Consider the following 141,564-nt stretch of genomic DNA (forward strand, 5'->3'; position numbering starts at 1 on the left):
TTTGCCTTCTGCCTTTCCCAGCATCAGGGTCTTCTCCAGGGAGTGCTCCCTTCTCATTTGGTAGCCAAAGTATTTGAACTTCAGCTTCAGCATCTGACCTTCCAGGGAACAGTCAGGGTTGATATCCCTTAGGACTGACTGATTTGATCTTGCAGTCCAAGAGACTCAAGAGTCTTCTCCAGCACCAAAATTCAAAAGCATTTATTCTTTTGCGCTCGGCCTACCTTATGGTCCAACTCTCACAGCCATACATTACTACTTGGAATACCATCGCTTTGACTATACAGACTTTTGTTGGCAGGGTGATGTCTCTACTTTTTATTATACTTTTAATTTCATGGCTTCTCTTTGCTGAGGAGTGATGGGGCAGATGCCATGATTTTAGTTTTTTTGATGTTGAGTTTCAAGCCTACATTTTGTGCTCTCCTCTTTCACCCTCAACAAGAAGTTCTTTAGGTCCTCTTCACTTTCTGCATATCTGGTGTCATCTGCAGATCTGAGGTTGATCCACTTCAGGGATCTTGCCACAGTTTGTTGTGATCCACACAATCAAATGCACACATACATCAACCTCACCAAGACTGCTCTCAGTAATTAAAGTCCCAAAATCCTTGTGTGAGCTTCTCAAGTAGGTTCTCATCCGGTGGTACAATGGGAATAGCAACAAAAGGTCTTCAACTGACGGGTGATCAATATAAATATCTGGTTTCGATGTCTTGATCTACATCTGAGTGTTCTATGGAGCAATATCCTCTTAAATTGTACTCTAATCCAAAAAGGCAAATTCTGTGAACGAACCATGCAAACCCCATAATAATAAGAAGATATTGGATTTAGAAAGCTTAATAAATCCCAGCCGATACTTCAACAAACTACATAACATGCCACTTCAGAAATCCCCTCACATACTCACTCTTTTCCAAGAGGAAACATTATTCTATAAATGGAACATCCACGCCTCTTGCATTTACAATCACAAGTTGCTTCATTCACCAGGAGGCAAGACAGTTCTTACCCATTGCTCTACAGAGCCATTGAAAAAGCCTGAACTGTAATCACTCTCAGATATCTTAAAGCAGGGGTGGGGAACGTCAGGCCTCAAGGTCACTTGGTCTGGCCCTTGGGGATTGCTGGGCCAAGCTGAGCCACGTGGTGGCCTCCCTGGGGCCCAGCTGGCTGGTGAGGATCATGCAGCTCAGCCACGCTGGAATCATGGGGCCCAGCCACACTGCGGCTTCCCTGGGGCTGATCATTTTCAGTCTGGGTTAATAGACAAGATTATGCATGGGACAGAGAAGGTAGAGAAAGAAGTACTTCTCCCCCTTTCTCACAATGCAAGAACTTGTGGACACTCTGTAAAATTGCTGAGCAGTCAGGTTAGAATGGATAAAAGGAAGTACTTCTTCACCCAAAGGGTGATGAACACATGGAATTCACGGCCACAGGAGGTGGTGGCAGCTGCAAGCATAGACAGCTTCATGAGGGGATTGGATAAACATATGGAGCAGAGGTCCATCAGTGGCTATTAGCCACAGCATATCGTTGGAACTCTCTGTCTGGGGCAGTGATGTTTTGTATTCTTGGTGCTTGGGAGGGGCAACAGTGTGGGGGGGGGGCTTCTAGTGTCCAGGCCCCACTGGTAGACCTCCTCATGGCACCTGGAGGGTTTTTTTTTTTACTACTGAGTGATATAGAGTGTTGGACTGGATGGGCCACTGGCCTGATCCAACATGGCTTCTCTTATGTTCTTATGTCAGAGACAGCTCTGGTAGCCGAGGACCTCTGTCTTAATGTAGACAAAGGCCGTAATTTAGTGGATTTATCATCAGCCCTTGATAAGGTGGACCACACCCCCTGTTGAGGACCTTGGAGGCAGAAGTAGGTATCAAGGGACGAGCTTTGGATTGGTTGACTTTGTTCCTAACGGATCAGACTTGGAGGGTTATTATCCTTTGTCTAGACCACCTGGCATTGTGCGAGTGCTTGGCTGCTATAGTTAAATGTCTAAAGGCGGACAAGCTGAAACTGAATCCCAACAAGTGGGAGGCGATACTTGTCTGGAATGCCCTGGAGGATATGGTTCTTCCCCCATCTGCTGGGCTCCAGCTGATCCTTGCTGACTCAGGTAAAAGCTTTAGGATGTTCTGGACTCAGCATTATTTTTGGTGAAGCGCATTATTTCAGATGGGGGAAAACGTTTTGTTTGACTGCATTAATTCATGCCGTGGTAATCTTGAGGTAATCTGCTGTATTGCACTCTACCGAGGCCCTGCCCTAGAAGATAAATTGAGCTCTTCCTGGTACAAATCACCACAGATCAATTACTGTAGGGAGCTTGGGGATTATACTGGACCCAGATTTATTGATGATTAAGCAAGTTATTTCCACTGTGGGGGAGACTATCTTCTATCTTCTCTTGCTCCAAAGATGGTTTCTACCTTGATAACCTCCGCACAACCATTTCTCATCCTGTTCACTTGTTGTTGTTCAGTCGCACAGTCGATTCCGACTCTTTGTGACTCCGTGAGAGAGCCAGTTTGGTGTAGTGGTTAAGTGTGTGGAGTCTTATCTGGGAAAACCGGGGTTTGATTCCCCACTCCTCCACTTGCACCTGCTGGAATGTCCTTGGGTCAGCCTCTGGCAGATGTTGTCCTTGAAAGGGCAGCTGCTGTGAGAGTCCTCTCAGCCCCACCCACCTCACGGGGTGTCTGAAGATGCCACCCTGTAAAGGGGTATCAACCACTGCCTATACCTGAGCCTTCTTCTGTGCTCCCACCTGATGGAGTGGCCTGCCTGAGGTGGGTAGGAAGCTTCCCACGCTTGCATAATTCTGCAAAACATGTAAGTCGGAATTGTTTGGAAGGGAATAAAGGGAGTGCAGTTGAGGTTTGCTGCACTGTTTCCCTGCTGGCTAGCCCAGGCAAGCCTGATCTTGTCAGTTCTCGGGAGCAAACGACTCTGGCAAGTACTTGGAATACCAGATCCAGGAGGCAGCGGCAGACTTTATTCAGCCACCTCTTTGAATACCCTCCAGGTCCCCAGTAGGGGTCAGTCACCAGAGATCGCCATGACTTCCAGATGCACACACACACTCACAGGCACATAGAAAAGACCAAAAAAAGCCTTGTTGCGCTGTTTATTGTATGTATGTTATTTTTACTGTATTGTCTTCTTGTAATTCGGTTTTCACAATGTCCATGATACGTCTTGTATGTTTTTAAAAATTTTATCACATTGCCGTGGTAATGTTTTTGTCATCTGCCTTAAGTCTCAGCAAAAAAATGAATCTGTTTTAAGTCTCGGTAAAAAAAAAAAAAAGAAAGGTATATATTAGGGGTGGCCAAACTGTGGCTCAGGATCCAAATGTGGTTCTTTCACACATACTGTGTGGCTTTTGAAGCCTTCACTACCGCGTTGGCTTATTTCTTTAAATCTCTTCTCCAAGACAAGCCAGCTGGCAGCTTGGAGAATGCATTTAAAGTTAAAGTTGCTTTCTTTCCATGTCTCCCTCTTTCCCCTTCCCCATCTTCCTTCCTTCCTTCCTTGGTTCCTTCCTTGGTGAGTCAGTTTGGTGTAGTGGTTAAGTGTGCAGACTCTTATCTGGGAGAACCAGGTTTGATTTCCCACTCCTCCACTTGCACCTGCTGGAATGGCCTTGGGTCAGCCATAGCTCTGGCAGAGGTTGTCCTTGAAAGGGCAGCTACTGTGAGATCCTCTCAGCCCCACCCACCTCATGGGGTGTCCAATGGGGGGGAAGAAGATAAAGGCGATTGTGAGCCACTCTGAGTGTAGGGCAGAATATAAATCCAATGTCGTCTTCTTCTTTTTCTTGGTTCCTTCCTTCCCCCCTCCCTGTTTTGTAGCTCTCAAGCGTCTGACGTTTATTCTATGTGTCTTTTCCATTAAGCAAGTCTGGCCACCCCGGTCTATATAAATAAAGCCCCTCCATCGTTTCCCTGGGAAGCCACTTTTTGACCCAGGAGGGGCATAAATGCAGCCTTCAACTCAAATGCGGCCGACAACAAGGGCAAAGTTAAGCAAATATATGTATTTAAAATATTCACCACCTTTCTTCCTAATGGAGATTTAGGAGGTATGTTCCTTCCAGGCATTCAGAGGCTTTTTTCCCCCCATCTACAAAAACATATAATTAGTTTTCCCCCCAGCTGTTTGTGATGATTTTTAAGGTCCTGCAGATACTATCAGTTGTGCCCTGCTGGGATATGAAGCCCTTTTGATCTTCTTTTACATAGTGAATTATGATGCCATGCAGCCTGGAAGCTGCTAATAAAGATTTGAGTATGTTGATTAAGGAATGAAACTGGTCTGTAATTTTCCACTTGTGAAAGTTTTACTTGTGTTGTGATGGGGCGACTTTTGTTCTGGAGAGGCAGCACGGAAAATGTTTAAGCAAATAAGCGTTCATTGCAGACTGAACCCAGAGCTGCCTCTTTTTCTTCTGTGGAGATAGATCAAGATGGGTAGCTGTGTCAGTCTGTCTATAGCGGCAGAAAGTCCAGTTGCACCTGAAAGACTTGACAACATTTATGGCAGGGGAGGGGCTTTCCCGAGTCACTGTTCACTTCTGCTCATTCTAGCTGTATCTGAAGAAGTGGACAGCGACTCACAAAAACTCATTCCCTGCCGCAAATGTTGCTAGTCTTTAAAGCAGGGGCGGCTGTTGTGTATGAGGACCAAAGTGAAGACTGCTTTGTTGTTGTTCAGTCGCACAGTCGAGTCCGACTCTGCGACTCCATGGACAAAGTCACGCCAGGCCCTCCTGTCTTCCACCATCCTCCGAAGTCTGCTCAAATTCGTGTTTGTTACATCAGTAACGCTGCCCAGCCATCTCATCTTTTGCCGTCCCCTTCTTCTTTTGCCTTCTGTCTTTCCCAGCATCAGGATCGTCTTCAGTGAGTGCTACCTTCTCATTGGGTGGCCAAAGTATTTGAGCTTCAGCTTCAGCATCTGACTTTCCAGGGAACAGTCTGGGTTGATTTCTCTTAGGACTGCTAGGGGTGTTCCTACCGGGCTCATTGCAGCCATAAGGACTGAGCTTGGGGACTCAGGAACAATGGACCACAGGATCCAAATCCCTGCTGTCCTGCACCAATCAAGGGCCCCCTGCTGGTTTGAATGATCCAATAACGTGCTTGTGTGGAAACCCTGAGCTGTATATAGTTGGCCCCGTTGGCCCAGTTCTTCAGTCTTGTACTGCAGCCCTATACTTGCTGTACTTAATAAAGAGCTATGATCACTACCACCTTGTCTCTTCCATGCGTTGAACCCGCTATATTATAGTGGCCAAACTTGCTTAATGTAAGAGCCACCTAGAATAAACATCAGATGTTAGAGAGCTACAAGAGAGGGAGGGAGGGGGGAAGGAAGGAAGGAAGGAAACAGATGGGGGAGGGAGAGGTGGAAAGAAAGGAACTTTAACTTTAAATGCATCCTTCACGCTGCCTGCCAACAGGGCAGAGGGAGCTTTGAGAGTCAAGCAATATGTGTGAAAGAGCCACATGTGGCTCCCGAGCCACAGTTTGGCCTCCTCTGTTTTAAGGTGCTACTGGACTCTTGCTCTTTTATTTGTCTTCCATTCCTTTTAATTTTTGGCCCTGGGCAACACAGCGGATTGCCACATTCCCTCGCCTTGAAAAGTCTGCAAAGTAGCTGCTGCCCTTTCCTGACCCCAGTAGGTCTCTTGGTTCCCCAGAACTGGAGCTTCAGAAGGGAAGATTTTGTCTTGTGACACTTGGTGGCAGCATCCGCACATGGTTGTCATCCCGCTGGACTGCAGACTCCCGGCTTAGCTGCAAGAAGCATGGAGCTGGCGCTTTTCTTTGCCTTCAGAGGACTGCTGGGGGCCAGTAGCTGGGAGAAGCAGAGCTCCGCTTTTAGTAAGGTTGGCCCAAATAATGCAGAGCACTGCAGAAGTGCTTGCATTCTCTAGCACACTCTTTCATTCTCTCCACATGCTCCACTTTATTGGTGATGTTCAGCAAGATTCTGGCACACTTGAAAGTTTGCATATTGTTATGTGTTGCTCTGGCTGTGCTGTCAAGTCGCTTCTGATTTACGGCAACCCTATGAATGAATGGCCTCCAAAACGTCCTGTCATTAACAGGTCTTATAAACAGAAGGCCCTGGCTTCCTTTGCTGAGTCAACCCATCTCACGTTGGGTCTTCCTCTTTCCCTGCTACCTTCAATTTTTCCAGTGACTTGTGCCTTCTCATAATGTGACCAAAAGTACAATAGCCTCAATTTAGTCAATTTCGCTCCTAGGGAGAGTTCAAACTCGATTTGATCGAGGCTGATTCCGCACTAACCTTGCTCCATGCCAGGCTTCCGTTTCTCTACAGAGCAAGCTAGCGATTTCGCACCAGCTGCTCCACGCCGCCATTTTGCGCGGTGAAAACCCACGATATGCTGTGCTGCAGTGTAAACGTGAAAAAAAAGGTTTACGCTGCAGTGTGGCAAATTGCGAGTTTTCCCCGCGCAAAATGGCAGTGTGGAGCAGCTGGAGCGAAATCGCTAGCTTGCTCCGGAGAGAAACGGAAGCCTGGTGCGGAACAAGGTTAGTGCGGAATCAGCTCTAGAGCCCACTTATTTATCTTTTTGGAGTCCATGGTATCCATAAAACGCATCCCCAACCCCAGGGCTTTTTCATAACAGGAATGCAGTTCCAGCTGGCTTGGAGTCAGGAGCAGGGCTTTTTTGGTAGAAAGAGCCCAGCAGGATCTCATTTACATATTAGGCCACACTCCTTGAAATCATCACTGCTTCGCACAGAGCTTTTTTTGCAGGAAAAGCCCAGCAGGAACTCATTTGCATATTAGGCCACACCCCTGACCCCAAACCAGCTGGAACTGTGTTCCTGCTCAAAAATAGCCCTGGTCAAGGGTGTGTGGCCTAATATGCAAATATGTTCCTGGTGGGCCTTTTCTAAAAGAAAACAAACCCTTCCAAACCCCATTTTGGTTGGTCCCCATCAAAGTAGTTTTGTTCTCAGCTTCACTTTGCAATCTCCGTTCAGGCCCAGTAACTGACGGAATTCTACCAGGGGTTGGTAAAGAAGCCAGAAAGCTAAAGAGATGAATTTCTAACTCTTGATTGGCAGCCCAGGGTGGGGGATGCAGTGTTGACAAAAGGGGGGGATGTGCTAGTTCATGCATCGTTTCATTCTCCTGGAACCAAATTCAATGGGTCGTCCGCTTGAGCCACATTCCTCTCCAGTCCTGCCCAAATCTGCTGTGATTCAGGTCAGTCTCCTGTGGGCTTGCCATTGTATAGAGCTATCCCAGGAATGCCTCCCTTGGTGCAAGAAAGAACAGCAGCCTGGGCTGAGAAGGCTTGATATGAACCTCTGCTCACCCCACAAACACCAGAAATTCTCCCCCACAAGGTGCATGGAAAGGAAAGGGACCGAGGCAAGAGCAGAGCGCATGTAGGAGGTGTCTGGTTGCCAGCTGTGGGTTGGGAAATCCCTGGAGATTTTGGAGGTGGAGCCTGGGGAGGAATGGAAGGGACCTCAGCAGGATAAGATGCCGTAGAGCCCACTTTCCAAAGCAGCCGTTTTCTCCCAGGGCACTGATCTCCAGCTCCGGCTCCAAGAAATTCCAAAATGGATATGGCTGCTACTCAAAACAGGTGTGGCTGCAAACGGACTGCACTTCTGTCCTCTTTTTGGAGTTTCCTTCTTCAGACAGCTCACCAAAGGGGTAAATTATTTAAATTGGCTGGGCTCTTGTCTCCAATGGATCTGGCTCAACACTTCTATTTGCACTGGGCTTCTCTTGAAAGGGCCACACCTGTTTTGGGTAGCAGCCATATCCCTTTTGGAATTGCTTGGACTTTGTGTAGCTCTGCAAACAAAGACAAAACATTGTACAATTTTTTTGTAGAAGGGAAATTTTTGAATGCCACTGAATATTGTTTAGTAGAAACATTGTTTTGGAATTATAGGCATTGGTAAAAACCCTCACAGAGCGTTCTATATTTATTTGCCTATTTATACTTGTGAACTCTTTATCTTGACACCACCTGGAGGATGGCAACCAGTCCTCTAAGCTGTGGAGCCTTGTGAATAAGAATTCTGCTTTGTGAGCTGCTGGCATTAAAGTTGCAAGCTACTGTGTATATTAGTTTGCTCTGAGGCCGTTCTTCCTGAGCTAAGACAACAATGCGTGAGCCAGAGGCTAAACAATTGTGAGCTAGCTCACACTAACTCCGCTTAGAGCAGAGGTTCCCAAACTTATTTGGCCTAACGCCCCCTTTTCAGAAAAAAAAAAAATTACTCAGCACCCCCCCTGGAAATCTACTTTCAAGAAGTGGACTAAAAGATGCAGTGACATATTTGCACACAGGGTAAACAAAGATGTTGTAAAGAGGACACTTTGAAACTTGACATTCTAAAATTATTTTATAAAATCAACCATAGTAACATTTGCATACACAGAGAATTCTTGACCTTTCTTTTTAATTATTATCCCACCCTCCCCGCAAGTGGGCTCAGGGCAGGTAACAGCAGTTGAAATATAGTATACAATGCATCACTTCTATCATACAGAACAATGCAACAAAACCAACGAAGATAAAATATGCATGTAGCAATAAACAGGAAAAGCAAAAGGCAGTCTGAGTTCAATTCACCAATTAGTTCTGGCTTGCAAAATGTTGTGGTCAGTTAAGTCCTACTTCTCCGTCTGGCTCATTCACTTCTCTTTCAAATAGATTCAGTTCCAGCAAACTGGCAGCCCTGCAGTCTCCAGCTTGAAGAGATATACACACAAAAAATTAAAACAAAGGATATTATTAAAATAAAAATAGGGTACAATGGAGAATTGATCCATGGGTATCTGGGGCTCTGGGAGGGCTGTTTCTTGAGGTAGATGCACCAAATGTTCAGCATAGCATCCAGTGCCACTACTCAAAACACCAAGTTTCAAAACAGTCGGACCAGAGGGTCCATTTCTATGAGGCCTCAAAGAAGGAACCCCTATCCTTGTTTCAAATGGAAGGAAGGCATTTAAACAATGTGCAGTCACTTTAAATGTGATTGCCAGAACTCCCTTCAGAGTTCAGTTGTGCTAGTCACAACCTTGCTCCTGACTCCACCCCAAGGTCTCCTGGCTTTACCCCAAAAATCTCCAGATATTTCTTGAGTCAGACTTGGGAACCCTACCCCCACATGAATAGTTGGGAAAAAAGCCACCTTTGCAATTTCTTTAATTTTGAAATCATTACTTACCATCAGCAGTGCAGTGATTAGAGTAGTATTTGAAGCAGCAGCTGTTTATCTTTGTTTATCTCATTCAGCTCCATGGGAAGTAAGGTCAGAGTGTGGGAAACATGAAGTAACGAATGAAGCAGGTAGCCAGCAGTGGGCTTCTGGCTTCAGGCAATTCAGGAAGCACTTAACTGCTTCCAGAATGACATGAAATAATAAGGAAGTTTCTTTGAAGAGGTTTTACTACTATGGAGATAGAGAGAGGCTTCTTTGATGTAATGCCAGTTGGTCATTGCTTAGTTTTTTAATGACTGTCATAGCTACAGGATTGAGTTGGGAGGGCAAACTAGACTGCCATGGTGCACCATCCACAAGTCGTAGAAGCCTCTTGCCAAGAAATTGAGCGTTTCATCAACCATGTGTGTGTTTGTCTGCATCATTACCTGGGAAATGACAATACCTAGGTTCTAACTAAGTGTTTGTGTGGGTTGCTATCAGCTTAGGTAAGCCTAGAGACCATGTTCTTAATTGTAAACACTTGTAAAATAGTAAACACCTGTGAACTGTCAATTCCAACTGACAGGAGGCCATCTAGTTTGACAGGTATTTGACAGGAGAAGATCTAGATGGGCCAAGCTAAATTGGTTCTTTTGTACCAATGATTGGTTGCACAATTCTAGCACTTGGACAGCCAGTCAGGCTGTCCTCCCCTCCCCCTTCTGTGTATGCAGGAATAGTTTTATGCAGAACTTTTTTTTGTAGAAAAAGCCCAGCAGGAACTCATTTGCATATTAGGCCACACCAAGAAGAAGAAGAAGATGACATTGGATTTATATTCCGTCCTCCACTCAAGAGTCTCAGAGCGGCTCACAATCTCCTTTATCTCCCTCCCCCACAACAGACACTCTGTGAGGTGGGTGGAGCTGAGAGGACTCTCACAGCAGCTGCCCTTTCAAGGACAACTCTGCCAGAGCTATGGCTGACCCAAGGCCATTCCAGCAGGTGCAAGTGGAGGAGTGGGGAATCAAACCCGGTTCTTCCAGATAAGAGTCTGCACACTTAACCACTACACCAAACTGGCACCGATGGATGCCAAGCCAGCCAGAACTGTGTTCCTGTACAACAAAGTAGGAGTCAAGTTGAACCTTTAAGACCAATAAAGTTTTATTCCGAACGTAAGCTCTAAGCACACTTCATCAGATGAGGAATCATGCACTGTGGGCTGAAATACATGTAGATGGTGGGTTAAAGAGTGTAAACTGATACAAAGCTGGGATCCTGCTCAAAAAAAGTCCCGGTCTTATGTCGACTTAAAGACTTGTGGACTTAAGCAAAAGCTTTTCTCCGATACAGAAAGTAAATTTTTATTCAACGCATGGTGAAGGAAGGGAGGGTAATCAAGGGGTTAAATGCCACAAAAATTAAAAAGAATGGTTTGTGCAAAACATCAGAAGTACTCAAGAACGCTCAGAAAGTACTCAAGAAAACTCAGCAACTTGTAGTGGGAAAGAAAGATGTCTTGGCTATGTAAGTCTTGGTTAAGATTATTACAGGTACAGATAAGTTCTGAGATGGCCGTTTCTCACTGAAGTTTGCAGGGGGTTAGCCAACTTAGTAGGGGCGCTAGCTCTGAGCTGGGAAATACCTGGAGATTTTGGGGTAGAACCTGAGGAGGGGCAGGGTTTGGGGCAGCTATGTGGCTAGGGGCCGCAGGGGGAGGGGGTTGTGGGGGTGAGAGCAGGAAGTTGGAGAGGCTGGAGGCCACCCCTCTTCTTCCCCCCCTTTTGTGTGATTTGGAGCCTGCCAATCAGATGATCGGCTTGTCTTTTAAATGGCACGGGAGAGGCAGTGGCTGCTCCTGGGTGGCCCCCCCTGCATAATTTAAATTGCACAGGAGTGGGAGGCGGGGCCCTGGGATGGGGGAGGAGGCCCCCCCCCAAAAAAAACTGTCAGGGGGCCAGGTCCCTTGTGCCTCTGGTTAGCTACAGGCCTGGTTTGGGAAGGGGAGAGACTTCAGCAGAGTATTATGCCCTAGAGTCCACCTTCCAAAATGGTCCTTTTCTCCAGGGAAACTGATCCCTGTCACCTTTGGATCAGTTGTAATCCCAAGAAGCGACCACCTAGAGGTTGGCAACCATGAATGTTAGTCATAATAAGAAGCTCAGTGGCACATTAAAAAGGAGAATGACATTTATTTCAATAAGAGCTTCCACAAGTCACACTCTGCTCTGTGAAATAGATATGTCTCTGGAGTTTGCCTTTGGAGCTACACTGTTGAGGAAAGACGACTTTCAGATCAACAAGAGAATAATGTTTCTCCCCCCCGCCTATCCTTGTATGAAGTCACAGATAGCCTTTGCTCCCGCAGTTCCCGGATCCCACCCCCTCCAGCTGCTCTGTCTGCTTTTCCTCATATGTTTTGACTGCAAACCCCCTTATCAAAGCAAGGCTTTCTCCAATCCATACTTTCCCCAGTGACAGCGCCAGGATACTGTCTTCCCTCTGGGGGAATGTCCTTCCTAGGGGAGCCAGCTGGCATGGCTTCTCAAAACATTTTTCTGAAAACCTAGGGGTTTTGTCTGAAAGGCAAATCTATACACCGCTTTCTGGAGGTGTCTGTAGTCCCCTGCATGGTTTCAGTCACAGTTCAGCGACTTCTGGATCTTTACAAGTTCCTGGCACTTCCCTGCTTGCAAACAGGGTTTTGTTTAAAAAGAAATGTCAGCAATCCAAGGGCTTTGTTGCGGAGTCTTACCCTCCCTGCACAGTTTTTTTTTTTAAGCACATGCTGGTTTGTCCAGCTTAACACAAAGTTTTTTTGTGTTTGAGAAAGTGAGTTACCTCCTTTTAGGCTGCGGAGGGTCATGGGCTCATGTGGATTTAAAAAAGGACCTGGTAAATCCATGATCCTATTAAGCGTTATTAGCTGTGAGATCTATCGTTTGAACACAATGTGCCTCTGTGATTCTGAACTACAAATGAACACCTGCTGCTTTCATGTCATAGTCAAACCTCCTAAACTACCACAAGGCACAGTTCTGGGGCAGTTTTAATTCATTTGCTTGAACAGGCGCTGAGTAGGGCTGCCTGCTCTGAATTGGGAAACGCCTGGAGTTTTGGGGTGGGGCCTGAAGAGGGCAGGGTTTGGGGAGGGGAGGGAATTCAATGGGATATAGCATTATAGAGCACACCTTCCAAAGCAGCCATTTTCTCCAGGTGAACTGATTTCTGTTGCCTGGAGATCAGTTGTAATCCCAGGAGATCTCCAGCTACCGTTTGGAGGCTGGCAACCTGGAAATGTTGCTTTCCCCCCATTTTTTATTAAATGCAAACACTTCCATGTTTTCCTTGCAAAATTAAAGTGGTCTGGTATTTTATGTGCTCGGGACTGGAAAGTTCTGTGAGCATCCTGCATCACCATCAACTGGAGGTTGGCAACTGTAACTATTGTACTAAAGAACTCATGTTCATGCGTTAAAAATGAATGCGCACTCTGGAGAGTCCATTTCATCTCTGAAATGATGGAGGGTGGGCTTCCAAGCAAGCATGAACACCAAGACTTCTCATTTTCGAAGCTAAATCTTTGTTTCTTGCCCAGGGGGAATACTGTAATTCACTCCATTCGCAAGTTTTTATCTGACCTTCTTAACAAGTCATATTAGAAAACTGGCTTGCTTTCTCATCCCTTGTTATATTAGTAATACTTGACTTCTACTTTGTTCTACTGCTTCAGACCAATACGGCTGCCCACTTAGATCTAACAATAATTGTTATTATTTCCTCATGTTTCCCTTTTTAGATACGTTTTGGTGACCTCTGTTGCTGTTTTATTCTTTTATTTGCACACAGGCACTCTGCTTTATTCGTTTATCGTTGCTGTCTCTGTATAAATGATGAATTTATCATTTCAGCTTGTTTTTAATTGGCTAATTATCTCGATCCGGCGGCTTTCGAGGAACACTGAAAGCGACAGCGACTGGCACCGGTAAATCGCCTCCAGCGCCAGGCCTCGGCTGGTGGGCGGGCAAAAAATTAGGTTCAAGTAAATTCGTTTTTCGGCACTGTCGTTTTCTTCATTTTTTTATGGGGTGTGTTTTTGTCCTAGTGATGCTTTCAGTCATCTCTGAAAACTGACAATCAAACTAGAAACGCTTTGAAAGGCAAGGTCCCCTGTGCGAACACCAGTCGTTTCCGACTCTGGGGTGACGTTGCTTTCACAAGCAGACTTTTTACAGGGTGGTTTGCCATTGCCTGTTTACATGCCATCTAAAATGGATCTGGGTGCGCGCGAGGAATGTCTCTTGCCGGCCCCCGTAGCAAATCGCGTCTCCAAGGAGACGCGAGACCCCCTGCAGTCGTGGCCTGGTCGAGGAAAGGAAAGCCCAATGGAGAAATACGAGCGTATCCGGGTGGTGGGGAGAGGGGCGTTCGGGTGAGAAGTCCTCCGCTCAAGTTGTTTCCACTTCTTAAGGCGCCCCCCCCCCCCCCACTTTTAAATCGTACACTAACATTTGTGTTTATTTCGTCCGGGAGACGGAAGATTTCTTTTTTTTTGGGGGGGGGGGAATTACCTACGAGTAACTCTGCAGGCATCCTTGGAAACGTGCTCCACAGATAGATCCAGGTGGGCAGCCGTGTTGGGCTCAAGCAGCAGAACAAAGTAGGAGTCAAGTTCGCCTTTAAGACCAACAAAGTTTTATGCAGAATGTAAGTTTTTGTATGCATGCATCCTTCATCAGATGGATGGAATGGGATACAGTTCGCAGAACTACATATAGCTCGTGGGTGATACAAAAATTACACTCTTAACCCACCAGCTGTATCACCCCGTTCCCTCGTCTGATGAAGTGTGCATGCACACACGAAAGTTTACGTTCTGAGTAAAACTTTGTTGGTCTTAAAGGTGTCACTTGGCTCCTACTTTGTTCCACTGCTCCACAGAGTTCTCTTCCCACGTGGAGACTTCTGAGCAACTCTTTTTGGAAACAAACACTTGAACAAAGCAGGGCTTCCTCTTGAGTAGGTTGTAAACTGCCCTGAGCCTGCCCGGCGGGAAGGGCAGGATATCTTATAAACCTAAACCTTTTATAGGATTGCCCTGTAATGATATTTTTTCAGGCAGTTTGGTGTAGTGGTGAAGTGTGCGGACTCTTATCTGGGAGAACCAGGTTTGATTCCCCACTCTTCCACTTGCACCTGCTGGAATGGCCTTGGGTCAGCCATAGCTCTGGCAGAGGTTGTCCTTGAAAGGGCAGCTGCTGTGAGAGCCCTCTCCAGCCCCACCCACCTCACAGGGTGTCTGTTGTGGGGGAGGAAGGTAAAGATTGTGAGCCGCTCTGAGACTCTTCGGAGTGGAGGGCAGGATATAAATCCAATATCTTCATCTACCTCACAGGGTGTCTGTTGTGGGGGAGGAAGGTAAAGGAGATTGTGAGCCACTCTGAGACTCTTCGGAGTGGAGGGCTGGATATAAATCCAATATCATCAAGACACACCTAGGGTTGCCAACCTCCAGGTGGTGGCTGGGAGTCTCCTGGGATTGTAACTGATCTCCAGCTGGCAGTGACCAGTTCATCTGTAGATAATAGTCACTTTGAAACGGGAACTTTTATCATATTTTATCCCATTGAATTTAGTCCCTTTTCCTTCTCAGGCTCCACCCCCAAAATCTTCAAGTATTTCCCAACCCCAATCTGACAACCCTATTTAAAATGGGTGTGGGATTGAGTCTTGTATTGTCTGCAATTACATGTTGACTTCTAAAAACCTACCTTAGCCAGATTGCACATTCACTTTAAAACTGACTTTTCTTTTTTCTCCCACGGTAAGAGAAGCGTGGAACAAAAAATGTACTAATGAAAATCTTTAGGTGCTTTAGTTTTTCCTGCAGAAACATTTTCATTTCTAAAGGTTGTTTAATAAAATTAACAATAATGAACGGACACCATTGCTGATATATTATTAGTCAATCTTACCAGTTTCACAGTTATAATTGATACTTTTTTCCAGGCAATTATCCCTACAGATTATGTGAAAGAGTACCTATTTGGGATTATGTGAAAGTATTTATAAATGAGGGGAGGGGCATAAAACCACAAATATTCCAAAATAAAAATTATTATGAATTCACCTGATTTAAGTGTACATATAAAATAAAAATCAAATTAAAATTCTTGCTTGTATTGTTGGAAATAACCTGGAGGTTTTGGATGTGGAACCTGGGGAAAGTAGAATTTGGGGAGGGGAACGGACTCTAATGGCATAAAATTCAACCTCCAAAGTAGCCTTTTTTGGGGGGTGGAGCTGATCTCTGTTGGGTGGAGATCACACGAGATTTCCAGGCCTTGGAGGATAGTAATCCCTGGTGGAAGGGAGGTTATAATCGCCTCTCTGATATGGAACTGGCAAGCGATGAGGTGCCCCAGTGAATTCTGTGGAAGGGAAATAAATTAAGCTGAAATAGATTAAAGACACCCATGTTCATGCCATAGCCTACACAGATCTTTGGGCGTGTTGCAACTAGTGTGCCAACAGTAATCAGTGGCTTTAGTTTATTTATTTATTCATTCAGTTTTTAGCCCGCCTTCCCATAGGACAGGCTCAGGGTGGGTTACATCATAAAAACAATCAACAATAAAACAATAAAAAGACCAATTTAAATGTATAACATCTAAAACTACAGAATGACAATAGACTAAAATGGCAGGCTCTGCCTCATAGACATGGCCTCTTGTCCAGGTCCAGTAGATCTTATAGCACTGGGATGGAATGTAAGGGGAGGCCCGTAACACGGGACGTCCACTGCCTCAGCTGAAAGCCTGACGAAAGAGCTCTGTTTTACAGGCCCTGCGGAACTGGAGTAGATCCTGCAGGGGCCGGATCTCCAGGCGGAGCTCATTCCACCAGGCAGGGGGCAGGGCTGAAAAGGCCCTGGCCCTCGTTGAGGCCAGATGGACGTCTCTGGGGCCAGGTATTACCAAAAGTTGTTGGGTTGCTGATCGTAAAGACCTCCGAGGCTCATACAGGGAGAGGCGGTCCCAAAGGTAATCAGTTTAGGCAGTTAAGGAATGTGCATGCTATAGACTAGAGTTTACATTTTTACAGGTATTATTCTAGTAAATTAATTTTCACATAAAGCTTTGCATTTATTTGAATGTAACAATTTAATCCCACTCAGTTTGGTTTTCCTCCAAATCAGATATTTTACTGCCAGTATCTGTTTCCATTGGGATATAAAATTAAGTTTAGGTTTGTTTGGGGTTTTTTTGCTTACTAAATATGAGTCAAAACAAATATGCTAGATCAGATCCCGCGCTGTTTACAAAATAAGAAATTCCCCATCTCAGTTTTCTGGAAAACCCTTCAATATATATGAGTAAATTTATCAAAACGCAGAATCGAGTCTTATGGCACTTTAAAGGTTAAAACATTTTTAACATTCTAGCATAAGGTTTTTGGTATTGTTAAATTGCAAAATGCCAATTAACTCCGGTTTGTTTGTGCTGCAACAGACTTATAAGGAGACGCTCTGGAATTTCGCACAAGTTACATTTTGCAGACTGGCAGGCATTTTTAGCATCTCTTATGGAACAGGGGAGTCTTCTCCTGTGTATGAATAGTTCTGCCCTTTGAGGGAATTCATTATTTCACAGAAGGGACAGTTGCCCAGGATGCTGTGAGTGTCCATGGTCGGTTTGAAATGGCTCCTGTCAGCTGAGTCAGAGGCTGTCATCACACACACTAAATAATGCACTTTCGATCCACGTGCACTGCACTTTCCATATGGATTCAACTGTGTGAACTTGCAAAATCCAGTTGGAAAGTGCACTGAAAGTGGATCGAAAGTGCATTATTTAGTGTGTGTGATTGCAGTCAGAAAGTCTCAGGTAGTGTCTCCCATTGAAGGATCTCAGAAAGCAGGAAAGACCTGAATGGACCAGTGGTCTATGAGGCAGTTGCACGGGTTCAAGTGACATTGGTCTGCTTTCTCTGCCCATCCCACAGGATTGTACACCTCTGCCGGCGCAAAATGGACCAGAAGCTGGTGATCCTGAAGCAGATCCCTGTGGAGCAGATGACCAAGGATGAGCGACTGGCAGCGCAGAACGAATGCCAGGTGCTGAAGCTGCTCCATCACCCACATGTCATTGAGTACTATGAGAACTTCCTGGAGGACAAAGCCCTCATGATCGCCATGGAGTATGCCCCAGGTGAGGCCGTTTGCCCTTGGTAGGAAGCCTAGTGAATGTTAATGATGGCTAACCTGTTTAATCTCATTTTCAGGTAGGTCAAGAGTGATGGGGGGGGCACATTTGGCTCATCTCATTCAATGTATATATTGGATTGTGTATTCTAGTGATAACAGCAATAATCTTTAATATTTATTCTCCTAGGCTAGACCTTTGTACGGACCACGTTGTCAGATGTGGTCTCTGCCTTCAGTTATTGACATTCGAAAATCAGTGCAAGAGAAGACACAATGAAAGCAAAGGAGAGAGATGAGGCTGTGATGCTAGAATTCTGTGCTTTGCATAAAAGATGTGTATGAAAGAAGGGTGTACAGCTTGCTTATTAGTCTTGGATGACCAGGGGAAGGGGGTACGTAGGCCTTTGGCAACACTGAAAACCCCTCTCCGGCTACTGAGATTTCATGGTTCTTTGCCCCTTTTCTCTTTTCTTTGCTTTTACTCAGTCAAAAGACAAGCATACGGAGTCTTTTGATGAAAGCATTTCCTTACAATAAGGAACAAACACAGCTGAGTGTTTTGATGAGAGTGTTTCCTTACAATAAGGAACAAACGCAGCTTTCAGCACAGCCTTGAGGACTAGGAACACTTCCCGTGAACAGGATTATCACACATCAGTAGTCATGTCAGTAAGCCAGGGAAGCGGGAGAGTTCTCCTTTTCTGCTTGGCAGGATGCCAGAGGCCGTTGGTTTATTACGCTGTAACCAGTGGTCAGGCAGTTGTCTGAATTCACCTGAGACTGCAGTACTGCAAACTGCTTGGCTTCTTTTTGTGATCTTTATCTCCTTCTCCTGTGGCCCTTCTGGACTGCCCAGAGGGCTGTGCATGCTCTCTTTTCCTGATCCGTACTAAACAGTGCCCCATCTCTTGGCCACAGGGTTTGTGTTTTATCAAGAGCTGCCACCCGCTGGATGTCCTACTTCCTTCTGTGCGTTCTCTCCCTCCCCCCTCACGTCGAGAGACCTCAGTCTGTGTGGTGGCTTCCTAGCAACACCTGGGCTCCTTGCAACAAGAAAGAATGCCGTTGTTCACAGGGCCTTGTGGGTGCAGCTGGGTCACTTTTCAGGTTGGACCTTCCTTGCCTTCCTTCGCTGCAGTTTTCCTTTTGCACTTGGTTGCGACTGCAGAGCGGTTCTAGCTTTTGCCGACAAGCTAGGAAGAGTTGGAATTTTCTGACCTCTGGGTTGTTTGGCGAGACAAGCATGTTTGGGGTACTGCTGGGTTGCAAGAGTTTTTCCAGACCACCAAGGCCTTGAGGCAGACTCCCCCTGCAGAACAGGTTCAGCTTGTTTGCTTTGGAGAGAGGCTGCCTCTTTGCCAGTAACTGAGGGTGTTAACCCCTGCATGGCCAGCCGCGTTCCATCAAGTTTTGTAGCCACAGGGCGAATCCCGCCCCTCCCCCTTATTTATACAAAGAAAGAAACGAAAACAATTTTTTGAAATTCTTAATTTCCTTTCAAACCTAAACATATTTTATTGCTATTAAGACCACAAAATGCATCATTTATAACTTAGCACAAACAATTGTAGTATTTGGCATATTTATGAAATGTAAAAGTATAAATGCCTTGGCTTGCTTCAGGGAAAATTGCAAATATGCCCAGTGCTTGAGAGAGTGTAGCAGTCTTCAGCTGCTAATGCTAGCTTGATTTTTGCCATCCAAGAGGCAAGAGAAAAGATGAAGACAGAAAACAAGGTAAACAAAATAAGATGTATTATTTGGACGCAAACCTCTCATACAGTTACGTTAGGTAAGGCTACCTGTATATTTTTATATCAAGTTACCTAGCCTCAGATCGCAAAGCATGGAGGCACACCATCCACCAGGCTGTCTCTTCTTTTGAGAACGCACGCATAGCTGGTCTTGAGGACAAAAGGAGATTGAGGAAGAATCGCACTGCTACAGCACCAACCCTAGATCAGACTTTTCCCTGCAGCCACTGTGGCCGGACCTGCCTGTCCCACATTGGTCTTGTCAGCCACCAGCGAGCCTGCAGCAGACGTGGACTATTGCACCCTTCTTAAATCTTCGTTCGCGAAGCCAAGCCAAGAGAGAGAGAGAGTAAAGACTGTAACACTGAACCCTTACCTATACTTAAACACATTAGAGCATATTCACTGTTGCCCAAATTATTCACATTGAAACAGCAAAGATATCCTTGAAAATACATTGTATGTGTCTACAGAATACATGGGATTGTCATTATCTAATTCTGTGTAGACTGTCTTACATACAAAATGTCACAGTACACATTTTGATTGTCACTTTCTCTTAAAAAGCATTTCACTGATTCCAATATTTCATAATTTTTTTTTTAAAGTGTTCCCCTGGAGTCCTCAGAAAAGAAGTTATTTTTGTTCCATTTTTTTCCAGGCTATCAAATCTCTAAGGGTGTATAGGAGCTGTGCGACTCTTCAGTAGATTAACCACTTTCAAAATGAGGGCCTGTTTGACTGACTGCTATGTAGAAGGTTATTAGGAAGGGATATCCCTCCCCTCCCACTCCCCTCTCTTGATCACATTGGTAGTTTGCTTACAGTGATATAGTCCTGTCTTGCAGTGTAGGTGGAATGACCGGGAGGGCTTCTAGTGTCCTGGCCCCACTGGTGGACCTCCTGATGGCGCCTGATTTTTTGGCCACTGTGTGACAGAGCGTTGGACTGGATGGACCATTGGCCTGATCCAACATGGCTTCTCTTATGTTTATAAAGCCACAAAAGATGTGAAGGAGAGCAAGAAGAGAAATCATGCCTTCTTTCCCTCCCCACCCCCCCAAAGGCCAGACTCAGTGTTGTCCAATCAAACCGACTAACCACAGGTTTAAGGTGGATAACTGGAAGTATTTTAGTTTCAATGGTTGCTGTGTTGGTCTGCAGAAGAATCAGGGCTTTTTTTGTAGCAGGAACTCCTTTGCATATTAGGCCACACACCCCTGATGTAGCCAAACCTCCTGGAGCTTACAGGGCCTACTGTAAGCTCCAGGAGGATTGGCTACATCAGGGGCGTGTGGCCTAATATGCAAAGGAGTTCCTGCTATAAGAAAAGCCCTGTGAAGATTCCAGTAGCATCTTAGAGATCAACAAGATTTTCTGAAGAAGGGAGTGGTGATCCTTGAAAGCTGAAAATCTTGTTGAGCTTCAAGATATTACTAGACTTGAATCTGGAAGAATTTTGTCAGGTGACATAGAACTGGCCAATAGAATTGATTGCCATAGGATGTCATCGTGGTGACTAGGTGGCTTTCAAAGTACCCTTTTAAAAAGGATCTCTTTAAAGGACCTCTTACCTTGGTGGCTTTTAGTACATTTCCAGAGTTGAGGTGCAAGATAATGGCCATTGCAAAAATGGTAACTTGTGGGATTTTCAGAGGCGTTTGACTATTCTCTGGCGAGGCAGAGTTCAAGACCAGAGAGGCCTGGAGCTGATCCCACAGGGCAGTTCGTAGGTTTTTACAACTAGCTGGACCTTTGCCTAACACATGGAATTCACTGCCACATGAGGTGGTGGCGGCTAAAAGCATAGCCAGCTTCAAGAGGGGATTGGATAAACATCTGGAGCAGAGGTCCATCAGGGGCTTTTAGCCACAGCGTATTGTTGGAACTCTCTGTCTGGGGCAAGTGATGCTGTGGATTCTTGGTGCTTGGGGGGGGGGCACAGTGGGAGGGCTTCTAGTGTCCTGGCCTCCCTGGTGGACCTCCTAATGGCACTTGGGTTTTTTTGGCCACTGTGTGACACAGAGTGTTGGACTGGATGGGCCAGTGGCCTGATCCAACATGGCTTCTCTTATGTTCTTATGGAGCTTTTTTTGGCAACAGTTTACTTATTCCATGGCCATTTGAGGCAAGACAAAATAAGGCCAGGCTGCTTCGCTCTCCCTTTCCACCTGCCCTTTCTTTTCTCTCCCTTTCTCCCCCAGGTGGTACCTTGGCAGAATTTATCCACAAGCGTGGCAACTCCCTCCTGGACGAGGAGACCATCCTGCACTTCTTTGTGCAGATCTTACTGGCTCTGCATCATGTCCACACCAAGCAGATCCTCCACCGTGACCTCAAGACCCAGAACATCCTGCTGGACAAGCACCACATGATAGTCAAGATTGGCGACTTCGGCATTTCCAAGATTCTCTGCAGCAAGAGCAAAGCCTACACGGTGGGCGTTTGCTGCAGCTCGAAACGGTTGTGAGGCAGCAGGGACCTCTTGGTCTTTTCCCAGCATTGGCATCCCACCAAGAGGGGGGAAAGACCCAAGTGAGACGGGTGGTTTGTTTAGATGTCCTCCCAGCTTGTGTGCAGTACGCTTAAGATGAGATACCTGTGGGGGTGGCTTTGTTAGGCTGAGATAGCCACAACAACAAAGAGTCTTGTGCCTTAAAGGCATGCAAGGTCATTGTGACCTAAACTTCCATGAGCCAGAGACCACTGTTGGATGCTCTGGGAAGGGCACCTGAGAGATGTTTTCAGGGGGATTAGATCATGTCTGTCAGGCACATCATAAAGCAGAGACTTTATGATGTTCATGTGCAGTAAACTTCTGGTTACCATTTGCTAGAGTGGGCTAGCGGACTTAGAGATGTACTATTTCGGGAGGTGGAAACCAAATTTTTTGGGAAATTGAAAGATACGCAATTGTAACTACTGGTTTAACAACATAACATGCATCCTTTGTAACTTAGTTATCATACAAGATTTCACTGCTCGTTATATTTTTGGAATTTAAAAGCATAAATGGAGGGCCGTTGTTGCAACGACTGCTTGCAGCAAGGAAATTTCCCAGTGTGTTCACCCCTTCCCCGGTTTCCTGGACTTCAGAGCTCTCCTTTGGGAGTACAGGTTGAGTCAGTGTTATCATCCTTTGCAGACTGTTCCTAGAAAACTCAGTCTCTGTTGTCTGGCACAGCTGCTGGTAGGGTTGTGATCCTGCAAGACGTAGACAGAGGTCTAATTTCCATTTTGCTTTTGTATAAATAATTCTAGCCGCTGTCACCCTGGATTTGAACAGCTCTTCTGAAATTTTTGGTAATTTGTTAGGCAGAACATGATCTATTCACATGCTTTTGGCTTCCATTGGGAATTTAAACTTTAATATATTATGCACTTTTGATGTTTTTGTTTCCAATCTCTTTTTTGATTTTTTTTATGTCTGTTGTATATGAAAGAAGGTTCCATCAATCTCTTGACATTTCCAGAGTTTTCCTTTGTAGTTTTTATGTGGTTTCTTAAAATCCTTGGGAGTTATACACCATCTGAAAAACATTTTGTATCAGTTTTCTCTTAGTGTCTGGCTGATGATAAATTTTGATATCTTTTCTCATAGTTCCGACTGTTGGATAGATATCTGTTCTTTAAGGTTTTGCATCCGCTTAATCATACGCTTTCTCATTTGTTCATCTTTCATTTCTAGATGGGCCAAAATCTTATATATCCATCTTAGTAAATGCTCTTTTTATTTTATAATCAGCTGCTCACATTCAGTCACATCTCTTAGAACTGCACCTTCAATACTCATGATCTCCCTTAGTCTTGAAACTGCAGCATGTTTATTTTAATTGTAGAGATTCCTCTCAGCCGCGAGATTTTTTAGTTTTTTCCATCTTACTAAATCTGCTTGAATTGATTTTCAAATTTTCTGATCGTTATTTTTTCAAAAGATTACAGTTTTGTTCAGTCACATTTATTCCCAAATATTTAATGGATGTCGTGACACTTTAGTGGATGTTGGTGCTTTTATAATCTCTTGGTACTTTTATAATCTCTTGGTATTTGGTACTCTTGTTATCATTTTTGTTTTTTTTTCTGTTAATTTTATAGGGATCCAAATTCTTCAGTATGTTCAATTACATATTGCAGTGATTTCCGGGGATTCAAGACTGTTAGAACCGCATTGTCTGCATAACTTTTCATTTTGAACTGTGCATCATCCACTTCCCTTAATTCTGCCGTCTTGTCTAATCTTTATAGCTAAAATCTCTGTCGCTAGTTTAAATAATAGAGGACATCCATGACGTGTTCCTTTTCCAGTTGAAATTGCTCCTGTTAGTTTCCCATTAATTAAAACCTTTGCTTGTCAGTTCGAGCCTTTTCTGCGAATCTCGCTCCAAAAACGTAGGACCACAGCCTATATTTTGCAAAACATTCACTAAAAAAGGCTGTATTAAGTTGTCAAATGCTTTCTCTGCATCTAATGGCTTTGCATACATATTGAATAGCATGGAGGATAAGACCAAGCCCTGAAGAACCATATAAGACGTGTCCCACACCAGTGTCTACTGGCCTCCCACAGCAGCCCTCTGAGACCTGCCCATAAGGAACAATGTTGTAATGGTATGCCAGTGCTTGGGGGGGGGGGGGGTTGGGGGATGGAATGCATTGAGAAGGCTGTTCTGTTCTCATAATGACTGTCAATAACCAGCATGCCAGAGAGGAGACTCTGTTGGAACCCTCCCTTATGGCTGAGAACAAAAGTTTTTGAGAAATTGGAACCTCTTCCATTGCCCTAAATAAAGCATGATCTGATTTAATATCTTTATTTGGACTTACATTTAGTAAGCAGACTTTAAAATGTACGCTGGGCTAGCTTTATTTCTGAACAGCAACAAATGTTTGATGAGGAAAATGAATCTAGGGTGGTAAAATACCGTATTCCAACAAATTTGGCTCTTCATGTGAAAATTATTTTTATTGAGATAATACTTTTAAAAATGCAAAGACCATATAACATACCACTTCTCTTACATTGTTCTAAAGTACTGCCACTCTTAATTTTAGCATGCATGAAGAACTGGGCCCGATATGATGTGGGGATCATCACCCACTTGTATTTTAACAGAATTTAACTCTCTTCCTTGGAACACACATGAAGCTGCCTTATATTGAATCAGCATTTGGTTCTTCAAAGTCAGTATTTTTCCAGGGTCTCAGGCCTTTCCCATCACCTTCTGCCTGGCTCTATAACTGGAGATGTCAGGGATTGAACCTGGAACCTTCTGCATGCAAAGCCAGAGGCTCTTCCACTGAGCCACAGCCTCACCACATCGCTTGCATTAGTTATTAGTTCATGTGAGATTACGGATAGAAATATCCCTACATGAGCAGATACAAATAAGAATTTTAGCTTTGGTTTTGATTTGACCTGTACAGCTAATCAGGTGCATTTAGTAAAACTTGGCCTTTTTATTTGGATTACTTGCTGTTTGGTTCCTCTTCTCTTCCCACATCAATAAAGCACACATGTTTTTACATGCTGTTCCTAGGAATAATCACCTGAAAGACATTAATTACAACTTTGGAACTGCCCAAGTTGTCTCACATTGCATTAGCAGCAGCACCAATTCCTTTTTCCTAACTTTAATAAACAATAGTTTCAGAAATCCTGCCACCAAATTAAGCACCGGGAAAATGAAGCTATTTATTTTTTCTACAGGAAAAAAATCAATTTCTAAGGATTCATTTTGGAAAAATGTCAGTGGAAAATCCCCACTCCATCTGTTCTTCTGTACTGTTTCTTTTTTGTTTTGTTTACAATGAACCTTGTTTATTATGAGTGAGCCTCAAAGTGGGTGATTCTTCTCACACCTTCATCTGCATTCCAAATCCTACAGTTTAGCAAATCCTGCACCACATGATGTCACTCATGTGATTCAGCTCCAAGTGACTGCGCTTAACCTCGGGGTGGGTTTTGCCCCATCTGGCTGGCCACCACCATTGAGGTGCGTAAGCAGTGTCTTCTGGGTCCAGTGGGTGAACGATCAGGGTTTTCTATGATCATGTTCCTTAAATGATCTGGAGCTTTTTGCTCTAGAACAGGAGTGGCCAAACTGTGGCTTGGGAGCCACGTGTGGCTCTTTCACACTTATTCTGTGGCTCTTGAAGCCCCCAGTGCCCTGTCGGCCATTTCTCTCTTTAGATCACTTCTCCAATCCAAGCCAGTTTGCGGCTTGGAGAATGTATTTGAAGTTGCTTTCTTCCCACCTCTCCCTTCCCTCTTCCCTATTGCCTGCCTGCCTTCCTTGCAGCTCTCAAACATCTGACATTTATGTCTTGTGGCTCTCAAACATCTGATGTTTATGCTATGTGGCTCTTAGTTAAGCAAATTTGGCCACCCCTGCTCTAGAAGCTTCGTTCTGCACTACAACTGCCTGTAGGCCTTGAGGTTTAGATTATTGAAGGGTCAATCTCTGGGGAGAACCATCTTGTTGGATAGCGTCTTTGGCTCCTTCCTGCTCTGTGTTTTGTACTCGCCCCTCAATTCACCCTGTGTCCTAATATGCCTTTGCTCATTGTCCTAGGTCGTGGGCACCCCATGCTACATCTCTCCGGAGCTGTGTGAGGGCAAGCCCTACAACCAGAAGAGTGACATCTGGGCCCTGGGCTGCGTGCTGTATGAGCTTGCCAGTTTGAAGAGGGCCTTTGAAGCTGCGGTAAGGAGTCAGGCAGCGGGGCGGGTTGACCTGATCATGCTGTCTGAGCCGTGGCCCATAAGAATCCTGCTTGCTGGGTCAGTCTCATGCCAGAGGCCCATGCGGTCTGGCCTTTTCTGGCCAGCCAAGGATTGTCGGGTAGGCCACAGCAGTGCCACTTTTTATTCATCGAACCATAGAGTTGGAAGGGACGTCTAGGGTCATCTAGTCCAACCCCCTGCATGATGCAGGAAAAGTCACAAACACCTCCCCCCTAAATTCACAGGATCTTCATTGCTGTCAGATGACCATCTATTGTAGAGGCTGTGCAGAACTGCATCAATGAGACAGTTTATATGTACTTGAGCTTTCAGAAATCTGTATTTTAGGATCTGGCTTGAGCAGGGAGCTGAACGCTAACAGATACTGATGTCGTCGTGATTGTTTTTGTCTCTGGTTTTGTAATGGTTTTACATAACATTATAGGCCAAGCTTGAGTCCTTGTGGGGAAAAATGGTCTTAAAGTAAATGTAATAATGTGTGGGCTTGCAAGACTTGGTGGGGAGGGGATCTCATCTCCCCCACACCCGACACTTTGTCACCAGTACCTCCGCTGGGCCTGCCACAGCTCTGGGCCCCCAGCAGAGGTGCTGTTGCCACTAAATGCACTGCAGCTTTCAGGTTGCAAGGCAGCTGCAGCAGCTCCTAGGCTCCACAACATCTGCCATTGGGCCCACTGTGGCTCTCAGGCTCTGCCACAACCACCCGTGACCATACTGGAGGTAGGTGTGTTCTTTGTCCTTTTACAGAGAATGGAAGGCAAATTTTTTTGGGGGGGGGAATTTAAGCCCCCAGTGTGTTTTTTAAAAGTTTTCAGATTTTTCTGCAAACCCGGGGTCTCCTTGAAGCTTGCAGAACTATCCGTTTAGTGTCTGTGTGGGCCTGATCTATGGATTTAGATATCCGCCAGCGGGAGCCGGATGTTGTACTAGTTACGCAGAGGGTTGGAAATGGCAACTCAACTGCATGAGCCGGTACTGAGTGAATCATTTTTTTTTTCACACTTTCATACTATTTATTGAACTTCAAGAATAGAGTACAACAAATGGATCCAATGCTTATTATAGTTTACTGGCCCCCCGCACCCCCGAACATTCCTTGACTGCTTACCAAAACCTTTCCAATAGGTATTGGAACAACTGTCTCATACAGTGTAAAGACAAACAACTTATACCCTTCTGCTCACCTATAGGATTCAATGCAAGCTGTCAATCAAGAATGGGGTGATCTTTGAGGGGCATATTAATTACGTTGAACAATAAAGATAAAAGAGCAAAAGAAGAAAAGCTGTCAGCACTGCAAAATGAAATAAATAAAAAAGAAAAGGACTTGAAAAAAAGGCCAGGGAAGAAAAAATTAATAAAAGAAATTACGATATTACAATCCCAAGTTAAACATTTGTTGAATAAAGAATTAGAATGGAATTTAAAAAAATTGAAACAGAAATCGTTTGAAAGTGCGAATAAACCTGGTAAATACTCGGCCTGGCAACTAAAAAAAAAGAAAGAAAATAAGACTATAAATAAAATTATGGCAAATGGGAAAACAATAGTGGATCAAGAAGGAATTAAAAGAGAATTCTTTAAATACTATGCAAATTTATTCAAAGGTGTGAAGATAAGTAAAGAAAAAGTGGAAGAGTATCTACGAAACATCCAGGTGGCACCTTTGACGGAATATATGAAAAAGACATTAAATGATCCAATAGAGAAAATTGAAATAGAAGCAGCAATAAAAGCAACGCAAGAGGGTAAAGCCCCAGGGCCAGACGGATTTACATCAAAATGTTACAAATCTCTTAAGGATGAATTAACACCCAAACTGTTGAAGTTGTTAAATACGATAAGAGAAGAAGGGAAAATTTCAAAGACCTGGAGGGAAGCTGTAGTCTCTTTGATCCCTAAGGAAGATAAAGATAGCACTAATGTAAAAAATTATAGACCAATTTCATTGTTGAATAATGACTATAAGATCTATACAAGAATTTTAGCAGAGCGACTGAAACAATACTTGATCAACTTTATAAACAAAGACCAAGCGGGATTTCTTCCTAAAAGACGAATAAGGGATAATGTAAGAGCTGTTGTGAATGTCGTGGAATATTATGAGAAGCACCCAGAAAAAGAAGCGGCCTTATTTTTTGTCGACGCAGAGAAAGCCTTTGACAACTTAAATTGGGACTTTATGTTTGCGGTAATGGAAAAAATTAATCTAGGGGAACAATTTATAAAAATGACAAGAGCAATATATACAGATCAGCATGCAAAACTGTGTATAAATGCAGACCTTACCAAAGAATTGAAAGTGAGTAAAGGAACAAGGCAAGGATGCCCGTTATCACCATTGTTGTTTATAATGACTCTTGAAATTCTGTTACAACAAATTCAAAAAGATGATGAAATAGAAGGTCGAAAAATCAGAAGATTCTCTTATAAATATAAAGCTTTTGCAGATGATATAGTGTTCATAATGGAGAATCCGACTCAAGTGTCACCATTGTTGTTAGCTAAGATAAAAAAGTACGGAGAATTAGCAGGATTATACATAAATAAGGAGAAATCAAAATTCCTTTGTAAAAATATGCAACCAAATAAGATAAAAGAACTACAAGAGGTGACGGGTTGTGAAGTTACAACCAAAGTTAAGTACCTTGGAATAGAGATAACAATGAAGAACATTGATTTATTTAAAAACAATTATGAAAAACTGTGGTGTAAGATGGACAAAGATTTGATGAAATGGAACAAGCTTAACTTGTCCTTACTGGGCAGGATAGCTGCAATTAAAATGAATATTTTGCCAAGGATAATGTATTTGTTTCAAACCATCCCGATTATAAAAGATGCAAAACAATTTAACAAATGGCAAAGGAAAATTTCTGATTTCATTTGGGCCGGAAAGAAACCAAGGATAAAGATGAAGATCTTAACCAACGCCAAAGAGAGAGGAGGTTTTCAACTTCCTGATCTAAGATTGTATCACGATGCAGTTTGCTTGACATGGATAAAAGATTGGATAACGCTGTTAGACAAAAAACCTTTATGGTTAGAAGCTCACGGAAATATATTCGGCTGGCACTCATACATGTACTATGGGAAGAATAAAATGGATGGTTTTTTCTCTCACCACTATGTTAGAAATACTTTACTAAGTACTTGGATAAAATACAAGAAATACGAGGATGAGAGAAAACCGCTATGGATAGTGCCAGCAGAAGTAATAAAAATAACAGCTGAATCCGAAGAAAAAAGAGAAATGTCATATAATCAACTGCTTGAGATTCAAGGAGACAAAATTGAATTAAAAACTTCAGAAGAGCTAAATAATAACTATGATTGGTTTCAAATGCAACAAATTAAAAGCTTGATGGAAAAGGACATAAAATCAGAGGGAATTAGACGAGAACAAACAGAATTGGAAAGGGTCTTGCTAGGTGACAATGAAAAATTGATATCAAAAGTATATAAGTTATTATTGAAATGGTCTACAGAAGAAGAAGTAGTAAAATCTCAAATGGTCAAATGGGCAATCAATGTGAACAGAGAAATACAAATGGATGCATGGGAGCACCTTTGGAAGAACTCAATGAAGATATCAACTTGTCAAAGTATTAGAGAGAACTGTTTTAAGATGATGTACAGGTGGTACATGACTCCGAAAAAACTGGCTAAGATAAGTAAGAAAATGTCGGATAGATGTCGGATAGATGAAGGTTCTTTCTTCCATATGTGGTGGACATGTGAAAAAGCGAAAGAATTCTGGAAGATGATACAACAAGAAATCTCCAAAATTTTGGGCTACGATTTTAAGAAAATTGCAGAGACGTTTTTACTTGGATTACAATTAGAAAAATTTCCAAAAGAAGATAGGACTCTAATTTGGTACCTGTTATCAGCTGCTAGGACTTTATACGCGCAGCTTTGGAAGCAAGAAAAAATACCAGAGAAATGGGATTGGACCATGAAAGTTTTATCGTGGTGTGAAATGGACAAATGGTGTGAAATGGACAAATTAACTAGAACACTAAGAGACTATGATTTAGAGATATTCAAAAGGGAGTGGAGAAAATTTAAAGGATATATGGAGAAAACTTGGAAAGTAAAGAAACATTGGACAATTTTTTAGTTGTAAGAATATATATATTGAACTTTGAGCAGTTAGAAGTGCCTTTAGTATTGGTTTGAATTTATAACCTCGGGGAAGTCAACATTGGAGGGAGGGGGGGATAGAAATGTCATATGGGTTAATGCGAAAAAAAAATTAAGAAATAGTTAAGTTTTGTAACCATATGCTACCAATACATTGTTTAAACACACACACACACACACAAAAAAGAATGGGGTGATCTTTGATAGAAACCAGACCCCCTTACTGATGGTATTATAAGGTTGCCGGGTCTGACTCAGGAAGTATCTGGGGACTTTGGGGGTGGAGCCAGGAGACTTCCTTATTCCCTAAATAGATAAATAAAAATACAGCAGTACAGTTCCCTGAATAAAGTCTTCATTTCCTCATCCTCTTTTTTTGCCTACCCTGCCAGCTGCATTCCCACTAAATGAAAGTGAAATTTGTCATACCCCCACAAATCCCCTTTGGAAGCATTCAGACTTTGGAAGCATTTCTAAGCATGGCTTTTTAAAGGGACATGCACACAAACAAAACAGCCAAAATAAGCAGAGTTTGAAAGCCCACACTTTTGTGATCTCACTGAGGCAATTTACTCAAAGGAGCTGCTGAATGTAACAGTCTTCTGTATTTCAACTAGCTTCTTCAGACAGGAACAGGAAAGGATAGCAGCTTAGGGAGTGGAGTTTTCCTCCATCCCATAATCAGGTTCTAGCTAACTCTTTCCTATCCATTTTACTATAGAAATGAGTTCTGAAGCTAATGCAAAACAGAGGGACTCTGCTCTCTGCCTTTCTCACAGCTTCACACACTGGTGGCTGTGCCTGCTTGCCCCGCCCCCTGCTTTCCTGCTGCTGAGATTTAAAGGCACACACATGTTCCAAAACACAAACAGTTGCGAGTGTCTTCTAAGCCTGCCAAGGTTTAAAGGCACATGGTGGCTGTTGGGGCAGAGCTTTCCCCTGCTGGCCAGCTGGCTGGTGGTGGGAAAGAACCTGCAAAACTGTGAGATCCCCCACTGGGACCCAGGTACTGGCAAGCCTATGGTATGAGCTTCTGTCTCAGCTATGAACTTTTGCCCAGATACATTTTTTAAAATGTTGAAAACTCCTAGATAGTATGGTGCCTCACATACTAATCTCAAATGTTTAGGCTAGGAGCCTGGCTGAGTGAATCATTTTTTTATTGCGTGCTCTGGTTTTGTCAGTTTCTTTCCCATCTTTTTTCCCCGCTTTCTTGAATAAACTAAAAAGTATCCCCTTGTTCAGCTTACCTGGCCTTTACAAGGCTCGTGGTCCCACTTTGTCAGGAGGGTACTTTACCAGTTGGATTCCTCCCCTCCCCCCCCCCCCGACCTGATTCTGGCTTGGCTGGTGGAATTGGCGGACAGCAGGAAGTGGCGGCGGCCAGCGTTTCCTCTAAGCTGAGTTTGTGTGAGCTAGGTCACATTTTTTTTAGCCTGCAGCTCACACAATTTTTGTCTCAGCTCAGGAAAAATGGCCCTGAAGCAAACTAATGGATGCAGTAGCTCACCACTTTCATGCCAGCAGCTCACAACTTGAATGCCGGCAGCTCACAAGGTAGAATTGTTGCTCACAAGACTCCACAGCTTAGAGGGAACATTGGTGGCGGCCAGCGTTTCCTCTAAGCTGAGTTAGTGTGAGCTAGCTCACAGTTTTTTAGCCTCCGGCTCACACGTTTTTGTCTCAGCTCAGGAAAAATGGCCCTGAAGCAAACTAATGGATGCAGTAGCTCACCACTTTCATGCCAGCAGCTCACAACTTGAATGCCGGTAGCTCACAAGGTAGAATTGTTGCTCACAAGACTCCACAGCTTAGAGGGAACATTGGTGGCGGCCAGCGTTTCCTCTAAGCTGAGTTAGTGTGAACTAGCTCACAGTTTTTTAGCCTCCGGCTCACACGTTTTTGTCTTAGCTCAGGAAAAATGGCCCCAGAGCACACTGATTGATGCAGCAGCTCACAACTTCAATGGCAGCAGCTCAGGAAGTAGAATTTTTGCTCGCAAGACTCCACAGCTTAGAGGGATTATTGGTGGCAGCTACAAGCATAGATAGGTTCTACAGGAGATTTGATAAATATGTGGCTCAGAGGTCCATCAGGGGCTATTAACCACAAGATACAGATGGAACACTGGGGCAGTGATGCTCTGTATTCTTGGTGCTTGGCGGGCAACAGAGGAGGGCTGCTGGAGTTCTGGCCTTGCTTGATGAACCTCCTGATGGCACCTGAGTTTGGGGCACTGTGTGACACAGAGTGCTGGACTTTGGGTCATTGGGCTGGTCCATCATAGCTTCTCTTATGTTCTTATGTCTGGGGCAGTAATACTCTGTATTCTTGGTGCTTGGAGGGCAACAGGGGGAGGGCTTCTGGTGTCTGGCCCCACTGGTGGACCTCCTGATGGTGCCTGGGTTTTGGCTAATGTGTGACACAGAATGCTGGACTGGATGGGCCACTGTCCTGATCCAACATGGCAACAGAGCCAGTTTGGTGTAGTGGTTAAGTGTGCGGACTCTTATCTGGGAGCACCAGGTTTGATTCCCCACTCCTCCACTTGCACCTGCTGGAATGGCCTTGGGTCAGCCATAGCTCTCACAGGAGTTGTCCTTGAAAGGGCAGCTGCTGGGAGAGCCCTCTCCAGCCCCACCCACCTCACAGGGTGTCTGTTGTGGGGGAGGAAGGTAAAGGAGATTGTGAGCCGCTCTGAGACTCTTCGGAGTGGAGAGCGGGATATAAATCCAATATCTTCTTCTTCTTCTTCTCTTATGTTCTCCTTCCTAGAACCTGCCAGCCTTAGTTCTGAAGATCATGAGCGGGACATTTGCGCCCATCTCAGACCGTTACAGCCCTGAGCTGCGGCAGCTCATCCTCAACATGCTCAACCTCGATCCTTCCAAGCGCCCCCCGCTGAACGAGATCATGGCGGAGGCTATCTGCATACGGCCCCTGTTGAACCTGTACACAGACGTGGGCAGTGTCAGGATGCGAAGGCAAGTGCCGCGGCTCCACCTGGTCCGACTCTCTCGCATCTCCAGACTGCTACATAGTCAGAGATCCTGTCATTTCTTTCCACAGACCCGAGAAACCCTTGGCTGCAATGGCAGCAGTGGCTCATGGCAGGGCTGGAGGGAGAGCTGCCAGCGCTAGAGTCAGGGGTAAGGCTGGGGTGCTTGACGGGAAAGGCTAGCGGGGTCCAGCCTGTTCTTGCTTGGGGCTGTACTCCTTACTGGAGCCTCAAGGTCTTCTGCCTGCACCCTGACCTGGATAGCCCAGGCAAGCCCGATTTCGTCAGATCTTGGAAGCTAAGCAGTGTCAACTCTGGCAAGCGCTTGGATGGGAGACCTCCTTGGAATACCAGCAGTTGGGAGGGCAGGGGCAGGCTTGATTCAGGCACCTCTCTGAATATCCTCCAGGCCCTCAGTAGGATCAGAGGTCTCCACGGCTTCTAGGTGCATGCACACATACACACAAATACGAAAATATCCCCCCCCCCCCCAATGTCTCCCACCTCCCACAAGGCGCTTCCTTTTACACCTTTGGCGCTGGCAGCATCCCATTAACAGCACTTTCTCTTCGACTCAGGATGCCGAGGCCGGTCAGCCAGGCCCAGCGTCCCTCCTGCCCCATCGTCAGTCTACGCCTGGGGAGGTGGGATCACCACTCCTCTCCTCCTGCCTCTGCTGAACACGGAAGTGGTGCAGGTGGCCACCGGCAGGACTCAGAAGGCAGGCGTGACCAAGTCTGGGCGGCTGATCATGTGGGAGGTGAGAGAGCACAGAAGTCCCTGCCCTGTGCGTGGGGTCAGGGGGCCCACTGGCTTCCCCAAAGAAGATGTGTGGAAAGGGAAATGCCAGCTGACTAAACACATGGGCGCTCAAGATCACGCCTTGCAGTCTGTGAGCCTGTTAATTCCAAGTCCAGGGCTTTTTTTGAGCAGGAATGCACAGGAACACAATTCTGACTGGTTTGGCATGGGGGGGAGGGGTGGTGGCCTAATATGCAAATGAGTTTCTGCTTGGCTTTTTCTACAAAAAAAGCCCCGCGCAAAATAATCATTGTGTCAGGGGGTTGGCCTAATGTGCAAATGAGTTCCTGCTAGGCTCCTTTCTACAAAAAAGCGCTGTGCAAAATAATTGTTGTGTCAGGGGGTGTGGCCTAATATGCAAATGAGTTCATGTCGGGCTTTTTCTACGAACAAAGCCCTGTCCAAGTCCAGTGTTCCCTCTGTGGAGTCTTATGAGCAAAAATTCTACTTTGTGAGCTCCTGGCATTCAAGCTGTGAGCTACTGCATCAATTATTGTGCTCTGGGGCCATCCTTCCTGAGCTAAGACAAAAACGTGTGAGCTGAAGCCTAAAAATCTGTGAGCTGGCTCACGCTAACTCAGCTTAGAGGGAACACTGTCCAAGTCTATAGGAGCAAGCCTGGATGTAAGCGCTTCCTGTGCGTGCTCTGGGGCCCACTTTCTTGTGTTTGGATCTGGCTCAATCTGAGCCCTCACCACGCTTGGGTAAGAGTTCACCCATGGCCCTGCTTGGAATGTCTCTCCCTCTCCCTTTTCAGCCTCCCCCCATGGGTGCTGCTGCGGGACCCTCGCTCCCTGGAGCCACAGAGCAGCTGCAGCCTCACCTGGTGTGTCGTTTCCTGGAGGGCCAGTCTGGGGTGACCATCAAACACGTCGCCTGCGGGGACCTTTTCACAGCTTGCTTGACAGGTATGACTGCGGTGAGGGGCCGTTTGCTGTTGCTTATACGCCCAGTGAGCGGTTGTATGCGGGAGGCTGAACGGAGCCCCTGCCAGGTGTCATAGTCCTGGCGTAGCTGCTCAGGGAGCACACGTCGGGTTGTGCATTTCCAGTGAGCTCTTGCAGGAGCGTGCGTATCCCTAGGCTTGCCAAGCAGCGCGCACAAAATGCGTTATGCAGTGGGTATTTTGGCACAATAAAAAGAACAATGCAATATTCTTTTCTTAAGGAGAGCACAAGGTTGTTGTTGTTTTTTTCAGTTCTCGTTGTTGGAAGGAAACTTGGAAGCACACCTTTTTTCCTCAGGACAAAATTTTCTTGCTCCTCGAGTTTGCAGAATTTGAGACAGAGTTTGGGATACGTGGCTGCAGCGTGAGGTTTTGGATGGGGGAATGTACTGAAGCCTTGGGGTATCGTGAAGGACAGGGGACCCTGCGGAACCAGTTAAGGCCTCTGCCGCTTATGCTGCAGTCCTTTGCCTGGGAAGGGCTGCTGGGTGCGTAATCCGGTTCCTTGCTTGCGGAAGCTGCGGAATTGGCGGCACCTGTGGAATGCGTGAAAGAATGGAAGTTGCTTGCTTGTTGGTCTGATGTTTCCGGAGCTAAACCTACCTGAGATCTACCTGGTGCACCCCCACCTCTAACAAGCTGCTTCTTTGGACCCAGAGCCAAGTGGCCGTCTTGGGTCCTCAGCTGCAGGTCTTGCTTGAGTGCTGTGCTGGAGGTCTTGGGGCCCCACAAGAGGAGATGGCAGCCAGGGGGCTGTGCTTGCAGAGAAGCCTCAGCAGCTCTCCTTTGTACCCACAGACAGAGGAATCGTCCTGACCTTCGGCAGCGGGAGCAGCGGCTGTTTGGGGCACGAGACTTTTGTGGACGTCAGCCAGGTCTGTAGGGCCCGGAGGCCAGGTTTCGTGGGGTCTCTTCAAACGAGAGGGAAGCCTTGATAGCTGCTGTCCCCTGCGCCTAGGAGAGAGCAGAGCTGGGCCCATGGAAGAGGGTGTCAAAAAGGGCCTGGCTTGTGCGTTGAAAGCCAGCAATCCAACTCCTGACTGCTGTTTGCCAACCTGGCCCAGTCCCACCAACTCTACCAGAGGCTTCTTTCAGCAATCGGTGCCGCGGGACTGGATTGTTTCGTGTCTTCCTTTTGGCCACGGTTCAGGCCCTCCCACAGCTTGGCTGGCATTCCCAGCCTTGCAGTGACTCCCGTGCTTTGCAGAGGACTACGTTTCCTTTTCAAGAGGGTCGCAGGCCACACCTAGCTAGCCGCAATACCAATGGCGGGCTGGGTCTAAAAATACCGGTTGTCAGGAGACAGAGGGGGCCCGCCCACAACTCTACAGCTATCGTTTGATTTTTGTAAGAAATAAATAAAATTTTCAAAAAAATACATAAGTATAAAAAAAGGTACAATTAAAACTTTCGCAAAATAAATGTGTATATATTCTAGTAATGACAGTGTACATATATTGCACGTATTACTGGTAGCATACAGTAGATAATAAATGTAAATGCAGATTGCATTTTCCCCAGGGGAGCTGACCTTTGCCAGCTGGAGATCAGTTGTAAAAGAGGGAGATCCCCAGGCCCTACCTGGAGGCTGGCAACCCTAAATACAACGTAAATTTTTGCCGTGTTACAGTAATAATATTGGGACCTCTATTATACTTTCAAGCTACTAAAAGGTCATTAACATTTTTAACATATTGTCTAATGGTTAAGGGGGCCCACTTCATCAGGGGCCTGCAGGGCCCGCTTGCCACTGGGCAAGCTGACACCCTGGCCAGTTCCCCACAGCACAAGACCTTGGACCCTGTTGCTGGGTATGCTGAAGAGAGACCCTGGCATGGGTCTCTGCAGTGGCACCTTAGCATTCTCTGCTTCTGCCAGATCTGGGGAACTGGTGTAGACAAAGTGGGAATTTCTTGCCTGTTGGAAGGCAGCAACGAGGACTAGCGAGCAGTTCAGAAAGCCAGTTTGGTATGGTGGTTAAGAGCGGCGGACTCTAGTCTGAGAGAACTGGGTTTGATTCCCCACTCCTCCACATGCAGCCAGCTGGGTGACCTTGGATCCGTCACAAGTTCTTGCAGAGCTGTTCTCTCAAGAGCAGTTTTCTGAGAGCTCTCTCAGGCCCACCTACCTCACAGGGTGTCCGTTGTTGGGAGAGGAAGGGAAGGAGATTATAAGCCGCTCTGAGACTCCGAGCGAAGAGCGGGGTATAAATCCAATCTCTTCTTCTCTCATAAGCCCACACGAGTTAAGGCGGGGCTGCAAAAAGTGTTTCTGACTGGAGGAGATCCATACTGACCACTGGCAACCTGGCCCTCTAGCGGCTGAGTCAAGCTGGGATGACAGAATTGGGGGGGGAGGGGGTGTCCATATCTGCAGGATTAAGAATGGGTCCGGCTGGCAAAGCTGAGCAGCTGTTCATGTTCTTTCTGCAGCCCAAGATCGTGGAGGCCCTGCTGGGCTATGAGATCACTCAGGTGGCCTGTGGTGCGTCCCACATCCTAGCCGTTTCCAACGAGGGGGAAGTCTTTGCCTGGGGCAGAGGGGAGAATGGTGAGTGATCTGTTTCAAGTGCAAGCACTCCAGGAGGAGTAGGCTTTTATACTTTCTGCAGGCGTCTCTGATGGGCTGTGGGCAGGATGCTTCCGGGCCCACGCTCTGGCTATTTGGAGGTCTTCCTGGTCTCTTCCTCCATGGAAAGGACCAGGCCCCCCTATGGCTTCCTAAGACCTCCCTTCCCTTTGCCAGGACGCCTGGGGCTGGGGACGCTGGAGTCCCACAATTCCCCACAACAGGTGCCCATCCCTGCCGAGCACGAGGCGCAGAAGGTCCTTTGCGGCATCGATTCCTCAATGATCCTGACGGCAAAGAACCAGATTCTCGCCTGCGGAAGCAACAGGTCAGATGCAAGCGCCACGGCTCCGTGTTGCGGGAAAGGAGATGCAGGACCCAGTCTTCTGCTAGGCTCCTTGGGGACTGTTGGCCTAACTAGCATTGTTGGGGTCTGAATATTCCTGGGGGGAGGGCAGGAAGAGTTCTTCAGCTCAGGGTCCCAGAGTCGTGTCTGCCGTCTGGTAATGCCATAACCGGAACTACCCAAACAAACAACAGAACTACGGTCTAGATTGAGAAAAACACTGTTACAAAAACCGTATACTCAAATTATACACTCAGTTGAATTCCACTTATTTATCACTTGTGTTATTTACATTCCACAACTCTATTTAACACCACTCAAACATAAATGATTTATACCACATAAGAAAACTAGTCTTTGGCATCCACATTAGCGCCGCACTTCCTGGTTGCTGTTAGATGAATGCTGACTCAGAAGTAGACACAATTCAGACACGGCTTGAATGATGGAAGTGGCAGTTCCTGAAGCCAAAAATCTTTTATCGCCAGTCGATAAACAGGACAATGCTCATAGCCTTGCAAACTTAATTGGCTGAACAAAGAGGGTTGGCTACATTATTTCCTGGATATAATCATGTTTCGATGAATAAACAGTTCTTCTGGCCGCTCGACTTACCACGGAACCTGTGCTCACAATTATTCACTACAGAAATCACTCCAGAGACTTCCCGAGGTACCAGTTCTCGCTGTGATAAATAAGTGGAATTCAACTGAGTGTATAATTTGAGTATACAGTTTTTGTAACAGTGTTTTTCACAACCTGAACTACAGCAGAAGATCGTATCGTATACCTTTACTGGCATATCAGCAATCACAAAATAAATAATAATCCAGTCCATAAAATACACAATCGATCAAATATAAAACTTTGTATAGAAAATTCATGGGGAAAAGAGAGAAAGGGAAAGACAGAGACAACACTATGTGGAGTTTTCTTTAACTTGAAGGACTTCCACAAGAAATTTAGCGACTGCATCAGTCATTTCAGGAATCAAATCACTCAGAAGGAACTGACATTTAAGATTATTGTTCAAATTACTTTTGGAATATATCAAGTTTAGAGAGCAGCCTTTTCCTGGGGCACTCATAAAAAGGGCAGTCCAAAGTTATGTGATCAATTGTGCCTAAAGAATTGAGGTCACAGGGACATAAACGCTCGTGCCTCGGGACCTGGAAATGTCTACCAGAAAGCATCGTGGAAGGGAATGCATTTACCCAACCAACAAAAAGGCTCAGCATCGTGAAGGGACATCAAGAGGGTGGAAGGCTGAAGATCCTGTTCTGTTGCCTGGGCCAGGGCAGAAAGCCCCAGCTTCTTGGTCTTTATTTGAGGGTTAGGGTTAACAATCCTTGCCCCCTTGCATGGCTGAAAAGAACCTGAAGCAAGCACTTGTGATGAGCTCTGGCCAGGAGCTCTCAGGTTCACAGACATTCTGAGGACACCATAACACTACATCCAGGTTTGCTTCCAATGAGATTGTAAATAAAGCTTCAGAGTTAGAAAACGCAGGCCACGCTTCCCTCAAGCTGGGCCTTGAGTGCATGCATGCACAGCGAAACTTAGCCAGACCTTGAGACCACAGGCATGACTAAAACTATACAACTTATTACCCTAAATGTTGACTACCAGTCTATTAATTATTAATTAAGCTCCCCCCAAACATTTGGATGAGCCAGGCCATTTCTGCACTTGGCTTCCAGTGGGAGGCTCTGTTGACAAACACGAGAGAAGGAAAGTTCCCTCGAAAATGGATAACTAAGCACCAGCATGTAACAAAGACAGAGTCACCTAGGCCAGTACAGCCCAGTTCCAAACAGCCATACTCCGGTCTCCTAAGTACTGGAGAATCTTCGCTTTGGCACATTTCTGTGCCTTGGTCTCAGCTTTTCTGAAAGATAGATATCTTCACATTCTGTATTCCTACCAGGTTTGCCCATGTCAAACAGGGAAGGTTGAGACAGTTGATCCCATGTTATTGCACTGTCCTTACTATAATGATAGACATGCCCAGTAAATTATGCTGATGTTAATTAAAACCCCAGGAAGACACTTCCCTCCTCCTTTCAGATTCCTTTAAAGAAATTTCTTTTAACGTAACAAAATTTATCTAATGGCACATGCACTATGAAAGCAGATGGTTGAGTCTTGAAATAACTGACCCCCTCTATCGTAAAATGAGTGCAAGAATTTTGAAAAGTTGGATTATAATGGCACAGATGAGTCTTTTTTGTTGCTATCGTACATGGCACTTTTATTCTTTTTATCAGCGCTTTTTGAGCTGATCTTGCGCCGAAATAAACCGAGCCGTTCTCTCGGGCTGCGAGGCTTCTGGCTCAGCCACCCAAATCCCTGACAGAGGCCGGGTCTGTTCCCTCAGCAGTGGGTGGGCTCGGGTGCCCCACGGCGGCAGCACTGTCCATCGTTTTAAGGCAAGCATGGGGAGTTTGGCAAGCGATGCAGAGGGAACAAGCAGAGGCAGATTGGAAGCAGGGCGAAGGGGACAGAAACACTGGTTCCTCTTCTGGCTCGTCATCTAGGCAACCAAGGCAGGCTGGCCTGAGGAAGCTGAGCTCTGCGCTCCTTGGCCAGTGTCCCCAAAGCCACGGTGACTCTGCTTTGCTGCTGCTGGCATGTCTTAGCCCTTAAAATGCTCTCTTCCCCCTACTCTCCAGGTACAACAAGCTGGGCTTGGACAGGATCTCATCTCAGAAAGAGCCCCCTGCGGCGGACCAGGTGGAGGAAGCTCACACTTTCAGCTGCGCCCAGTCGGCCCCCTTGTGCGACGAGGCCATCGTGTGGGCTGACGTTGGAACGGCCCATTCTGCGGTTGTCACAGGTGGGAACCGGGGAGCTTCACCTCCAGAGGCCTGCGTGGCAATGCTGGCTTGAGGCCCTGGATTGGAGCCAGGTGCCGGAAGGAATGTAACAGGAATGGAAGGAGTGCTTCTGAGGATGTGCAAAGAGCCATTCACTCACTTCTGACCGATCACAGCCCCAAGCAAGCATCTAGCCTGCTCGGCCTCAAAAGGGTTTAGGATCACTGTAAATATACCACAGATATTCACTAAGCATCTTAAATGTAGCATTAGAATATGTTACTCCCCTTTCTCAAGGTCTGAGCCAATTGGACTATAACAGTATCCCCCAAAGCAGGGGCGGCCAAACTTGCTTTAATGTAACAGTCACATATTTAGAGAGCTCGGTTCCTCCCTTCTTATTAATATTTTCCCGTTCATATGTAAGGAGGAGATGCAGCAGGACGAATGGGCGGGAAGGGATAGCGGGGATAAGAGCAGTTCAGTCTGTGAGCTTTGCCTTCCATGTCTTGATTCTTATGGGTGTGTTTTTAATATAGAAAAAAAAATGCAGTCATTCGAAGTTAGGGGTCGGTCAGTGAGGGGACGTCTGGAAATCTAGAATCACAACTCATCTCCAGGCTACAGAGATCCGTTCCCCCGGAGAAAATGGCTGCTGTGGGGTCAGAACAAAGCCTGACAACTGCTTATAATAATTGTTTGGGGAGGGACGGTGGCTCAGTGGTAGAGCATGTGCTTGGTAAGCAGAAGGTCCCAGGTTCAATCCCCGGCATCTCTACTAAAAAAGGGTCCAGGCAAATAGGGGTGAAAAACCACAGCTTGAGACCCTGGAGAGCCGCTGCTAGTCTGAGTAGACAATACTGACTTTGATGGACCGAGGGTCTGATTCAGTAGAAGGCAGCCTCGTATGTTCATATGGTTATAGGGAGGGATGGTGGCTCAGTGGTAGAGCATCTGCTTGGTAAGCAGAAGGACCCAGGTTCAGTCCCCAGCATCTCCAACTAAAAAGGGTCCAGGCAAATAAGTGTGAAAAACCTCAGCTTGAGACCCTGGAGAGCCGCTGCCAGTCTGAGAAGACAATACTGACTTTGATGGACCAAGGGTCTGATTCAGTATAAGGCAGCTTCATATGTTCATATTTAATGCCATTTACGTCCCATCCTCCCCGCTGAAGCAGGCTCAGGGCAGCTAACAAAGCCGACTGGCATAAATGAAAGCATTAAAACCATTTAAAAACAACTGATATAATAAACATTAAAAGTGCTGTATTCATGATGGCAGTTCAAGAAGTCTTCGTGCCTTAAACACTCACATCCTCCAAATACAGATTGGATCTAAGGTCCAGGCTCCGTGGTGAGCAGTTCAGTTTAGTCCATAGAATAATCGTCAGATGTTTGAGAGCCGCAAGACATGAGCTCAGATGTTTGAGAGCTACGGAAGGAAGGAAAATAGATGTGGGGGAAGGGAGAGATGGAAAGAAAGCAATTTTAACTTTAAATACATTCTCCAACAGGGTGGTAGGGGCTTTGAGAGCCACACAATATGCGTGAAAGAGCCACATGTGGCTCCCGAGCCACAGTTTGGCCACCCTTGCCCCAAAGCAATGACAGGTCCTCTTTGACAGGTAACTCTTTATGTATCTCAGGTTAATCAGAAAAGCTTGAGTTGACTGATACAATAATTTGAGAGAAGACACATTTTCACGTAATGTGTAATTCACTGGTGGCACTCCCTGCCGCATGATGCACTGATGACCCCTGCCTTATATGGCTTTAAAAGGGGTTAGACAAACCCGTGAGGGAGAAGGAGCTCATCAATGGCTATTAGTCATAGTGATTGAATAGAACCTCCATGTTCAGAAGCTATATATCTCTCAATAACCATTGCTGTTATGCACCAGTGGGGATGCTTAGCCTTGCTGTTCCCTTCTTGTGGATTTTCTAGAGCAAGGGTGGCCAAACTGTGGCTCTTTCACACACATTGTGTGGCTCTCGAAGCTCCTACTGCTCCATCAATCAGCTTTGAAAAAGCATTTCTCTGTTTAAATCACTTCTCCAAACCAGCCGGTGGCTTGGAGAATGCCTTTAAAGTTGCTTTCTTTCCACTTCCCTCCTTCCTCCCTACCCCCATCTATATGCCTTCCTGCCTTTCTTCCTTGCTGCTCTCTAACATCTGACATTCATGTCTTGCAGCTCTCTAACATCTGACGTTCATGTCTTGCAGCTCTCTAGCATCTGACGTTCATGTCTTGCAGCTCTCTAACATCTGACATTCATGTCTTGCAGCTCTCTAACATCTGACGTTCATGTCTTGCGGCTCTCAAACATCTGATGTTCATTCTATGTGGCTCTTACGTTCAGTGAGTTTGGCCACCCCTGTTCTAGAGCATCTGGTTGGCTGCCTAGGGAAGCCCTGTGCTGGACTGGATGGACCTATGGTCTGATCCCGCAGGGCTTTTCTGATGTCCTTACGCTAAAGCCTGATCGATTTTGCAGCTTGACCTGAAAGACTTGCAAAAGATGTTTAGGCCTGGACACTGAATGCCCACAGAGTGGCATCCCACGCTGTCAGGGCAAGCAGCAGGTATCCATCCCCTTGTACGGATGTCTTTGCTGTGGTCTGGCTGTGGGCATGGATGCCGGGGATGCTCTTGGTTGGCGGTCTTCTCCCAGAGCAGCAGGGCTAACCAGCCTTCCTACCTTCCTCGTTGGCAGCCTCCGGGCAGTGCTACACCATCGGCAGCAACCAGCATGGCCAGCTAGGCCCCATCCCTTGCCGTGCCAGCCGCGTGCCCTACCCAGTCGAGGGGCTGCAGGCCATCAAAGTCATCATGGTGGGCTGCGGCGATGCCTTCACGGTTGTCGTGGGAGCAGGTGAGTGGGGGAGGGGAGCCAAGGCGGGTCGGTCGGGCAGCCGTTTCCAGGGCGCTGGCAGGAGTCACACGCAGCTGCCGTCCTCATGCAGATGGTGAGGTGTGCACCTGGGGGAAGAGTGCAAGAGGGCGCCTGGGAAGAAAGGACGAGGAGACACGGCACCCGGGTCCCGTGCAGCTGGAAGAGACCCACCCCTGTGTGGTGACGTCCGTCTCCTGCTGCCACGGAAACACTCTGCTGGCCGTGAAGCGTAAGTTGGTGGGATCCTGGGAGCGGAGTTGGGGAACTGGGTGGTGCCACATTCACTTGCAGGACTCGCTTACTGCCAGTCAGCCAGCCAGCTGGCGCAAAGCACCGTCCCCATCTCCTCCTCGCCACACTCCTGCCAACAGACAGGTGCCAGCTAGCCGGCAGCAGAGTTGGTGATGGGAGGCAGGAATGTGATTCAGAAGGCACCTGGTGGCATGTCCCAGCCTACTGCCTCTGCTTGGGAGCCGGCTTCCTTCAACAGCTGTTGTTTGAGAAGCTTCAAGCATGCCCACGGCCATATAACGCTTTGTGAGGAGGCCAAACGTGCTGAGCTGGAAGAAAGGTCAAAACTGCAAGTGCATAACAGCGCCTCTACGAAGCAAGCAACTGTTTGTGGCTTGAGGCGAGAAAATATTTTGTGGCCAGAGTGAGGCAAGCAAATTGTGCTTTGGGTGTGATGGTTAGTTTGAATCCCAGGTGGTTTTTTTCCCTGAGCTCTGGGGTGGGGGCAGAACAGCCTGTATCAGAGCTAGGAAATCATTTTGGGGGGACTTTATGACCGAGTGACGGCCTACCTCTGAGGTGTGTGGTCACCGAACACTTAAAGAGCTTCAGCAATGGTTTCTTGTCGGCCTCAAAGCCTGTGCGATTCTCCGGTCGCTTGCCTTGCCCCGCCCCCCTTCCAGCTGTCTCTTCTTCCCTTAAATCTGGCCCCAAATTGGCTGGCAGTGCCCAAGATCAACCTTTGCTTGAGGTTGTGAAATCCCGCTCCTTATTTTCTGGGCGATGAATGAGCAGTGAGAAGACTGGAGCCTGCCTAGTGACTTGGGGCGGTGGGGAGAGGCCTACAGCTGGAAAGGAAAGAGACGAGAGAGTGCCAAGCAACCTAAGTGCCTCCTCGCTCCAGCTCCAAGACAAAGCCCCCTTCTGTGTTCATCCCCCACTGCTCGTGCCAACCACTGTGCTCGTGCCAGTCCCGTTTCCGCTGTCCTGGATCCCAGCAGTGTCTGTAAAAGAGGGACTGAGCCAGCAATCAAAGCTACCCCTCTGTCAGAACACTCCCCCCCCCCCCAATGACTCCTGACTTCTGTGCTTTCATGTTTTAGCAGCCATGGAGGAGCCCTGCCCAACGTAAAAGGAGCGGGCTAGGCCCACAGTGACTCTCCTAGCCTGCAACCCAGCGTCTTCTCACTGGCCTTCCCCGCCGCCCCCCCCCCCCCCCGCCGCTCCTTTTTGCACGGAGCCCTGACTCGACAGGAGCCTAGCACCACTGCCCTGCGGGCAGGACCAAGCCTTTGTCTTCTGCTTGCCTTGCCTGGAGCGAAGCAGCAGAGGAATTCTCCTCGGATTGCTCATGAGAAGAAAAGCTCCTTGAGTGCCCCGGGAGAGAGCAGTGCACCCTGGGAGATGGGCCGCCCTCGCCAATCATCTCACCATCTCCTCTCCTGCGTGACTTTGGGAAAGGAGCAACCGGCCCAGGGTTCGTCTTTACGGCTTTCTCCCGCTGACTCAGCCTCTGCTGCGTGGGCCCTCACACGACTCCAGCGGTGGGAGCGGAGCGCCTGTTCCTATGGCCCCGGGCACCGCCAGGAGTGATTCAGCGCCGGGGCCGCTTTTCTTGATGTTTCTGAATCCACATTGCCAAATCCTCCTTATCTGGCAGAAGCATCACTTTTAGCTACTTGGGATCTTTGCTGTTTTCCTAAAGAGTCTTCCAAACTGACACCCCTGGTGGGGATGGATCCTGGGACTTTTTTCACTCCTCTCTCTGGTATTGTCAAGGAATCCCTCGCCCACAAGCAAGACTTTTTTTTTTTGTAGCAGGAGCTCCTTTGCATATTAGGCCACACACCCCAGATGTAGCCAATCCTCCCAAGAGCTTACAGTAGGCCCTGTAAGAAGAGCCCTGTAAGCTTTTGGAGAATTGGCTGCATCGGCTAGGTGTGGCCTAATATACAAAGGAGTTCCTGCTACAAAGAAAGCCCTGCCCACAAATACCAGTTTCCCAACCCCCTGGAAGCAGCTGACACGGGCAGCTGCCAGCTCACAGAGGAGTATTGGTGTGGAGGTGGCTGAGGGGGGGGGGTGCATTATGGATAGAATGCACCAAAGCCTGAATGCTGCTTTTCCCCCTTTTCGCCTAATTCAGGCTCGAAAGGCAAGCCGAGCATTTGCCAGCTCTTTCCTCGCTTTTAATACCTCATCCCAACGGCCGCAGCATTATTGGTGCAGAACAAATGCCTGCTTATCTAATTAAAGCCAAAGAATCTGTGCCTTTGACATGTGCCCGTTGCACATGGACTTGCTCAGCTATTTATACTACAGCTGCTCAGGGGCTTTGACCCCGTCCCCCCCCCCCCCGCTCCCTGAAGTGGCCTTGTGAGGAGCTAGCACATCGGTCTGCTTAGGTGCCCTGCCGTTTTCTGAGATTCTTCTGACCGGAGATGACTGGATCGCACCTCGGGCTGCCTTCCTTGCCCATTGCAGATCAGGAGCGCCGTGTAAGAGAGAGGGGGGCTCGCTTCAGCTCAGCTCAGTCTCTCGGTGGAAAGCGCTGTCAAGTCGCAGCTGACTTACGGTGGCCCCACAGGGCCAAGGCGAGAGCTGTTCAGAGGTGCTTTGCCATTGCCTGCCTCTGTGTAAAGACCTTGGGCCGCCTTGGTTGTCTCCCATTCCAGTAGGAAACAGGACCAACCGCGCTTAGCTTCCGAGATCCGATGAGCAGCAACATAGAGGCTCCTGAGGAATCAGTTGTCCACAGGGCATGCGAAAGGACTCAATGGTCGCTGTGGCCGGCGGCAGTTCACATTCCTTTGGGGAGGGGGGGCATCAAGGCCAATGGTGTGATTAAAAGGGAAGAGACGTTCTTTCTGCCAAAGTCCTTCCCGGCACCATCCCAGAACCATTTCTTAAGAAGGGTGGGCTTCCCGTGCCTTGAGCCTCGCTCGCTTCTGGCGGGTTCCAGGATATTTCCCCAGCTTTCTCTGGCAAACAGAGCAGCAGCCCTGAACGGCTTCACCGCGCGGATCTTTTGCTTTCTGACTTGTTTGTCGCGGTGTGTATATTTAGAAGGTTTGTATGCAGCCTCTAGATCAGGGATGGCCAAACATGCTTAACATAAGAGCCACATAGAATAAATGGCAGATGTTGGAGAGCCACAAGGTATGAATGTCAGGTGTTTGAGAGGGAGGGAGGGAGGGAGGAAGGAAGGAAGGAAGGAAGGAAGGAAGGAAGGAAGGAAGGAAGGAAGGAAGGAAGGAAGGAAGGAAGGAAGGGAAATAGATGAGGAAGGGAAAGGTAGAAAGAAAGCAACTTTTAACTTTAAATGCAATTATTTAAAAAGAGAAAGGCCTTCTCCAAGCCAGCTGAGCCGCACAATATGTATGAAAGAGTCACAGTCTGGCCACCCCTGCTCTAGATAAATGCATTGAAGCAGGTCCCAACAAAAAGCTCTTCCTTGTTGGAAGACCAAATGAAGGTTCCCAAAGGGAGAGCAGCAGCTGGAGAAAGTGTCCCCAGATCTCTCTGCACAGGGGAGATGCTGCCAGTATTCCTGCCCATGACTGCTTGGCCCAGCATGGGGGTAGTCCACATCTCCCAGCCAGAAGGAAGACAGGGCCATAGAATCACAGAGTTGGAAGGGGCCATCCTCATCCTCAGGATGCTCCTTGCACATTCAGCCTAGAGCAGGGGTCCCCAACTCCCCGGTCGGTGGCCTGTCAGCAACCAGGCTGTGAGTTGTAGAATGATTTCTTTATATATTACAATCAATGTCCCCTCTAAGCTACAAAGTCTTGTGAGCAAAAATTCCACTTTGTGAGCTCCTGGCATTAAAGTTGTGAGCTGCTGCATCAATTATTGTGCTCTGGGGTCATCCTTCCTAAGCGAAGACAAAAATGTGTGAGCGGGAGGCTAAAAATGTGTGAGCTGGCTCACGCGAACTCAGCTTAGAGGGAACATTGATTACAATGTAGTAATAATGAGAAGACGACGACATTGGATTTATGTCCTGCCCCCCACTCTGAATCTCAGTATCTCAGAGCGGCTCACAGTATCCGTTCCCTTCTTCCCCCACAACAGACACCCTGTGAGGTGGGTGGGGCTGAGAGGGCTCTCCCAGAAGCTGCCCTTTCAAGGACAACTCCTGCAAGAGCTATGGCTGACCCATTTCATTTCATTTCATTCATTTTATTTGATTTATGTCCTGCCCTACCCCACCCAAGGCCATTCCAGCAGCTGCAAGTGGAGGAGTAGGGAATCAAACCCGGTTCTCCCAGATAAGAGTCCGCACAGTTAACCACCACACCAAACTAATAGGAATAAAGTGCACAATTGGATCATCCAGAAACCATTCCCCCCCCCACCGGTCTGTAGAAAAAATTGTCTTCCACAAAGCCAGTCCCTGGTGCCAACAAGTTTGGGGACAGCAGGCCTCGAGCATCCCTGACAAGCGCTTGTCCAGCCACTGCTTAAAGACCGCCAGCGAGGGGGAGCTCACCACCTCCCTCGGTAGCCGATCCCATGGTTGAGCAACTCTCACTGTAAAAATGTTTTCCCGAATACCCAGTCAGTACCTTCCCACCCTTAATTTAAACCCATTCTTAGAGTCCTCCCCTCTGCTGCCAAGAGGAACAGCTCCCTGCCCTCTTCTAAGTGACAGCCCTTCAAATGCTTATAGAGGGCAATCATGTCTCCCCTTTGTCAGCGGTCTTCTCACTCACGATGGGAAGAAAAGGCTGCCTTTTCCTGCTGGTTGGAGGAACCTCTGCTCCAGCAGTAGATTGCGGCTGGCCCTTGGGAAAAAGGGCATTCCATCAGGGCAGGGGCTCTGTCTCTCTCTACACTGTCTGCGTCTGCACCCTTGCCACTAACTGCCCTGGGAAAGGGGGGCAGAGAACTCACGGTGCGTGCAGTGCTCTCTGTGACACAGTGAGACAGAACGGGGTAGTCGGAAGAAGGCACAGCTGGCAGCCACGCAGGAGGTGGTAATCACGAATGGGGTGTTTGGTGTAGTGGTTTAAGTGTGCAGATTCTCATCTGGGAGGACTGGATTTGATTCCCCTACTCCTTCACTTGCAGCTGCTGGAATGGCCTTGGGTCAGCCATAGCTCTTGTCAGAGTTGTCCTTGAAAGGGCAGCTGCTGCCAGAGCTCTCTCAGCCCTGCCTGCCTCACAGGGTGTCTGTTGTGGGGGAGGAAGATAAAGGGGATTGTGACTGCTGTGAGACTCTGAGATTCAGGGTACAGGGTGGGATATAAACCCATCATCATCGCTTCTCCTCCTCCTTCCTGTATAGTGAGGTGCAGAGAGGAATTAGGGAGCACTTTATGGGTGCGGAGCAAAGCCCTCCCCCCAAGAATTCACTCCAGTATTTCCGTTACGGTGGCTGGACTCTGTGTGTGTCTGCCAGATCCAGACAGGAAGGAGGGGGCCAGGGGTGAAGCCAGCAATCTCCGAGCCCACATGCATATCAGTGGCTCTGGCTGCAGGAAGATCATGGCTTACTATCTCACACGGACAGATTGCCCCAAACTAGATGGCAGGATAATAAGCCCTTCCCCTTGGAGCAGAAGAAGGCTGGATGATTCCAGGAAAGAAGAGGCTCCCAGGGGGAAATTACAAATTCTCAGAACCCAGGGAGGAAGCTCCCTTCTCCCCCCTTTGCTCTTCTTGGAACCAGTTTCTTGTAGTGGTGAAGTGTATGGACTCTTATCTGGGAGAACTGGGTTTGATTCCCCACTCCTCCCCTTGCAGCTGTTGGAATGGTCTTGGGTCAGCCGTAGCTCTTGTAGTTGTTGTCCTTGAAACGGCAGCTGCTGTGAGAGTCCTCTCAACCCTACTCACCTCACAGGGTGTCTGTTGTGGGGGAGGAAGGGAAAGGAGATTGTGAGCTGCTCTAAGACTCTTGAGATTCAGAGCGGAGGGCGTGATATAAATCCAATATCATCTTCTTGGATGGGCAGAAGCCACGAAGGACTAAGTTTTTGCTTCATCTCGTTCACATTCCAGCCACGAGAGCTGAGGTAACGCTAAGCTTTGAAGCAATTTCAAGCAATGCTAGCGTGTCGTACTTAAATATCATACAGGATAAGTACCGAGTGTACAGAAAGGGGATTATGTATTTTTAAAAACTTTTTTTTCTTTGTACCCTTGCTAAGCCAGAACGCTCGAGCAGACCATTTGCATTCTTCTTAAAATTCATTTATTAAACATTCTTATATTTTCAACGCTGTAAGCCTGATCTCTTGAAGCGCACTGAGGATATTCATCCGTGCTATCTGAAGTGTGTCAGGGGGCAGGGGCAGCAGGCGAGCTTGCCATTCCTCAAGTGCAAGACCTTGAAGTTGCGATAGGTCATCCCCGTGCTAGCTTGTAGGAGCAAAGTGGGAGGCATGACAACTAGGCGTAGCTGCTAAAGCTCAGTGCAGAGTGCTAGATGCGCAGCTCCTTTAGCAGGTGTTCTGAGTCACCAGGGGTGGTAGTTGTTACCCGGTTTGTTTTCAGTAACCCTGGGAAGCAAGAGAACGATCCTGCTGGGGAGTGGAGGCTTGGCGTGACTGCAGGGCTTTCTAACCTCCCAGGGACCAACCCAAAAGAGCCAGCTTGGTGTAGTGGTTAAGAGCAGCGGACACTAATCTGGAGAACTGGGTTTGATTCCCTCCCTCCACGTAAAAGCCAGCTGGGTGACCTTGAGTCAGTCACAGTTTTCTCAGAGCTCTCTCAGTCCCAGCTGCCTCACGGAGTGTCTGTTTTGGGGAGAGGAAGGGAAGGCGATTGTAAGCTGCTATAAGACTCTTTTTTTTTGGGAGGGGGGGCGCTTCTTCTCTTGCAAGTCTGTTCCTTCACAACGTGTGTGTACCATAGTCAAAAGGGGATCGGTCAGTCTTATTGCCCTTTCAGGTAACTGGAGAGGAAGTATATTGGGACTGAGGGATGATGGTGGCCTCCAGTGAAGGCAGGCTTAAGAGCGTCTTTGACCCTCCCGCTGGAGCAGAACCCCAAAGGGCCTCTCCCTTTGCTGTGTAGCATGCTGCAGATGCTTGTCCTGTTCTGCAACAAACTATTAACAAAAGGGGAGGGATGCTGGCTGAGTGGTAGAGCATCTGCTTGGGAAGCAGAAGGTCCCAGGTTCAATCCCTGGCATCTCCAACTAAAAAGGGTCCAGGCAAATAGGCGTGAGACCCTGGAGAGCCACTGTCAGTCTGAATAGACAAGACTGAAAGATTTCAGGTTTTCACGGCTGGTATCATCATTAGGGTTTGTAGAATCTTTCAGGCTCAAGTGCCGTGTTGAGAAAGTTTTTCTTCCAGACGTTTTGTTCTCAGCTGCAGAGAACGTCCTCAGTGGCGTTGCAGCCGGAGCAGGCGCTCTGACCTTCTTGGCTGCTGTGCATTGAGTGAGGCCAGGGCTGCTGGAGAGCTGCTATTTCTAGGCTGGAGGGGGTGTGGTGAGAGGGCAATTGGTTTGTGAATGTACCCATTGTTTGGTGGGGCTTCCTGGCAGGGCGGTGATAAGGAAACTGGCTGTGGAATGTGACCATTGTTCTGTGTTGATTGCTGGGAGGGTTGGAGGGGGTGTGAAGATAAGGAAGATGGTTGTTGATTGTGCTGATTGTTCTCTGGAATGTGCTGGTTGTTCTGTGACCTTCTGCAATTTGTAGTCTGTAGGGTGTTTTGCAGAGCTGGATACCAAGAATGGTGGATGCAAATGCCTTCTTCCTTTCTGTTAAAGTTGTGCTGGTGTTTGTAAATCTCAATAGCTTCTCTGTTCAGGCGGGTGTGATAATGTGAAACCGCAGAAAGGACTTCAGTTCTTTCAAAGTGGATGACGTGGTCTCCTTCTTGAAGTGCATGTTCAGCGACAGCTGATTTTTCTGGCTGAAACAAGCGACAGTGTCTCTTGTGTTCGGTGAGGCGGGTGTTGATACTGCGTTGGATAGTGCCAACGTAGACTGCACCACAGGAGCAGGGTATTTTGTAGACTCCAGGGGTTGAAAGTGGATCTCTCATATCTTTGGCAGAGCGCAGCAAGTGGCGGATCTGTTGTGTGGGCTTGAAGACTGTGTCCACATTGTGGTGTTTGAGAATTTTGCCAATGCGGTCGGTGACAGTTTTTATGTAGGGCAGGAAGGCTGTACCTACATTTGTATGTACAGATATCTGTGATCCAAGACAACTCCAGCAAGAGCTACATCACCTCAACCAGTCACTGCAGGCCAACGGATACTCCCAACAAGAAATTCGAAGAGCCCTCCACCCCAGGAGACCATCCACACCAAATCCCGAGCCACACACAAATGTAGCAGTACAACAAAGTAGGAGTCCAGTAGCACCTTCAAGACCAACAATGAAATAAAACTTTTGTCGGTCTTAAAGACGCTACTGGACTCCTACTTTGTTCAGTAACCAAGATGGTTTCTCAGATGAGGAATGGTGGTGGAAGCATCAGAAGATCTTCCTTGGGATTCAGGACTGGGTTGCGGTGGGGAGTCCTTCATCCACATTAACAGGTAGGTTTGGGATGCATTAGAAGTGGATTATTAATACAGCACACAGCTTACAAAGTCCGTGACCACAAGAAAGGCTGCTTGCTGAGAAGTTTTTAGAAAGGGAAGGAGGTCAATAAATCGATACGGGGGGGAAAAAAAAGACTCAAGAATGACTGTCTTGAATCTTGCCTCTGCCATGTGCTTACCCACTCCCACCTTCAAAGGGCCAAGGGAGGCAAGAGGTGAGGAAGCCTACTCAGTTGCCACCTCTCAGTGGTGGAACCAACTGCCTGAGGAGGTCAGAGCCTTGCGGGACCTTGCACGGTTCCACAAGACTTGTAAGACGACACTGTTCCAGTTAGCGTTGAACTGAGATGCTGACCACCACCACCGAGACGCTAGATCCAATGGATGCTTGAGATCATTGAACGCCGTCTTAAATCTGTATCGAAACTAGCACCAAATTATTTTTTAAACCGTTTAATGCTATTAACGTAAATGTTTTTATTGTATGCTATGTATTGTGAGCCGCCCTGAGCCTGCTTCGGTGGGGAGGGCAACGTTCCCTCCGAGCTGCAGAGTCTTGCGAGCAAACACTCTACTTGGTGAGCTCCTGGCATCAAAGTGGTGAGCTCCTGCATCAATTGGTGTGCTCTGGGGTCATCCTTCCTGAGCTAAGTCAAAAATGTGTGAGTGGAGGCTGAAAATCTGTGAGCTAGCCCACACTAACTCAGGTTAGAGGGAACACTGGGCAGGATATAAATCCAGTAAATAAATAAATATGTCCCTCCAACATAACACTTTTTTGGGGGGGGGATGGATTATGATAGCAATGGTAGCTCTCCCATGCTGGCTGGGGCTGATGGGAGTTGTAGGCAAAAAACATCTGGAGAGCTACCATTGGCCACCCCTGGCATAAGGTATGGGAAGTGCTTAGAAGACTTGAAAGTGCCAAGCACAGCCAAGGGTGTGGGCCAAGGGTTCAAAAGGACCCTCTTCTCTTCTGGCACTCTCTTCAGGGATGCCCCAAGAGGAGAAACGTCGACTGCGGGGTGACATAATAGAGGTTTACAAGATAATGCATGGGATGGAGAAAGTAGAGAAAGAAGTACTTTTCTCCCTTTCTCACAATACAAGAACTCGTAGGCATTCAATGAAATTGCTGAGCAGTCAGGTTAAGACGGATAGAAGGAAGTACCTCTTCACCCAAAGGGTGATTAACTTGTGGAATTCACTGCCACAGGAGGTGGTGGCGGCTACAAGCATAGCCAGCTTCAAGAGGGGGTTAGATAAAAATATGGAGCAGAGGTCCATCAGTGGCTATTAGCCACTGTGTGACAGTGTTGGACATATATATTTGGCCACTGTGTGACACAGAGTGTTGGACTGGATGGGCCATTGGCCTGATCCAACATGGCTTCTCTTATGTTCTTATGGACCTCCTGATGGCACCTGGGCTTTTTGGGCACTGTGTGACACAGAGTGTTGGACTGGATGGGCCATTGGCCTGATCCAACATGGCTTCTCTTATGTTCTTATGACAGACAGCTGCTGTGGCAGAGGAAAGGCCTCTGCTTAGGCCAGGGATCCCCCCACTTTCTGAGCCTGCAGCCACCTCTGGGAGTCTGACATAGAGTGGCGGGTGCAACTGTAAAATGGCTGCTCAGAGAGGCGGAGCCAGCCACAACACGTCAGGGAGTTGTGCACAACTGTGACAGTAGCTCTTTAGCATTTCTGGCAGAAGCTCTGTTTTAACAGTGCTTTTAAATATGCCTTTAAAAGACCTCAGCCTGAGACCCTGGCAAGTCATTGCCAGTCTGAGTGGACAATACTGACTTTGACCGACCAATGGTCCGATTCAGTAAAAGGCAGCTCCCGTGTGCATTCGTATTATTTTAAAAATATATTTTTTTGAAAAGCGACCAAAATTTGTTGTAGCAATGCTATTGTCGGCTTCCACCGGAATTACAAAAAAACCGTTAAGACCGGGATGATCTGGTAACTTCAGCAGAAGTCCCAGTTAGGTGCATTCAGCATTTTGAATGGGCAGTCAATGAGCTTTAGTTGCAATCCACATTTTTAAGAATATCATTCTACTAATTGCTCAGGAGATTCTGAAGTGCCAGAATGTGTTGCTGGCGACCAAAATAATTCTTACCATTCCTCTTTACTACGAAGGAGGTGGAAAGGGGAAAAGTTGATTCATTTGAAATGTGTTGGAGGAGAATTTTCATTTGCATTGCAAAATCTGGAGGCCTTTTGACCTGAGGAATTCATATTTCCCCATGAGTCTTCAGAGTTCGGGGGTGGCAGCACCTTCTCTCTGCCCGCCCCACCTTGGGATCCAGTTTCTTTCTGAGGACTTGAGGGGTGTCCTTGGGGGTTGTGTAATTTGGTAAAAACAAGAATATCGGTGGGAGGTTGCAACAAACTGCCATGCTCCTCTTTGGCTTCTGTGTTTTGGAGGAAAGTCCAGCCGCAAAGGGCAGGAATATACCATGGAAGGGGACCAACAGCCCAAGTGAGACACCAGACACCCCTGCAAGGGCCCTCCCAAGCTGTGCTGAGTTGGAGCCTGTTGGAGAAAAGGGCAGATCATGCGCAGACCAAGTTCTGGCTTCCAAATGGAATCTCCAGCTACATCTTGGGAAGAAGAAAGAAGCTGAGCCCAGCAAACTACTTGGTGGTCTCCTCTGATCCCCAGGGAATGGCATTGCAGCTTGCAGTGAGGGGGGCAGGGCACATTTGGCACAGGGCGTCGCCCTCCAATGCACCCCCCTGGCTATGGGCCTGTGGGACTCCCTCACAGCTGCAGAGCCCCCCCCCCCCCAATGAAAAATGTGGAACACAAAGCCTTTACTCCCCTCTTCAAGAAGCCCAGGGTGGGAGGGCTGCACAAAAGTCTTTAATTCAAACCGAGTGGAAAACAGCTGAGCTCTTCCTGGACAGCGGCTTAAGCCCCATCCCCACATAGCTTTGCAGGGTGTGGTCAGGAAGGAAAAGGTCTGGGCATGGGGCAAGTTGCCCTTTGGGAAGCAAAGGTGTGAGGTGGAATTCTGGTGCCAAATTATTCCAAATGCTTCCCTCCTCATTGAAGCTTGAGTTCATGGGTTCCACAGCAAGGGTGCCATTCACCAATCTAGATTCCAGACCCAAACTGGGTGATCCACCATGGCAGCAGCAGGGGGGAAAAACCAGCAGGAACTTGTTTGCATATTAGACCACACCCCCTAATGTCCCCATTGTTTCACACGGCTTTTTGGGTAGAAAAAGCTCAGCATGAACTCATTTGCATATTAGGCCACGCCCGTGACGCCAAGTCAGTCGGAAGGACCTTCCTGCTCAAAAAAAGCGCGCGGGGGGAGGGGGGGAATGTTTTGGCCAGCCACTTTGAAGGGCGCATCTGCGGAGGCTTTTCCAGGCCGGCCCTGCCACTAGGCAAACTTGGCAATCGCCTAGGGCGCTCGCCCTCTGGGGGTAAAGAACTGGGCACCCCCATGTGACTCAGTGAATGAGATCTCCCATCCAAATACTTGCCAGAGTTGGTCCTGCTCAGCTTTTGAGATCTGACAGAATCCGGCTTGCCTGGGCTATCCAGGTCAGGGAGCAATTTCAAGTTTTGTGCTTTTAATTTTCCCCACAAGTCATCCAGGGTGCCAGATAATCTAGGGCCGGCCCTGCTTTGCCGGAATGTCCAGCTGTGTCCAGCTGTATATTGCAGACGTTTCATTCACACAAGCAATGCTTTGGGGTCTGCCGGTGGGGAAAGGAGCGGGCCCCTCCAATTGTGGAGGAGCAGTTAGGAGTCTTGTGCCAGGGCCGAATTCTCACCTCATCAGTGTGGTTTAGTGGTTAAAGAGTACAAGACCAGCATCCGAGAAACCTGAGTTTGGGCCATGGAAGCTCCCACGGTGTGTGAACTTCAGCCCCCTCCGCTCTTTCGGCCTAACCTACCTCACAGGGTTGTTGTAAGGACAAAATGGTGGAGAGGAGAAGGACGTTAAGCCTCCCCGATCCCCCCTGGGGAGCCAAACGAATACCGACAAGACAGCAGAGAGCCGAGAACCGGCAGGCCCCCGTGGCATCCGGCTGGCCCAGGCTGCAACCAAAGCCGTCGCCGTCAGCGCCCTCGAGGGCACGCCCCGCTGCAGCCCGTTCCCTTTCGGGAGAGCGGCGGAGGCGTTCTTTTTCCTCTCCTGTCGCTCTTAAAGGCACAGGCGCAGACTCGTCTGGGGGCACGAGCGGCGTTGGCAACCCTGCCCTCCCTTGGCTCTCCCGAGCAGGCCGCGCACAAAGGGAGGCGCATAGACGCGGAGCGCTAGGACCCGGCGAGGCCGCCCGTCGGAGGCGGAGCGGAGGCGAGCGAGCGGGGCAGGCAGGCGGGCGGGCAGGCAGGGGACGCGCAGAACCTGAGCTGGCAGCGGCGGCTGCAGGCGGCGGCAGGGCTGGCGGGCGAGGCGCCCTCGGGGCCGCCTGGAAGATGCCGGGCTTCGACTACAAGTTCCTGGAGAAGCCCAAGCGGCGGCTGCTGTGCCCGCTGTGCGCCAAGGCCATGCGGGAGCCGGTGCGCGTCTCGACCTGCGGCCACCGCTTCTGCGACACCTGCCTGCAGGAATTCCTCAGGTCAGTGGCCGCTGGGCAGGGCCCGTGCCGGGCTGCTGCGGCTGCCGCCCCATGGCTCCCGGGGCCAGGCGGGGGGCGCTGGCGGGCGTGTGCCACAGGGTGGGTGGGTGGGTGTGCGCGTCCGGCCGCGGCCAAGAGCCCAGGCCCGGGAGGAGCGGCGCCCACCGAGACGTGCCTTCGCCCCCCTTGACCCACCGGCCGACCATCTGGGGGGCGGGGCGGTTGCCAGCCCGGCCGCTGGGGGGCGCCCGGATCGTTCTGCCGAGAGAGGGGCGGGCCGGGGAGGGGGGGGCCGCTTGGAGCCGCGCCCTCCCTGGGTCGCTTTACCCCCGCTTGGTCCCGAGCGCAGGCGACGCGCAGGCATGGGCAGCAGGGCCCCGGGGGCGAGGGTCCAGGGCAGCCCCCTGCTGCATCGGGTGAGGGGCTGACCTCGGGGAGGGGCTGGCCTCCTTCCTTTCCGTGCAGCGCCTCCTTTCCCTGGTGCCGTCGCAAGTGGGGGGAGAGAGCAGGGGAACAATAGACGGGCGTGGGGAGGAAGGGGGGGGGAGAAGGACTGGTCTCCTCGCTCTGAACGCCTGGGGGGCTCAGCTCCGGCTTTTGGGGGGCGCCGCTGCGTTTCTGCGCCTCCCCCTCCCCTTCCATGAGCACGATCCGGACGAGGGCACGGGGGGGGGGGTGCTGGGCATCCCTCTTGGGCGAACTTGAGCCGGCTGTCGGCGAAGCGTCCTCCTGGACATTCATTCTCCACCCGCTGGAAGAGAAAACCGCAGGCTGAGCTGGGGGTGGGGGTCGTTCGTCTTAAATCCTGCTCTCCCCCCCCCCCGCGGAGCTCAGGAGAGCCCGGACGGGCAGCCTCCCCTGCCGCTCTCCGGTATATCCTGGTGGAGGAGGAATTAGGGAGGCCGGTCTCCAGGTGGCGGCTGGAGGTCTCCCGGAATGTCCCCAGGTCTCCAGGGAACAGAGATCAGCCACCCCCCCCCCCCCAGGAGATGGCTGCTTCGGAAGGTGAACTCTGGGGCACTGTGCCCCACTGAAGTCCCTTCGCCTCCCCAAATCCCACCCTTCCCGGGCTCCCCCAACCTTCCAGGTTGTTTCCCAGCCAGGAGCTGGCAACCCTCAGGGATTGGAACCCAGAGCTTTCCCTGCATTCTGCTAACCATTGGGCCATACTGCCTGATTCACAGCGGCAGATGCCATCAGAACAGCAGCTTCGCTAGGAACTCCCAACACCCCCCCCCCCCAATCTTTGCTTTTTGCTCCTGCCTTGATGGTCCTTTATCCCCCTCCCCCCAGAAGTGACACCTGTGCCATGCATTGACATCCAGGCCTGCCCCTTTCTCCCACCTCCCTGGAGTGGTTGGTGGGCCTCTCTTGTCTTCCTTGGTAGCGGGTGTGTGCAGTGGGGGTGGGGAGGGGGATGCCAGGAGGCCAAACACGCCTGGGCTTGCCCCTGCCAGAGGAACATAAAGAGCGTTTGTGTTTTCAGGAATGCAGCTGGTGGTATTTTCTGGGGCTGCCGCTTCCTCCGTTCCATGGGGGTTGTGTGCGCTTGCGTGAAGACCACAGGTGTGGAGCCAGTTCCCTGCTGTGGCTGGGGTTCGGATCCCCACTCGGCAAAGCTTGCTAAGTTGACCTTAGGCCGGTCCCGCACTTGGCCTAGCCTACCTTGCAGGACTGTTGTTGAGGGTAAAAACGGAGGAGAGGAGAACTGTATGCTATGGGGCGGGGGAAGAGACTAAGACTGGGGCTGGGAACTCAGCTGTTGGAGACCCCCAGGGCTGATAGAAAAAGTGTGTGGCATACGTGCACACTTCTCAGGCAGAGTGGTGACTTCTAGTCTGCAGCTGAGCACTGATTCTAACTGGATTGCCAGGACCAAACCCCCCGGGTTTTTTTAGAGCAACTCCGAAATGTAGTGGCCCTAGCAGCTTCTCTCTGTGCATGCACAAAGTACCTTTTCCCATTGCTCTAAGTCAGGGATCCCCATCCCCTGGTCCGTAGACCGGTACTGGTCCATGGCCTGTTAGCAACGGGGCCGTGAGTTGTATAATTATTTCAATATATATTACAATGTAGTAGTAGTAATAATAATAAGACATTGGATTTATATCCTGCGCTCTACTCCGAATCTCAGAGTGGCTCACAATCTCCTTTATCTCCCTCCCCCACAACAAACACCCTGTGAGGTGGAGGGGGCTGAGAGAGCTCTCCCAGAAGCTGCCCTTTCAAGGACAACTCTGTGAGAGCTATGGCTAACCCAAGGCCATTCCAGCAGCTGCAAGTGGAGGAGTGGGGAATCAAACCCAGTTCCCCCAGATAAGAGGCCACACATTTAACCACCACAACGCACCCAAATAAAGTGCACAATTGTATCATCCCGAAACCATCACCCCGGTCCGTGGAAAAATTGTCTTCCACAAAACCCGTCCCTGATGCCAAAAAGGCTGGGGACCACTGCTCTAAGTTACCTTCAGTGCCTCCCCCCTCACTGCTGGAATTCCTTGCTTTATCCCCTGCCAGCTCTGGGCACGGTGACCTTCGGGCCATAGTTCCACCGGGAAGGTTAAAGGCAGGGGCTGATCCCTCCTCCGCCCCCCAATGCACACGCATGCTGCTGCCTCAGCACATTCTCTGCGCAGCCGAGCATGATGGAGTCTTTAGTGAGAATTAATCCTTTGCATACACCCCCCCCCCTCCCTTCAGACTTCCCATCTCCTCTCGTTTAATGCTGGCACTCTCCAGCTTTTTCGGCTTGGGGTCCAGAGAGACCCTGTGCGTTGAAATGCTGTGTGTATACTGGAGCTCTTCTGGTGCATTCAAAACATTTCACCACCTGGTTGGCGGGTGTGTGTGTGTGTGTGGAGAAGCGGGGTGTGTGTGTGTGTGGAGAAGCGGGGTGTGTGTGTGTGTGTGTGGAGAAGCGGGGTGTGTGTGTGTGTGTGTGGAGAAGCGGGGTGTGTGTGTGTGTGGAATTCTAGACTGGTCTGATCCAGCAGGGCTTTGCCTGTGTTTTCACAACATGTGAGCTGGCCGCTCTTTTTGCGGCTACTGTACCGAGATGGGAGAAGTTAACTAAGCCAGACTCTCCGTTCTGAAAAGATACCCTGGGATATGGGTGAGTTTGTGGCTGCTTAGATATGTGAAGGCCCTGGAGGAAGGGGGAAAGGAATATTTTTGGAGAAAAAATTGTTTCTCCTGAGTTTTCCCCAACTGGAAAACTGAAATAAACTTGGATTCTTTTGTTCTCTTTTGGAATGAATGAATGAAAATTCATTTTTAAGACCATGGCTTACTCAGCTGATGTCTTAAATAATTTTTCACGCTCTACAACCTACAGTATGTAGTAAAAAGGTAAAGGTAGTCCCCTGTGCAAGCACCAGCCCTTTCTGACTCTGGGGTGACGTCTCATCATGATGTTTTTGCAGCAGACTTTTTATGGGGTGGTTTGCCATTGCCTTCCCCAGTCATCTGCGCTTCCCCCCCCCCAGAGCTTTTTTTTTTCCCTGGAAAAAGAGGTGCCAAAACTCTCAAGAGAGAAATGAAGGAGAAACATATAGATGTCCCTCATGAACTTATAAACATTTTTTAAAAAATGTTTCTGTGAAGAGGTTCTAGAACGCTGTTCCGCTGCGTTCCCACAGAAAAAAAACCCTGGTAGTAACAATTCCTTTGTATCCTGTAGAGCTATCAAATATATTTTCCAAGATACGTTTATTTAGATGTGAAACGCTTTTTGACAGCAGTATCCTATAATGTGATCTGCAGTAAACTCAGGTTCCATGTTTTCAGTGTTATGAAGTGTAACATTATTGAAACGTGCTGGTGTTGTGATGGTGTGAGATTGTTTCTGTCAAAATATTGATTTCTTTCCATGACTACAACACTTGTGGTATAATTTCAAGTTTCGTTCCCCTCCTATATGGCAAAAACCTAAATACATGTGATAGGGTGGCAGAGAGCACAATGATTTGGCAGCTGTGTATTTGCAATTTTGCTCAAAGAATTACACTTTCAAACGGCAGACATATGCCATTAAATGCCTTTTTATATCGGAAGCAAGTGACAAATGATGTGTTTTATTTTGTTAAAGCAGCAAGATAAGCTTAAGTTTGATAGGAAGGTTGAGTATTGCAACCAGGGCTTTTTATCCTGGGGGAATAGAGTTCTGGAACCTCTTTATGGAAACAGAAGTTTAAAAGTTCACGAGGGGCACATGTTTCTTCTTCATTTCCCATTTGAGAGTTCTGGCACTTCTTTTTCCAGAAAAAAGCTCTCGTTGCAATTATTTCAGTCCCCCCCCTCCTCAAATTAAAAACTGTGTGTGTTTTGGGGGGAAGGGAGCTTCTATTTTTGTTTTTCTTCTGGCTACAAAAGGTTCAGAAGTTTTACATCTCTAGGCTTGTTGCTTTCTTGGCCAGGAGGAGAAGTCAGGCAAAGTGAAGAGTAATTGAGAATAACCCCCCCCCCTCCAGCTTCTTGTCCCAGCCAGGTGTACAGAACACCTGACCTTAATGTGCTCTTGAAGCACTCTGATTTTTATTATGATTTCTCTCCTTGGATTCTGAACTTTGTCAGGACCTGAACCCGTTTCTGCAGCTCCTCTGCTTGCGCAAAGAGCTCAAAGGGGCTGGCTTCTCCTGGGCAAACTGGCGCCCAGCTCCTGATTGTATTGGTTTGGAAAGATAAGCCTTTTTTCCTCCCATCTTCCCTTCCCATAACAAAAGGAGGGCAGCTGTCAGAAGGGGAATCCCACTGCCTCCTTCCTGAAAGGATTCTTTACCTCCCCCCCACCCCCCCCCCCCACCACCCCCCACCCCCCCCGCCAATTAATAGAGGAGAACTGTCTCTGTGGCCAATAACCAGCTTAAATTCTTTGGTGGGCAAACCATTTGGAGCACACCATAGCAAATGAAATCCCTGTAGCCAGGGCAACTGCTATCTGACACTAGATTCTGCCAATCAGCATGCACTCTGGCATGGCCACAAGCAGGGGTTTTTTTGTAGCAGGAACCCCTTTGCATAGTAGGCCACACACCCCTGATGTAGCCAGTCCTCCTGGAGCTTACAGCAGGCCCTGTAAGAGGAACCCTGGAAGCTCTTGGAGGATCAGCTGCTTCATGGGGTGTGGCCTAATATGCAAAGGAGTTCCTGCTATTAAAAGCCCTTGTCACAAGGGACTCTGTGATGCCTCATCTTTGATGCTTTTCTCTGTGATGCCTCATCTCACCTCAGCCCATGACCTTTCAGCAGGGTTGCCAACTCTGGCTGGAGAAACTCCTGGAGATTGGGGTGTGGTTCCAGGGAAGGAGCTCAGCAGGATGTGGTGTGATAAAACCCACCCTCCCAAAGTGGCCATTTCCTCCAGGGGAACTGATCTCTGCAGTCCAGTTGTAATGCTGGGAGATCTCCAGACCTCACTTGAAGGCTGGCAACTCTGCCCTCTGTGGGGGGGCAGTTGCTTGGAGGGCTCGTGCAACCTGGCTGGTCTTGGATTCTCAGCTGACACAAATGTGTGTTGCCTCCCTTGAGTTGACGCCGGATGAGAACATCAAAGAAGCCATGTTGGATCAGGCCAATGGCCCATCCAGTCCAACACTCCGTGTCACACAGCGGCCAAAAAACCCAGGTGCCATCAGGAGGTCCACCAGTGGGGCCAGGACACTAGAAGCCCTCCTACTGTTGCCCCCCCCCCCCAACCACCAAGAATACAGAGCATCACTGCCCCATTCAAAAGAACATAAGAGAAGCCATGTTGGATTAGGCCAGTGGCCCATCCAGTCCAACACTCTGTGTCACACGTTGGGCAAAAAAGCCAGGTGCCATCAGGAGGTCCACCAGTGGGGCCAGGACACTAGAAGCCCTCTCACTGTTGCGCCTTCCCAAGCACCAAGAATACACAGAGCATCACTTGCGCCAGACAGAGAGTTCCAGTAATACTCTGTGGCTAATAGCCACTGATGGACCTCTGCTCCAGATGTTTATCCAATCCCCTCTTGTCTATGCTTGCAGCTGCTGCCACCTCCTCTGGCAGTGAATTCCATGTGTTCATCACCCTTTGGGTGAAGAAGGACTTCCTTTTATCCGTTCTAACCCGACTGCTCAGCAGTTTCATTGAGTGCCCACGCGTTCTCGTATTGTGAGAGAGGGAGAAAAGGACTTCTTTCTCTACTTTCCAGACCCCCCCCCCCATTGTTAGCACTTCCTGCCACACAGAGTCCTTGGTGCTCCCCACCCCCTCCATACCAGGTCCTGCACCATGCTGATGCCAACCTGCCAGCCTTCACTACACTTGAGGAGAAAGCATCAGTGAGCAGGAGAAGGAAGCCGGGTGGTCTGTGTTTGATTCCTGGGTCCCACCAGGGTCCCGCTTGCCAGGCCTCAGTGCCACTTTTCCCACCGAGGATCACAGCAGCCTGGCACAGGACGCTGGGATTTGGCTGACATGCCCAGAAAGGTCTGTGGGGTGGCAAGGGGATTGTTTGTGCCGCCTTCCTTTCTGGGATGCAGGAGCCATGGAGCTGCTCTTAAACTGATAGGTTCTGGGGCTTGCTAGTGGCCTTATCCCTACCCCTGGAATCCTGGGTTGGAAAGGGCAGGTGCCCTAGAAGGGCCCCGTGGCTGAGATCCCCTTTGCACATGATGCTGGCAGACAAGCACAGTTGCCCCCTGAGTGCTCCGTGCCTGTTCCTACACCAGACATATGTGGCCAGAGCTGGCCCCGTGCTGGTGTGCTTAGCAGAATTGCATGACCGAGATGCTGGGTGCTGCAGCATGGCATTCGAATCAGGCCTGGGTTATCTTTGCCTGGCTGCCTGCACACTTTCGGGGCAGGACTGTGGGGAAGGGAGGGCATAAGAACGCCATTCCTTTTTGGCCAATGGAATGGGGATGGGGTACACAGTGAGCAGAGCTACAGTTTGATGTACAGAGCCAGTTTGGTGTAGTGGTTAAGTGTGTGGACTCTTATCTGGGAGAACCGGGTTTGATTCCCCGCTCCTCCACTTGCACCTGCTGGCATGGCCTTGGGTCAGTCATAGCAATCGCAGGAGTTGTCCTTGAAAGGGCAGCTGCTGTGAGAGCTCTCTCAGCCCCACCCACCTCACAGGGTGTCTGTTGTGGGGGAGAAGATATGGGAGATTGTGAGCCGCTCTGTCTCCGATTCAGAGGGAAAAATGGAGTATAAATCTGCAGTCTTCTTCTTCTACCTACAGCTAGTGGACAGTGGTGAAGAATGCAAAGTGGTACAAAGTTGTACCACAGAGTAGTACAAAAATGGTGAAATTAACACATCATCATGAGGGTTCTCCCCAATAAGAGCTGCTGATTGCAAATATGAGAGTCTGTCTCGATTATTCCATCTCCTCTCAAGGGTCTCATCCTTCCCAAATCCCCTTTTTTGGTCAATTAATGGCGTTAGAGGGGAAGGCCTGTCAGCAGGAAAGGCCTGTGGCAAATCTTGGAACGTTTAGGATGTCCCCCAAGGTTCCTCAGCATGATCATCCAGCTACACGAAGACCAGCGAGGCCAAGTCAGACACTGCAACGACCTCTCGGAGCCCTTCCCAATAGGCACAGGTGTAAAGCAAGGCTGCGTTCTCGCGCCAACTCTCTTTACGATCTTCTTTAGCACGATGCTTCAAAGAGCCGCAGTAGATCTAGATGATGACGATGGTGTATACATCCGCTATCGCACCGATGGCAGCCTGTTCAACCTGAGGCGACTAAAGGCACACTCCAATACAATGGAAAAACTCATCCGAGAGCTACTGTTTGCTGATGATGCTGCACTCGTCTCCCACTCGGTATCAGCTCTGCAGCATATGACGTCCTGCTTTGCAGAGGCTGCCAAGCTATTCGGCCTAGAAGTTAGTCTGAAGAAGACAGAAGTTCTCCACCAGCCTGCACCCCAGGAAGATTATCACCCCCCCTGCATCACTGTGGGTGAATCAGTTCTGAAGACAGTCCAGCAGTTCAGCTACCTGGGGTGCATCATCTCCTCAGATGCCAAGATCGACAAGGAGATTGACAACAGGCTGGCAAAGGCAAACCGTGCATTTGGCCGACTGCACAAAAGAGTGTGGAGCAACAAGCATCTGAAAAAAGGCACAAAGATCAATGTTTACAAAGCGGTTGTGATGACAACCCTCATCTACGGCTCCGAATCGTGGGTTTTATACCGTCATCACCTGCGACTCCTTGAGCGCTTTCATCAGCGCTGCCTTCGCACCATCCTCAACATCCACTGGAGTGACTTTGTGACCAACACTGAAGTCCTCAAGCGGGCGGAGGTTACCAGCATTGAGGCACTGCTGTTGAAGACGCAGCTGCGCTGGGCAGGGCATATTTCTAGGATGGAAAACCACCGCCTTCCCAAGATTGCCCTGTATGGCGAACTCTCCACCGGCCATCGAAATAGAGGGGCACCAAAGAAGAGGTACAAGGACTCCTTGAAGAAATCCCTTAGCACCTGTCACATCAACCATCACCAGTGGTCTGACCTAGCCTCAGATCGCAAAGCATGGAGGCACACCATCCACCAGGCTGTCTCTTCCTTTGAGAACGCACGCATAGCTGGTCTTGAGGACAAAAGGAGATTGAGGAAGAATCGCACTGCTACAGGACCAACCCTAAATCAGACTTTTCCCTGCAGCCGCTGTGGCCGGACCTGCCTGTCCCACATTGGTCTTGTCAGCCACCAGCGAGCCTGCAGCAAACGTGGACTATTGCACCCTTCTTAAATCTTCGTTCGCGAAGCCAAGCCGAGAGAGAGAGAATGGCATCAGAGGGGAGCACGCGTTCTTCCGTGGACGTGCAGCAGAGACGTTTGAACCGCCCCCTCCAATGAGGAAGTTTAAAGGCCGTGACTCATTTGGAGAGCTAGCGTGGAGGGACTTCCCGTGCAGCCCCCCCTTTCCCCTTCTGCTGGCATCATCACAAGTGCCGCCAAAGCCACTGAGCACTCTGGGTGGCTTTGGACGGGAAGCAATCGGATGGGTTGGGATTTCCCCTTTCCCAGACGTGGCCTCCTTCGCTGCTGTTGACTCTTTGACAGGAATGACCTCTGATCCCAGGTGGCTGCTGTCTGGTCCACTGTGGACACTGCTAGGGGAGGGGGGCCGGCTGGAGGGGGCTTGGGGGAGATTTTGTTGTCAAGCTTGCTTAATACTTTGGGGGGGGGGCAGTGCTTGATTTGACCTACACTTGGACAGAGCTTTTTTTGTAGCAGGAACTCCTTTGCATATTAAACCACACACCCCCTGATGCAGCCAATCCTCCTGCAGCTTACATTAGACCCTGGACAAAGAGCCCTGTAAGCTCTTGGAGGATTGGCTACATCAAGGGGTGTGTGGCTTAATATGCAAAGGAGCTCCTGCTACAAAAAAAAGCCCTGTACTTGGAGCCCAGGAAGGATTGCAGGAGGAATAAGGCTGTGCATCTTGGTAGGGTTAGCTGTAGCTTTTTTTGCAGGTGGGAGGAAGTGGCGGGAGGGGGCAGGAGGGAGAGGACCAGGGCTCTTAAATCTGCTGTCCCAGGCGACTGTGGGGGTGGGGGGCTTCGCTGCACACACGGATGATTGAGGGAGTAATCCTGTGTCTAGACTTGGGCCCTTCAGATTGCCCGGAGGGGAGGAGACCGCTTTAACGCAGCTGCCTGCTGCTCCCTGGAAAATCCCCCATTTGCTGGAAAACTGGCACGTTAGGGCAAGGGCATCCAGCCCGGGTACCTCTCTCTCTCATGCCCGTGGTCCTTTTGTGTTTGGAGTTAGGCTTTCAGTGGAGGAAGAAGCAGCCATGTGGTCCCCACCTGTCATCTCCCCCTGCGGTGAATGAGGACTTTCTTGGTTCAGGGCTGGGGCAGACTGGAGGACAGCGGGGCAGAGGGAGCTTCCAGCCAGGCTCCTGTGCCAAGAGAGCCAGGCTGGCGGCATTGGCTGTCACTTGTGGGCCCCTGAATGGCTGCTGTGCCCCGGCAGCAGCTAACGGCCCCTGCCAGCATTCTGGTTGTAGCAGCTGTTTTGGCTTTCTTTTCACTGGGTGGGGTTTTTTTTTTGATGCATGCAGGAAAGTACAGCCCACGATGGATGCTGGTGTCCTGCTGGGTCAGACTGAAGGAGGCCTCTCCAGGCCAGGGTGTTTCCCCTCAGGAACATTGCAAACAGGGCGCGGAGGCAGCGGCCTTGTTGGGTCCCCGAGGTCCCCTCTGGTCTGGGGCCTGGACTGTTGAGGGTTGTGCGTGGGAGGGCCTCTGGCTGGCACCTTCTGAGAGTGCTGAGTGGGCTAGGAGGGAGAAGGGAGAGACCTGCCAGGACAGCTGAGGTGTTGGATCGGCAGGGAGTTGTTTGGTTGGCAGAGGTGGGAGGTTTTAGGCAGATGGAGAGGATTAAAAGGGGGGGGGGGGGAGGTGACGCCAGACTCTCCCAGGTGGATATCTGGGTAATGAGGTCGCTGCAAGCTTTTGGAAAGGGGGTGGTGCTTCTGGAGGGGCCGGAAGGGGGGGGCGCTTTGGCAGGTGCCATTCCGTCTAGGTTGGGGAGGGATTGTTGAGTGGGCCCTGCCCTGCCTGGTGGGCTGCATCTGTCCTTCTTCCTCGAATTGGGTTAAATGTTTTTTTAAAAATTGCCTTGGAAGCGCAGACGCTTTGCACGGTATCCCAGTTCTTCCACGTTTTCCGGTTATGAGAAAAATGCTATTCAAACAAACCGTGCAGATGATCTGATTCCAATGGCAACAAGGGAAAGAAATTTTGCTTAATAAAGTTAGAAGCTTACATGACGTATTCATGTAGGTACACTTAACCTTGGGGGCTTTTTTTGTAGCAGGAACTCCTTTGCTTATTAGGCCACACACCCCGATGTAGTAGCCAATCCTCCTGGAGCTTACAAGGCTCATAGTGCAGGGTCTACTGTAAGCTCCCGGAGGATTGGTTTCATAAAGGGTGTGTGGCTGAATAGGCAAAGGAGCTCCTGCTACAAATAAAAAGCCCTATGCAGTGAACAGAGGAACTTCAAAAAGCTCCAAGCCCAGGGAAAGAGAGAGAAGAGAGGTCCCATATAAGATGACAAACAAAAGGCAAGCGACAGCCAAAGAGGGTGGGGCCAGTGAGAATTCCCTTAACCCTTTCCCTCCCAGATCATCTTGCATGCGGAGTGACAACTACCCAACACCCTGTGGCTGGGCTGCTGTTACGGCTGGTGTCCGTGAAATTGTGTGTGTGCCTGTCTTTCTCCCTCATGCAGCCAGGTAAAGGTGCAGTAAAGCAGTCACTGGCTAGAGCTTCTAAGGAGCGCCTGGGTTCCACATTCAAGCTTTGGGCTTATCTCGTAGCCTTGCTGTGACTTGGATAGCCCCAGCTGGCAGGCCCGTAGCTACGGGGCGGGGGGACAGGCACATCCTTTCAAACCCCCCTTCCAACTGCATGGCCCCCTCCATTGCAGGACCCCTAATCAGTCCCCTTTGCTCACCGCCACTCTGAACAAGTAGAAGAAGAAGAAGACTGCAGATTTATACCCCGCCCTTCTCTCTGAATCAGAGACTCAGAGCGGCTTACAATCTCCTATATCTTCCTCCCCCACAACAGACACCCTACGAGGTGGGTGGGGCTGAGAGGGCTCTCACAGCAGCTGCCCTTTCAAGAACAACTCCTGCAAGAGCTATGGCTGACGCAAGGCCATTCCAGCAGCTGCAAGTGGAGGAGTGGGGAATCAAACCCGGTTCTCCCAGATAAGAGTCCGTCTGGAGCTTACAAGGCTCATAGTGCAGGGCCTGCTGTAAGCTCCAGGAGGATTGGCTTCATCAGGGGTGTGTGTGGCTGAATAGGCAAAGGAGTTCCTGCTACAAAAAAAAAAAGCCCAAACTGGCATTGCTGCTGGTCTTTTCACTTTTTTCCTCTCCCCTTCCCTAACACAGTGTGCAGAGAAAAGAGGGCGGGGGGGGGGGGGGAGCTTGTGCAACTCAAGGCAGCTTACAGTGCCAAGAGTCCAGGGTCACCAAATTGAGTGCCGCCCCCCTAGACAACAAATCCTGCTGTGGGCTCCACCAGACATACAATCCTGGCTACGGCCCTGCCAGCTGGCCTAGTCTTGTCAGATCTCATGAACATATGAAGCTGCCTTATACTGAATCAGACCCTCCTGGGTCCATCAAAGTCAGTATTGTCTTCTCAGACTGGCAGCGGCTCTCCAGGGTCTCAAGCTGAGGTTTTTCACACCAATTTGCTGGGACCTTTTTTTGGAGATGCCAGGGATTGAACCTGGGACCTTCTGCTTCCCAAGCAGATGCTCTACCACTGAGCCACCGCCCCTCCCTTCTCAGAAGCTAAACAGGGTCAGCTCTGGTTAGTCCTCGGATGGGAGGCTGCCAAAGAAGTGCAGAGTTGCTGTGTAGAGGCAGGCAATGGCCGAGCCACCTCTGAATGCCTCCTCCTGTTGAATCAGACCATCCCAGTCAGTATCGTCTACTCAAAGTGGCAGCAGCTCTCCAGGGACTCAACTCGGAAGGTTTTTGCCTTGGCCTTTCGACTGGAGATGCTGGGGATTGAACCGGGGACCTTCTGTGCGTGCCAAGCAGATGCTCTACCACTGAGCCATGGCCCACCTTCAGTTCTTGTTCTCTACAATGGGGATCATGTTTTCTTTTGGGGAGGGAACGGCATGAGCCAAAAGAGCCTTTTGTCAATGCAAAGGTGTGGCGTGCTTGATGGGGAAAAGTTGGTTTTGCGATTGTTCTGCAGAAGCCTGGGTTTGGGTTTTGGCTGCCATTTTGGGGCCCCTTCTTAAGGCGTGTTTATGCTGTCCAAGACAAGCGCGGCTCACAAACTCCTAGGAGCTATAGGAGATACATAGTTTTTGGCGGCGGCAGCAGAAATGCAGCGGAATGGGGGCAAAGAAGCAGAAATGGGCACATGTGCCGATCTGGTGGAATCTGGCTGTTCTCAGCGCACACTTTTTTGGGGGTAGGGGGTGACTAATGCTGAGTACTGTCTGTGATGTGGGCTAGATGGATCTGTCTGGGTTTTCACCTCGGTGAGAAGGGCGGGATATAAGTCCATTAAATAAATAAAATAAATAAATAAATTTCTTTATTGCTCTGTGCAGCGAAGGGGTCTTCAAGTGTCCGGAGGACCAGCTGCCCCTCGACTATGCAAAGGTGAGCCCCGGTTGATGCGCATGGCCAGTGCTGCATTCCTGCTGTTCATTCTTTGGTTAAAAGCCCAGCTGCAAGCTTCTTGGGCCACGGGACCTGTGCGTCCTTTGGCTAGTGGGTTGCATGTGGAGGGCAGCCATAAAATGGGGTGTGGGAACGCTCCCTCTCCGCTGTGGAGTCTTGTGAGCAAGAATTCTACTTTGTGAGCTACCTGGTGTGAAAGCTGTGAGCTGCTGCATGAATTAGGTTGTTCCGGAGCCATTATTCCTGAGCTAAGACAAAGCCTCCTGAGCTGGAGGCTAAAGAACTGTGAACTAGCTCACACTAACTCAGCTTAGCTTTGATGCAGAGGTCCGTCAGTGGCTCTTAGCCACAGCGTATTGTTGGAACTCTCTATGTGGGGCAGTGATGCTCTGTATTCTTGGTGCTGGTGGAGGGGTGGACAGTGGGAGGGCTTCTAGTGTCCTGGCCCCACTGATGGACCTCCTGATGGGACTTGGGGTTTTTTTGGCCACTGTGTGACACAGAGTGTTGGACTGGATGGGCCATCGACCTGATACAACATGGCTTCTCTTATGTTCTTATGAACACTGGTGTGGGGTCTTATTGGCATCCACTGATGTTTTGCTTTCAAAGTCGAAGGCAGCAATAAAACGGGGAGGGGATTCTTTTTGGAACTCCCTAACTGGGGCAGTGATGCTCTGTATTCTTGGTGCTTGGGAGGGGCAACAGTGGGAGGGCTTCTAGTGCCCTGGCCCCACTGATGGACCTCCTGATGGCACCTGGGTTTTTTTGACCACTGTGTGACACAGAGTGTTGGACTGGATGGGCCATTGGCCTGATCCAACATGGCTTCTCTTATGTTCTTATTGGCATTGAGGGATGTTTTGCTCCCAAGTCCCTGCAGATCTGACCTCTCGTCTCCTCCCACCCCTTCCAGATCTACCCAGACCCCGATCTGGAGGCTCAGGTGTTAAACCTGGCCATTCGATGCATACACAGCGAGGAAGGGTGTCGTTGGAGCGGCATGATCCGGCACTTGCAGGTGAGAAGCTGAACTGCCAAATCCCTCCTGGAGCATTTTGGCATGGGGCGTGTTGAGCGAGTGGAGGGTCCTTGGGCCCTGGATGTGGGACCCAGGAGGAGAGGGATGTGCTGGGGGCTGGATCAAGGGGTGACTGGGCCGGAAAGGCGGCTGCTGAGGCCCTGCTCCTTTCCATTTCCTCTCTTCTGCCTTGTGCAGGCGCACCTCGGGACATGCAGCTACAATGTGGTTCCCTGCCCCAATCGCTGTGGCACCAAGCTGAGCCGCCGGGACCTGCCGCCCCACCTGCAGCATGACTGCCCACAGCGCAACCTCAAGTGCGAATTCTGCGGCACCGACTTCACCGGGGAAGCCTTCGAGGTGAGGCCGAGGGGTCTGCTCCAGCCACCGGTGGGGCTGCAGATGGGGATGGGGTAGGGTCACTTGGTTTGGGGTAGGGTTGCTAGGTCTGACTCAAGAAATATCAGGGGACTTTGGGGGTAGAGCCAGGAGACTTCGGGGCGGAAGAAGAAGACTGTAGATTTATACCCCGCCCTTCTCTCTGAATCAGAGTCTCAGAGCGACTCACAATCTCCTTCCCCCACAACAGACACCCTGTAAGGTGGGTAGGGCTGAGAGGCTCTCTCAGAAACTGCCCTTTCAAGGACAACTCCTGCCAGAGCTATGGCTGACCCAAGGCCATTCCAGCAACTGCGAGTGGAGGAATGGGGAATTAAACCCAGTTCTCCCAGATAAGACTCCACGCATTTAACCACTACACCAAACTGGGTGGAGCCAGGTTGTGTGTGGCATGCATGATTGAACTCTGAAGAGAGTTCCAGCCATCACATTTAAAGGGACCGCACGCCTTTTGAACATATGAGCATATGAAGCTGCCTTATACTGAATCAGACCCTGGGTCCATCAAAGTCAGTCTTGTCTTCTCAGACTGGCAGCAGCTCTCCCAGGTCTCAAGCTGAGGTTTTTCACGCCTACTTGCCTGGGCCCTTTTAAATGCCTTCCCTCCATTTGGAAACAAAGGATAGGGGCAATTTCTTTTGAGGCTCATAGAATTGGGCGCCCTGGTCCACTCTTTTTGAAACTTGGGCAGTTTTTTTTTTTGAGAGGCGCCAGATGCTATGCTGAAAATTTGGTGCCTCTAGCTCAAAAAACAGCTCCACCCGAGCTCCAGATACCCACAGATTGATCCTCTATTATAGTCTATGGGAATCGGTCTCCATACGGTATAATGGAGTGTCCAGCGGACATTTCCCTCCTCCCCCCCCCGCTTTCTGATAACCCTGAAGCAGCAGGAGGGCCTCCATACTGCGGGACCCCCTGCCCCCACCTGAGGATTAAGCAACCCAAGAGCACCACAGAACGAATTTCATAGGGTCTGCAAGAGGGAGTTATTCCACCGGGCTTTTGACTGAGGCAGCGGGCGTCCCTTTCCAGTTATTATTCCATCAGTTGGCCTCTCTTGGAGCGACATTGTGTCTTACTACAGTGCTGTCCTGCTATTACTACCATCAATTAATCTGGGCCTGTAATTGCTTATCCTGTGTGGCGTGCCCTTCCCGCCTGTGGTGCACTTGTTTATTGTTTTCATCTTTTCTACTTCTTTCATTTTAATGTATTGTTTTAACTCGGAATTGCAGGTTTTTATTGTTATTACTATATGCCAGGGGTGGCCAAACCGTGGCTCGGGAGCCACATGTGGCTCTTTCACACACATTGCGTGGCTCTCAAAGCTCCCACCACTCCATTGGCTGGCTTGGAGAAGGCATTTAAAGTTGCTTTCTTTCCACTTCTCTCTCCCTCCTCCCTCCCCCATCTATTTTCCTCCCTCCCTTCTATCCATCTTGCGGCTCTCAAACATCCCACGTTCATATTTTGTGGCTCTCACACATCTGATATTTATTCTGTGCGGCTCTTATGTTAAGCAAGTTTGGCCACCCCTGCTATATGTTGTGATCCGCCCTAAGCCCGTTTATGGGAAAGGGCGGGATATAAGCCTCCTAAATAAATAAAAATAAATAAATAAAATGAAGTAGAAACACCAAGTATACTGAAGAACACTACTGAAACACATTTACCCTACAAAAATCGATATCATATTGAATATGCTTCATAAATTAATCAATAACAATATCAAAATGGGAAAGTGCAATAAAGGTCTTTAGGAACTCTTAAGCCGTTCAATTGTTCCAACAATCATCGCAGTCCAGACTTCAAAAGCTTCACAAATATTCTGCCCACTCCTGCGGAGGGGATTTAAAGTGCGAGTGCTTGAAACTGGGAGGGCCCTCTTCCCCAGTGGCCGCTCAATCAGGCCTCTGTGCTGCTTAGTTTCCAGCAGTCTTGCCTCCAGGAACCACTTCCCTTTGTCAGAAGGCAGTCTGAGTTTGAGCTTCTGAAATCCACTGGCCTCTTGCTAGCTTGTGCGGCTGCTGTTTCGGGCCGCGAGACCTTAATGCCGGAGCCGCCGTTCAAGGTTCAGGAAGGGGTAATTGGTCAGGAGGCAGCTGTCACGGCTCCAGTGCAGGTGGGCAGTTTTCAGACTTCTTGCGAAGGAAGCAAAGAGGATTCTTGGGTTTGGATTCAGACCTCCAAAGGAGTTTGGGAAGAGCTTTATAGAGGTGCTGGGAAGGGAGTCCGCAAGAAAGAAGTTACAAAGGCTGCCTGTTGTGGCCCAAGATGCAGTGTGCGTGTGTGTGCGTGTGTGTGTGTGTGTGTGTGTGGTGGGGAGGGTCTTTTCTGTTCTTTGAATGCTGCCTTTGGCAATTTGGGAAGGTGCATCTAAGTAAAGAAACATAAGAGGATTGTTCGAAACCAGGGCTTTTTTTGTAGCAGGAACTCCTTTGCCTATTAGGCCACACCCCCTGATGTAGCCAATCCTCCAAGAGCTTCCAGGGCTGTTAGTACAGGGCTTGCTGTAAGCTCCAGGAAGATTGGCTGCATCAGGGAGGTGTGGCCTAATAGGCAAAGGAATTCCTGCTACAAAAAAATGCTGTTTAAGACCATGCAAATTAGGGAGGAGAGATGTTGAATTTTGGCTTATTTGGAAGTAACTTGCCCAAGTTTTAAGAGCCCCGTGGCACAGAGTGTTAAAGCTTGCAGTACTGCAGTCCTAAGCTCTGCTCACAACCTGAGTTCGATCCCTGGTGGAAGCTGGGTTTTCAGGTAGCCGACTCAAGGTTGACTCAGCCCTTCATCCTTCTGAGGTTGGTAAAATGAGTACCCAGCTTGCTGGGGGGGAAAGTGTAGATGACTGGGGAAGGCAATGGCAAACCACCCCGTAAAAAGTCTGCTGTGAAAATGTTGTGAAAGCAACGTCACCCCAGAGTCAGAAATGACTGGTGCTTGCACAGGGGACCTTTCCTTTTTCCTTTCCTGCCAGTTACACTCAAAGGAAACAAAAGAGAAGCCTGAGAGACGTCTGCTGGCTGCCAGTCCCTTTTCTCAGGATGCGGCCTTTGGGGAAAGGAAATGCAGAGAGTGACTTGGATGAATATGTGCTGCTCACAGATATCTGTAATAGGAAGGTGACTTTCCTGGGATAGGAATAGAATTCTGGAATGAAGGCTTCCAGGCAGGTGTGACTTTAGGTGGTGCATTGTTTGTTCTTTTTGGCAGACGAACTGCTGATTTCCCTGACTGGTTTTGTGACTCTCTTCCCAGAACCACCAGGGCCTCTGTCCCCAGGAGAGCGTGTACTGCGAGAACAAATGTGGGGCACGCATGATGCGCAGGCTGCTGTCGCAGCACATGCTCGTGGAGTGCCCCAAGCGTACCCAGCCCTGCAGTTACTGTGCAAAGGACTTCCTGTATGACACCATCCAGGTGAGACTTGGCTTTGGGAAAGAGAGACCCGAAGGCCACAAGTAGAGGAACTGGAATGGGTGCAGTCTGGGGATTGTAACGGCTTCCAGGAGGCAGTGTGTTGTAGCGGTTAAGAGTTTCAGAGTAGTGTTGGGGAGACCTGAGTTCGAATCCCCACTCTTGCTGTGGGAACTCACTGGGTGACCTTAGGCCAATCACAATCTCTCAGCCTAACCTACCTCACAGGGTTGTTGTGAGGACGAAACGGAGGAGAAGAGAACGATGCTTTGGGTCCCCGCCAGGGAGAAAGACAGGCATAAATTAATTAAACTAACAATAAAATAAGGTGAAAGGTTGAGAAAAGGAATCTGGGGCTAGTCCTGGGGGGCATTTTTGAGAGGTGTGTCAGGCTGCATTCATAAGAACATAAGAGAAGCCTACTTTCTAAAAACATATTTTTAACACTTCATGGCTGTAGCTGAACGTCTTTGGAGACACGACATCCATAGATGTTCCGACTGGAGCTTTGACAGTAATAACAGCCAAAGCTCCCTGCAAATTCTGTGTCCCTCTGTACCATTCTAGGGCTACTGGTGGAAGAAGAAGGAGAAGACTGCAGATTTATACCCCGCCCTTCTCTCTGAATCAGTCTCAGAGCAGCTTACAATCTCCTGTACCTTCTCCCCCCATAACAGACTGAGAGAGCTCTTCCAGAGGCTGCCCTTTCAAGGACAACCCCTGCCAGAGCTATGGCTGACCCAAGGCCATTCCAGCAGGTGCAAGTGAAGGAGTGGGGAATCAAACCCGGTTCTCCCAGATAAGAGTGCGCGCACTTAACCACTACACCAAACTGGCTCTCACTATAGGTCACAGTCTGAAGAAACTGGCAGCTGAAATTTAGAACACTTGCAGTAGTATATTTTTTTAAAATTGTGTCTTGAAGTTGCATGAGAGTTTCCTTTGCCTCTAGAATCACGAGTACCAGTGTCCACGGTACCCTGTCCCATGCCCCAACCAGTGTGGGGTGGCCAGCATTGCCAGGGAAGACCTTGGTGGGCACTTGAAAGAAAACTGCACGACGGCCTTGGCACTCTGCCCCTTCAAGGAGGCTGGCTGCAAACACCGGGTAAGCCCATGCTTCTGTTTTTCTCTCTCTGAGCAGGCTTCCGGGCAGTCTTCCCTCTAAGCTGAGTTAAGTGTGAGCTAGCTTGCAGATTGTCAACCTCCGACTCACACATTTTCTTCTTGGCTCAGGAAGGATGACCCCAGAGCACACTAGTTTATACAGTAGCTCACAACTTTAATGCCAGTAGCTCACAAAGTAGAATTTTTGCTCACAAGACTCTGCAGCTTCGAGGGAACACTGCTTCTGGGGCAGGTGAGTCCGGCAGTGTCCGAGTGCTCTGACTTTCCCTCCCGAAGGCACACGCTCTTTACTTTCTTGCCAACTTCCTGCTGCCAGCAAGAAAATAAAGCACAAAGCTTCTGTGATTACCAGCCTCAAACACTACAGAAAAATAACGATATTATCAAAAGGTTACTGTATTCTATCTAACATAAAGCACGGACACAACTCAATAACGTAGGATGTTCTGTTTCCTAAATTATTGAGTTGTGTCTGTGCTTTATGTTACATAGAATACACTAAGCTTTTGAGAATATCGTTAATGTTTCTTTAGCGTTTGAGGCTGGTAAACACGGAAGCTTGGTGCTTTCTCTTCTCGCTGCCTACCACCGTGGCTCTCTTGCCGTGTTACTTAACTTTCTGCTGGCAGCACTCCTTTGTTTGACAGCTGGCTTTTCACCTTCCTCGCCTTTGTCGGGAATGGATGCACGGTTGTCAGCTTGCCCGGCTCATGGGTGTCATTAAAACAGGAGGAACTGCAGATGTTTAAGAGGACAACCTAAAGAATTCTAGCTTGGGATCTGGAGATTTGTCCTGTTGTAAGACTCTCTTGTAGGACTCGCAGTCCAGATTTCCTAACGTTTCAACCCCTGCTCTTTGCTGCCTCCCTTATCACTGGTGAGTAGTCGTGCGGGAGCAGGAGTGTTTGTTTATTAATAAATGCTGGGTTTTGATAACTGTGTTAATGATTACAGTGCTGCAAGGTCAGCGCAGACCATACAGAAAAACCGCTTCCCTGTAGCTGGGTTAGGGAATTCACAACACAAGGGGTGTGTATGTGTGTGTGTGTGAGAGCCGCCATTAAGACACTTCCGACGTGTGGCAATGCTCCGAATTAATGACCTCCGAAATGTCCTGCCATTAACAGCCTTGCTTAGGTCTTGCAAACGGAGAGCATTGAGCCAGTACATGTCATGCTGGGACTTTTCCTGTTGCCATTGGCTTTTCCTATCATTACTGGCTTCTCCAGTGATCTTTTCATAATGTGACCAAAGTACGATAGCCTCAGTTTAGCATCCTTGGGTTCTAGAACAGGGGTGTCAAACATGTGGCCCGGGGGCCAAATCAGGCCCCTGGAGGGCTTCTATCAGGTCCCCCGAGCAACTGACTGTCATCTGCTTCCTTCTCCCTCTCTCTTGCTTCCTTCTGCATCTCAGCTTGCCTTGCCAGGCTTGCTCAGTCGCACAGGAGCTACAGAGCAAAACCTTTATTTTCTCCATCGGTTGAGGCCCTTTCCTTGACAAGGAGGGGGGAGGGATAATATCTCTCAGTTGCACAGCAGAGCTACTGAGCCAATCCTTTTTCCTTTCTGTTGGCTGAGGCTCCTTTCCCTTCTGGTCCCCTGGGGAAGGAAGGAAAGAGCCAGAGCTTCCTTTGCCTAGTTCCCTGGATCCCATGGGAGAGATACAAAGCACCTTTGAGACCAACGATGCTAATGCTTTAAGCGTGTTTTATTTATTTTTTTTTTTTAAATCTTTGTGTTTTTCTGTGTCCTTTGTAAAGTTTGTATCTCTGCTACCTTAATCTTAAATAGGAACACGCATGACCGGGCCTGGCAAGGGTCAGATCAGGCCCTTGTAACAAATGAGTTCGACACCCTGGTTCTAGAGTCCACTTGTTTGTGGGTTTGGCAGTCCATGGTATTTGTAAAACCCTTTTCCAACACCACAAGATGTAGCGGTGGCTTTAAAAAAGAAAAGATGAGATAAATGAAGGGAGGATGCTGCTACCCATGCTAGATAAATGGAGGCAGTGTACTGGGAATGCTAGATGCTGACGTGAAAACAGGAAAGCTGTCCTTGTCTTGGAGACAGAATGCTGGGCTGGACGGAGCCTGGGTCTAGGCCAGTAGAAGGGTCATAAGAACATACGTAAGAGAAGCCATGTTGGAGCAGGCCAATGGCCCATGCAATTCAACACTCCGTGTTAGACAGTGGCTAAAAAAGACTGGTGCTATCAGGAGGTCCATCAGTGGGGCCAGGACACCAGAAGCCCTCCCACTGTTGCCCACACCCCCCCCCCCCCCAAGCACCAAGAATACAGAGCACCACTTGCCCCAGACAGAGAGTTTCATCAATACCCTGTGGCTAAGAGCCACTGATGGACCTCTGCTCATGTACATGAACACATGAAGCTGCCTTATACTGAATCAGACCCTGGGTCCATCAAAGTCAGTATTGTCTGCTCAGACTGGCAGCGGCTCTCCAGGGGTCTCAAGCTGAGGTTTTTCATGCCTATTTGCCTGGGCCCTTTTCAGTTGGAGATGCTGGGGATTGAACCTGGGACCTTCTGCTCACCAAGCAGATGCTCTACCACTGAACCACCGTCCCTCCCATAAGAACATAAGAGAAGCCATGTTGGATCAGCCAATGGGCCATGCAGTTCAACACTCCGTGTCACACAGTGGCTAAAAAAACCAGGTGCCATCAGGAGGTCCATCAGTGGGGCCAGGACACCAGAAGCCCTCCCACTGTTGCCCCTCACCCCCCAGCACAAGAATACAGAGCATCACTGCCCCAGACAGAGAGTTCCAACAATACCCTGTGGCTAAGAGCCACTGATGGACCTCTGCTCGTGTAAGAACATAAGAGAAGACATGTTGGATCAGGCCAGTGGCCCATCCCATCCAACACTCTGTGTCACACAGTGGCCAAAAAAACTCAGGCACCATCATAAGGTCCATCAGTGGGGCCAGGGCACTAGAAGCCCTCCCACTGTGCCCCCCACCAAGCACCAAGAATACAGAGTATCACTTGCCCCAGACAGAGAGTTCCATCAATATGCTGTGGCTAAGAGCCACTGATGGACCTCTGCTCCATATGCTTATCCAACCCCTTCTTGAAGCTGGCTATGCTGGCAGCCGCCGCCACCTCCTTAAGTAATATTGTGAGCCACCTGGAGTGGGATGGGGGCGGCGGTGGTGGAGGATCCTTCAGGCTTTCTGGATCTGTCCTCTCTCCTCAGTGCCCAAAGCTGGCCATGAGTCGCCACCTGGATGAAAACACCAAGCTGCACCTGGGCCTGATGGGCAACCTGGTGGCCCGGCAGCGCCAGGAGCTGGCGGAGCTGCGCCGCGAGGTGGAGGAGCTGGCAGTGGGCAGCGACGGCGTGCTGATCTGGAAGATCGCCGACTACGGCCGCAAGCTGCAGGAGGCCAAGCAGAGGGCCAACTACGAGTCCTTCAGCCCCCCGTTCTACACCCACCGCTACGGCTACAAGCTGCAGGTCTCGGCCTTCCTGAACGGGAACGGGAGCGGCGAGGGCAGCTTCCTCTCCGTCTACATCCGGGTGCTTCCGGGCCAGTACGACAACCTCCTGGAGTGGCCCTTCTCCTACCGGGTCACCTTCTCCCTCCTGGACCAAAGCGACCCCTCTCTCTCCAAGCCCCAGCACATCACGGAGACCTTCCTCCCCGACCCCAACTGGAAGAACTTCCAGAAGCCCGGCCTGGGCCGCGCCTCCCTCGACGAGAGCCTGCTGGGTTTCGGCTACCCCAAATTCATCTCCCACGAGGACATCAAGAAGCGCAACTACGTGAAAGACAATGCCGTCTTCATCAAGGCCTCTGTGGAGATCCCCCAGAAGATCATGCCCTGAGCCTTTCCCCCCCTCCCACCTTCCTCCCGGGGGCTGGGTGGGGCCGGTGCCTGCCGTTGCAAAGGCACCCCTCTCTCTGGGTCAGCCGAGGGCTGGATTAGGGTGTGCAATGCTACCCTTCCCTCTAAGCATCTCCCACCTTAGGCCTCAGCTGCAAACGGGTCTCGTTCCGCCCCCTTTCCTCCTGCCGAAGGTGCTAATTGTTTCGGCCCAGCCTCGTTGGGGACCCCCTCCCCTTTACCGAGAGCAGCTGGGCTGCCTCTGCCCCCCCCCTCCTTCCTGGACCTGGCCTTGATGCCACAACCCTTGTGAGCTTGCAGGGTTCTGTAGAGCAGGGGTGGCCAACGGTAGCCAATGGCTGGGGCTGATGGGAGTTGTAGGCCAAAAACATCCAGAGAGCTACCTTTGGCCACCCCGCTGTAGAGGGCCGATCCAGGCTGATGGTGCTGTGCCTTGACTCCCCCAGCCCCCTTTCTTCCAGCAAGAGGCCAGGATTCCTGTGTGTAAGGGAGACTCCCCTCCCCACCCCATATTCAGGGCCTGACAATCCCCAATCCTTGAAGCTGCCTGGCAGTCACTCTGGCATCACCTCTGCTGCCCGCTCTGCCTCCGGCCCCTGCAGACAAGTCAGCCAGTGCCTCGAGGTCTCTGCAGCCAGGGCTGCCGGCGTCTCCTGGGATCGAGCATCGCTTTTGTGCAGTGGGGGCGAGGCCCGCGGTGCCCTTCTCCAAAGAGCCATATTTTCTACTCGAAGAGCTCCCCCATCCTCAGGGTGGAGTGGGGCTGGTCCTTCCCCACTTGCTTCCAGATATGTCTGGGGGGAGAAGGGGTGCACTTTCCTTGATTCGGTTCTGTTCTGAATCCCGGAGCAGCTCTGACCTTCTCCGCCCCCCACCTCGGTGCGTTCCTTTCTTCCTTTCCCGTCTCTTTTGTGTTTTGTGTGTTTTTTAAAATAAAAAATTCCTTGTATTTATTAACTGGGTTTGACTGCTGGTGAAGGTGCCAGGTGGGCTTTTGGGTCATTGGCACGTAAGCCGGCCCCCTCCCAAGGGCCTCTGGGGACCCAAGAGCCTGTCCTGCCTGCCTGTGTGGAGACAGGCGGCCAACTGGCCCAGAAGCGTGCCTTGCTTTGTGTCTCATTGGAGGCGGAAGCTGTCAAGCCTGGTGGGTTTGGGAAGTGGGATTTTCAGGAGGGGAACAAGGTGCAGAAAAGCTGTCCCCTCTCCCGCCGGTTTAGCTCCAGGACCTGTTTTTGCATCTGAGCGTCAACAGACATCTGAGCATGTGCCGTGTGCCTTTCCAGAAGCTGGTGAGCTCCTCCATCCAATAGGAACTACAGAGTGCAAAATCTGGACTGTGGCCTCGAGGCGATCCCCTCTGAAAGGCAGACACAAAGGTCTTTCCCGGCTTCTTCGTCCGGAGATGTCAGAAAATGGCTCTGGGACCCTCCCTGTGCAAAGGATGAATATCCTGGAATATCACATGGGGGAAAGAGGCATTCTGGTTTAGATGGGGCAGTGCCCTGGAGGGGAAACTGAGCGCCCTTTAGACCAGGAGTGGCCACACTTGCTTAACATAAGAGCCACACAGAATAAATGTCAGCTGTTTAAGAGCTGCAAGATATGAATGTCAGATGTTTGAGAGCTGGATGGGAGGAAGGAAGGAAAACTGATGAGGGGAGAGGTAGGAAGAAAGCAACTTTTAACTTTAAATATTTTCCACGCTGCTGGCTTGGCTTGGCATGGAGATGTGATTTCAAGAGACAAGTGCCTTCTCCAAGCCAGCCAGAAAGGCTTTGAGAGCCACACAATAAGTGTGAAAGAGACTCCCCAGCTGCAATTTGGCCACCCCTGCCTATGCCAGGTGCGAGGAGAGAATTGGCGAGGCAAAGCCCCACACCTGAGCCCCCTTGTCCTTGGGCTGCTGAGAAATCTTGCCTCACTTGGTGGAGAGAGAACTCACTTAAGAGCTGGAGTGACCCGGCTGCTTCTGTCTCCTGAAGCTGAGGTTTGCAAAGGCCTGGTGTTGGGGGTGAGTGAGTGAGGCTCTTTTCCCATCTGTCTGGGGCGGGGCGGGGCTGGGCTGGTTTTCCATGCAGCGCCCAGCAGTTTAAAAATAGCCAATGCTGAACCACCAGGGCTGCAATTTGCTTCTCCGTTGTTAAGTTTCCTCCCCCCTTGTAGCAATCACAGGTGTGTTTGTATTCATGTCAGCAGATGGTCTTAGATCAGAGACAATACTTGCCTTTCCCCCCCAAATGTGCGACTGCAGTGAAGGCTGCTGGTGTGAGCGCAGGCTGTGGATCTGTGGCAGTCGCCTTTGCTCCTCTGTTCCTTGTGCACGTGCGCGTTCACAGAAGATTTAGGCTTTCTGTATGGTTCTGAGAATCCGTTTTCTAAATGTGACTTGCTTCGCTCACCTTCGGCACTGACGCCGGAAAATGTTTGGCACGGAATCAGGGTCGTAGCCAGGATTTCGTGTTTGGTGGGGCCCACAGCAGGATTTGGTTTTTTTTGGGGGGGGGCACCCGGTTTGGGGCAGCCCAGGGCTCTCAGTGCTTTAAGCTGCCTTGAGTCCCACAAGCTAACTTCCCTTGGTGCCTGGGCAGTCACAGCAGCTCTGCTCCCCCACTCCTTTCTTACGTGCCCCTCTCACAGAGAGAGACCTCTTGACTCTCTCTGCCCCCTTTACTCGGCAAGGTGTGTTAGGGAAGGGGAGAGAAAAAAGCGAGACGACCAGCAGCAATGCTATGACTTGTTCAGAGGGGTGGTGAGCAAAGGGGACAGATGGGGGGCATACAGTTGGAGGCGGGGATGGACAGGATGGGCCTGGCTCATGAACATATGAAGCTGCCTTATACTGAATCAGACCTTTGGTCCATCAAAGTCAGTCTTGTCTTCTCAGACTGGCAGCGGCTCTCCAGGGTCTCAAGCTGAGGTTTTTCACACCTATTTGCCTGGACCCTTTTTTGGAGATGCCAGGGATTGAACCTGGAACCTCCTGATTCCCAAGCAGATGCTCTACCACTGAGCCACCGTCCCTCCCCTCGGCTCCTCCGAGGCCCCACTGTAGCTGCAGGGGATATGAGACTGTCTGGCCTGCCGGTTGCGATGGCAGTGCTCACTTGCCCCAGGAACTTCAGGAGGTGGCTTTGGCAAACCCGTCTCTTGAACCATCAGCGGCCCCCTTGAACCATGCGTTGCTGCCGCCCTACCTTGCAGGGCTGGTGTAAGGATTACGGAGATGCTGTACATCGAATGCTCTGGGAGAGGGTGCTTCCTAAACGCAAAATATCACTGCCTCTTTCTACAGAGAAAAAACCAGGAAGGGCAGAAGAGAAACTGGGTAGTACCGGCCTCCCAACCTCAAACAGAAAGAATGCCTGGCCTCTGTTTGCTTGCTTCAAGTCCCTCTCCCCAAACGAATGCATGTTGGGAAAGGCAATGGCGTGTCCTTCCCAAGGGTGTTCTCCTTGAATGTTCTTCTTGCGGCCCTCCCATTTGGAGTGCCGGTTATCCCCCAGGCCTCAGCCTTTGGATGACCTAGCTGCTTCGTTCAAGGGAGGGGGGGGGTCTCTGCTGTAAGTTCCCATGACGTGAGCTGAGACTTGAGAGAGCAGCCTGGGGGTTTGTAGAATCAGCAGCTTCTTGCAGAAAGCAGCAGGCAGAACTTCAAGTGCTCGTGAGCGTTGTCATCTGCTACTGATTAATTTGTTCTGACTTCAGGCTGGCTGGGGGGGCGGGGGGGGTATTGAATTTTTTTTTTACACTGTCCGTATACGTGCATGCCTGGAAGTCACGGCAACTTCTGGCGACCCCTGCTGGGGCACGGAGGACGTTCAGACAAGTGGCTTGATGCAGCCAGCCTCTGCCTCCCGTTCCTGGTATTCCTTGGAGGTCTCTCATCCAAGCACCTCCCAGGGTTGGCCCTACTTAGCTTCCGAGATCTGACAATATCGGGCTAGCCTGGGCTATCCAGGTCAGGGCTGTGTGCGTGGAGATGCTTTCGCACATGCTAAATAATGCAGTTTCGATCCACTTCAGTGACCGTTTGGCAAGTGGCTTTTGCCATTTCAACGCAGTAAAATCCAGTGGCGGAGCAATGTTCCCTCTAAGCTGCAGTCGTGAGCAAAACGTCTACTTTGTGAGTGACTGGCATGAAAGTAGGGAGCTCCTGCATCAATCAGTTAGCTATCTGGGGCCATTTTTCCTGAGCTGAGACAAACGTGTGAGTCAGAGGCTAAAAACCTGTGAGCTGGCTCACGCGAACTCAGCTTAGAGGGACCACTGTTGCCGAGTGCACTGAAAGTGGATTGAAAGTGTGTTATTGAGTGTGTGCTTTAAATCTCTCGTGTACTGGAACCATCTTGGCACCAGTGTTCCCTCTAAGCTGAGTTAGCGTGAGCTAGCCCACAGATTTTTGTCTTAGCTCAGGAAGGATGGCCCCAGAACACACTAATTTATGCACCAGCTCTCAACTTTAATGCCAAGAGCTCACAAAGTAGAATTTTTGCTTACAAGACTCTGCAGCTTAGAGGAAACATTACTTGCCACCCTTGTTAGATTTCGGTCTCTGCCTGTTTCTGCTGCCCAAGTTACCAAGACTGACCAGCTGCTTTGAATCTGGGCTCCCCAGATATCATGCTTAATGTGGACGTTTTGGAAGAAGGGCTGGTCTGGGGACTGGGTCTAGTTGGTGCCGCTCCCGGGAACTGACCGGGTGCTTGACCTGGTGGGTCGCTCGGTCCTGCCAGTCCCACGTGCTTTAAAACGAAACCGAGGCAAGCAGGGCTCCATCTAAACAACCGAACCGCTTTCTTCTTTTCCAAACTCATTCCATTTCCTGTGTTGAGCCAAGTGATGGGGGGGGGGAGGGGGTGTCCCTGGAGAGATTTGAAACATCTGTCAAAGAAAATAAAGGGCAGCTGTTCTTCAGGAGATGATATTAATATCCTTTAATGAGGATTCTGTACCAGCCGGCCCCACCTCCCAGCTGCTATCGAAATCCTGAAGGGCTTTCGAACAAAAACATTCTCTTTTGACAAGCTTTTTCATGCCGGGTCTTGCAAATGCTCTTGGATTTGTGCACAGCCCTGAATTGTAGAAGACTGTAGCTTTTTGGGGGGGGGATAAGAGTGGGATTTGGCATAACGTAATGCCCTGATGGGGGAAAGCATCTAGGCTTGGAGTGGTCAAACTGTGGCTCGGGACTCAACATGTGGCTCTTTTGCACATATTGTGCGGCTCTCGAAGCCCCCGCTGCTCCACCATCTGGCTTGGAGAAGGCAATTTGTCTCTAGATCACTTCGCCAAGCCAGCAAGCGGCTTGGAGAATGCGTCTCAAGTTAAAGTTGCTTTCTTTCCACCTCTCCCTCTCTTCCCATCTATTTCCCTTCCTTCTGGCTCTCAAACGTCCATCGTTCCTGTCTTGAGGCTATCGAACGTCTGTCGGTTATTCTGTGTGTCTCTTGCATTAAGCGAGTTTGGCCACCCCCGCGCTAGGCAAAAGACAATGAATTCGGATAGCTGCTGGAATCTTCCCATCCAAATTTGATGTGGCTCCCGACAGCCGAGAATGGTCTTGGGGGTGAGCTGGCCATTTGTTTTAGCTGTCTGTTTCAATGGCAAGATTCTCTGCTGAATTCCCGGCGCTTTTTAAAGGCCGCTTGTCATTTGACGTTTTCATGTCACTGCATTTCTGTCTGGTTTGTAAAGATGGTCTGCAAGACGCTTCAAGGGGCGCAAAGCGGTCAGCATCCCCTTTCTCCTCCAAAGCGGTACTCCAAAGATGGTTCGAGGCCTGGATGAACAAAAGGGAGGGTGAGGCTTGGGGGCATGGGAGAGGATTGTGTGGGGCAGGCACCTTGCCTTCCTTTTCTTTTTTGGGCCTCTTCCTCTCCTCTTTCCTTCCTGCATCCAGAGATTCAGGGCAAGCGCGTGCCTTAATTGGTGACCCACATTTGGGCCTAGACAAGCTTAGAGAAAGAGGCTGTGCTAATGCAATCATTGCCTGGGGCCTCGCTGTTATCTTCTCCCCCCTCCTGGCACTGGGAAAATTGTTCTCTGGAGACCCCAGACAATCATTGGGGCTGGGAAGGGGGAGGGAAGGACGAAAATCAGCACTGGGTGGATGAAAGGAACTACGCTTGTTCAGCGGAAGGAGAGGGTCTGTTAGGGAGTGGGGGCGGCTGAGTGATCTGAATTTTTTACAGCGCGTGCAGAATGATTCCTCCTCTCAACTACAGATCCTGGATGGGATTGACATTTATCTGGCCATTGGTTCATGCAGGGAATCCTTCATTTTCCTCCTAAGCCATGCGTAAAGCCATTCACTCAGGGAATTTTCATGCTAGCAGTCTGCGGAGGGCAGCAAAAAGCCCCAGCCGTCCCCTGAAGGCTAGGCGGGTGCAGAAGGGGGCAAGAAAGCCGTAATACCCCAAAGCTCACCAGAGTCACCAGCTGAAGCTGCCGGTGGCCCTGGAGTGCCAGCTCCCTTGCTACAAATTGCCAGCGAGCAGCTGTTTGAAATCCTGGTGCCCAATTAGCTCAGTCTGTAATTAAGGTGCGCTTTCCTGGTGTCGCTAATTTCATGCGCCAGGAAGCAAGCTGCGCAAGGGGGGGCGGTGTGTGAAAGGAAGCTTGTCCTTCGGAAAGAGGTCAGGTAGGGGAGGGTGGCAGGGGAGAGGCTGGCCGGTTCCGCTCTCCAGATGTCGGTAGCTTTTCTACCCATGAGACCAGCTGCTTCTGCCCTAACAAAGGTACGTGGGGTCCAGCCTCCTCTGTTTATCCCTCCCCACAATTTGTCTGAACAGAGCCCCGTGGCGCAGAGTGGTAACGTTGGAGTACTGCAGTCGGAGCCCTCTGCTCATGACCTGAGTGCGATCCCGGCAGAAGCTGGTTCAGGTTGACTCAGCCTTCCATCCTTCCGAGGTCGGTAAAAGGAGTCCCCAGCTTGCTGCGGGGGAAGCGTAGAGATGACTGAGGAAGGCAACGGCAAAGCAACCCATAAGAAGTCTGCGGTGAAAACGTGAAAAGCAACGTCGCCCCAGAGTCGAAAAACGACTGGTGCTTGCACAGGGGACTACCTTGACCTTTACTGTTTGTCTGACCCCCTGTGCTTTGCACCCAGCCAATCCTGCCCCCTCCCCCTCCAATTACTTCAGGGCTTTGCTATCCTAGAGCGATGAGTCCTTATTCTGGGGCTCAGGCCGTTTTGCTCAGCTCAGGCGTTAACCTCAGTGGCCAAGCATTAGCCGGGGAGGCACTGCCACTGTGAAACAGCACCTGGCCTCCCCGTGTTCTTTCTTAGCTCTACCTTGTCTGCCCTCTTGTCACATTGCGGGCACCGTGGAGCAGGGGATTTCTGCGGGCAATCGGTCTTTGGGCTGCATGCCAGTCTGCAGGAGCTGGGCCGGGTGAAATGTGGACTGGTCTTTGCACAGGCAGAGACAGGAAAGCCCTCCATGGGTGGCGGCAGACCGTAAAACCTGGGCAGGAGTTGAAGTGTCCTGACTTCCAAGGAACCTCTCGGAGTGGTGTGTGGCTCCTTCCGCTTTCATCAAGAAGCAAAATTCCCGCACAATGCAGGGAACTGCATGAAGCAAAGGGTGTGTGGGTGTAGGTTGTGGAGCAGAATTCTTGGAAGCAGCTAGCAAGCAGAGAACATTGGTATTCCCCTTAGGTGAAATAAAAGGTCCAAGAAAAGCCCCTTTGGGGCCGGTCATGTGGCTTGAAGAGCCAATAAGTTGCAGGGGCTGTTAGGTTTGCCACTGGGGAGATCCAGGTGGGAATCCCCCCTCTCAGGGCTTTTTTGGTAGGAAAAGCCCAGCAGGAGCTCATTGGCATATTAGGCCACACCCCCTGTTGTCACCATCGTTCCACACGGGGCTTTTTTGTGGGAAAAGCCCAGCAGCTCATTGGCATATTAGGCCACACCCCCTGATGTCACCATCGTTTCACATGGGGTTTTGTGGGAAAAGCCCAGCAGGAGCTCATTGGCATATTAGGTCACACCCCCTGATGCCAAGCCAGCCGGAACTGCGGAACTGCTCAAAACTAAAAAAGCCTCGCCCACTCTGCCGTGGAAGCTTGCAAACCAGTCGTATCCTCTTAGCCCCATTCCCCCCCCCCCCACCTTGTCCTGGGCATAAAACGGAGCAGAGGAGAATGATGTAAGCGCTAGGGAGAAAGGTAGGGAACAAATGAAGGAAAGAACTTCTGCTCAAGTCACAGAACTCAGTGACTCAGTGTTGAATTTGGTTTGGGGGAGGGACGAACAGTCATGGTCTCAGCAAGCTGATTCTAGAGCAGCTGGCTTCGGAAATCACTCCCTTTTTGCACGGTAGGTCTTGGTACTTTGCACTGCGGGCCCTTGGCAGGATAGCTAGGGCACGGCTGGGTGTGCCCATCGATACCCTCTGTTCCGGTTAATGTCCAGTCACTGTTTTTAGAGACGGCACCCAGTTGGCCTTATGCGTTTCCTAGTGCCCGGCTCAGGGCGGGTCTCCAGCCTCAGGGCTATTCTGCACGAGTCTCCGTGGCTCAGAGCTGGTGCCAGCCTATCCTGCGGTGGGGCAGCTGCCAACCTCACTATCCCCCTTCCTTGCTAGTGCTCGACCACTCGCACTCCCTGCCGCAATCGGTGCCTGGTGCCGCTGGGCAAAGGGCCGCAGGCATCTGTGAGCGTGGACAGTGAGAGGGCTCTGGACTCTGAGCAGGGAAGGGAAGGGATGGATGCACAAGCAAATGGGTGGGAGGAAAGGCACGAGTGCCTGGTAATGGTGGGCAGAGGAAGAAGATATTGGATTTATATCCCGCCCTCCACTCCGAAGAGTCTCAGAGCGGCTCACAACCTCCTTTCCCTTCCTCCCCCACAACAGACACCCTGTGAGGTGGGTGGGGCTGGAGAGGGCTCTCCCAGCAGCTGCCCTTTTAAGGACAACTCCTACAAGAACTATGGCTGACCTGAGGCCGTTCCAGCAGCTGCAAGTGGAGGAGTGGGGAATCAAACCCGGTTCTCCCAGATAAGAGTCCACACACTTAACCACTACACCAAACTGGGAACCCTGGGAACTGTCTGCTTGGGGCACCTAAAAACCTGGAACCGGCCATGCTGAGTACCACTGTCCAATCATCATTGCTGCTGATGTAGTTGGCTGCCATGCAAGAGGGGCGCCATCTGTGGAAATGGAGAGGGAGGGATTTCAATTTCCTGCATTGTGCAGGGGGTTGGACTAGATCAGGGGTGGCCAATGGTAGCTCTCCAGATTTTTTTTTTGCCTACAACTCCCATCAGCCCCAGCCATTGGCCATGCTGCTGGGGCTGCTGGGAGCTGTAGGCAAAAAAAATCTGGAGAGCTACTCTTGGCCACCCCTGGACTAATGACCCTGGAAGTATCTTTCAACTCTTTGGTTTTGCTCAGTTATGCATGGGACTGTGGATTCATCCTCCCCCCTCGCAATTGCATCTCTCCTCCCCCCCTCCCAATTTGTTCCTACTGCTTTTACAGCATCATTGAGCTGCAACCAAACAGAGTGCAGGTTAAGGTCTAATAAACACTGACAAGCCCAGCTGGGGGAGGTGTGAAGAGCAAAGGTAACTTGGGTGTTTTCTGGCCTGCATGTGTGCTAAAACAGAGATTGCTGCAAGTTGCATGGGGTGTGTCAATGTACACCCAGCCTGGGCTGGACGGCTGCAGCTCTCAGAAATGCTCCCCAAATCCTGCACTCAGGAAAGCCCCATTTTTTTTTGCTGCGGTGAACTCATTGGCAAAAATTCTTGTCTTTTGAACCCAAGAAAAACCCCACTGGTTGGCAAATCTTACTCTCTAAAGCGGGTCCGTGGGTAGACGGAATGGCACACAGGCTACTGATACCCTGGGGGTTAGACACCCTCCTGCAACCATTACTACTTGCATTCGGACCAGACAGGAGGACTAGAAATTTGGATTCCTTTACAAATGAGACCGCAATTGAGACTCTCAGCAGCTTTGTGCTTTCCATTGAATGCTGAGCTGACACAGTGTCATGAGCCAAGTAGAACTTCCCACTTAAGAATCCGGTGTTCTGTTTTTGAAATGCACATTATGCACGGTAAGAATGGTGTGATAGTGCGAGACGGTGGTGGGTAACCTTGGGGAAGCAAGTGAGCTTAGCGTGCCTTCCTTTTTTTTTTTGTATATTTGGTGTTCTCTTACAGGTGTTGGGTGCAGCCGCAGAACCCAAATGTTCCCTCCATCTCTGGCCTCTGTGGTCCTACGTTTTTAAACTAGTGATACCTGAAAAATGCAGCCGGAATGTCCACTCCGGGTCAGACTTCCATGCAGCAGCCAGTGGGTTTTCATCGGGCAAACTCCTTTGCCTCTGTGGCTTCCTGCTGAGACCGTAAGGCAGTGCAACTGCGTTTGCAGAGTTCAGCACCTTAAGTTGGCACTTTACAGAGGAATTCACTGCCACAGGTGGTGGCGGCTACAAGCATAGCCAGCTTCAAGAGGGGGTTAGATAAAAATATGTGGCTATTAGCCACAGTGTGTATGTGTATAGATATATAATTTTTTTGGCCACCATGTGACACAGTGTTGGACTGGATGGGCCACTGGCCTGATCCAACATGGCTTCTCTTATGTTCTTATGTTGCAGCAACCCGGTGGTGACATATTGCAGTTTACACAAGCAGTGCGCCCCCCCCACCCCACCCCCGTCTTTTGGAGCCTCATGCTGCATAACAGCAGAGCTTGGGCACTTGGTCAAGGTGCCCCTTCTGCTGTTACCACTCCGATCTGCTGGGCAGCTGTGACGCTTCAACATATCAGCATATGAAGCTACCTTATACTGAATCAGACCCTCAGTCCATCCAAGTCAGTATTGTCTTCTCAGACTGGCAGCGGCTCTCCAGGGTCTCAAGCTGAGGTTTTTCACACCTATTTGCCTGGACCCTTTTTTGGAGATGCCAGGGATTGAACCTGGGACCTTCTGCTTACCAAGTAGATGCTCTACCACTGAGCCACCATCCCTCCCTCTGGCAAAGTCAGTGGAGGAGGGTTTTTTGGTGGGCCAGGTACACCCATTGGCCCAGTGCAGTAGTGTACAGCTTGAGCTTTGGTCCTAGAATCCATTTGAGTTTCCTAAGCAAAGGGAGGTGCGCGGTGGCATGCCGTCTGGCTGCATCGCAATGTACAGAAATGCCCCTTTTTTGCTGAATGAGCCTACTCTGTCCTCCCCCCCTCCCAGGACTCCTAATATCAGGTAGCCTTTTGTTTGTTTTGTTTACAGTCCCTTGGATGAGCTCATAGGCAGCGCCACGAAAGGCTGTGGGGTGTTTTTGTTGTTAATGGTGCTCCAGTTAGAAAAATCAAGTGTGAATGCAGATGCCACAGCCTATTTATTCCAAAGGACTGTGTTTTGTTATGCCACCGGAAGGGAGCCGGCGCCAGCTCTCCTGCAGTGCTAGTGACAGCGCCCGCCTCCTCCTAGGGAATGCAGGGAGAGGAGTGCTCCTGCCCCCCTGCAAGTGCACCCTTTGCCTGTTTCAGTGGGAGGCTGTGCCCTTTGGCCTCCCACAGCGCCCTGCCCTGAACAGAAACAGCAGAGACGGGAGTCAATAAGGCTTGATCATTGATGGGGGGGGGGCACACCAATCTCTTTTCAGTCTTAAAGCCAACCCGCGCCCCCCCCCCCCCACATTGGCTACCTTGTCCCATTCAGGCTTCCATAGAATGGACAAGCGTAGATACATTCTGCAGCTGTGGCTACTTAAGGCGGTCAGAGAAGCAAAGGAGGACAGCGACTTTGGCACCAGGTTATCTGGGAGCTCCATGGCAAACTGGGAACGAGAGGCTTTGCTGTTGACTGGCAGCACCAGCAGCTCCAGAGTCCTGGTCAGAGAAGTTGCGCTGGTAGGCAGAGTTATGAGGCAAGGGGGCCGGGCATCATAGACCACCCCCCCACCCCTTCTCAGTGCCAGAACGGCTGAGGCAGACTAAGATCGGAGTGCGCCAGAGCTGGCTGGCTCAAGGCCTGTCTAATCCCTCCCTGGAATCCTATTAGGCAGCAATTGGATCCTTACTGCTTTAAGAAGCCTGCGTTATCCCTTGTGAACTCTGCGTGTGTCTGGAGAGGGGCACGCTCTGCCTCCTCTCTGATTCCGTTGCTTGCCTCTCCTCTCCCTTCCTGCGGCCCTTCCTCAAAGGGTCTGGCTGCAGTCTGCTCTGGGAAAGATGGGCCTTGGGCTGGCAACCGAGGGCACCCCCTTCTGGGAAACAATGAGAAAAAACTTCTTTGCAGAAGAGACGGCAGGCAAGCCTGGTATGCTCTCTCCCAAGGAGGGAGGGGAGCTGGTAGCACTCCCTGTTGCCCCACAGCAGGGGGCAGAAGGCAGCCAGGGGGAACTGGAAGAGCAGCCTGCGCGCTCTCTCTCTCTCTTGGTAGCATCGCGTGGCCGCCTCTGGCCAAGGATGTCTGAGGCTTTTGCGTGGCAGCACTGCAGAATGGAGTGCCCTCTAGTGGGGAAGCCAAACCAGCACAGGGGAGCTCTATGTGCCAGCTTGCCCAAAGCCTCCGGCCTCCTGCTTAGTCTGTTGAGCTACAGCCTCACCCGGCTCCCCTCTGGACTTCCGTTTGTTTAGCCGTAGGGCTGCCAGCCTCCAGGTGGGACATGGGGATCCCCTGAAATTACAGCTCATCTCCAGTCTACAGAGACCGGTTCCCCTGGAGGAAGTGAATGCTTTGGAGGGTGGACTCTCTGGCTTTGTCCCCCTGAGGTCCCTGTCTTCCCCTGGCTCTGTCCCCAACTCTCCAGGAGCTTCCCACACTGGATTTGTCAATCCTGGTCAGCCTCCCCCTCAACAACTCCCAGAAGAGCCCCGTGGGGCAGAGTGGTCAGCTCCAGTGATGCAGTCCAAACTCTGCTCGTGACCTGAATTCGGTCCCGGTGGAAGCTGGGTTCAGGTAGTTGACTCAAGGTTGACTCAGCCTTCTGTCCTTCTGAGGCCGGTCAAATGAGTACCCAGTTTGTTGGGGGGGAAATGTAGACGACTGGGGAAGGCAGTGGCAAACCACCCTGTAACAAAAACTCTACCAAGAAAACGTGATGTAACGTCACCCCAAGGGCCGGTGACAACCGGTGCTTTACCAGGGGACTACCTTTACCTTGACAGCTCCCAGTGGTAAAGGTGCCAAGGAACAGGAGGAAGCTCTTGCCCCTTTCCGTGGAGTGGGGAGACAAGCCACCTGTGTGTCTGTGTCAGGGGTGGAATTCTAGCAGGAGTTCCTTTGCACGTTAGGCCACACCCCCTGATGTAGCCAATCCTCCTGGAGCTTACAAGGCTTTTTTGTAAGCTCGCGGAGGATTGGCTACATCAGGGGTGTGTGGCCTAATATGCAAAGGAGCTCCTGCTAAAATTCCACCCCCTGGTGTGTTCCAGGTGTGCACTGTGGGGTGGGGGCGCTCAGCCACAGGCTTCCCACAGAGTGTGTGTGGGGAGGGGGGGGGAGGAGGAGCCTGAGTTGAAGCCAGTAAACCATCAGTGGAACGTGCTGCTCTGACGCCTGCAGAATCTCCACCTCCCCACCCCGCCCCACAATCCCACCTCTGGGCTGGTTGACACAGACTGCCCCAAAAAGAAAACAGAAGGGAAGGGGACAGAGAGAGCAGGATTTTGGGGAGGGAGGGGGGGAGGGGTAGGGCGCTTTTTTTTTTTTTTTGCTTTACTTTTTATTGTTTTGCTCCTGCAGACAAAAAGAAAATTCTAGTTGGATACCCGTAGCACACGAGGAGCGGCGGCGTAGATTAATAACAACAATAATCATTCGTGAGTGGTTTTAAGGAAAACGCAAGCAGCCGGTCAGTCAACCTCGCCCCGAATGCAGAAATCCTGCTTCTGGTCTTGTAAGGGAGGTTCCCCACCCCACCTCCAAAGGCAGGGGAGAGAAACCAAGTCCGCCTCCTCTTCCGCTTCTGTCTTGACTGCTAGCTGGAGGCTTAAAACGGGGTCTTCCTTTCCCTCTCCCACCCCTGCTGGACAGCTCTGGGCCTCGTTACCACTTTTGACAACACTTCCGCCCGAATCTTGATGTGACAGGAGAAACAACAGCCTAGATTCTGAACAGCGCTTCTTGAAGGAAAGCTAGGAAAGGGACTCAGAGAAAGCAAGGGGGGGAAGGTTAAGGAAACCAACAAGCTGGAACGGGGAGCTGAGCTACACCTGACTGATTGCCGGCTGCTGTTTGCCACAGTTGGTGGGGGGCATTGAGGAGAAGGGCTCAGCGGCCGCAAGCCAGCCCCTCGCTCATGGGAAACCAGGCCCACCCCTACACGGACAGGTCTACGGTTAGCAGCGAAGGAAACACAGCAAGTGAGAATGGCCCTGTAAAAAAGAGTAGCAGCGACCTACAGAAAGGGGAGGGGACTGGCCTAACGGTGCAGGGGGGTTGCGCTGTCCTTGCTCCTCCCCTCCCCACCATAAAGTGGCCACAAGCCAGCAACGCATAGTTGAGGAAAGGGATCTTAACCCTTCTGCCGGGGAGAACTGCGAGAGAGTCCTTCCCCCCCTAGGAAAAGAAGACGACTGCAGATTTATACCCCGCCCTTCTCTCTGAATCAGAGACTCAGAGCGGCTTACCATCTCCTATATCAGGGGTGGCCAACGGTAGCGCTCCAGATGTTTTTTGCCTACAACTCCCATCAGCCCCCAGCCATTGGCCATGCTGGCTGGGGCTGATGGGAGATGTAGGCAAAAAACATCTGGAGCGCTACCGTTGGCCGTCCCTGCCCTATATCTTCTCCCTCCACAACAGACACCCTGTGAGGTGGGTGAGAGGGCTCTCACAGCAGCTGCCCTTTCAAGGACAACTCTTTCGAGAGCTGTGGCTGACCCCAAGGCCATTCCAGCAGCTGCAAGTGGAGGAGTGGGGAACCAAACCCGGTTCTCCCAGATAAGAGCCCGTGCACTTAACCACGACACCAAACTGTCCAAACTCCCACTCTGTGCTCTGTTGCCTCTCCCGTGAAAAGGAGCGCGTGGCTGGGCTTCTTGATGAGAGTCCCTCCACCACCAGCCCTCTTGCAACAGGAAGGGCAGGGGTTGGGTGGGAGGGGGCAACAGACCCTGCTGCTGTTTGGGAATCAAAAGGGAAGGAGGCAAAGGAGCGCCCGCTTAATAACCTTGCTCGGTACGCATGGCAGCTGAGACGGGAAGGGGTGACAGAACGGTTTTATTGAGTCAACAGGTCCAAGTTTCGGAATATCGTACAGGTAACTTGAAGGCAAAAGCTTCTTTCCGAGACAGAGAGAGGGGAGGGTGGGTGGGCTTGCAGTACTGCGGGGAGATTCATCATTGGGGTGGGGCTCCCTGCCTTTCTCTTACCTGCAGGAAGCCATCCCCTTTTCCCCACGAGGGGGGGGGGGGGCGGCCAAGGTTGCGAAAACAATAAATTAGGACTTGGGTGACCCTAGAATTTGGTGTAACAGAGTAGGCATTGTGATAAGGCAACACAAGCAGCTACATGATTTAAATTCTGGATTAAAAAAAAAAGAATAAAAACCAAATCACTGGATTTAAAAAGAACTAGGGGTGATGGTGGTGGTAGAAAGCATCCTACCCTGGGCGAAGGGACCCTGACAGCACAGCAGCGAAATCTTGCTTGCTTCAGTAACTTTCCTGCACCCCAGACCTCTCCCAAAGAAGAAGAAACTGGATTCATATCCTGCCCTATACTCTGAATCTTAGAGTGGCTCACAGGCTCCTTTATCTTCCTCCCCCCGCCACGGATACCCTGTGAGGTGGGTGGGGCTGAGAGAGCTCCCACAAGGACAACTCCTGCGCCAGCTACGGCTGACCCGAGGCCATTCCAGCAGCTGCAAGTGGAGGAGTGAGGAATCAAACCCGGTTCTCCCAGATAAGAGACCACACACTACACCGAACTGGCTCTCAAGAGAGATTACTGTTTCTAGAGTGGCTTTCCACCTCACAACCGCAAACATTCCTGGAAGTTCTCTAAAAAACCTCTACCCGACAAAGATGCCACTTAATGCTTGCTCAAAATCTTTGTTGCTCAGTAAAGCTTAACCTCCCACCCCACTCATTCAGGAGAGTGGGGGGAAGTGACGGCTTAAGGCTTTGATTTTTAGGTTTCCTCTCCCCCCTTTTTCCTTCCCACCTGCAGGGAGGGAGGGATCCATCTCCTACCCCTCCCGGCGCTACTCAAGACTCAGGCTGCCAGGGAACACTCACAGAAATAGGCTGCGTCTGAGTTTTACAGTGTACAGCAACCGTTTTTAAGCCAGTGTACAGAGAACAATTTAAAAAAAAAAAAAAGACAGCTGCGATTTTTTGTGTGTGTTCTTTTTTAAAATTCCAAACTTGACGGTGATCATTATCTGCCCAAACCCCTCTCCCCTGCTTCCTTGTTGGGCGTGAGGTTGGGCAATCAACTACCTGTGAGCTGGTTGCTGCCTTTGCCGTTCAGATTTCTTCCCCCCTCCCTGTGGACTCTTCCAGGTGGACCCAGGGACGCTGGCTGGCTGCAGCAGAGGGAGATGATGGAGGAGGGCACAAGTGTCTATTAGAAGGGGGGGCGGGGAGCAAAAGTTTCTACAGCAGCTTGCCAGCCTGACCTGTAATGAGGGGCTTTCTTCACTAGGACACATGGAGCACCAAGTGAGGTTAGGTGAGATGCCAGAAAGAGGGGGGCGGGGAGCTGAGCCCATTTGCCCCTCTCAGACACTGTCCCCAGAAGTGGTCCGACATCCACTGGGCTGCGGGGGGAGAGCAGGCAAGTTCCTGGAACAGTAATATAACCCAAAAAACTGGAAAAATAATGAAAGATAATAATTATTAAAGACACAGTCACCGATATGAAAATATATTTAGAAATAAATCATCCCTTGGTGTATAATCAATAACATCCAATAATTCATTATACAAAACCTACATAGGGGAGTTCATAGTGAAAATTAACAAGTCAATATTTAAAATTCATGTATGCACGTCAATGTCCTGCGGGCGAAATGATTTTGAGAATTAAAGTCAGATATTGACGTTTATATATGCATTTTAAATACTGGCTTATTATTTTCACTATGAACGCCTCTATGTAGATTTTGTATACTGAATTACTGGATGCTCTTGATTATACACCAAGGGATGATTTCTTTCTAAATATTTAAATGTATTTTTTAAATACTGGCTTATTATTTTCACTATGAACGCCTCTATGTAGATTTTGTATACTGAATTACTGGATACTCTTGATTATACACCAAGGGATGATTTCTTTCTAAATATTTAAGTGTATTTTTCATATTGTTGACTGTGTCTTTAATAATATTTTTTTTTTGCTATTTTCCCACAGTTTTTTGGGTTATATTACTATACTTCCTGTGGTACTCGAGGTTTATTAAGTTCTTGAAATCAGCCCCATCATGGAGGCAGCTTGTACAGGGCAGGGGGCGAGAAGGGGCAAAAGTTCCACTTCCTGCGCTTCAGAAAACTTGCCAGTGGTAGAGGCGGTGAACCACCCCCCCCCCCGAGATAAAATGGTGACAGTGTAAGCAGCAGTGCAGGCATGGAGTACAACCTACCACCCCCCCATAGCAGGGCTGAAGCCCCAAACCTCCTATCAACCCATTTACAAAGCAGCAGTGGAAGGCAGCTGAAAGGGGCGATGGGGCAAGATTATCAAAGAAGAAGACATTGGATTTATACCCCGCCCTTTGCTCGGGAGTCTCAGAGTGGCTTACAACCTCTTTCCCCTTCCTCTCCCCACAACGGACACCATGCGAGGTAGGTGGGGTTGAGAGAGCTCTATGAGAGAACTTGACTCTCGAAAAGAACAGCTCTGCGAGAACTGTGGCTGACCCGTGGCTGCATGCGGAAGAGGAGTGGAGAATCGAACCTGGTTCTCTGGATTACGGTCCACCGCTCTTAACCACTTACACCACACTGGCTCTCAAAGGGGGCTCTGGAGCTGAGCAGCAGCCCTTCTGCTGGCCAAGGAGGCCTGGGCGCTCGACTCTCGCCGCTGCCTTTGTGAAAGAGGAAGCGAGATCAGTGGTTCAGCTGCCTGAGCCCTGCGGAGAAAAAGCCAGACGCCTGCAGCAGCTTCGCAATGACCCGGTTGGCCAAGGAAGCCATGCTGGGGAAACAGCGGGGGTTGGGGGGACAGGACGGGGTCAAATTAAGAGGGACGCATTCTGGAACCGGGACAAGCCGGCAGCTGGAGGCAGCAGATAGACGGGAGACGCTACAGACACACAGAACCTCTCTATGACCGACCTCCCGTTCAGCAGTTCCTAACAATGATCACGTCAGTTTGCAAGTTAAAAAGATAGCCCCTCCCCCCACTTATTAATTCGAATTAAGACTAACCCTCGCGCTTGGCCGGCGACCGCCACGGCCTTATCTGTAGCCTGGGAGCGGAAGGCTTCGGCTATCGGAGGGCTCGGGGGCGCGGTTCATGGGGGGCCGGGGGGCTTTGCCAAGCACCATCCCGCCCTGCTCTCGGAGGCAGGAGTGCTGGAAGTCCCCGCTTAGGTATTCCATCGTCTGCATCATGGCGCTCTGGCTGGAGGCGCCGGCCCCGGCTCTGTAGTGAGGTCCAGCCGCGCACTCCAGGGCGGCCCCCATAGGCTGCCCCCCACCGTGGAAAGGCATGGCCAGGTCCTGGGAGCCCGAGCTGTCGCTGTTGGGGGTGGGCAGGAGGTTATTCCACAAGGGCTGGAAATAGTGCCCATTGGCGTAGGGCATGGGGCCGGGCAGGCCGTTGACAGGAGGCGAGGGGGTCGGCTTCTCCAGGGGGGGCTTCATGTTGAACGGCTGGCCCATGCACAGTTCCAGGGCGTAGCCCGGCGCCTTGCCGGGAAACCCTGGCCCGCCTAGCTCTCGGGCGGGGGGCTTGCCCATCGGCCCGACCGCTTCCCCGCACATCTGCTGCAGGTGGGTCAGCTGGTGCTGGTTCCAGGCCACCTGCTGCTTCATTTCGCTTTGGTACGCAGAAGAGGCCCCCCTGCTCATGCTCCCCAGGGGGGCGCCCATGGCGGCGGCAGGCGGCATGGTGGCGGCATGGGGGGCGTGCTCGCCAGGGTTCACCACGCAGGAAGGCAGGGGCGCGGGGCCGTGGTGAGCGGACACCCGGGTGCTCGCGCTGATCAGGAGGTTGCGGCTGATGGGGCTGGGGTTGGCGATCTGTCCCTCGCACACTGAGGTAGCGCTGATGCCCGCTCGCGCCTGGCAGAACTGGTTGATCTGGTGCACGATGCTGCTCAAGTCCGGGGGCTGGTTCTGCTGCAGGGTGGCGGCCATGGAGAGGGGGATGGTTGAGGTAGACACAGTCACATTCGGGGGGGCGTCGGCGTCTGGGACCTTCCTGCCCCCGTGCAAGCCCACCGGTGGCGGGGGCTGCTGCTGCTGCAGCAAGTGGTTGGCGGGGTGCGGCGGCTGCTGCAGGCCCGGGTGGGCTAGAGGCTGCGGGTGCTGGATGGCTGAAGGGATCCCCTGAGGGTGCTGAGCCATGCTCTGGGCGTGCTGCAGCGCCTGCTGGCGGGCCAACGCCTGCGGGTGGTGGCTTAAAGTGCTTGGTGCTGCGTAGGGGGCGGAAGGGGGGTTCATCATGGCTTCCGGCAGCAGGCGCACGCGAGTCCCGTCAAAGTCCTTGACGACGCCTTTGGCCGGGGACCTGACGATGGCCAGGAGGCCGGTTTTCACAGCAGCCTGAGAAGGCGGGTAAGGACTGTACCTCTGCCCGGAAGTGTCCAGCCCGTTCACAGTACGACGAATGTGTTTCCGTTGGGGAACCTTGACGCTGTTGGGGAAAATTTTGATAGTCAGAGGATGGTTGGCCACCTTCTTAGCATACGCGTCCAACTCTGCTGGAGTAGGGTGCTGTGCGGCTCTCATCTTCTGTGTAGTGTCCCCTGGTGGGGGAGAGGAAGGGGGGGGAACAGAGTTAAGAGAGAGAACCCGTCAAGTGCCCACTCAACAGGCAACCGGTGTTGTGCTTTCAGGACATGAGAACCGTGCCTCTGGAGTCCCGTTGAGCCCAGGATCCTGTTTCCAGCAGCAGCCACCTCCTGGACACTGTTCCCTCTAAGCTGAGTGAGCGTGAGCTAGCTCACAGTTTTTAAGCCCCTGGCTCACACATTTTTGTCTTAGCTCAGGAAAAATGGCTCCAGAGCGAACTAATTTTTATGCAATAGCTCGCAGCTTTAATGCCGGTAGCTCACAAAGTAGAATTTTTGCTCACAAGACTCCACGGCTTAGAGCAGGGGTGTCAAACATGCAATTTGGGGGCCAAATCAGGCTTTTGGAGGGCTCCTATCAGGCCCCTGAGCAACTGGCTGCCATCTGCTTCCTTCTCCGTATATCTTGCTTCCTCCTGCATAACAGCTTGCTCTAAAAGGGTTGCTCAATTGCTTGCAGAGGTTTTGCTCTGTAGTTCCAACCTCTATTTTCTCCACTGGCTGAGGCTCCTCCCTTGGGGAGGAAGAGCTTGCTTTGCCAGGCTCTCTCCGATGCACAGCAGAGCTACTGAGCCAAGCCTCTCTTCCTTCTATTGGCTGAGGCTCCTCCTGGTCCCCTGGGAAAGGAAGGAAAGAGCCAGAGCTTCCTTTGCCCAGTTCCCTGGATCCCATGGGAGAAATACAAAGAAGCACCTTTAAGACCAATGAGTGCTAACATTTTAAGCATGTTTTAAGTTTATATATATATATATATATTGGTCCAGCCCAACAAGGTCTCATTTATGTCAGTTTTGGCCCTCATAACAAATGAGTTTGACACCCCTGGCTTAGAGGGAGTATTTCTCTTGGACACTGACAAATGGGGCATGAAGTCAACCTCGTCTTGCCTACTTGTTCATCCCTGGATGACCGGCAGCCAAGCCGGCACCGTGAGGGAAGTTCCACTCGTCATGCTCACTGATAACCATCTCCTTCATTCATTTGCCAGTTCCTTTTTTTGAAATCTAGTGGCCGGAATACGGAACAGGTCCCTATCTCGTCGGATCTTGGAAGCTAAGCAGGGTTGCTCCTCAGAAGAGAGGCCACCGAGGAAGACTCTGTAGAGGAGGAAGGTGCTAGCCAGCCAGCCACCTCTGCTTAATCATTTGTCTTGAAAATCCGACAGGTGTCGTAAGTCAGTTGCGACTTGACTTTGCGCACGAACAATCTAGCGGCCATAAAAAATTAGTATGACTCTGTCATGTTTTGTTCTGTGAGCTACCTTCGACTAGGAAGCCAGAGTGATGCCACAGACGTTTTCTGAAGAAACCTGAAATCCGTTTTATGGTTGGGATCATCTGATCTAAACACAGCTGCTTCTCTGTGCCTATCCTGTGGCGCTTTACAGAGCAACAGTGGACCGCTGAACAGTGCCGGAAAGGTGGTGCTGAGGCCTGGGCACGAGGGACAACTGCCCTGTGTCATACCTGCCTTCTCAATGTGCCAAGGGCTTGTGGCTACCTTGTCAGGTGAGGCCAAGGGCACCTGGGTCCAAGTGGCCCACCACCAATGTTCCCTCTAAGCTGTGGAGCCTTGCGAGCAAAAATTCTACTTTGTGAGCTACTGGCATTAAAGTTGTGAGCTACTGCATAAACTAGTTTGCTCTGGGGCCATTTTTCCTGAGCTGACACAAAAATGCGTGAGCTGGAGGCGGAAAGATTGTGAGCTAGCTCACACTAACTCAGCTTAGAGGGAACACTGCCCACCACCACCCTGCAGCCAACTGCCTTGCTATTCCCAAGGCTTTATTCAGGCCACTACTGCCATGTTGGGTGAATGATGTGGCCAGGCACCCAGGCTGGCAGCAGCCTCTGGAGAAGACAACCTGTTCTTCTTCCCTTTCCCCTGCAGCTTGGAGAGTGGGGTGGAGGGCAGTGACCTTTCCAATGTGGGCCTAAGGGAAGAGGAGGATGCAGCAGCCCACTTCTTTGCTGCTACCACCATCTCCAACGGTGCCCTGATGCAGAGGGGTTCAATCCAAGCCAAGGGGGTGGGTGGCACAGCCAGTGGGTACACCTCCTTCTCTACCTGCACTGAACCTGCAAAAATATCTGGTACATCCTTTAGGGCAGGGGTAGCCAAACTTGCTTAATGTAAGAGCCACATAGAATAAACATCAGATGTTTGAGAGCTGCAAGTCATGAACATCAGCTGTTTGAGAGCTTCAGGACAGGAAGGAAGGAAGGAAGGAAGGAAGGAAGGAAGGAAGGAAGGAAGGAAGGAAGGAAGGAAGGAAGGAAGGAAGGAAGGAAGGAAGGAAGGAAGGAAGGAAGGAAGGAAGGAAGGAAGGAAGGAAAATAGATAGGGGACGGAGGTAGAGGTAGGGGCCTGCAGGGGGAGGAGGAAGCATTGCTGGAGTGCGGCCCTCCCTCGGCAGGCAGTGGCTTCTTCTACGCAGCAGCAGGGCATCCCGCTAATGATTCGGGGGTGGGGGGGGAGGCGTCCTTGAATTCTGCCCAGATGGCTCCTGGCCACGGGCTGCTCAACTCACATTTCTGAAGTCCAGCATTCATCTGCGGGAAAGAAAGCAGCTGGAAGGAGAGATCCCCTGGTCCCGACAGGCAGGCCAGCATGACAGGCAGCCGTCAGCAGTTGGGGTCTTCAGACCTCTGCACGCTGCAACGAGAGAGAAAGCTGGTCACCGGGACTGCCCACCAGTGAATGGGGTTTTTAACTGTTTAAACGTCTTGGAAGATTGCATAAACCATCTTTTTTCCCCCAACTAAAAAGAGTGCCCTGTGCAAGCACCAAGTTGTTACTGACCCATGGAGTGACGTTGTATCATGACATTTTCACGGCAGACTTTTTACGGGGTGGTTTGCCATTGCCTTCCCCAGTCATCTACACTTTCCCCCCCAGCAAGCTGGGGACTCATCTGACTGACGTCAGAAGGATGGAAGGCTGAGTCAACCTGGAGCTGGCTACCTGAACCAGCTTTTGCTGGAATTGAACTCAGGTCGTGAGCAGAGCTTGGGCGGCAGTACTGCAGCTTTAACACTCTGCACCACAGGGCTCCCCCCCCCCCACTAATGCCCGTTAAACTTCAACAAATATGCATATTACAACTGCTCCCGCACCCAAAAAAATATTTTTTAAAAAATAAAAAATTCAGTTACCACTGGATGTGCAATCAACCATGCAACCATGTAATAAATTCATTGTTCAACACTGGCTCACGTTCTAATTCCACGTTACTAGAACATACCAGATCCAAAGAAACCTCACATTTTGCATGAAGTGTGCTTTTCAACTGTTGTCCCACCAATTAGTCAACTAAAACTTGAGCACAATCAACTAAATTGACAGATTAATGGCCTTGCTTAAGCAGGGAGCACTGCAAAGTTCAATTAACACACCTTTCACCAAGTGCTCAACAGAGATGCTTTTTGAGACACTAAAGATGGCAATTCCAAAACTAGTGGCTATAAAGTGGGAGAACCAAGGGCAACTACGGTACTTCTACAAAACAAAACCAATGGCATGCATGCATGGTCCACAGCACCCTGTGTCTTTCTGACAAATGCTCATGTTAGTGCATGAGTGAGCTTGCCCCCTGCCTCCACAAATACTGTGATGGAAGTGTGGCCAGTCTGCCACAAATAAGCCCTGAACTCAACTTGGAGGGGGGATTTTCAGGGACTTGACTGCCCACTTCTAAGCTGCAATGGGCAAGCCCTCCGGGGCAAGACTAGGACCATGTGTGGGCCCTGATTCCATGGGAACACAGACAAAGTACAGAACAAAGGATAGAAGTGTTTCCTCAGAATCTCAGCATGTGTGCGTGTGTTTTAAAGTACATGGCCCTAATGGCTGAGAAGAAAATGCGCAGGGAACAGGACTAGAAATGTAAAGGTGTGGGGGGAGAATCCTGTTTTCCTCAGGTCCTCTATGGAAAAACTGGAAATTTGGGGTAGCATTTAAAAAAACAACAACACCCTGAAATATTTCTTCTTCTGGAATGAGTAACAAGCTTTTTAAGAAAAGGTTTTGCCCACTGAGAATGTGGAGCATGAAGACTGTTATAGAACAGAACAATTTTTTTGCAGGATGCAGTGTTCCCTCTAAGCTGAGTTCATGTGAGCTAGCTCACAGTTTTTTAGCCTCTGGCTTGCACATTTTTGCCTTAGCTCAGTCTGCTCAGGAAAGATGACCCCTGAGTGCACTAACTGAGGCAGTAGCTCACAACATTAATGCCAGTAGCTCACAAACAATGTTCCCTCTAAGCTGCAAAGTCTCGTAAGCAAGAATTCTACTTTGCAAGCTACTGGCATTAAAGCTGTGAAAGGAAAGGAAAGGTCCCCAGTGCAAGCGCGGGTCGTTTCCGACTCTGGGGTGACGTTGCTTTCACAACGTTTTCACGGCAGACTTTTGACGGGGTGGTTTGCCATTGCCTTCCCCAGTCATCTAAGCTTTCCCCCCAGCAAGCTGGGGACTCATTTCACCGACCTCGGAAGGATGGAAGGCTGAGTCAACCTGGAGCCGGCTACCTGAAAACCCAGCTACCTCCGGGGATCGAACTCAGGTCGTGAGCAGAGCTTAGGACTGCAATATTGCAGCTTTAACACTCTGCGCCATGGGGCTTGTGAGCTACTGCATAAATAAGTGTCCTCTGGGGTCCTCCTTCCTGAGCTCAGACAAAAATGTGTGAGCTGGAGGCTAAAAATCTGTGAGCTAGCTCACGCTAGCTCAGCTTAGAGGGAACACTGCTCACAAAGTAAAACTTGCTCACAGGACTCCACAGCTTAGAAGGAACATTGACAAGTGAAATCTTGGGGGGGGAACCCACGCTGCCCCCACTATCTTCATCCTCTGCTCCGTCTCTTCTTCACCCTTCTCTGCCCCTGATCACCACTCCGGTCCCCCTTAGACACACACTGACCCGGTTTCCGGTCCCTTCTCTCTCTCACTGTCAACTTATTCACTTCTTCTACAGCCCCACTTCGATCAATAAGATTCCAGGCAGATTACAAAACAAAAATAAAACACCAGGATCATGACATACAGTCAACAAGATCAGAAAAATGCTGCGTAGAACACAATATGGTACAGACAGTAAAGCAGGAATTACAAGACCAGAGCACAATGCAATGAAACATTACATACAATAAAGAGTACAAACCGGATTGCAAAATTAGAACGCAAAAGGGGGAAAAAAAAGTAATGAAGACTCTTAATTCCACAGACATTAACTAAAACCCTCTTTTATAAGAATGCCCACTCAAGCAGTTCAGTTTTATGCGTTCCACCAAGGGGGAGGGAGTCATCCGGACCAAACTAGGTAACACCCCCATGGTGGATGTAACAACAGAAGAAGGCTCGGGTACAGGAAGCTGCTGATCTTACTCCCCTTTCTAGGGTGGCAAATCCAGAAGGCTTTGCTCAGACAGGCAGAGCTGCTGCAGTAGAACATATCTGGAAAGGTAGTTCTGCAACTTATGCAGATCCGAAGCCATCAAAGCGTTGTTGGTCATAACCAGCCCCCTGAACAGAACCTGGGAACTAACTGGTAACCAATATAGTGACTACAGAATAGCTATAGCAGACATACCATCTCCCTATAGTAATTGAGTTGCAATGATCTCCACCAGGAGCAGCCTGAGTTGTCTTCAAGGGCAGACCCATGTAGAGTGCAATACAGCAGTCTATCCTTAATGTTACCATGGCATGAATTAATGCAGCCAAACAAAACATCATTTTCCCATCTGAAATAACATGTTTCACCAACAATAATGCTGGGTCCAGTATAACCCCCAAGTCCTCAACTGAGCTGGCGAGGGTTAGCAGTTTTGAAAATGATGATATTGGATTTATATCCCACTCTATACTCTGAATCTCAGAGCAGTCACAATATCCTTTAACTCCCCCCCCCCCACAGTCATCCTGTGAGGTAGGTGGGGCTCAGAGAGCTCTTACAGCAGCTGCCCTTTCAAGGACAAAACCTGCAAGAGCTATGGCTGACCCAAGGCCATTCCAGCAGCTGCAAGTGGAGGAGTAGGGAATCAAACCCGGTTCTCTCAGATAAGAGTCTGTGCACTTAACTACTACACCAAACTGACTCTCCTCGCTCTTTCCCCCAGTACTGGGTATACACCAAACTGGCTCACTGGAACTTGGCTCTTTTCCCCGGTATTGGGTATATCCCAATTTTATCGTTAAAAATGAGTTGAGGCTTGATAAGAAACTATTTCATATGTTTCCCCCATGTCTACGCGAGAACATCAGCCAGTTTTTACAGATGAGGAATCTACAACATCTGTGCCTCCAAAATGCTCTCAAGATTTTAAATGATCACACGAGGGAAGAATCTGCTGCAAAACTAACTCTGGCCAATAGAAAAAGTGTGTGTGTGTGTGTAAGAGAGGGGTGGGGGGGCCTGTTGGAGTAGAAAGCTGGCAAGATCCTTCTTTGGACTCCAGGCAAATGAACTCTCAATTTGGAATGCCAAAGATTAATTAGCAGCAGGCTACTAAGGGCTGGTGCATTCAGAAAAGAGCAGCTTCCAGATTCTCCAAACCCCCCAATCCCACCAGCTGCTTGACATTTCCAGCAACGTGGCGGTCATGCAAGTGGGCGTGTTCTTTCACTCAGCACATCTCTACAGGTCCATCTCTACAGCACATCTCTACATCTCTACAGCTTCAGCATCGAGTCCACTGCGGAAGAAAACTCACTCCACCCTCTGTGATGGCCCAGCCCAGGGAATTGGCCCCCAAGAACCTGCCCAGTAAAATTCTTAAGCTAAGACTGATTGTCTGCCCCTATCAATATGAAAGTCATTTGTGGCACTTGGAGGGTCTGCAAGGAAAGCACTCCTGTCCCCACTGCTTTAACAAAAGCTTCCACCCGTCATGATCCTGGGCCTAGTGAGGCCTGCAGACCCTAGAGAAGCCTGCCTAGGAGTTACTACAGAAAGCCTACATTTCCCAGGATCCCTACTGTCCCTCTGATTGGGTGGCAAGGTTTTGGAGGGAAAACTGGCCCAGAGAGGGGTGGCCACTGGGAAGAGAGCATAAAAGGGCCAAGCACAGACAGGGTGGGTTCTCTCTGGGAAAGGCTGCAGGAGAGAAGACAGCAGGAGAGATCCCTTATCCAAGGTGGTGAGTTTTGGTATTAGAGGAAGGCGATGTCTAGCTAAATGCGCCAGGGCTTCTGTTTATTTGCACCCACCTTTACTGTATATATATTTCACTGTTTTTACCCACTAATTATTTGAGCACTGTAAATAAACTGTTGTTGTTACACTGCTTGGGTCCTCACGTCTTCTTGGTTGCAGTTAAGAGCTCTTTATTAATAAGGAAGACAGAGAAGAAGAAGAAGATATTGGATTTATATCCCGCCCTCCACTCCGAAGAGTCTCAGAGCGGCTCACAATCTCCTTTACCTTCCTCCCCCACAACAGACACCCTGTGAGGTGGGCTGGGCTGGAGAGGGCTCTCACAGCAGCTGCCCTTTCAAGGACAACCTCTGCCAGAGCTCTGGCTGACCCAAGGCTATTCCAGCAGGTGCAAGTGGAGGAGTAGGGAATCAAATCTGGTTCTCCCAGAGAAGAGTCCACACACTTAACCACTACACCAAACTGGCTCTCCTGAGCTAGTTGGGTGCTCTGAGCTCTCCTCTCCTTACCAGAGTGGTGGCAGCCAGTAGAAGGCCCTCCTAGGCCCCTGCTGTGTGACAACCCCTGATCACCTGATGGCACTTAGCCCCAAACTACGGTTCCCTGACTGTCGGTCAGCTGCCATGCCCAACAACACATTTGGCTTGCATTAAGAGATGTGGGGCACAAGGGCGCTGGGATACTATACAATGTCAATCCACTTGCTCCAGAGTTTCCCGGATCCAGCAGGGTAGCCCCCGCCCCACCCCAGCAGAATCTCCTTGATGACAGCCTCAAAGATGCAGCCCCGTGGCTTTAAAGTCCATTGAGTACCACGCTCCAGGCCCTGGCAAGACCGCAGCTGCAAAGCGCGATAATGACTTGCAATAACTTGCACGTAACGATGATGCCTCTTGACAACAAAAGTTAATTGGACCTAATTGAACCGATACAAGTGATGCTATGGCTGGCGGGGTGCCAGCGGTGCTCGGGCACACAAAGCCCTCTGAAAGCGAGCGTGGTCAAGTTGGTTGCAACTCTGAGCGAGACAGCTGGTTTTCCCATATATGCATTAATCATTCCCCCCCCCCCACATGCAGCGCCACTGAACATGACATTTTACAGTGAAGCATAAGCAGAAGAGACAGAACCCTGCTTTGTAGAGTGTACCCAGGGCTTTTTTTTTTGTAGCTGGAACTCCTTTGCATATTAGGCCACACCCCATTGATGTAGCCAATCCTCCAAGAGTTTACAGAAGGTCCTGTACTAAGAGCCAAGTAAGCTCTTGGAGGACTGGCTACATCAGGGGTGTGTGGCCTAATATGCAAAGTAGTTCCTGCTACCAAAAAAAGAAAAAGCCCTGAGCGTACCATCTGCACTCAGTATAGGGGAGATGGACACAAAACAACTGCAATTGCCTGGAACAGAGTAAGAATTAAAATGGTAAGCCAGAAACTTCCTCACAATCTACTTCTCCTATGAAGACGACGACCACTGTAGATTTATACCCCACCCTTCTCTCTTAATCAGAGTCTCAGAGCAGCTTACAATCTCCTTTATCTTCTTCCCCCACAACAGACACCCTGTGAGGCAGGTGGGGCTGAGAGAGCTCTCCGAGAAGCTGTTAAGAGGTATTTATTAATAAGGAAGACAGAGAAGAAGAAGATTTTGGATTTATATCCTGCCCTCCACTCCGAAGAGTCTCAGAGCGGCTCACAATCTGCTTTACCTTCCTCCCCCACAACAGACACCCTGTAAGGCGGGTGGGGCTGAGAGAGCTCTCCCAGAAGCTGCCCTGTCAAGGACAACTCCTACAAGAGCGATGGCTGACCCAAGGCCATTCCAGCAGGTGCAAGTGGAGGAGCAGGGAATCAAACCTGATAAGAGTCCAAGCACTTAACCACTACACCAAACTGAAAGACTGAGAAGGGGGCGGGAGAGACATCACTGCACAGGTGCTTTGGGAGGAGGCTTCAGGGTGTGGCCAAGATCTGTGAGCGCCTGAGGATACTACGGCTGAATGAACAAAGACTGCAGGGCCCTGACAAGGATAGCCTAGGCAAGCCCAATCTCATTGGTTTCAGAAGATAATCAGGGCTGACTCGAGTTAGGATCTGGGTGGGAGACCTCCTTGGAATGCCAGAGTCCGAAGGCAGAGGCAGGCAATCAAGCCACTTTTCTCTGAACATCCTCCATGCCCCAACAGGGGTCATCAGAGATCGCCATGACTTCCAGGCATGGGGGGGGGGCACAAATACATACCTGCACACACACACACATCCAAAAATTCAGCCAACCATTCCAAAGACCACAGGCAGGAACTACTGCTAGGAATGGGGGAGTCTTAAGGACAGTGAGTGGATGCTGGTTGCAGAAGTGGGTGGGAAGTCAAGGTAGGGATCCAGGGAGGAATATCAGTGTGACCAGGGGGTTCCATAGGCTGCCTACCACGCCTCTTCCTCCATCACTTGCAACGGACTGCCACGTGCCCTTATATTACACCCTGACCTCTGAACAGAGCGCCCCCCAAGCATGCAGGGCAGGTGAAAAGAGGGCAGAAGGGCAGCATGTTTTAACAGGACGTCGTGCTGTCGTGACTCACCATACAAAAGTGGCAACACAGTTTGCAGCAGAAAACCACAACAACTGTGTACAAAACACACAATAACAATATATACAAAGCAATTCTTATTGGTCTATGTTTGTTCCCAATAATACCAAATACACAGTATATCAAAATGTTTCACAAAAGGAAAGGATCCACAGTATTTCAATGTCCAGAGAATATCCAGTCCTTCTCCCTTCTCATTCAATCCAAATTCCAAATTCCTTACAAATCCTGGCTCCAAAGGGGATGTTCCCTTACGTGAACGTCAACTTGGATCACGTTTCGCATACAGCGCTTCCTCGAAGAGCCAATCTGCTCAATTTTTCTTTTTGACGTCAACTAAGACCACTTGACCAAACTGACCTTCTGCATGCCAACCTGTGACCTTCTGCATGCCAAGCAGGTGGTGTAACGCTGAGCCGCAGCTCTTCCCTGTTCGAATGGAGGGTGCAGCCTACGAGACGGCCAGTTGTCACGCCTGTGACTGCAGTGGCAAAAGCAAAAGAGTGTGCTCCTTCCCACGGGATATGATTTGCCTGTGGAACTCGCTGCCACAAGGCTGCAGCAACGGTCTCTAGCCTGGACTGCTTTACAAAGGGGATCAAACAAATTCTTGAGGGAGGAGCGCTCTTGTCAGCGGCTATTAGCCAGGATGGCTGCCTCTGAACGTTTGCGCTCCCGTGTATCTCTGAAGGACAATAGATGGTGGTGGTGACCTTTGCTCTTTAGGTCCCTGCTGTTTGGCCCAGTTAGGAAGCAGGGGATGCTGGGCACAGTGGTGAGCTTAGTAGGGCTCTCTTAACGTTCTGTGCACAGGACTCATCTTGCCTTTGTGTCATTACAGACCTTCAAGGCACCCCCTTGCCACGGTACGCGCTCTCAAAGCCTCCAGAATTCTCCCGGGACAGAATCTGCAAACCGCTGTAAAACACACCCGAATCTCTCAAGAGACAGGGCCATGATCTGGTCAACAGCCATCTAAGCATAGAAGGGTCAAAGCATGCTTGTGGTGGGGAGAAAGAGTTAAAAACGTGGTTACCCGCCCATGAAGAAGTCACAACTGCTTCCCCTCCCCCAGACGACGCTCTGATCTCCATAGTGCGCAAGCAACAAAATCAGCAAGCTTCTCTTGCTAAATCTATCCAGGTGGCTAGAAAAGGGGAAGATTTCTGGCCCGGTTCCTGTGGGCTGGCCTGCCTACATTTTTACTAATTAACAGACCAGAAAATGGTCTTTTGATTTGTAATTAACAACACAACGCACTTTCCACAGAGTCCCTCAGACTAACATTTCAAAGCACTTTTATAATCAGTGAGAACTCAAAGCTGCTCCATAAGAGGAGGGCGTCAGCGGAGAATGGGACCATGGAGGTACATAAGAACATAAGAGAAGCTATGTTGGGTCAGGCCAATGGCCCATCCAGTCCAACACTCTGTGACGCACAGTGTCCAAAATGTTGCCATCAGTGGGGTCAGGACACCAGAAGCCCTTCCACTGTGCGCCCCCCAAGCACCAAGGTATGTCTCCTGATATGGGGGAAAGTGAGGGCGGCTCTGTGCCCATCCAGGTGAGGGGGGAGAGAAGACACAAAGGAATGCAGCACCCCAGGCTGGACTGGGTGGAGGGGCTGAAAGGGGGATGTCTCCCCCCCCCCGAGGACTTTTATTAACACCCCCCCCCTGTCACAGTCCCCAGAGGCCCCTTGGCGGAGGGCGGTCTCCCTTTGGATGCCCCGAGGCGTTTCCAGGCCCCCGGGTAAACAGAACTGAAGAATAACCACACACTCACTCCCGTGTAAAAAATAATATTGTGTAATCCACAACGTGTATCTTCTTTAAAGACAGTGATACAGACAAAAAAAACATCTAATGCACAACACGCCTACTGTCCAAAGAACCATGCACAGGTCCAGTTTTGGGAGAACCCTTCTTCAAGGGACCGTCTTTTACACTTATGGGTTCAGTAATGTTGAAGTGCCATAATTCATTTCCTGGCTTTCCAAATTAATCTGAATTTCAGCTACCAAATGCTGAAAGATAATGACTGGCAGTGACGTTCCAACCAGATTAATTTGGAAAGCCAGAAAATGAATTATGACACTTCAACACTACTGAACCCATAAGTGTAAGACAGTCCCTTGAAGGAGGGTTCTCCCAAAACGAAACTGGACCGGTTCTTTTATTATTTGTTGGACTACAGTAATGATACATGGTTCTTTGGACAGTAGGTGTGTTGTGCATTAGATGTTTTTTTGTCTCTATCACTGTTTATAATTTAAAGAAAATACACATCGTGGATTACACAGTATTATTTTCTACATGAAATGAGTGCGTTATTATCCATAAGAGAAGGGAACGGGAGAAAGAAGTTGCACCAATTCTCTAAGTGTGTGGAAGGGAAAAGAATAAAACCAGGGCAGCTGGCCCCCCAAAATCCAAGGACTGCTAATGTACTGGGGTGGCCCTCCAAACACCAGCAAGGTCACCTGCCCTGTCTTCAGCCTTGAACACAAATGAGATCACCAAGTTCTCTATCAGCTGGCAAAACTGATTTTGCAATATGGACTATGCTCACAAAAAGATCTGCCCGTTTTGCATAGTAACCCCGGTACAAGAAGGGAAAGAAAAACTTAACCCCTAAACCAGTTGAACTAAGAAACTAAAAAGTTAATTAAGGGCCAAGTATCACCAACTAAACACTTACACCATAAATGTTATCAAACATACCAAAATAAATATATTTATTACAAATCAGACTTTAGGACATTGGCCCAATAGTAGCCTCAAAATAGGATAAAATCAAGCAGAAAACATATGTGACCAAGACTATACCAGGAGTGTCAAACATGCTGTTTGGGGGCCAAATCAGGCCCCCAGAGGGCTCCTATCAGGCCCCCGAGTGACTGGCTGTCATCTGCTTCCTTCTCCCTATACCTTGCTTCCTTCTACGTAACAGTTTGCTTTGCAAGGCTTGCTCAATCGCACAGGAGCTACAGAGCAAAACCTCTATTTTCTTCATTGGCTGAAGATCCTCCTTTGGGAAGGAAGGGGGAGAGGAGGCAGAGCTTGTTTTTCCAGGCTCTCTCAACTGTACAGCGGAGCTACTGACCCAAGCCCCTTTTCCTTCTATTAGCTGAGACTCCTCCCCCCCAGTCCCCTGGGGAAGGAAGGAAAGAGTCACAACTTCCTTTTCCCAGTTCCCTGAATCCCATGGGAGAAATACAAAGAAAGCACCCTTAAGATCCACGAGTGCTAACGTTTTAAACATGTTTTAATTGCGTTTGTCTGTGTCCTTCACAAAGTTTATATCTTGCTACCTAATCTGAAATAGGTACACTCATGGCCTGGCCCAACCCAACATGGCCTGGCTCAACAAGGTCTCATTTATGTCAGATCCAGCCCTCATAACAAATGAGTTCGACATGCCCGCCATACACATTCTAGGTAATTTGGCTTTCCTCAGTGGTCAAAGATATATATTTCACATTAGTTCCAGGCAGTACAATGAATACTGAAAACGACACCAATTAAAGTGATTTTATAAGAAACCTAAGTGACTCAAAGCAGGGATAAAATACAAAGGCCTCATTTTCAAATACCGTCTGCCCTGGCCGTATAATTGAGTCTTCCATTATGTATCTTTCTCTCTCAGTCCGAGGAGAGTTTATTCTACGTGAAAATTGGAGCCAATTGCAAGTGGTGAGCGTGTCCATCAGAATTACAAACTCACAAGTGGCTTTTACTAGCCTGCCTGTTGACACACCACCACAGAGATGCATTTGTGGCACAAGAGCGGCCTGAGAAAGAACCAGTCCCCGGTTTACAAATGTTTCCGCCCCTGGTTTGCTTGGTGGAAACTCTTACGCACTACAAGCCAAATAGGAAAGTGGCCGTTTTACAAGATCATCTAAAAGGGTTGGAAGTGCATCGGCTGGTAACGCTGAAGGCAGAGTGAGCACAGGGAATCTGGGTGCTACCCCAACCTGCTTACCAGCAGCAGCTGCTCTCCTGACTTCGCAAATGAGGAAAGAAATGCATGAACTTCCTGCTAGGTTTCAATTCGGAACCCTGCTTTCCCTATAAACAGCCCCAAAGAGGAAAAAGGGGTGCGGGGTGAGGTGACTGCAGACACTACAAAGCCAGCATGCACAAAACGCTCCTAACATTGTGGAGAATTGTGGCCCGAAAGAGGTCATATGAACATATGAAGCTGCCTTCTACTGAATCACACCCTGGGTCCATCAAAGTCAGTATTGTCTACTCAGACTGGTAACGGCTCTCCAGCTGAGGTTTTTCACACCTCTTTGCCTGGACCCTTTTAGTTGGAGATGCCGGGGATTGAACTTGGGACCTTCTGCTTGCCAAGCAGATGCTCTACCACTGAGCCACCATCCCTCCAGCTGTCCTCAACAAGGGCCAGGGCTTTCTCAGTCCTGGCCCTGACTTGGTGGAACGCTCTGGCAGAAGACATCAGGGCCCTGCGGGATCTTATACAGTTTTGCAGGGCCTGTAAGGCAGAGATGTTCCGCCAAGCCTTTGCATAAAGACAGTGGCGGTTGCCATGCTGGCACCTTTTCCTCTCCCCACCCTCCTGGGGGGATCCCCCTGCCTCTGATGTGATGTAATGACTGCATAAGAGCACTTTAAAGATGCCATCAGGGTTTGTAATTTTCTCACGTAACTGATTTTATATATACACGTATTTTTCAATGTTGTACATCGCCCTGAGCCTGGCGCTAGCCGGGATAGGGCGATTCATCAAATGCAATAAATAATAATAAATTATTAAATAAAGGTGTTATCTAGCCTTTAAAAAAAATTATAGAACAGGTATCCTCTTCCATGTGCAGACTGCCCCCTCCTCCTTTAAACCTGGTAGTGGGGGCAACCATGTCAGGAGATGTTTAAAGCTTCGGCGTCTCTGGTTTGCAAGGTGCAGCCTCTTTAACTTGAGCTGCAAGCTCATTTGATCAATACCTGCCATCCAGGGAAGGATGTCAAAATGTATTCCTTTTAGTCTCATTATAAGCTGCTACCCGAGAGTTCAACTGTCCATTCTGCTGATCCAGGGAGGAAAAAGAAATGCCCAGTGAGCACGGGCTGCCCCTCCCTGCCTCACCCTTGAACTGTCAGGAAGATGCTGATGCTGGGCTCCTGAAACGGGGATGCTCTGCGTGCGAAGGCCCGTCTTGCAGCTGCTTTGCCAGCAAAGAACTGACCAGCCACAAACCAGAGCCCATCACGGTGCCACACTTCCCTGCAGGAGGCAGATCTGGAAGTGACATCTCATGAATTAAACTGATGGAGATGTGTTTTTGCCTAGCTACCCTTCATGACGGCCCAGAGTCCAGAAATCAGCCAGCAGCGTATTCCAACTCCTGTTCTGTAAGAGCAATGAACTGCCTTCTCTGCCTGGGCCCTTTCACAGGTTCTGGAACCTTCAGCTAATTTATTTGAACAACCCGATGCATGCACCGGGTCAGATGGTGAACATTTAATCCAAGGGTGGCCAAACTGTGGCTCAGGAGTCACATGTGGCTCTTTTACACATTGTGTGGCTCTTAAAGCCCCACCACCCTGTTGACCAGCTTGGAGAAGGCATTTCTCTCTTTAAATCACTTCTCCAAGTCAAGCCAGCTGACGGTTTGGATAATGCATTTTATGTTAAAAGTTGCTTTCTAGCCACCTCTCCCTCCTTCCCCCTCCACTATCTATTTTCTTTCTCCTTCCTTCCTTCCTTCCTTCCTGTCTCACAGCTTTCAAACAACTATCATTCATGTCTTGTGGCTCTCAAACATCTGACATTTCTTCTATGTGGCTCTTACGTTAAGCGAGTCTGGCCACCCCTGATTTAATCTTCCCCAGCAGCAGGGCTTTCCAGTCTGCTGAGAGATTTCCCCTTTTACATCCATTTCAAAATATCATACCCCCTTGTATCCTGTTCCGATCAACCACGACAACCACTCACATCTTGTCACGTGGATCAGAATCCCCACTTAAGCCATGAATACTAGAGATGTGCTGCCGCAAACTCCTTTTTCAAGACTGAGATAGGCTGAAAAGCACCTTGGTTAAAGAACCTGGGCGTGACTTCCCAGATCTACACATCTAACAAAGGACTGGGTGGGAAGATTCAACAGAACCTGGTATGACAAGAAGTGGCTACGTGGGCCCTCCTGGAGAAAAAAGATATTGTTCTGCTTTCCCTGTTTGGGGTGAGAAGACATGGATCAAAATCGGAGTGGGTGGTATGAAGCTTCTCACAAAAAGGCCAAAAGTACGAGGAATCTGCAAGTCACATGGACAATTGTCTGAAGCTGGTAAAGTTAGGTAATGTCAACCCATGCACTGCATTAATAAAACAATAGTCTGGAATTTTGGTCAGACAGCTGTCTGTTAGGCCAGGGGATTCATTCGACTGCTGGAAAAAGAATGATTCCTTTTTGTCCTTGTTCCACAGAATAATGCTTAAGGTGGATATTCTCTACAGAAGAGCCACTGATTCCGCAGCAATTAGGGCAGGTGTCTCCGACTTTGTCAGAAGTTATTAATGCAGTCAGAGATTCTATTCAAGGCTTGTTCTCTGAACTACCTAAGCAATCTCAGCTACCCAGAGACAAAAGCAAGGACGCCACAAATTAACTTGCAGGAAAAGCCTGATGTGTCATAATTTCACATGCCAAAGAGCAATCTGAATTCGCTAAACATCTTGTAAGCGCAACTTTGGTACAGAATACTCTGTTTAAAGCACTTAATCTGCAGTTCCCAGAACAAGCCTTGCAGGAAGCAATAAGACGCCTACTCATTGCTACAGACAGGCGATTTGAAGATCTGAGTTTTCCATCTTGTAGACGAGGCAACAGCTCCTCAAAATCAAGGTTGCTCCAATACTACTGAACATACTACTGGTCAAGAACCTGGAGACACGTTTGCAGAAACAGTGAAACTGAGAATCGCCATGACCACTCCAATGACTAGTACGGAAATAGAGAGAGCATTCTCTGCTCTGAAAAGAAAAAAATGCCAAAGACAGGCTCAATGCATTAGCAATGCTGTCCAAAGAACAATGGCTGATTGAAGAATTTTCCAGATTCTAATCATAAGACAACTGAACTGCTTGCAAACTGAAAAGCCCATTGTGCCAACTTCAACTAAATTAGGCAGGGAAGAAAAGAAGGAAGACAGAAGCTATCACTCCGCATCCCAAAATACAAAACAGAGAGAAGTTCATTAACATTATTCACCTACTTGGTTCTTTTGTGCGATAGCAATGTTTCTTATATCGATGCTTTAATGTTTGTGTAGCTTTCTGCACCCGGGCTAAGCTGCGTGATTTTGATGTAGAGTATTTGAACAAATTAGAAGAAATTTTTTAAATGTCCAGTTTTAGACTATTTGGCAGCATCTACCTTTCTGCGTTCACAGATGGGGCAGGGTGGAATATCTGCTTTGCATGCAGGAGGTCCCAGGTTCAATCCCCGACATCTCCTGTTGAAAAGGATCTGGCAGTAGATGATATGAAAGACTTCTTGCCTGAGACCCTGGAGACCAGCTGCCAGCCTGAGCAGGCAATACTGACTGCGATGCACCAATGGTCTAATTCAGCAGAAGGCAGCTTCTTCATGTGTTTGTGTGACATGTGCATATTGTGCTAGTCCAGGGGTGTCAATGTTATGAGGGCCGGAACTGACATAAATGAGACCTTGCTGGACTGGGCCATGTGTGTACCTATTTAAGATTAGGAAGCAAAGATATAAACTTTTTAAAGGACACAGACACACACGATTAAAGTTTTTTGCTTTTGTTTTAAACATGCTTAAAACATGAGCACTCATTGGTCTAAAAGGTGTCTTCTTTGTATTTCTCCCATGGGATCCAGGAACTGGGCCAAGGATGCTCTGGCTCTTTCCCTCCCACCTCAGGGGAACAGGAGGCAGAGGAGCCTCAACCAACGGAGAAAACAGAGGTTTTGCTCTGTAGCTCCTGCGCGATTGAACAAGCCTTGCAAAGCAAGCTGTGATGCAGAAGGAAGCAAGAGAGAGGGAGAAGGAAGCAGATGACAGCCAGTTGCTCAGGGGCCTGATAGGAGCCTTTCAGGGGCCTGATTCGATCCCTGGGCTCCATGGTTTGACATCCCTGTGCTAGTCTATCCCTAGGATTGCTCTCTTTCTCTAGAATGAACCTTAAATGAGGATAAAGTGTTTAGAAGGGATGGTGCCGGCCACGCCATTCTCCCCTTACGAGAATCAAGTATGGCGGCACACAAGCTTACTGAACCAAGGTTAGACTCGTTATCCATTAAGAATCTGACTCCCGTGCCTTAGTGTCGCAAGGGGCAAGGACGGGGACAAAATTAAGAGTTAATTTGCTCTGTATCTGTCCACTGTTTGCTGTCTTCTGCACTCCAAGCCGCACCGGGCACCAGCCGCCACTGATCATGGTGCCAGACTCCTGAGAACTGAACGCACCTCTGAACAGACGAGAACCGCCGCCTGCCCAAAAAGCTTAGAGAAGGCAGTTCCCCAGATCTTTTCCATTCGTAGTTGTGAACATTCCGCACAGGCTGTCTCAGCTCAGCTACGAAAAAGGGGGGGGGGAATCCATTTACCATTATCTCCTTTCTGACTTTCAAGGGTTCTGCTTGCCCTGTGGTGCCAGAGACAGAACGATGGCTGGCAATCTCGTTTCCTTCCTAGAATTCCTCTGTTTCCTCTGACTTCGTTTATCTGAAAGAAGCATTACCTAACCCCTCTGCAGCAACGAGGCCCAAACGGTACGCGATAAGCGACGCGTTAAATAAAAGGCCCTTGTTGGGGTGAGAAGCACCCATCCAGAGCGGCCTACCTGCTGGCTGGGATCAGACTTTCTCACACCTCTCCACCCAGCCTCTGATGATTCAGAAACGGCAAAGAGAGAATCCTGCCCACTGTTATGTTTTGCATGAATCACTGTTCTGGGCATGTCACCTCCTGCCCAAGAGGCAGCTCAGAACACTGACCTGAAAACAGAAATACCGAGGGGTGAGCTCCTCTGAAAGTAAGCCCTTATTCTGGCAAAGTCTAAAAGTAAACCGTTCCAGGTGCAACCACCCGTTGAGCCAGCGCACAAGGTTGGAAAGCATTCACTCAGCTGGGTCATCATGAACCACTTTTTAAAAAATGGATTTGAGAGTCAGACGGTGGGCTGGGCCCATACTGCACATACTCGGCAAATCTGAGGGAATCCCACCGATGAAGCACCCTGAATGTGGTCAGTTACTGTTGGAGCAAGAATCTACATAAACCCAGTCTGACAGCTACAGTATGACAGCTGGTGATCTAGCTGCCAGGCTAGGTCACAGTGACCTGATCAGCAGACCGGCTTGAGCCGGCAGAAGCCAAGTGATGCAATCTGCTGAGTCAGCATGGCCAGGATTGGCTGCTTGGACTATATATGATCTGTGTGTGCATCACACAGGTCTCTCCCTGTGAGATGGTGGTTAGGCGAAGCACTTTGTCCGTGGAGGTGATATTGTATAGACTGCACAAGAGAGCACTTGTTGTGTATATATGTTAATACACCTTTTGGCACTAGTTGCACGTGTCTGCCTGATTTTCTTTCCTGAAGCCCTGTGTCGGGCAAGTCATCTCCCTCACTCTGCTACTCCCGCTCCGACAGGGTTATGGGCCCAGGGCGGTTCCGCTGCGCGGAGGAGAGAGTTGAGAGTTGAGCTGACTGTGAGTTCGGAAAGAGCCGGAGGCGAGGAACGCCGGCGAAGGACACAGAAGCACCACCGTTCTCTGTTTGAGAGCCAGAGGGACGTCGGCAGCCAGCTGTGAGGAGGAGTCGGCACGATGGCTCAGCAACAGCTTGGAGTAGCCGTTGAGAAGCTCACCTCAGCCAACTACGCGGTGTGGAGCCTGAGAATGCAACACTACCTCAAGCGTGAAGGGCAATGGCTGTTCGTGAGTAACCCCCCTGCTGACTTATCTCCTGCCGAGACTGTGTTATCGGATAAGGCACTGGCCAACATAGTGCTATCTATAGGAGATGACCAGCTGGTTTATGTGCGAGGGAAGGACACTCCCAAGGCTGCCTGGGACGCGTTGAGTGCGGTGCATGTTAGCACCACTGCTGGTTCCCTCATGGCCTTGACAAGGAGGATGTTCCGCACCGTTATGCCGGCTGGAGGGTGTGTGAAAGATCACATCAAACGGCTAACGGACTGTTTCGTTGAGCTGGAGGCAAGAGGCAAGACTGTAGCTCCAGACGACAGAGTGTACATTTTGCTGTCGTCGTTGCCACCTGAGTACACTCCCCTGATAACTTCTCTGGAGACGGTGGACGTAGCGACCCTGACCATGGAATACGTCTGTGCCCACCTGCTTGACTTCCAAGAGAGAATTGCGGCCGTGAGCTGTCCGGGGGTGTCGGCCAGGCAGCGTGCTGTTATCGGTGTGTCCGGGAAGACAGCCAAGAATGAGCCAGCTTTTGCTGCTGGCAGGCGTCCGAAGGAGGAGGAAGTGGAGCCGACTGCGTTTGCAGTCCGTCGCTGCTATGGATGCGGGTCGTCGCAGCACCTGCTCCGAGCTTGCCCTGAGAGGGAGAAGAGGCGGGGGCGTGTGCGGCGAGAGCGGAGGACCGCCAGCCCGTGTGAGGAAGCAACCCGGCTGGTCACGTCTGCAGTAGAGAGCACAGGGTCTGCTTGGATTTTAGACTCCGGGGCAACGAGCCATCTCTGCTGCGAGAAGGAGTTGTTGAAAAACATTGACAGTCCTGAGCATAAGTATGTGAGATTGGCTGATGGGACCACTGCCAATTCTGTTTGCTCAGGCAATGTGGAATTTCCTGCACTGAAATGTATGTTGCAAAATGTGTTGTATGTACCCTCACTGCAGTCTAACCTGTTGAGTGTTAGCACACTGTTTGACCAGGGATACCAGGTGAGATTTGAGAAAACCTGCTGCAAAATCCTGGGAGGTGGGGGAAAGTTGCTTGTGACAGGAAAGAGGGAAGGTAAACTGTATGTGGTCCAGAGTGATTGTGCCCAGGTGGCTCAGGTGTCGAATGAGCCTGTGCACAATAATTGTATACATTTGCTCCATAGGAGACTTGGGCACTGCGGATTTAGGGCGTTAAAGAAAACCCTGGAGCTTGTGCCTAGTTTGAAAGTAAATCCTTGCAAATGTTACTTGGATTGCCAGGTCTGCAAGAAGACCAAAAGCAAGGCGTGTGCTGTTGCTAAAGAAAGCTCAAGGGAAAGCACACGAGCCCTGGAACTAGTCCATTTAGACGTTATTGGCCCATTGCCAAAGAGTCTGTCGGGGAGGAGATACTGCTTGGTGGCCACCGACGACCACACGAGGTACGCGTGGGTTTTCACCATGGTGCATAAGTCTGAGGTGTATAAGACATTCACCAAGTGGGTCAAAACAGTGGAGAGACAATTAGGGGTTAATCTCCTAGCTGTACAAACCGACAGAGGGGGGGAATTCTTATCTAACCAGATGAAACGTTGGCTGGAGAACAAGGGCATTGCCCACCGTCTGACGAACCCGGCAACGCCCCGAGAAAATGGGCATGGGGCTGTATTGCAGAATGTGATGTATTGCATGTTAGAGGATGCACAACTGCCAATGACCTATTGGGCAGAAACCATACATGCAGCTGTTTTTTTGCAAAATAGGGTTTGGTGTAATACTGTGAAAAATGTGCCTTACAGGTTACTGTTGAACAAGACCCCAGATTTGAGTTCTTTAAAAGTCTTTGGGTCACGGGCTCGGGTTGGCATCCACTCCACGAGTAGCGGGGAGGGGGATGTCCGGGCAGAGAGCCTAATTTTTCTGGGCTACAAGCCAAGGGCCAGGTGTTATCGTTTCTGCAATAGCAAATGCAAGATAACACTTAGTAAGAGTGCCCAGTTCAATGAAGAAAGCAGCTGGCCAAGGTTGCACTCCTTGCAGAAACAATTTGTCCTGCTGCCAAGTAGCGATAACGATGTTGGAGCGCAGCCCAGAACTCCAGCCCAGGAGGTGGCACCCAGTGGGGCTGGAGAAGGTGAGCCGAATGCTGGCACAGAGCCCGACGAGCAGAGTCAGGAGGCAGAGCCTCAAATGCAGGAACTGGAGGTAAAGTGTGAGAGTCAGGAGGTTCAACACCCAATTACAGGGGCAGAGCAACCAGCCCAGGAGGTGGGAACAGAGCAACCCGAAGAAGACAAAGCTGGTCCAAGCACAGGGCCACGGGTGTCTGCCAGGTCCACCAAAGGCCAACGTCCCGCTAGGTACAAGTGTCCCTATGTCACTCTGACTGTCAATCCAGACCCACCCGGATTAGAGGAAATGTTAAAAGAAAAGGCTAAGAAATGGAAAGCCTGGGTGGCAGAGTGCGAGGCAAGGGAGAAGGAGGCTGAAGCCAAGCGTCTGAAAGAGCTGGCTGAACAGGAACACGATGATGTGTTTTACAATCATGATGAGTTCCTGAACGAATTCCGGAAAGGGTTCCGAGCTACGTAAATATGAACTGTAATGTTGCTGGTGGACATGTATGTAAACTGTGTAAAGTGTTTTGGTGCACTGGGTTTAAGTAGATTAGGAGGTGTGTTGGAGCAAGAATCTACATAAACCCAGTCTGACAGCTACAGTATGACAGCTGGTGATCTAGCTGCCAGGCTAGGTCACAGTGACCTGATCAGCAGACCGGCTTGAGCCGGCAGAAGCCAAGTGATGCAATCTGCTGAGTCAGCATGGCCAGGATTGGCTGCTTGGACTATATATGATCTGTGTGTGCATCACACAGGTCTCTCCCTGTGAGATGGTGGTTAGGCGAAGCACTTTGTCCGTGGAGGTGATATTGTATAGACTGCACAAGAGAGCACTTGTTGTGTATATATGTTAATACACCTTTTGGCACTAGTTGCACGTGTCTGCCTGATTTTCTTTCCTGAAGCCCTGTGTCGGGCAAGTCATCTCCCTCACTCTGCTACTCCCGCTCCGACAGTTACAGACTTAAGCTAGGCTTTAAAGTGGGTAGGGCTACACTACAATTTTTAGCCCTGTGTACGTTCAGGTCAGTGCCAGAGTGGTAAAGCTGCAGTACTGCAGTCCGAGCTCTCTGCTCACGACTTGAGTTTGATCCCAGTGGAAGCTCGGTTTTCAGGTAGCCGACTCAAGGTTGACTCAGCCTTCCATCCTTCTGAGATTGGCAAAATGAGGAGCCAGCTTGTTGGGGGAAAAGTGTAAATGACTGGGGAAGGCAATGGCAAACCACCCTGTAAAAAAGTCTGCCGCAAAAACGTTGTGATGCGATGTCACCCCAGAGGAAACGACTGGTGCTACCTTTACGTTCAAGTCAGAGTCAAAAGGAAGCCAGGTTATGAATAGTACCAGCAGAAGCAGCTGTCATACAATCAACTATTAAAAATCCAAAGTGGCAAAATAGAATTAAAAACTGCTGAAGAGCTGAATAATAAATACAATTGGTTCCAGATGCAGCAAATAAAAAGTTTGGTAGAAAATGATATTAAAACTGTAGGAATTAGACGAGAATGAACTGAAATGGAGAATGTCTTGCTTGGAGATAATGAAAAATTAACCTCAAAAGTATATAAATTATTGTTAAAATGGTCTACAGAAGATGTAGTGAAGTCTCAAATGATTAAATGGGCAGTTAATGTAAATAGAGAAATACAGATGGATACTTGGGAGTATTTATGGAAAAACTCTATGAAAATTTCAACATGTCAGAGTATAAAAGAAAATTGTTACAAGATGATGTACAGGTGGTATATGACTCCTAAAAAATTGGCAAAGATGAACAATAAGATGTCAGATAGATGTTGGAAATGTAAAAAACATGAAGGCTCTTTTTACCATATGTGGTGGACTTGGGAAAGAGCAAAACAGTATTGGCAGATGATTCAACAAGAATTTTCTAGGATCTTGGGGTACGAATTCAAGAAAGTGCCAGAGATTTTTCTCTTGGGATTACAAATGGAAAAGTTTCCAAAAGAAGATAGAACTATAATATGGTATATGCTCTCAGCTGCTAGAACATTGTATGTACAGTCGTGGAAGCAAGAAAAAATACCAGAAAAATGGGATTGGATAGTTAAAAGTTATGACATGGAGTGAAATGGACAAATTAACAAGAACTTTAAGAGACTATGATTTGGAGGTTTTTAAGATAGAGTGGAAAAAATTTAGAAGATATGCAGAAAAAGAGTGGAAAGTAAAAGGACATTGGACAATTTTTGATAATGATTAAGTCTTAGAAGAAAGAAGAATATTAATTTTTGGTTTTAGTAGTTAAGTATATCTTTAAATGTTAGTAGTTTTTGATAATGATTAAGATTAAGATTAAGTTTTAGAAGAAGATAAGAGTATAAATATTGGTTCTTGATTAGAATAGAGTACCTTTAAATATTATTATTTTGAATTATTATCATCAGCGGGAGCCAAGTTAACGGGGGGAGGGTAATTAGAAAGTAATATAGGGGATGGTGGTGAAAAATGATTAAGGATGCAGGAATAGATATTGTTACCTTATGTTACCAATGTTTATAAAGACTGGGGGAGGGGGGAGGGAAAAGGGTAATGTATGGGGAAGGCATTAAGTGATTATTAATATTTTATTAGTATTAGATATAACTGCCATATGTTACCAATAAAAAATGTTTTAACCACAAAAAGGAAGCCAGGTTTCTTGGCTCCCCTTCCCAAGAAGCCCCAACTAATCTTTAATCATCCACCAACCATCCCATTGCGTGCTTTCATTGCCCTTTGTTGTTGCATTGTTCAGGTCACAGCAGTAAAGACACATTTTATTTTTGCACAGCTGGTGAGCTAGCTCATCTGTGAGCTAGCTCATGCTAACTCAGCTTAGAGGGAACACTGGTTATGACTTGACAGCAAAAAAACCCCAGCATATTTCTGGCAGTCTTACCACCATCTTTGATTACAGACAAACAGTATGTTATGAATGTTATTATTTTTCAACTGTGAATTATATTTATTGATGTATACTGCCCTAAGCCCTGTTCACAGAGGAGGGCAGTTTGAAATTTCAATTTAACAAATAAATAACAGATTTAGGGATATGCCCACTTCTGCAAGCACTAGTAAGGAAATGTTAAGGCAAGTTCAACAGCAAGTTGTTTCACAGTTACTAGCAGATACAAGCAGAATGGCAGAGTCTCAGTTAATTATTCTCAGCATTCCACAGTTAAGGATACATCTGCTCATCAATCTCCAATTCTGAGATATTTATTGCCTTCACTATGTTTCCCTCCCCAGAATTAAACCCAAACAAATGGTAGCCTAAACTTGTTACTCCTGTTTGGTCCTTGCATCAATTAAATATCTTCATTATGCTGTATGCTAATTTGCTGCCCACTCTCTAGCTATATGCATGGAAATCTATATGCATTTCACTGTATCTGAAGAAAGGCTTATACCAGGGGTGTCAAACATGTGTCCTGGGGGCCGAATCAGGTCCCTGGAAGGCTCCTATCAGGCCCCTGAGCAACTGGCTGTCATCTGCTTCCTTTTCCCTATCTCTTGCTTCCTTTTGCATAACAGCTTGCTTTGCAAGGTTTGTTCAATTGCACAGGAGCTATTGTCTCTATTGGCTGAGGCTTCTCCCTTGGGGAGGAAGGGAGGGGAAGGCAGAGCTTGTTTTTCCAGGACCTCTCAATCGCACAGCAGAGCTACTGAGCCAAGCTTGTCCTCCTTTTATTGGTTGAGGCTCCTCCCCCTCCTGGTCCCCTGGGGAAGGCAGGAAAGAGCCAGAGCTTCCTTTGCTCAGTTCCCTGGATCCCAGGGGAGAAATACAAAGAAAGCACCTTTAAGACCAATGAGTGCTAATGTTTCTAAGCATGTTTTAAGTTTTATTTTTTTAAAAAAAAAACATTTGTGTTTGCCTGTGTCCTTTATAAAGTTTATATCTCTGCTACCTAATCTTAAATAGGTACACACATGGCCTGGCCCAACATGGCCCAGCCCAACCCGATAAAGTCTCATTTATGTCAGATCCGGCCCTCATAACAAATGAGTTTGACACCCCTGCCTTAAAGACTGGTGCTGCTGGGGAGCTGAGATTCTGGGAAGCCAAAAATGTTCTATGTGACTCTGAGCTCCTTTATCAGACACCTTAAAGACAGATTTTGGGAGGGGGGGGGGAGTTGCAACTGAGAGTCTGGGAAGCTGTATCCTGACCAACATTTTGCTTTTCTGAGCTTGTCCAGAATTCGGCTGCACTCGCAGCCTCGCTCCTGATTTAGTGTCACGCTTATCTGATGGACAACAAGATTATATTTTACCAACCTTAAGAACTGAAACTCATTTGAGACTGCTCAGGTAAGCAACACGCCAGGCTTTTAACAAAGTCTGCCTTGAAGTACAGTGCCAACTTCTTCTAGTCTAATCCACTGCTTAAAGAGTGTTAGCCTGCAAAATTCCTCACAGGCCCAATAACGCAGAACAAAGCAGCCCCAGCGGGAAGAGAGAAATAAAGGAAGGATTAGAAAGATCTTTCAAGGTGCTGCTTCACAAAAGAACTGCAAGCTGTGTTTTCTCTTACTGGAAATGGGATAGAGTCATATATTGATTGCATCTTAACTAAAACCCAAAAGTTTACTCGCATAAAATACCAAGTAGGAAAATTTTATACAAGAATCTACAAGGTCAGAAAAAGCAAGCTGCCATTTATACTGCAGACATACATAGCATTCTCAAGGATAGATCTATTACGGCAACGCTTAATTTCAAACACTATCAAAACATTCGATGTTACAAAGCTTCATTCGATACCCAAAATACATTGGTAGTCCTATTGTTCCTGTATGAGGCCATTCTGTCCTGTTCAAGTATGCTCTCTTTTATTACACAATCTGTGGGGGTCTACTTTCAACTTTTATTTTTCCTACATCCGAGAGCCAAGTTTGGTGTAGTGGTTAAGTGTGCGGACTCTTATCTGGGAGAACCGGGTTTGATTCCCCACTCCTCCACTTGCACCTGCTGGAATGCCCTTGGGTCAGCCATAAATATCGCAGGAGTTGTCCTTGAAAGGGCAGCTGTTGTAAGAGCTCTCTCAGCCCCACTTCCATCACAGGATGTCTGTTGTGGAGGAGGAGATAAAGGAGATTGTGATCTACTCTGAGACTCTGATATTTGGAGGGCAGGATATAAATCTATATTATCTTCTTTATCTCAGACAGCCAAAACAAAGATACATATAGGGCTCCCCAACATGATGTCCATCAGTGCCATGGTGCCCGTCCAAAGTGTTTTTAGGAAGCGGGCGGTGCCAGCTGGGTTTGTGCAGCAACTTGGCTTCTGGTTAGCTATGGGAGATCTGACTGGCTGGGCAGATTTTTTTTTAATTGCTTAAACGGCAGATGCCATCACAGCACAAGGACCTTCAGTGTGTGACTGAAGGCAAGACGCAGCAGATAAGTTTTCTGGCTGTGCCCACCACGGTGTGTCAGAATTCCAAAGGGACCCAAAGGCTCAAAAGACATTGGGGACCCCCATGCTAAGGTAACGAAGGCTGCAGCAGTTTTCAGTGCTCTCTCTGTCTCTAGTACTGGATATATGCACAATTTTACTTACAGAAAACTAAGGAATTTAAGCATTTAAATTCAATGAATCTGCCAAATGTTATTTTTAAATGGTGCATTTTATATTCCTAATGCAAGAGAAGTTTAGCCTTGAACAATATTGCGCTAACACCGCCCCCCCCCATGTTATATTCCCTACAGCTTTAAAATTCCTGGAACTTCTACATCTCTGGATAAACTTCATGTTAAAGGTTTTTTCTTAGCTTTCTGAATATCAAAGGGTTTATAACAAGGTGAGGGGGGGGGGAGACTTGTAGTTCATCAGTCCTGGAAACCTTGTGAGACGGATGGAATGATTGAGGTACCCCTTCTCTCCAACACTAGGTGGAAGCATAAATCGAAGAGGGTATTAGATTTATATCCAGCCCTATACTCTGAATCTCAGGGTTTCAGAGTGGTCACAATCACCTTTTACCTCCTCCCCCCCCCACCCAACAGACACCCTGTGAGGTGGATGGGGCTGAGAGGACTCTCACAGCAGCTGCCCTTTCAAGGGCGTCTCCTGCGAGAGCTATGGCTGACCCAAGGCCATTCCAGCAGCTGCAAGTGGAGGAGTGGGGAATCAAACCCCGTTCTCCCAGATAAGAGAGCTATGGCTGACCCAAGACCATTCCAGCAGGTGCAAGTGGAGGAGTGGGGAATCAAACCCGGTTCTCCCAGATAAGAGTCCGCACACTTAACCACTGCACCAAACTGGCTCTCTTCTGAGCCCTACCCTCTCTTCTGACTGGCCACTACTAACGTGCACAGCTCAAAGTGACAGGAGCCTGATCACCCATGGCAAGTCAGGATCGCAACCAGGCAAGCAAACTTCATAACAACCAGTGGCTCTTCCCTCTGCTTTTAGGACACGGTCTAGTAAAAAGTCTGCCGTAAAAACGTTGATAAAGCAACGTCACCCCAGAGTCGGAAACGACTGGTGCTTGCACAGGGGACCTTTCCTTTCCCTCTATAAGCAGGAAAAACATGTGGGCTTCTTGAGCAGGCTGCATGATACTTTGCACAATCCTTTCGGAAGCATCTGTAATGCATCAAGCCACTAGAGAAAGCAGCATCAGCTCTTTCCAGGCCTGCAGAAAAAGTCTTCCTTGTCCAGTTGCTTAAGAGGCGACTGGCTCACAACAAGCAAGCAGGAAAATGGCTGCTTATGAGCCCCTTCATTCAAGCATGGAAACTTAGGGTTGATATGCAGGACAGCTGAATATTATCAGCCGACTATCGATTATCCAGCCAAATAACCGGTAAAAGGTAAAGGTAGTCACCTGTGCAAGGACCAGTTGTTTCCAACTCTGGGGTGACGTCGCATCATAATATTTTCACAGCAGACGTTTTATGGGGTGGTTTGCCGTTGCCTTTCCTGGTAATCTACACTTTCCCCCCAGCAAGCTGGGTACACATTTTACCAACCTTGAAAGGATGGAAGGCTGAGTCAACCTGAACCCAGCTTCCACCGGGATCAAACTCAGGTCGTGAGCAGAGCCTGGACTGCAGTACTGCAGCTTACCACTCTGCGCCACGGAGCTCTTCAAATAACTGGTAGTCACCTGTAATATCCAAACAGGTGAAAAAGACAACTGCAGATTTATACCCTGCCCTTCTCTCTGAATCAGAGACTCAGAGCGGCTTACAATCTCCTATATCTTTTCCCCCCACAACAGACACCCTGTGAGGTGGGTGGGGTTGAGAGGGCTCTCACAGCAGCTGCCCTTTCAAGGACAACTCCTGCGAGAACTATGGCTGACCCAAGGCCATTCCAGCAGCTGCAAGTGGAGGAGTGGGGAATCAAACCCGGTTCTCCCAGATAAGAGTCGGCACACTTAACCACGACACCAAACTGATTGGCACATCAGCCCCCAAGTTCCAGTCTCACTGGAGTTCAAGCAGCAGTTCATTAATGTATACCACCCGCCCCCAACACAGAACACAGAGAGCACAGAAACTCAAAAATTCAAGGCTCTATGAAGCTGTACAGAAAAAGAGCCCGGGGAACCAAAAACAATGACAAGAAGAGAAACTGAAAGCACTGGCACATTACACATTAGGAGGGGCAGAAAGCGCAAAATCAAACTGTAACTCCCTCCAGCTGCCAATGCCTTTTGTCACTACTGCAGGGGAGAGGACTTTTATCGTCTCTGCTATACAGTGGAGGTGGGAAAAGAAGAGCACCAGAACGTTTTAGCTGTCCTCGAAGTGGGCTGAACAAGGAAACGCTTCAACACATCGCAAAGAGTTGTGTGCAGCTGCCCAAAAGCATCTGGCTCACTGGCTCCCAACCTTCACTCACGGGGCTCCAAAATTTCAGAGCTCGCCTGCGAACACACGCCTGGCTGCTCCAATCACGTCAGCGGGCTCTTCCCTTTGATAGGTCACCCCTGGACCTTTTGCAGTTTTCTAAGCTTCATCGGTCAAAAATTAAAATTGGAAGAGGGACTGTGACCTTTCTTGCTTCGCCAGCAAACTGGAACTCAATGCCCTTTTCTCTTTCGCCCTTCCTTGAAAGAGCTCACGGTGGTTCAGGCATGATTATTCTAGGCTTGGTTCACAGCCCCTTTGATGAAATGGGTTAGGCCAGGAGAGAGGGACGTGCTTGGGGAGGCATCGAGCATCCCACGGGGGGGGGGGGGGGGGCGGGGTTGGCTCTGGCTCAGAGAGGCGGATGCTGCAACAATTACGCGAGCCTTTAACACTCGGTTTTATTTAGAACTGCATTTGACTAATTTCGTTTTCTACTGATTAGTAGTCCTAACGGCTGATTTTAAATTCTGGTTTTCTGTGTGTGTTTTTTTAAAAAAAATTGTTCCTTTATGTACACTGTAAGATGCCTTGAGTTCTGCAAGGTGGAGAGGTGGCTAATACATGTTATAAATTGGTTCTTTCGGCTGCAACAGGAGTCACTGAGCTGACCTTCTAGAACAGAACTAAACGAGCTCTTTCTCCTTGGGAATGATGCACAGTGGGTGTAGCAATCATCATCTCGAGGAACAACAACTGGGTGGCTAATTGGGGAATAAAGCACTTTGCCTTTGCAATCTTCCCTCAATGGCCATTTCATCTTCCTCTTCGTCTTAGGAGCGCAGTAAAGCTGTTGCTTTCCGCTAACAAAGAGAGGGCACCCCACCTGGTATTTGCTCAGGAGGCCTTAGAACTACTTACCCTTTTTGCCCTCCACTGTCCCGTGATCCGCAAGCACCGTCTCTATCACCCATGAGGGCTTAGGTGTCCCTATGCCAGAAGGGATGACATCATGTCTATTTTTCTGCCATTGCATCAGTCTTTGTGGAGATACAAAAGGTAAGAAAGGAATCGAATAAATCTTCAATCGGTGGCTTGTGCCAAAGAAAAGGAGGGAACTACAGAACAGGATGTCTGGATGAAGTAATTAACCCCGTTCCGCAAATTTGGCTCCCAACCTATGTAAAGGGCTGACGATGTCTTTGGATAGCTGGCACCAACAGGGCAATGGGAGAACGTGGCCCTGTTGAACTGTGGGCTCTCTCAGATGAGCTGCCACGCCAGGATTCTTCAATACCTGGTTGTGGAGGCACTGTGGTCCCATTTACACAACCTGACAAGGGCCGGTCAGTTCTGGAATGCAGTACCGCTTCTCATGGTGAATAGCACAATTTTTGTTCTATGCAATTTTATTTGTCCCATATCCTCCAAAAAAATGCTGGGAGACATTGTTCAGAGGTTTTAGGAAAGGTGACCTCCGTATTCAGATGACACTCAACTCAACTCTATTTTTCCTTTCCATCTAAGTCTGCTGTGGCAGGAGAAGTACTGAACATGTGGCTGGAGTCAGCAATGGTATGGATAAGGCTTAATAAACTGATGCCGAAGATGAAGATGTTGTCGTTAGGTAGTTTACCTGATTGTGGGGGCAACATTAAACTGATGGTGTTGTGCCCCCCCCTTAGGAGGCCTGTCTGGAGGTGCTGCTGGATCCCACACGTGGTCCAAAGCATGAAGCACCTTCCACGAATGTTACAGGGAAAAGCCATGACATAGCAATAAAGCACTATACTAGCTACAGCCCTCCCAAGAACATATGAAGCTGTGTTATACTGAATCAGACCCTTGGTCCATCAAAGTCAGTATTGTCTTCTCAGACTGGCAGTGGCTCTCCAGGGTCTCAAGCTGAGGTTTTTAACACCTATTTGCCTGGACCCTTTTTTTGGAGATGCCAGGGATTGAACCTGGGACCTTCTGCTTCCCAAGCAGATGCTCTACCACTGAGCCACCATCCCTCCCTAAGAAAAGGATGATTTTGCTATACTCGTTCATGCTTCAGTTAATACCCATTGTAAATGACAAATAACATTATTGGAGGAAGTCTTTTCTTTGAAATTGCAAATGGTTCAGAACTTGTCAAACGGTTTGTTAAGACGGGTTTGCAACAAACACATTTCTCTGGGGGCCAAAGATCTTCCAGTGGCTTCCAACTTCTTTTTGAACGGAGTTTACTGTCAGTGTTGACTGGAAAGCTGAAAAGCCAAGGGGACTAGGGTCTTCCTGAAGTTGAAAGGTAGAACAGAGCCAGTACAGCGTGGTGGTGAAGAGCAGTGGACTCTAATCGAGGGGGCCAGGTTTGATTCCCCTCTCCTCCTCCTCCACATGAAGCCAGCTGGCTGACCATGGGCCAGTGCCGGTTCTCTCAGAGCTCTCTCGGCCCCACCTACCTCACAGGGTGGAGAGAGAAAGGGGAGGCAATTGTAAGCTGCTCTGAGACTCTTTAGGGTAGAGAAAATCAGGGTATAAAAAAACCTCTTTTTTTAAAAAAAAAAAAAGGTAAGGCAAAGAGCTTTGGCTACATGGGAAGGCTTAGAACAGCAACTGGCCACATGAGAAGACCTATGGAAGTTTCCAGGCCAGATGATTTCGCGGGCTGAGCAATAAGGAGATTGGCTTAGATCGCTTTTGCTGAGGTCTGCCTGCACAGCAGCCGGGTCAAGTGTGAACTCCATGGTAACAGAGCAGAGGTTTCTGCCTCTGTAAAACCACTCTGCGTTTAAAAAGAAAAAAATATGCACCTGGCCGCACTGTAGCTTCTACAAGCCAAGAGTTCCACGACGTAGAAGACTCCCACATCTGTGGCAAAGCACAATCCCGTTTTGACTCCCCCGCTGGTGTGTTTCATCCACATCATATTTAAAGACAGTAAAAAAACCCTACATAGAGACCATCTCAGCAGGAAAAAAAGTGCAGGTGTAGCCAAGAATAATCAGCGGAGAGCTACTTAGAGAACTGCAGCTTTGGAGAATGTGAGAAAATAGTAAGACATAAGCAAATAATAAAATTGTCTTTAGACACGCACTACGTACTTTCATGCCCGGACCTTTACCTCCCCTTATTGCGTTCCATCGACACACCGAAAGACTTCTCCTGCCATTTTATGGTCTGCAGAGCTCTTCTGTGAAAACTGAACGTGGCCTTCTTGCACTCTGAACCCAAAACGATCCATTCTAGTGGTATTCATTTCACTGCTCTGTGTCTTTGTACTCTGAGACCATCGCAACTGGCGAAGCAGAGGCGGTAAGGCAGCTGCTTTGTCCTTCCCACTCAGTTTTCCTCCATTTTCCATTCAAAATAACCTCCTCCCTATAGACTTTTGACCAAAAGATCCCAATGATTCATAAAAATGTCTCCCAACCTGCTTTACGCACAACAGGGCGAACAAAGCAACAGGAGACAAACAAAGCCCGATATAACATGCACTATGCAAGAAAAACAGTAGGGCCAGACATTCCACCCCCATGCTCTTTTGAAATGATGCTTTTTCGTGCCTTCTAGAAGGAGGAGGTTGGATTTATACCGCACCCTCCACTCAAGAGTCACAGAGAGTGGTTTACATTCCTTTCTTCTCCCCACAACAGACGCCCTGTGAGGTAGGTGGGGCTGAGAGAGCTCTGAAAGAGTTGTGACTGACCCAAGGTCACCCAGCTGGCTACATGGGGAGGAGGGGTGGGAAATCAAACCCAATTGTCCAGATGAGAGTCTGCCACTCTTAACCACTACACCAACCTGGAAGCGAGGGTGCCCTCTGCGTGCATGCTGGTAAATGTTTCCAAAGGGCAGGTCCTGCCACAGAAAAAGCAGACCCCCATTGGCCAGACAGACAGCCCTGAGAGAAGACATCTCAAGGAGAAGGTTGTCTGAAGACCACAGCTGGTGCAAAGGAGTATAACCAGAGGTGGACTTAAATGTGACAACTCGCACTTTGAATGGGGCATAGAAGCAAACAGGTGACCCACGTCTTCAGTGAAGGGGCTGACCTCAGACAAGTATTGTTGCCACATTTTATGCCAATGGAGGAGGAGGAGAAGATGACTGCAGATTTATACCCCACCCTTCTCTCTGAATCAGAGACTCAGAGTGGCTTACAATCTTCTTTATCTTCTCCCCCCACAACAGACACCCTGTGAGGTGGGTAGGGCTGAGAGAGCTTCCCCAGAAGCTGCCCTTTCAAGGACAACTCCTGCGAGAGCTATGGCTAACCCAAGGCCATTCCACCAGCTGCGCGTGGAGGAGTGGGGAATCAAACACAGTTCTCCCAGATAAGAGTCCGCACACTTAACCACTACACCAAACTGGAAATGCCAGAGCCCCACGTACTCTGAATGTTATAATAATAATAATATTTTATTTTTATATCCCGCCCTCCCCGCCAGGCGGGCTCAGGGCGGCTAACAGACATGGGAGTCCCATGATTCACATTAAACAGTATAACAGACATGGGAGTCCCATGATTCACATAAAACATAACAGTAAATATCAATTACAAATAAATTAATTAAAATAGATAAAACATATAAAAATAGGTGCTAAAATGATGTAATCCTGATGTACATAAGATGGCTAAGCGTCTGTTCGTTAGTTAATCAGGTTCTGTCTCAAATGCCAACTGAAAAAGAAATGTTTTGCAAGCCCTGCGGAATTGATTCAGGTCCCGCAGGGCTCGCACCATCTCTGGAAGGTCGTTCCACCAACGGGGGGCTATCACCGAGAAGGCCTGCTCCCTAGTGGCCTTCAACCTAACTTCTCTTGGCCCAGGGATTATTAATAAATTCTGGGAACCAGACCTCAGTGCTCTCCGGGGTACATATGGGGAGAGGCGGTCCTTTAGGTAGGCAGGTCCTCGACCATATAGGGCTTTAAAGGTAATATGGCAGTATGGATAGGACCGCAGAATCTAAATAAGGGGCCAGCCCACAAGCCAGCTGCAACTGAAATGTGGCACTCCCAGCTTCAGAACCGACTTGTGTTCATCCACTGCTATGACCCATTTGGCCTCTTTATCGCAGTTTTCTCTCACCGAAGGCAAATGGGGATCTCGCGTCTAACCCACAAGTCAGACAGCCCCCCAGTGTTAATTAGTGCAGACTAATAAAACTTCTGCTGCCCTGGATGGCCCAGGCTAAGCTGAACTTGTCAGATTTCAAAAGCTAAGCAGGATTGACCCTGGTTAGTACTTGGATAGGAGACCACCCAAGGAAGTCCAGGGTTGCTACACAGAGGCAGGCAATGGCTGAAGCACGTCTGTTTGTCTCTCGGCTTGAAAAACCTGTGAGGCTGCCATAAATCACCTGTGACTTGATAGCACTCTGCACACAGGAAGGCTTCCTCAGAGATTTTCAAATTGTACGCCCCTCTCCTTTTCAAGAAGAGCTCGCTCCAACGACACTGCGGCAGCACCAGTAACCCCCTAGACTACTGATTTTCAGCCAGCTCCTGTGAGGGAGCCGTCTGCACTCAACCACCCCCAAATAAGCAAGGCAGGTACTGACAAGTACAGCAATTCTGATCGCCACTCTTTTCCTATACGCATACCCAAGTTCGGCTTCTTGGAGGGGAAAAGGGTGTGTGTGGAACTTGACTGCAGAACATAACAACGGGCACTGCAGGCCTGCACCCTAGGGATCTCCACTTCCCTTACTGATGGGCCTGAAAGGATGCTTGAAGTTGTGCACGAACTCAAGGAGCCCTGAGGATGGCTGACCAAGCCTTTCAGGCCCACAGGCCATTCTGAAGCAGAAAGAACGCTTTTATTGGAGGGGATATAGGACTTATATCCCGCCTTCCACTCAGAGTCTCAGGAGAGCCAGTTTGGTGTAGTGGTTAAGTGTGCGGACTCTTATCTGGGAGAACCGGGTTTGATTCCCCGCTCCTCCACTTGCACCTGCTGGAATGGCCTTGGGTTAGCCATAGCTATCGCAGGAGTTGTCCTTGAAAGGGCAGCTGCTGTGAGAGCCCTCAGCCCCACTCACCTCACAGGGTGTCTGTTGTGGGGGGGAGGAGATATAGGAAATTGTAAGCCACTCTGAGTCTCTGGTTCAGAGAGAAGGGCGGGGTATAAATCTGAAGTCCTCTTCAAGCAGCTCACAATCTCCTTTACCTTCTTGCCCCACAACAAACACCCTGTGGGGTGGGTGGGGCTGAGAGAGCTCTCCCAGAAGCTGCCCTTTCAAGGACAACTCCTACAAAAGCTAAGGCTGCCCCAAGGCCATTCCAGCAGCTGCAAGTGGAGGAGAGGGGAATCAAACCCGGTTCTCCCAGATAAGGGTCAGCACGCTTCACCATTACACCAGACCGGCTCTCCAAAAATTAATAACCTATCTGAAAAGTCAAGGGGAGAAGCACCCGAAGCATACCACCTTGGCCATTCCGCAGACTTTATGGCAAATAAATGTTTGTAAAAACAAGCAATAAGCTAGGCAGTGAGCAAGTTCACAGCCGACTTCTACTTCCACACCCAGGGTCAAGTGAACAACAGCATCAAAGAGCCCCCCCCCCCAATATTCAGAACAGGAACACCCAGGTCCAAGTAAAGGAGAAAGGAGGGCCCATCTGCACCCAATCCCACACACACCAAGACAACCCAACAAAACCGCCCTGGGAGCAGAGAATGGCCCTGGCATTTGCTACACCCACCCATTGTCTTGGGGAGACACATAACTTGCCAGAAAAGGAAATATTTGCAATGTCTCTCCTGTTCATCTGAACTTTCACAAATCACATGAGGGGAAAAGACAGGAAGACTTTTCATGCTGGAGCCCCGGGCAGAGATCACAAGCTCCTTTATCCAAGACAACAGCGCTTAAGTAAAGCTGCCTGTGGCGTAGCAGTTGGCCTACCCCGAGTCAAAATAAACTGATAACGCAGCCGAACTAGCTTTGAGGAGGAACAGGCTATTTATTCCTTATCAAAAGCACCATTTGGTCGGTTCTACTGATTATACTTAAACCTTTGTTCCTTTCTTTGTGAGAATTCTGGGTTTCCCAAAGACCTAACAGGAATATCTCATTCAAAATCAAATCAGGGAGGCAAGCGTGCCTCACCTGAAGATACAGAATTTGCCCTCCAGGATACAGCTTCGGAAATTATGTTGGGGTATGTTCAAGTCCATGCAGGGTGATTAGGCTGAATGACGACCTTGGGCAATTCAGGTGTGATACCTAGAATGTGAACTGAATTCTTCTGCCAAAATGGAAAGTGCTCTTTGGAGATAAGGTATCTTAAAAAAAAATCACAACTGTTAACAGACCAACTTCTATTCATGGATAAGCAAGAAGACTTAAAAAGCCATGCAGAGTCTTTTATCAGGAGGCTGGAAATGCTAAATTTCAGAAAAGCTTAGCAGACCGCGCTGACCAAATATTATTTCTAGACTGTCCCTTCAGCCAAACCGGTCCTTCAGGATTCCAAAATATTAAATGAACTGTGCAGTTCAAGCCAGAAAGCAAACTGACCAAAGAGATGTTTAGAGTTTCACTAAAAGGGGCTGCTGTAAGGGTGGCTATGCTCACAGGCCCCCGAGATTTCCCCCCAGCCCTAATAGCACCATTCTGGTACCTAGCCATTCTTCACTTGTTGCCAACTTGCTTTGCATGCAACCCAATGATTACTTAGCGTGTGTGATTCAATAACTGGTGTGACAGACGACAAAATGAGTTCAATGTCTTCCCCTGGGACCATTCGCAAAAAAAGTATCATGCATCAAAGGGCAAAGAACAGAAAAGCTGTGACAAAGGTAAGATGATATATTGGACTGAAAGGAGAGGGGGAGGAGAGACAAGAAAAGTCTTTAGAAATGTGACATACTTTCTGGACATTCCCTAGAGGTGACTTATTCTTGTTAAACCACTATTTCGGCTTTCAAAACAATAAAAATGCAGGGGCTGTTAGCTTGAACTCAAGAACACTAAACGAACTTCTACTACACCAAGCGCAATTTATTCCTGAGTTTTTCGTTATATTTATGCCCAGCTTTTCTTCCCAATGAGGACCCAAAGAGAAGAGATTGGATTTTTACCCCGCCCTTCACTACCTGAAGGAGTCTCAGAGCAGCTCACAATCTCCTTTTCCCTTCCCCACCCCACAACAGACACCTTGTGAGGTAGGTGGAGCTGAGAGAGCTCTGACAGAAACGGCTCTTGAGAGGAACAGCTCTGTGAGAACTTGTGACTGATTCAAGGTCACATCAGCAGGTGCATGCGGGAGAGCGGGGCAACGTTCCCTCTAAGCTGCAGAGTCTTGTGAGCAAATATTCTACTTTGTGAGCTACTGGTATTAAAGTTGTGAGCGACTGGCATCAAAGTTGTGAGTCACTGCATAAGTTAGTGTGGTCTGGGGTCCTCCTTCCGGAGCTCAGACAAAAATGTGTGAGCTGGAGGCTAAAAATCTGTGAGCTAGCTCACGCTAACTCAGCTTAGAGGAAACACTGGTAGAGGGGAATCAAACCGGGGTCTCCCAGATAAGAGCCCTTGCACTTAACCATTACTCCAAGCTGGCTCTTGGAGCTTATAACATTGTTCTTCCATGCTCCATTTTATTCTAACAACCCTGTGAGATGGGGCAGGCTGAGAGAGGGTGACTGGCCTCAGGTCACCCAGTGATCTTCTGTGGCAGAGGAGGGATTCAAACTGAAATTGCCAAGATCCTAGTCTAACAGCCTATCCACTTCTCTATATTATGCAAACAAGCAGAGGTTCAGAACATAACAAAGAAAAAGAGGGAACTGAATTTTCAGTGAAGCTGGTTTATCAGGCTTGTTAAAAAAAAACAACCCAGAGCCAACAAGAAATACACATTTCTTATTTTTGCGAGGGGAGGGAAGGGAACCAAACTATTTCGCTTGCATCCTACATTTCTTCTAGTGATATTTACTGGAGCCAATTCCACCATTTATTATTTGCTGCAAGCCAAGGTCCATTAGATATTTATTATTTGCCTATCTCAGCCTACAAACCTCAAATGACTTCCTTGCTCCACAGGCCTTTGGTCATAGTAGAAGGAGCTCAGCCAAAGGGCAACGAAGTCAAGGAGTGTTTGCATTACAAATTGAAAACTTAGAAGCAGTGCTCTGGTCTGCTGCCCGCTGTGATCCCAGGCTCACCTACGATATGTTAGGCAAGGGGGAGTTGAAATCTGCTGACAGGCACGCCCAGTTTAGGTACCCAGCAGCGTTCTCTCTAAGCTGAGTTAGCGTGAGCCAGCTCACAATCTTTCAGCCTCCAGCTCGCACGTTTTTGTCTCTGCTCGGGAAAAATGGCCCCAGAGCACAATAATTGATGCAGCAGCTCACAATTTTAATGCCAGCAGCTCACAAAGTAGGATTTTTGCTCACAAGACTCCACAGCTTAGAGGGAACACTGGTACCCAGTAGGCCAACTTTTTTTTTTTTTAAAGGTGCCTAGCAAACTATAAAAAGTTGAATTTCCCACAAGACCCTGTGGGCCTGTACCAAAGAATTCACAATCTACTGCTGGTTTAAAACATGCTGTTGCAAAGAGCTGCAGCTCCTGAAAGCCAGGCAGCCATCACAAGTCAACAGAGAACTGTAACTTTCTGAAAGTTATACTTTGGGGCAAAGATTAGAAGAGAATCCTGATTACCCAGAGCTTCTAAAACTCTGACACTGGTATCTAAAAATATTCTCCCCCACCACCAACTCTGGCCAGTGGGCAGATGCCAATCAGTATCCAAAAGCACTCACCAATATTCACAAAGACACCGTAGCTTCATGCACTTCCTTAGGAAAAATCAGGTCTTACCAATGCACATTTCCTGCAAATGTGATCAAAAGAACTCCAGAGAGAATCACAGTGATATGACCTGGGCAGGGGAAAATATTCCGAATTGCGAAATATGTCATGGATACCCAAATGTGTGGACATCCTGGAGCACAGATACGCCTAAAAAAATTGATTTAAGGTGTCTAAAAACTAGCCATATGCACATGACTACTTGCCAGTTTTCAGTCTAGAAATGATCATGCAAGCAGCGGCAAACTCTGGGGTATGACATTTAGGATGTCCTTACCTAAGCAGGACACCTTTCAGATTTCATCTGTAAAGATCACTACACTGATATTGTTACTAAGGAGCGCTCTTGAGCCTAACTGCTCATGTTAAATGACGATTAACAAGAACACAAGAAAAGCCATGTTGGATCAGGCCAATGGCCCATCCAGTCCAACACTCTGTGTCACACAGTGGCCAAAAACCCCCAAGAACCATCAGGAGGTCCATCAGCAGAACCAAGACACTAGAAGCCCTCTCACTGTGCCCCCTCAGCACCCAGAGTACAGAGCATCACTGCCCCAGACAGAGAGTTCCAAGCTGTGGCTAATAGCCACTGATGGAGCTCTACTCCATATGCTTATCCAATCCCCTCTTGAAGGACTCAACCCCTCAGCATCAAGACTTCCCGTGACATCTTGAATCTTCCCAGCAACACTCAATGGAGCGTGTTCTCTAGCACTGTACACCATGATAGTCTCTCCACCAATACACCTGGAAAGGACAGGAAAGTCATCATAATACCAAACAAGCAGGGACAACTGCTACCCTTGGCAGAACTCCCTCCTGCACCTGGTTGCACACCTGGCTTAGAAGAATCTTGATTAATTCTCAGCAACTTATTAAAACTTTCTACATAACAGAACTCAATGTCCAGGAGCCCAAGGGATCCAATTCTAAAGTTTGCCGACCCCTGGCAGTACGCACATAGCCTTAAAATATATTACTTGGTGAAGAAGAGAATCTGAACTGGTTTGCAAAGCCAAAAGCAAAAAGAACAGCCAGCAAGATCCAGAATGGAAGTTTGGTTAGAGCTCCTTCAGTTCCCCTCAGGCAAGCAGCCATGGAATGCCACCCATTTCAGCCTCAAAGACTCTCCCGCCTCCTCTTAAATTAATCTTATACAGGAATATTTTGAGCAGGGAAAAAAAGTATATTTTGCCCCCACTGACTAAATGTAATCTCAGCACTAGCTAAATTAGCTCCATGAAAAAAGCAATGAAGCCAGGGCTGACTCCGAAACAGGGTCAATGGAACATCCGCCAAGATTTAGGAAAAGCAAACTGGGACTGTCCTTTCAGTCTCACAAAGCATCTTCTTCAGTTTTACAGAAGACTCAGCAAAAGCCTCTTTTCAACTCCGTCCCAAATTCACAGCCCTGTCAAGCATCTCTGTGCCAAAAGCCAGGAGCATGTGCTGGGTCAGCCCCCTGCCAGGTTGATAAAGGACTGGGCCCTACCTCCGTGCATCTGACGTCCTGCCTCCAGGCACAGTTCGGGCAGAGGAGGAGGTGTGCTGAAAAAGCACAGCAGACGCGATGTCAGCACACTCCTGCTTTTTAGAGGGGCCTCCAAGCCCTTGGCTGCAAGGCACTGAAATCAATGGATCAGCTCCAGGAAGAACATGTGTTATGCCAAAGATCGCAGGCAGGCAAAAGCTGGGTGGGTGGGGCAGCCCACAGATCTAAAATATGGTTCAGAAAAGTCTTCTTTGCAAGTCCCCCCCTGCAAACACCCTCCCCCAAGGAGAAGCATTAGCGAAAGAGAAGAAACCCTCCCAATTCAAGAACTATGGGTGGCACTCCCTCACCTGGCCCCACAAACAAGGCCTCAGGCCCCTTCCTTAAGCTCCCCGCCCTGAGAGCTGCCACCCATCTGCACCCCCTCTGTGGTGTGGGCCCAAGCCCAAGGGTACATAAGAGAAGCCATGTTGGATCAGGCCAATGGCCCATCCAATTCAACACTCTGTGTCATACAGTGGCCAAAAAACCCAGGAGCTATCAGGAAGTCCAGGACACTAGAAGCCCTCCCACCGTTGCCCCCCCCCCTAAGAATACAGCGCATCACTTGCCCCAGACATAAGAAGACTGCAGATTTATATCCCGCCCTTCTCTCTGAATCAGAGACTCAGATCGCCTTACAATCTCCTATATCTTCTCCTCCCACAACAGACACCCTGTGAGGTGGGTGGGGCTGAGAGGGCTCTCACAGCAGCTGCCCTTTTAAGGAAAACTTCTGCAAGAGCTATGGCTGACCCAAGGCCATTCCAGCAGCTGCAAGTGGAGGAGTGGGGAATCAAACCTGGTTCTCCCAGATAAGAGTCTGCACACTTAACCAGCACACCAAACATAGGAGAAGCCATCTTGAATCAGGCCAGTGGCCCATCCAGTCCAACACTCTGTGTCACAAACCAGGTGCCATCAGG

The 141,564-nt window shown here is 49.2% G+C and overlaps 3 protein-coding genes across 5 annotated transcripts in view; 2 read left to right on the forward strand and 1 right to left on the reverse strand.

Moving 5' to 3' along the window:
- Positions 1-13,579: 13,579 nt before the first annotated feature.
- On the forward strand, positions 13,580-44,825 carry NEK8 (NIMA related kinase 8). The gene is made up of 15 exons (XM_060259449.1): positions 13,580-13,659; positions 17,232-17,437; positions 21,392-21,624; positions 25,760-25,891; positions 32,854-33,066; positions 33,155-33,227; positions 33,655-33,836; positions 34,635-34,785; positions 35,622-35,698; positions 37,256-37,373; positions 37,569-37,719; positions 40,410-40,573; positions 43,268-43,426; positions 43,518-43,676; positions 44,782-44,825. The coding sequence occupies exons 1-15, from the start codon at positions 13,613-13,615 to the stop codon at positions 44,808-44,810; spliced, it is 2,094 nt and encodes a 697-aa protein (XP_060115432.1). The 5' UTR covers positions 13,580-13,612; the 3' UTR covers positions 44,811-44,825.
- An 11,770-nt stretch (positions 44,826-56,595) lies between these two features.
- TRAF4 (TNF receptor associated factor 4) lies at positions 56,596-80,748 on the forward strand. The gene is made up of 7 exons (XM_060258834.1): positions 56,596-56,786; positions 69,879-69,930; positions 70,868-70,972; positions 71,171-71,332; positions 74,633-74,794; positions 75,744-75,899; positions 79,143-80,748. The coding sequence occupies exons 1-7, from the start codon at positions 56,644-56,646 to the stop codon at positions 79,773-79,775; spliced, it is 1,413 nt and encodes a 470-aa protein (XP_060114817.1). The 5' UTR covers positions 56,596-56,643; the 3' UTR covers positions 79,776-80,748.
- Positions 80,749-97,065: 16,317 nt separating this feature from the next.
- The window catches only part of FAM222B (family with sequence similarity 222 member B), a 45,614-nt gene continuing 1,115 nt past the window's right edge, over positions 97,066-141,564 (reverse strand). The window contains exons 2-3 of one of the 3 annotated variants that reach the window (XM_060258831.1): positions 102,259-102,383; positions 97,066-99,683 (exon numbers count right to left, since the gene is read on the reverse strand). In XM_060258831.1, the coding sequence (XP_060114814.1) occupies positions 98,170-99,683; positions 102,259-102,340 (1,596 nt within the window). In that variant the 5' untranslated portion in view covers positions 102,341-102,383 and the 3' untranslated portion in view covers positions 97,066-98,169. Of the gene's footprint in view, positions 99,684-102,258; positions 102,384-141,564 lie in introns of those variants that run through there. The other 2 variants (XM_060258833.1, XM_060258832.1) reach the window with 2 other exon arrangements.

The sequence above is a fragment of the Heteronotia binoei genome, chromosome 18 (genome assembly GCF_032191835.1).
Source record: "Heteronotia binoei isolate CCM8104 ecotype False Entrance Well chromosome 18, APGP_CSIRO_Hbin_v1, whole genome shotgun sequence".
Lineage (NCBI taxonomy): Eukaryota > Metazoa > Chordata > Lepidosauria > Squamata > Gekkonidae > Heteronotia > Heteronotia binoei.

Excerpts from the sequence above, each read along its gene's own strand:
- NEK8 (XM_060259449.1), top strand. The coding sequence starts at position 13,613 with ATGGAGAAATACGAGCGTATCCGGGTGGTGGGGAGAGGGGCGTTCGG. Across the intron at positions 25,892-32,853 it reads AGAGGGCCTTTGAAGCTGCG|AACCTGCCAGCCTTAGTTCT; the intron begins GTAAGGAGTCAG and ends TCTCCTTCCTAG. Across the intron at positions 43,677-44,781 it reads CACTCTGCTGGCCGTGAAGC|CAGCCATGGAGGAGCCCTGC; the intron begins GTAAGTTGGTGG and ends TTCATGTTTTAG.
- TRAF4 (XM_060258834.1), top strand. The coding sequence starts at position 56,644 with ATGCCGGGCTTCGACTACAAGTTCCTGGAGAAGCCCAAGCGGCGGCTG. Across the intron at positions 70,973-71,170 it reads GCATGATCCGGCACTTGCAG|GCGCACCTCGGGACATGCAG; the intron begins GTGAGAAGCTGA and ends TGCCTTGTGCAG. Across the intron at positions 74,795-75,743 it reads TCCTGTATGACACCATCCAG|AATCACGAGTACCAGTGTCC; the intron begins GTGAGACTTGGC and ends CTTTGCCTCTAG.